The 131,078-nt window shown below is 41.4% G+C and overlaps 7 protein-coding genes and 1 non-coding gene across 17 annotated transcripts; 4 read left to right on the forward strand and 4 right to left on the reverse strand.

Moving 5' to 3' along the window:
* The first annotated feature begins 5,412 nt into the window (after nucleotides 1-5,412).
* LOC105014043 (zinc finger MIZ domain-containing protein 2) lies at nucleotides 5,413-63,022 on the forward strand. 6 transcript variants are annotated; one of them, XM_010876015.4, is made up of 19 exons: nucleotides 5,413-5,900; nucleotides 25,932-26,035; nucleotides 46,481-46,595; nucleotides 46,770-46,963; nucleotides 47,479-47,662; nucleotides 48,129-48,350; nucleotides 48,845-49,021; nucleotides 49,168-49,266; nucleotides 49,491-49,665; nucleotides 49,757-49,898; nucleotides 50,392-50,602; nucleotides 51,090-51,195; nucleotides 51,579-51,736; nucleotides 52,095-52,162; nucleotides 52,267-52,335; nucleotides 52,620-52,867; nucleotides 61,305-61,471; nucleotides 61,583-61,792; nucleotides 62,136-63,022. In XM_010876015.4, exons 2-19 carry the CDS (start codon nucleotides 25,986-25,988, stop codon nucleotides 62,241-62,243), a joined length of 2,703 nt encoding a protein of 900 aa, XP_010874317.1. In that variant the 5' UTR covers nucleotides 5,413-5,900; nucleotides 25,932-25,985; the 3' UTR covers nucleotides 62,244-63,022. The 6 variants fall into 6 exon arrangements, with proteins under 6 accessions (XP_010874317.1, XP_010874323.1, XP_010874320.1 ...); XM_010876021.4 differs by having other exon boundaries at nucleotides 52,623-52,867; XM_010876018.3 differs by having other exon boundaries at nucleotides 5,445-5,463.
* A 1,782-nt stretch (nucleotides 63,023-64,804) lies between these two features.
* Nucleotides 64,805-67,547, forward strand: ppiaa (peptidylprolyl isomerase Aa (cyclophilin A)). The gene is given in 5 exon segments (NM_001303710.1): nucleotides 64,805-64,935; nucleotides 66,068-66,098; nucleotides 66,194-66,282; nucleotides 66,394-66,566; nucleotides 67,244-67,547. Coding segments are annotated over 5 exon segments (495 nt in total). The 5' UTR covers nucleotides 64,805-64,866; the 3' UTR covers nucleotides 67,377-67,547.
* A 4,860-nt stretch (nucleotides 67,548-72,407) lies between these two features.
* On the reverse strand, nucleotides 72,408-75,336 carry LOC105014046 (dickkopf-related protein 4-like). 3 transcript variants are annotated; one of them, XR_002197609.3, is made up of 5 exons: nucleotides 75,078-75,214; nucleotides 74,895-74,949; nucleotides 74,660-74,785; nucleotides 73,775-73,859; nucleotides 72,408-72,760 (listed from the first exon to the last, which is right to left on the reverse strand). XR_002197609.3 is itself a non-coding variant. In XM_010876024.2 (5 exons), exons 1-5 carry the CDS (start codon nucleotides 75,261-75,263, stop codon nucleotides 72,462-72,464), a joined length of 570 nt encoding a protein of 189 aa, XP_010874326.1. In that variant the 5' UTR covers nucleotides 75,264-75,336; the 3' UTR covers nucleotides 72,408-72,461. The 3 variants fall into 3 exon arrangements, 2 of the variants coding, with proteins under 2 accessions (XP_010874326.1, XP_010874325.1); XM_010876024.2 differs by lacking the exon at nucleotides 75,078-75,214 and adding an exon at nucleotides 75,259-75,336; XM_010876023.2 differs by lacking the exon at nucleotides 75,078-75,214 and having other exon boundaries at nucleotides 74,895-75,067.
* Nucleotides 75,337-76,493: 1,157 nt separating this feature from the next.
* LOC105014047 (chromaffin granule amine transporter) lies at nucleotides 76,494-85,227 on the forward strand. The gene is made up of 16 exons (XM_010876026.3): nucleotides 76,494-76,583; nucleotides 77,746-77,914; nucleotides 78,214-78,550; nucleotides 80,988-81,046; nucleotides 81,170-81,253; nucleotides 81,354-81,446; nucleotides 81,854-81,943; nucleotides 82,198-82,241; nucleotides 82,602-82,662; nucleotides 82,893-82,988; nucleotides 83,218-83,296; nucleotides 83,447-83,498; nucleotides 83,584-83,647; nucleotides 83,732-83,851; nucleotides 84,131-84,264; nucleotides 84,726-85,227. Exons 2-16 carry the CDS (start codon nucleotides 77,776-77,778, stop codon nucleotides 84,831-84,833), a joined length of 1,560 nt encoding a protein of 519 aa, XP_010874328.2. The 5' UTR covers nucleotides 76,494-76,583; nucleotides 77,746-77,775; the 3' UTR covers nucleotides 84,834-85,227.
* Nucleotides 85,228-94,098: 8,871 nt separating this feature from the next.
* tti2 (TELO2 interacting protein 2) lies at nucleotides 94,099-98,800 on the forward strand. 3 transcript variants are annotated; one of them, XM_013136594.3, is made up of 7 exons: nucleotides 94,099-94,241; nucleotides 95,530-95,658; nucleotides 95,791-95,883; nucleotides 96,034-96,218; nucleotides 96,360-96,503; nucleotides 96,758-96,914; nucleotides 97,393-98,800. In XM_013136594.3, the coding sequence occupies exons 1-7, from the start codon at nucleotides 94,182-94,184 to the stop codon at nucleotides 97,474-97,476; spliced, it is 852 nt and encodes a 283-aa protein (XP_012992048.2). In that variant the 5' UTR covers nucleotides 94,099-94,181; the 3' UTR covers nucleotides 97,477-98,800. The 3 variants fall into 3 exon arrangements, with proteins under 3 accessions (XP_012992048.2, XP_012992047.2, XP_034152509.1); XM_013136593.3 differs by having other exon boundaries at nucleotides 94,126-95,187; nucleotides 95,472-95,658; XM_034296618.1 differs by lacking the exon at nucleotides 97,393-98,800 and having other exon boundaries at nucleotides 94,126-95,187; nucleotides 95,472-95,658; nucleotides 96,360-96,447; nucleotides 96,758-96,835.
* Nucleotides 98,801-100,032: 1,232 nt separating this feature from the next.
* Nucleotides 100,033-103,995, reverse strand: mak16 (MAK16 homolog (S. cerevisiae)). Its single transcript, NM_001303722.1, is given in 10 exon segments — nucleotides 100,033-100,652; nucleotides 100,749-100,814; nucleotides 101,028-101,138; nucleotides 101,302-101,376; nucleotides 101,508-101,562; nucleotides 102,036-102,187; nucleotides 102,284-102,348; nucleotides 103,187-103,296; nucleotides 103,453-103,502; nucleotides 103,834-103,995. Coding segments are annotated over 10 exon segments (921 nt in total). The 5' UTR covers nucleotides 103,849-103,995; the 3' UTR covers nucleotides 100,033-100,430.
* Nucleotides 103,996-104,540: 545 nt separating this feature from the next.
* On the reverse strand, nucleotides 104,541-104,636 carry LOC114840739. Its single transcript, XR_003782830.1, has one exon. It is a non-coding gene; the product is annotated as a small nucleolar RNA U13 (small nucleolar RNA).
* Nucleotides 104,637-115,056: 10,420 nt separating this feature from the next.
* Nucleotides 115,057-122,227, reverse strand: spinb (spindlin b). The gene is made up of 6 exons (XM_010876029.4): nucleotides 122,116-122,227; nucleotides 120,903-121,104; nucleotides 120,704-120,752; nucleotides 120,303-120,553; nucleotides 119,765-119,998; nucleotides 115,057-116,227 (listed from the first exon to the last, which is right to left on the reverse strand). The coding sequence occupies exons 2-6, from the start codon at nucleotides 120,952-120,954 to the stop codon at nucleotides 116,028-116,030; spliced, it is 786 nt and encodes a 261-aa protein (XP_010874331.1). The 5' UTR covers nucleotides 120,955-121,104; nucleotides 122,116-122,227; the 3' UTR covers nucleotides 115,057-116,027.
* Nucleotides 122,228-131,078: the final 8,851 nt, after the last annotated feature.

The following is a 131,078-nucleotide window of genomic DNA, read 5'->3' on the forward strand; positions in this document are numbered from 1 at the left end:
TAAATATATACTGAAATAATACAAACCAAAATGTGCCAGTCTGTTTCAAATCATGTTAATCAAATACCATTTTACCACCCTGTTTGAAATAAGATAGCTTGTTCGTTTAACAAGTTGTCATGGTTATGTCATTACTCCGTTCATCCGTGTCAATGACGTAGTTAATGGCCTGTGCCAATGAAGTTCCTAGGAGCAAATGTTTATGCAATCAGGGATTTTAATTGGGTTGTCGGAGGCCACTGTACTCAACACAAATAAGGCAATTCTAGTGTTTTGCAACAAACTCATTAAATACTTTATTGAAGTGAGTCTGTTACAACGTTTGGGTGAATATGCCAGTGACCTTCTTGAATGCTTTCATTTAGCTGAGTGAGTCTGCCCCGCACATTCAACTTATACCATTTCAGGTAAATCATTGCTAAGTAGACATCCAGTCTATCATTAATATATCCAGACTCTAGAAGAAATAGCAATAACACTGTACTGATTTCTGTCGTCTGTTAAAACCTTTACAATGTGACTGATATAGATGTCCTGTTGCCATCATTAAAGGTGTGCTATCCAGTTCAGGGGAAGCTGGATAGCCTGAAGGAGTCATGTCATTTGCGTTTGCTTTTCAAAGTCCTTTTGTGGCTGTGACTCACTCACTTTCTAGGCTAAAGGAATTGTGGGTAAATTCCAAGTGACCTTGTTAACCAGTTGGCGGGAGGATTGGGGGATGGCAGTACGGAAAGGAGTAATGAATGAAGAAGTACTGCATGCCGAATTTGTCAAAGAATACATTAGTGTCACTATGATATAATACAAAAAAACATATAGGGCTTATTTGGTTATAATGGAGTAATAAAGTCTGATTTCTAATTTAAAGCTGATTAGATAATTAACAGAAAGGACATTTTCCTTTATCGTAAGATAAGATTGAAGTTGCAAATAGTTTCAGGTGCAAGATAAAAGCAACTGCGAAAATGTGGTCAACTGGTCACGTTCAACTTGAAGTAAGGGTGCCAATAATTTATACTAGAAGCCTAACTATTTTGGACTGGGCAGATACCGTTGTTTCTGGATAGGTGTTAGGTCAAACACGCAGCTCCTTAGTGCCTACTCACTTATGGGCAGGTTTTTCAACCCCCCGTTTCATTTAGGACAACCCACCATGTCCCCCGAGTCTCCAGGGTGGTGACTGGCTCAACCCCTCCCCCACGACAGGGATCCTCTCCGGTGAGAGGAACAACAGCTTGTTTTAAATGAGAAAGGCTCACGCAGTGTGTCAGATGGCTCTTCCCCCGGGCAAAGTCCTCTGCTCTTTGGCACATCACATGGTTCAACCCTGTCCCTGCACACGATCATCACTGGCTGAAGGTTGTTCACCACGCAAGGGCTGTTCAAGCTCAATAATCTTGTCTGCCACACCCCACATCCACAGGCTCAAAACACTTATTGGCATAACAATGAAATATAATAAAACCCATTGCTCCAACCTTGACACAGTTGCAACAATATCGCCCCACCTATCCTATAATAGCAGACAGCCATGCCTATGTGACTCGTTGCATATCGATTATATTTCTTCTTCACATTTTTCCTTTTAAGATCTGCCTGTTTTGATGTTGTGTCTCTACATAATATCATGACTTAGAATAGCCTAATATATATATATATGTTTTTTCCCTTATTTTTCTTTCCCTTCTATGACTGCAGAAATTTCTATAAATAAATGGATGTAAGCTGGATCAAGTTGGTAAAACTTGAATGGTTGCTAACTATCAGTTCACACTGAAGTCTACTTCCTTTCTGAATGTTAATCAGTTTACAGTCCTTTTACAGATTTGTTATATGGAGCCTGAGTTAACATTTAGTGTAGCTAGCTGGTTTGGCTCGCTCACATGGGAAAGTCAGTATTATAACTGAGAAATGTCTGCAGGTCTATGGTAATTAATCAATTGCATTTATTACACTTATTTATAGAAGTGCTTTTACAGATACCCAGCCTGAAACCTCAAAGAGCATGCAACACCAACAACAAATGTACAGTGGCAAGGAAAACCCCTAGTAGGGTTGAAATCTAGACAGGAGCAAACTCTAAGGGGTGGTAAGATTGTTTGAAGAAATCATAAAACTGACAGATACAATGAAGACCCTATAATAAAGATAATAGAAATGAGCAGAAAAATCTAATGAATAATTTATAAAATACAATATTGTATGCCATAAAATCAACTATTATTTTGTACTAATACTGTTGCTGAGAGATTTTGTGAACCCCTTCACTGGAATGCAAAAGTTCTATCTAGTTTGATGATATGAACTCTTTGGCCAGGCACATTGCCACAACTGAAATTTCTTCTGGAAAAAAGATCCCAAGTGCAGATGAATCTTGCCTGGATTTATATGTCATTTGTATTTACTTTCAAGCAACCACTGAAACATTCAGAGTGCTTGGTATAAAACGTATGAAGAAATGTTTGGGTAGGATGAAATTATTTAAACTGAATCACACTGGGAATAAAAAAAGTTTACCCCTTCACTTTACATTTGTATACACTTGGTCATCAGGGAAGTCTTAAGATAAGTCTTGTTACATTTTACCTTTAAGTCATTTTGCAGAAGCTCTTGTCTCGAGCAAATTACAATCAAACCCACATCCCTGGCATTGCAAGCGTCATGCTCTACCAACTTAGCTACACTGTGACTATAATTGAGCTCTTGCCATGTTCTAATCTGTAGCTGTGTGTTGTTTTCCACACAGGCCACCTACATACTCCTGGAGGGGGACTCAGCAGGATACGGCCTTCCCTGTGGACTTTCCCCCAACCCTATTCCTCCCTGCCGGGATAAAGCCAGCATCCCAAATAGCACCTAATTTCCTATATAGTGCACTGATTTAGTTCAGGGCCCATTGGGCTTTAGTCAAAGTAGTTCACTGTTCAGGGTATAGTGTTCCATTTGGGAATGTTGCCAAACTGTTATTGACTGTCAGCAACTTCCCAGGAATGTTCCTGTTCTGGCCAGAGAAGCAAAGTCACTGCAATGGAATGCAGAATGAATCCAAGAGGTTAAAAACATGCACACACACTCACATACAGTCATGGCATTTCACAGAACAGTAGTGCATGGTAATCAGATTTGGTGTTAAAGTCCTCCTCCAGGGGATGTTGGGTTTTCTTTTAGACAGAAGAATACGGTTCATGCTTGGTCTTTCCGTGGCGTGGTTTTTAATGGTTAGCTGCCACAACTGGACTTCCACTGCTTCATGTGTTCGTGTGCCGTGACATTTCACTACAACTATTACACAACAAGTATTGTCAGACTAATAAACACACGGAAATCATAACATTCAAATCTGTCTCATTTTCAGTCCAGGCGCGGCACATCTTTCGTAAGAATCTCCTCTGGGATTACTAGATTGCCGCCTTTGTTACCCTGTGCATCTGAGGGTGAAATTGTTGCACCATAGCACAGCATGATACCCCCATCCCCAGTCACACAGCATGCATTCTATAGCAGTGCTTTTCTGACCATTTCACAGGACACCTCACACCAGTGTGTGTGTGTGTGTGTGTGTGTATCGCTCTGACAGTGGTAAATGACTGCAGCAGGAGGCTGTGCGGCAGGTTGAATAAGGTGGGAGGTGGGTGGGGGGGGGGTTCACTTGGATGGAAGGGGGATAATATGCAAAAAATGTAAGCTTCTGTTTCCAGGGCAACAACGATCTGCAGATCACAGTTCTTTAGGCTAGTCATTGGCAGACAGGCCCTAGCAATCTGTCCACTAACATGAAACATTGCTTACCTTCTTTTTTCTCATCTCTGAAAACAGTTATTACAGGTTCCTGTGTTTTGGACATTTGGGCTTTTATTGTTCCAGTCAAATAGTTCCTATTATTGCTAGTCCTCATTTTATCATTAGATTCGAACTGACTTTGAACTGGGTCGTATATTGCTGGTTTTCATCTGTGGAAAAATACAGCATTCACTGAATGGGGCTACAAAACATAATATCACGCATTGAATGTCTGAACCTTTAATTAATAATTTAAACAAAAAAACATCCTGTAGGCAGATTGTCTTGAAAATTACATATATGCTTAAGTGGGGCATACAGGATATTTATTTATTTTCTTTTGACTGGGACAAAGCCTTCCTCAACATGTATTCCTTGTCCTCTTGGTAAAAAAAAAGCTCTTTTGTGATCATCTACAAGCCATCCTTTTCAGGTCCTTGTATCCAGTAGAATCAGCTGACCGCTTTTCCCAAATGTGTGTGTGTGAGAGAGAGAGAACATGCTGAATAGCTGCCCTCAAGCACTTGGGCTCAAGAATGCTACACTTGGCACTAAACCGTGAGGGCTCATCAAGGCCACATCCATTGTTCATCGCTCTTCTGCCTATCCCCAAGGCTAAGCACATCTATAGTCTAATTCTCATGGTATGCTGTGACAGTCACAGGCTGAGGGGACCTGGCCCTTAAGGGCAGAACTACAAGAGGTTTACATTCTTGAGTTTAGTATGGATAGGTTCATGTGTTGTAATCGCTTGTAAAAGAAAGACTACCAGTTGCTAAATATTTTTTGCAAGACCCATTTCTTTAATCTTCTACTGGTTAAAATGAGCTTCAAAAAGAACTATTATATGATAATTAAAATGTTCATGGTCATAAGCAATTGATAAGAGCCTTATTTGTTTTTACTCTTGAAAATGATTATCCATGTTATCATGATCATATCTCCATGTGAATTCACTGTTTTAGTTTCTCTGAAAACAGAAACGAACTATCTCCATAGGCACTTGCATGGTGATTCATGATGAGCAAAAAAACCACATTATTACCCACTGTTTATGGTGTTAGCAGTAAATCATACAGTAATTACGCCTAGTGTTGCTCCAGACATTGCTGAAATAATGAATCCTCCAAATCCCAAGAGGGACTTCTGTAGAGAGGGGGATTTCAAAGCTAGAAAACAACACATTTACTGAAGTCATATAGGCCTAGAATGAATGTATGGGGATAGCAGCTATGACCAAAGTTATCCTATACTAAGAGTCAGTTTATGTATAGGTCTGTTTCTATTAATACTGCCTATATCAACATTAATATGACATTCTGGATACATTTACTGGGCACACTATACTGATACCACAGTGCAAAGAAATTAAATCATTATTGTCTACAGATGAATGACTATCAATTATATTTCAGCCCATATGGCCAAAATACCTGTCCTGTGTTTTGCAAATAAATTATCTGTATTAGATGCGGACCACAACTGTTAATGACTAAATCAATTAATGGGCTAATGCATTATTGTTACACAGTTATTACAGCCTGACCATGGCCTCCTAGTGGAACCTAAATCCTTGAACTCGTGAATAAATTACCGCAGCCTATTGTGCAACAGAAGCAGGCAGCTTGTTAGCTTGCTGGTTGAACTGTGTAGTAGAGAGCAGTACAGCAGAACAGAGCCAAGGCAAGTGCATCCATTCAACACAGCAAGCAAACAGACCGGACTTAGTCATCGGGTCAGTTAATGACGGTATTGAAAGGGTAGGGCAAGGTTCTACAAACGTATCAAGATTGGGAGATGGACAATGCAACACGCTCTAAAAATTAATTTTATAAAAGCTATACGTCCTTTAAACAACACATCAATGGTGCAGAGCGCTGCGGAAGGTAGCTAACGCTAGCTATCTTTTTAGCCTAAGTTTCCTGGATAGACCAGCCCCCGGAGAACATTTCGACATTTAGCTAGCAACTTATCATGCTAGCAAGAAAACATCAAGTATACATTTCTTAATGAAACCGGGTCACAAGCTTCCAGAAAACTGGTGTGTTTGCGCATTACTGCCGTGGAGCTCAGACTGCAACCATTTCAAACCGACCAACATAGGGTAGTTGAAGTTGAAGGTAAGCCAGCACCAGCAGCCACTTCACATCACTCCATTGTCACTTAGCTAACTAGCATGTAGCTAGCCAGGGAGCGAGCTAAATGCAGTTATTTGTCTAGTTAGCTAGCTGGATTTAAGTTATAGCTTCCTATTGACTGTTAAATTGTACTGCAACATCAGTCCACACAGCCAACAAAAAAATGTGACGTGTGGTTAGCTGAATGTAGCATATGAATGATATTTGCTACATCGGAGTGGTTCACAGGCATACTGGGCATCGAACTTACGCTAGCTGGCTTGATAGCCACAACCCCAAGCTACCCAACGTTAGCAAGCTAATAGGCTACTACTGTAACGTTTCAACGTCAATCGTCTCGTCATATCTTTAGTTTGGGGAAGTAGCTAGGCAGTGGGCGATTTTATCTCGTAACACATTAACATCATTCTAAGATGCTAGATGATGTTATCTAATTGGCTAAATGTTATTTTTTGTATCTAGTTATGTTGTAAGCACTCATACTAGACCTCCGTCGGCGTTGTCTTGGTGGTAATGTTAGGTTGTGCGAGAAAATTCAAAATGTCCCCCATTGATTCCCCCTAATAATTCCGCTTTAACGCATGTAACGTTAAAGGTAACAAAAACCATATTCATGAGAACTTAAAATTGTTTATTAACAATCGAGGACATATTGGTCCGCTTTGCTAACGTAAACGATGTTTTGTTGTTAACATCGTTCAGTTGACATTGTTCTCTTGTCTACGAGAGAAAAGTCACCAGAGGTTCCCAGCATCAGCATGTGTGCCTTGGACACCTTCGGTGGCTGCGTTGTTATGTGGCGATGCAGGTAGCTAATGTAAGTCTGTCTGTCAGCTTAGCATGTTAGTTTAGCGACCCTGGCGTTGTTAATTAGTTATTAAAGCTAGGTTGTAACCCCATGCTAGCCCCCCCCCCCCCCCAAAAAAAAAGATTGTGACTGTTTTGATTTTGTTTTGCATTTACTCTTGATTAGACCTGAATACAGATCCCTAATTTAAAAGTTACTGGTGTGTCTGGATTCCATTTATCTGCAATTTACTTACATTTAGCCTAAGACCTTCTATTTGCTGCTTAGTTCTGTTCCATTATCACAATTACTGTCCCTATAACCTACATTTTGTGTTCTGTACAATTTTGATTGACTTCAGAATTTGTACAAATTGGATTATGGTACACAGCCTTTATCCTACCACTTCACTAGGCCTAGGGGATTCATGGTATGCACTTCCATGTTCTTGAAGAGGATTTGAAATGATTGTGTATTGGTGCGTATGTGTATGTCTTTCAGGGTTCTTAGGGATTGTTGCACTTTGTGAGGAGCAGTGCATTAATTATTTATACAAATTGTTCCATATTGAGAGAAAAAACAGTTAATCCCAAGAGGGGAGGAGGGGGTATGGCTACACTGCACATAAATGCTAGAATTACCAGCACATCGCTGACCCACTTTTGTTCATTGAAGCCATATACTGTGTAACAGACTTGTAATGTGGGCTTGAGTGTCACTGCATATTTTGAAAATGAGATTATTATAATCTATGCAACAGTTCTCTCCACTTAAACATGAAGCACTGGCCTACTGGTCGGCAGTCTGGATGCAAGAATACACCTCCAGGTGACTATGGTATTGAAGTGATGTAATAGTCGTCGTGAGGGGTAGAGTGACACACCTCAACGAGTAAAAAACAAGATATGCTTAGGTTTTGTTATTGTGTGTATCAACTGAGACCATTAATCCTACTGGTATGAATTGCTGGTTGGGTATTGCTGGGAAACATTTTGAAGTTTGTCCTGACTTGTATTTTAAATCCACCTAATCCAGGTTTTTTTTTAGCGCAGTGATATCAGAACTACATATCTCAATGAAGCATTGGAACCAAAAGGGTCTCAAACCCAAGTATTTCGATTTAACTGATCACATGTTTAATCCTTTAAGTTGATGCTCGGCTCTTATCCTGCTTTTTGGGATGTTGGACAGATGGATAGATCAGAACCAGAATCGCCTTTATTCGCCGCGTATTAACACACACCCAGAACCTTAATTGGTGTTACGGTGCTGCTGTTTGTAGGTAGGAAATATATTCTGAGAGTATACACAATTTTGAGGGACTTTGAATATTTACACAAAGAAGTTACTTCAGGACCTTGGCAGTTTGGCTGTTCAGCAAAGTCAGATGAACTTGCGAATACCATTATCTGCATGCAGTTTTAACAAAGGTGCTAACTTTCACTTGTGCAATGACTGTACGTCTGTGTTAGACGTCCAATCATTGCTTTTATTCTACTGTAGTCAGTGTTGGCTCACAAAATGACTGACTTCCTTTATTCTGGGGAGTTAGATAAAAAGCCTTATTGCTTATGCCTTCCAGCATCTGAAGTCTAGCAAACCTGACAAGATTGTCAGTTCTATGTAGCCTAGTGCTCAGGCTGAGCTGGGAGCTTCCTGCCAGGATACATTTTGCCTGAGGCCTCGTCAGGTAGCATGGTGCATCATGAGCAGTACCAGCAGCATAAAGGGAGCAGACATGGAGAGACTTTCTCAGATAAAGGCATTCTGTTAGGCTGTCTTCCATGCTTGGGTGTTTTTTAGCAGGACGTTAAAGGTTCAGTTTAAGGGAGGCAAATACTTTTGAGAGCCACTCTGTGTAATGAAGGCAGTGGCTTCGACCTTTTTACTCCTCTCTAGCCACACATTTGGGTGATTGCTATACTACAACAGTCAGACTAGCAGTAGTTTAAAGAATGATAATTAAAAAAACAGTAGTAATAATTAATTATTTTGGGGTTTTTGTGTGTATCGATTCAGGCAATTCATCGCAATATGGATATTTGTATTATGTTGTTTTTGAAAAGATTCCAATATATGTTTTGCTCTGGTTCACCAAATCTCTTGATTTCCTTGACTGATCCAAACAATCTTTATCATGCCTCTCTCTTTTCCCACATGAGTTGACTTGCAGTGAGCAATATAAATACATAAAATACAAAATAAATAGCCAAGGGCTTAGGACTGTTGGCTGGTTTGTGTTATACAGAAGAACAGTTTTTCCCAACTCCAGTTCTTTAGTTACCCTCACAACAGCGCACATTTTTTATTGTAGCCCCAGACAAAGTCACCTGAGTCCCCTCAGTAGGGGCGTGATGTCTTGTTGGTAGGCTGAATCAGGTGTGTTTGTCCAGGGCTACAACAACGTGCTGTTAAGGGTACTTGAGGACTGGACTTGGAGAAACATTGGAGTAGAACTAACCTAATAATTTAATCCCATTCTCTTCACTCTCCGAAGATGGGGATGGAAGGTCATTGCTTGAGTGGGAAAAAAACGGTCAACGGATGGTTTGGAGCCAGAAAGCTCACCACAAATGTCAGAATAGGGGCTGGTTGTCTTCACTATATGGCCTCTGCCTCAGCAGTGCTGTTTTCTTTTATATCCTATTCCTCTCACTCTTCAGGCAACTTCTCCAATAGAGTTCTCAAAAGACCTAGCAGGTAAGTGGAAACAAAAAGCTGGTAATATATACAGATGTTTTTTTCACATCACAATTAAAGTGTGCCATCCGCAAATGTGTGGTTAAAAAATACTGGATATATGCAATCAAACGCAAAAACAAAACAACTGAGAATTGTTGTTAAGAATCTCACAAATTTGAATGTCAAAGAAAAATGATTTATTTTACATGTAACTATTAACATTATTATGCCATTATTAGAAAATGATTAACCTTCTGAGTCAGTAGTTTTCTTCTGTAAGTTTTCACTTGGATTGTACAACATTTACAGATTATTCCTCAGGCTCTGTTAATGTGCTGGGGGTCATGGAAGTATATACATTTTCAAGTCTTCTCATAGATTCAAAGAACCTTTGGTCAAATGTGTAACTTGAAAAATCCCTGTATTCTTGGGTAGAAACTTCAATGTAGCTTTGTCCATTTGATGTTGGTTGATTATTGTCTTGCTGAAAGGTGAATTACTTTCCCAGTATCTGATGTAATAGCTGTGTCCAGTGACTCCTATTATGTGTAATCTGAAAAAGTGAAGCATACCCAGACAATGATGCAGCCACCTAACCAGTGATGTATTTGGTTGGATTCGTCCCAAACCTGTGGCTTTGCATTTAAGCCAACACGTTTATTCCTTTGACATGCAGTTTTACATCAGTACTTTGTTGCAAATAGACTGAATGTTTTGGAATATTAATATTCTGTGTATCTGAATTCTTTTCACTCTTCACTAGCCTTCTTTATGAGGCTTTAACAAGGGTTCTTTGTAGTTGAGTCTGTGCTTGAAATTCAATGCTTGACTGAGGAACCTTATGTTCTAGGCCTATCTATGGGAGACAAGTGTAAATCCCTATTACTTTACAGTCAGTCTGTGTAACTTATGTGATTTGGTACACCTAACTTGATTTATGTAGGCCTGCTTGAACAAAGTTATATTGATAGGTTTATGATGACTACAATAGCTATATTTGACTTATTCGATTTTGGTTAATTTGTTCAAATGTATAGAATTTTATTTTCACTTTGACATTCATTTGTATTTTTTATAGTCCCATGACAACAATGTGTATCCCAATTACAAAGGGGGTGTATACTAGGGATGGGTATTGGCAAGTACCTTGCGATCCGATACATGTTATGATTCAGTACGTCACGATTCATCATGATATCACAACTGAATCACGATACTTATTGAAGTGCTGAAGAAAACCTCAAATAATATTAGGCTATATACCTGAAAGGAAAATCTTTAGCTAATTCCCATGATCAACCTCTAATGAAACAAGAAACCAGGCAAGACCAGTTCAGCCAGACCCCAATAGACACTATTGCCCTCTTGAGATTCGAACCCAGGTCACCCACATGAAAGGCTGTATCACTAACCACTACCCTACAGAACTTTATGTTCCATTGGTGTCAATGTAGCCTGTTGTGTCCTCTTTTGCCACTGGCCGTTTTAACAGCTAATTGGCTATTCGTGAATGATATTGATACAGTTAAACTGACTAACGTTTCTTACCAAGTTTACCTCCACCACAAATAGCATCTATGAACTGTTAGCTTTTGCCACTGGCAGTTTGAGCAGCTTATTAGCCAGTAATATGCTTACTAGTATCTTCTAACTTCCTAGGAATAATCATAAGAATTGAGCAATTGCTAGCGAGACTGGAGATGAACTTTTCCATGACAGAAACAGTCGCATTATAACCATATACAGTTTTAGTTAAGGCTCACTGTAATGTAACTACTATAGCATATGTTGTAGCCAGCAAATGTGTTTGTCTATCCTGACCCAAAACGAAGGCACAGATGCGTACTTCGAAAATCCACCACAAACAGTTGCGTAAACTGACTTATTTCAGGTTTACTATAATGTAATCACAGGAGGTTTTAGCCCGCGAAGTCTCATCTATACAGAATAATTCATAATGTGACCATTGCCTGGCCTGCGAGGAAATTTGAACTCGGGACCTAAAGTTCACATGTCCACTTCTCTAACCACAACGCCATTAATATGGTTCAGTTCGTCCAATTTTAAATATAACCCTTTAGACCCCAATAGATTTCCAGAATGCTGCTATTGATTACTGAAAACTTAAAATAAAAATTACAATTACAAGTTCACTTTCTTTTAAAGAGCACGTACTCTTCTTTAATTTGTCAACACATTAATGTAACTTGGAATAATATAATTTTTTTTCTCCCATTAACAATCAACTTTGGGTCATGACCGAAAGGACAAGATCCCGGATACAGGCGGCCGAAATGAGCTTTCTCCGCAGGGTGGCCGGGCGATCCCTTAGAGATAGGGTGAGAAGCTCGGTCACCCGGGAGGAGCTCAGAGTAGAGCCGCTGCTCCTCCACATCGAGAGGGGTCAGCTGAGGTGGCTTGGGCATCTTTTTCGGATGCCTCCGGAACGCCTTCCTGGGAAGGTGTTCCGGTCCCGTCCCACCGGGAAGAGACCCCGGGGAAGACCTAGGACACGCTGGAGGGACTATGTCTCCCGGCTGGCCTGGGAACGCCTCGGTGTCCCCCCGGAAGAGCTAGAGGAAGTGTCTGGGGAGAGGGAAGTCTGGGCATCCCTGCTTAGACTGCTGCCCCCGCGACCCGGCCCCGGATAAAGCGGGAGAAGATGGATGGATGGATTAACAATCAATAGAAAGAACGAACATCTACGTTGGCATGAAACAATATATTGCGACGAGATTGAGCCAGCGGTCAAATTAGGTCCGTACAGCTAATGTGATCGTAGTAAAGTAAGCATAAGGCAAATGTCAAGACATAGGCCTACGAGTTTTTATAAATGATAAGGAGAAGCATGTGGCGTACATCTTTTGGCAGATACAGGACATCATCGTGATCAAGTGACAACGTCGTCAGCGAAGCACAACATTACTGCTTCCTGGCTAGCTAGTGAAAGTGATAGCTTGTTGCTGCACAAGCGAAACATTTGTGAGCGGACAACTTTATTTTAGTCTGACAGACGAAAGAAACCGGACATTTTGTTGTGTAGTTAGCAATGTCATTTTCCATATTTGAATGAAATCCCAAGAATTAGTCAGCCGTTGACACAGCTACTGCAACGCTTTCCAGTACCAGACTGCAAGCAACCATTTGAGCCCCACAGCTGATGTGCTTGTCTATCAACATCACAGGGTGCTGTTGTCATCTAAAAGATATTACCAATATTTCACAGCATAAAGTATGGACAACACTTATAGCCACAGTTTATTTATTACATCATTATCGCGTTCAAAGAGCAAGGACGTTTCTAACCTCTATCACCAAAACAACACAGAAACAATCTCTTCTAACGTAAGAAGTCGTGTCCTCTTTGGCACTATCATTTTGAATAAGGAAATTAATAAACCAAACTAAGTCTAATGACAGCATACCCCTTTCTGGTTTCTTATTAATGACGACATCCATGGGAATACAGTAACAGGCTTTTATCAGGGAGATTGTGTGATATATATACACTATTATTGTTAAAGAAACATGCCCGTTCGGCGACCGCTACAGTAATTTAAAATCGACAGCATAATAAATTAACACCGATTCTAGAGATCAGAATATCGATACAATATTGTGAAAAAAACCAATAGTGATTTTACATTAAATCGTTGTATTGGCACAGCACTAGTATATACTTCTGCAATGTACTCATTTACAGGAGCTCTGTTCTGCGGTAGCTATTAAAGTCGCTATGGTAACTTCCACTAATTTCATAGCATTTCAAAACAATGTTTTTACTATACCGAATAATCGCTAACTGCATAGAAGATTAATTGTATCTTTCAGTCAGCCAGGGTTCCAATTATGATTGCTGCAATGCATGGACGTTCAGCAGAGGGCTGTGCAATATCGAAAATATTTTTCCTGAAATGGGGAGTATTATATGTGGGCACATTTTACCATGGATTCTTGTGCAAATGTTTCCGCATCTCAACTTGCAGTAGCTACATTTTGAAAGAAACTGACATGACTGATAGATTTAACCAGTTAATTAACATGTTACCATATATTATTTGTAACAGTTTATATTTAATGTTTAATTTGTGCATTATATTTATCTAGCATTTAGTCATGTATATAGTTTAGAACAACGATGATCATGACAGTGTGGAACTGTGCCCTGGGTTACGCTAAATCCTGGCCAATTGGGAGATCATCTACAGCTGCCTTCAAACTGCTCTGCCTGCCCGCCAGGGAAAAGTAAACCTTTCACAAAAACAAGGCATTACCATCAGTGGTTGCATCTTTTGGTGTGAAAGCCCCTTTATTTTTATCCTACTGTGTACAAAACTACTTTTTCATCTACTTATTCACTCTCAGAACTGTTTCCTGGGAATGTTACTCATCATATCCATCTTTGTCTTTTGCCATGATGTCCTGCTGCTCACATGCATGTGTATTCGCGCACAAACAATATGCATCATCATGGCTTTAAGCACAGGGTTAGGGTTAGACATTTTTCTAATGGCTGTAAAAACACCAGTGAAGTCTGAAATGCCCTGTTATACCTGAGGTATATGGAGAGGCCTTCGTGTTAGAGATTTGGTGGTTTGCAGGTAGGTGCTCTCAAGCAGAGAGGTTTTGGGTAACAACCCTGGTTTGCTCTTTATGATTGTAGTGGATTACGGCTTAAACAAGTTTCACAACAAGTTTGGGAGACCTGATTTCAAGACCCATTCCACAGTCACTGTTTTCTACTAAAGCTACGCTTTGCAAAATATGTTTGACTTAGCAGCTGAAGTGTTGAGAGTGAGACACCCTTAATGTCTTTGGCTGTTTGAAATAAGACTGTCTTTATACCAGCTGTAAGCTCTTGACTGACACTGTTGACTGAATCTAGAACCATCAAGCTTCAGTCCTTGTCAGAATGAATTCAGGGCTCCGAGTTTATAGCTGGTCATGTTGTGAAGGAATTAAATAAGCAATGTGTTTCCCCTTTGTCTAGAAGGAGTATGTTACACTGACGTTTGCAATCATCTTTCGCAGCCTTTGTCTTGCTATCCTAATGATATGCGTTTAAAAAAAAAAAATACACAGAACTGAATATCTGTGTGGTCAACAAACTGACTGCTGGAGCAAGACACTTTTTGGCTTTTGTTCTGTGTAGTCTGTCAGGCTATGACCTCTACAGCGCAATTCAACAAGGCGGATTAACTCGGTACCACCTTTCAATGTCTGTGAGTCCCTTTTTTTTATCTGTACGTCCTCTGTTCCGGTTTGTAATTTGTATATTTTGTATGTTTCTTTGTGTGTTTGTGCATGTATGCATGCGTGCGATAAAGAAAGCGTGCACACAAGAGTGGAGCAGGAAATTTCAAGTGGGTAGGAATTCCACAGCTAATGTCTTGTTGACCAGGAAGCATGACCGAGCCAAGGACTAGCTAAGTTGCATCCTTTCGACATTTGCTCGCATAGGTGTCTGACAAACCAGTGTTGTTATTTAACGTTGTCAAAAAAGCCCTTCCTGGGGTTGTGAAACATTTTCAGTTGCGGTTTACAAATAGCTTCTCTCCCACAGAGCACGTGTTCTACACCAGGTTTGCTGTCATCAAACTTAGCCAGGCCTATGATAGAGCGGATGGTCCCCCAGGGCTTATTAGCAGACACTGAAGGGAGCCACACTCCATTGATAGGGCCATACCTCCTCGGTCATAACTGTCGACACAAAGGCTGTTAACCACGTTTGCTCTGAAATGATACACGTTCCCATGCTTCACCAGAGAAGTGTCTTTGTATGTTTTCTGAATGAGTAGGGACTGCTCCCTTTGTTGGCGAGACACACACACTCACACACTCTGACAGGGCAGCAGGCAGCCAGTCAGTCTCTGTGTGTGAGTACGAGCACAGCCGACTCCCAGCAAGTTGCTCCTGTCGTTGCTGATCAGCCAGCCGATAAGTCAGCCGTCAACCTGTTTTTTTCCCCCCACCTCGAAGCAGGAGGGGGCTAGAACCCGTGTACGGGTGAGTTAGAGAGGTTCCCCGTCCAAGTTCGTACAGTGGAAGAGAGAGACCTGTCTCTTATGAACAAACCCTCTTTCTGTTTTGTTCAAGATAAGCTGAGCAACAAAGACAGGGTGAAGATCAATACAAGTTGAGCAGGTCTTAATTACTGTGACGAACGTCATAGCCTCTGACTATGCAGTGGAAAGAGCAAATCATTGCTCTTAGCGTGTGCATTGTGATGAGAGGCAGTTAAGTCGCCAGACTTAGTGGAAGTGGAACTGTGACAAACGGCTCAGTGGCGCAGAGATACATAACATGACCGGCAAGCTTTTGCGTGGCTGACTATGTATTTGAGTTTACTTATTTACAGTTGATTTTTTGTGTTCACTTGCAGTGCATTAAAGGTTAACACACCTGTGATTTTATTTATTTAACCATTATTTAATCTGTTAAGTCAGTTGAGCAACTAGACATTTAAATATATATATACCCCCCCCCCTTTTTATGTATTTTTTCCTGAAATAGCAGTGGTTTGAATTCAAATCAACGCTGCAGCAGTACATGTGGAGGTAGAGGCTTAGTCTGCTGGGCCACCCTTGGCTACCACTTTGTTTTCAATTACGTTCTGGCCAAAGGCCTTCAAAAATTGGTCATGCCAGTTTAAATACATCCTGGAGTGTATAATGAGAACAGGTTTTATTCTCCATTAATATAAAGGTCTCTTAGTTGGATTACAATATTTTTTATGTTTTCTCATGAGTCATTAAATCCGTTTGGGTAGGCTGCAGTGATCTGCTGATGACTAGTTTGTTGTAAAAGCAGCTGTTCCCCTGGTCCCTAAGCACGGCAGAGTAAGTAAGCCATCCTCAAAGTTGCAGATGTGTACAGTGGATGCGTCACAAATTGCATCCTATTCCCTCTGTATAGACCTATGGACCCTGCTCAAAAGAAGTGCCCTATAGAGAATAGGGCTCCATTTAGGATGGGCTCGTAGAGATGGTTTCACATTCACTTACACTCATTTGTAGAATGAGGGGGTGGCCGCCGGCAGAAACCAATTGCCCCCAGTTGATTTACACATTGAGCCTTATACTTGGGCTTTTGATTGGGTGCTTCCAACGTAAAGTTAGGAGTACCACATCAATGTCTGGAGCACCGGAATTGTTTTGGATTTATATGCAGCATAATGTATAGTTAAATATAAATGTGACACAAAACGTGTTTCCTCGCAAAAGCTGTTGTTTGTTATTATAAAAGCATACTTTTTTGGGGGAATTTAGGGTTCTTAAGATGTTTTTCTTTTGAAATTCATTACATTGAACAATGTATATTAAAAGGGAATTCAACAGCCTACATGTTTGTTATTGAACCCATCTAAAACCATGCCTCAGTGACTAGTTCTCCATGTCAGTCTCTTTTCCATTCTTTAAGTGCCTCCAATGTTTGAATATAATGTTAATGTTGCCTACTATGTAGCTAGCTAGGTAACGCAGTAACGTTACTGAACAAAAAGAAAATGGATGAATTATTAAATATGAAAAAATTTATAGTTTGGGCTAAGGACAATCGTTTTCCTTTGTAGTAAACCTAATACTGAAACCCCAATCATCACAAATCTACAAATCTTTCTCAGTGATACAGCAAAGCTCACTCATTACCACCATACTCTGTCCAGGTTTTTTTAGGTTAATTTAAGTGCTTGTTAAGCAATATTTAGGAGCATATGCATTTTTTCATGTATGTATCCATTCCTTCTTTGTCTTTAAAAGACACAAAATAAGACATTCCCATATATTTGGATGTGTCTTTGATGTCATCTGTGGTGTGTTAATTTCTGTTCAGTGAAAAATTTTTGAAAGTAAAAAAATAAAAAAAAAACATTTACAAAAAAACGGTCACACTTTAGTGCCCTGCTTAGGCAACCACATTCAAAGGTTACTGAGCAGTAACGGTGTACACTTTATCTATAAATAAGGTTGTTCTTTACGTCAATTTGTTTGTGCGTAGATTGCCTAATTTGGTTTACTGACAAGCGGCTTCGAGGAATTGGAGAGGAACAGGGGGGTTTAGCTAATTACTCAGAGAAGCTGCTGCTTTTAGGCTCTCCTCGAGTAAATGAATAACCTCAATATCCGGACTGAAAAATGCTCCATTGAGAGAACATCCAAGACAAGATTTTGTAACGTGGGGGCCTCCCATATCTGAGAACTTTTGGCTTTGTTATGCGTTTCCATATTGTTGACCTGACCTTACCTGTTCTTCAGGAGATTTCAGGTCTACTGTCTGCAGTGAGGGCCTCAGGGGGAAGGGGAACTTACAACTCATGTCATCTCCTAAATCTTGTTTCTGTGAGTGTTCTACTGCTATTGTCCCTCTGGGGGAACTTCCAGCCCAGCCATTCAAAGAGGTTGAAACCATTTTGGTTATCTTGCCTCAAGTAGGGTAGCTAGTTCCGGTAGAGGTGGTTGCATGACATTTTAGAAAACATACGTAGTTCTCAGACTGCAGACAGCCTTTCATTGTCTTTCCCAACTGAAGGCTAAGGGAATACTTTAGCTAAATCTTGACTGGATACCCTCCCAACTGCATATTCCCATTTTAGTGCAGTGTAAGACTAAATGTTCTGGGACACAGAGAGGGAAACCAAGTGTCCACGCCTGTGTGTGTAACAGGGTCTCTGTGCCAGGCTTTGAATGAGCACATCTGATTTTGGTGAGTGCGAAGTTGTGTGTTGTCTGACGCCGTAGTGATGTTGAGGAATGTGTAATCTTGGGCTGACTCTTCTCTGTTGCCTGAACTCCCATACTCACTCCCTCTCCCCCAAACCCATTCCTCAAAGGGCCAAGTTTGGGGGAGGGGCCCCTGTACCGACCAGTCATGTGACTTCAGCCTCTGTCCATTTGATGTTTGTGAATGGCTTGAGCAGTGTCAGTGACACGCAAAACTCCTCTTTTCTGAAGCTCCTGAAGTGACTAGCAGACACTTAGTAAATTAAGCTGTTGGACAGCTCTCGGGGGGTACAGGATTGTGTAAAGAGGTAAGCCTCGCTGTCTGGACTGTTTTTTTCCTAGCTACTCATACTATCTACCTTCACTTTATGCTATACCAGGTAGGTGCTTGGTTAAATCAGATCTGTCGTTGGTATTTCATAATCCATCTTTAGAGGAAGGCACAATCTGAGGTTGGCTGGAATAAGACTGTTTTTACATGTGTTGTATTGACTTGAGATTGTGGGTTGTGCTGACATCAAAATGGCAGCTTTCTAACCAGAAGATGACAAACTCTTCCTTGTATTTGTAAGGTTCTCAGCAGAAATGCTTATTTAGGGAGTTGTAGACTTCAAAGTGGTATTTATTCATGGGATATAACGGCCTTCCAGTAAAATGCTTACTCGAGAGTTCTATGTACAACCAATCTGGCAAGACAACACAAGTATATATTATAATATTATATCCCAGATCAGCACTCACTTTAGAAATACAGGTCTCTAAGCTTTTCAGAAAGCTTCTCAGCAGTGGTGTCATGCCTTTGGCCAGAGCTGAAGATTTAGGTGAACTGGTCCTTGAGCTTTGGTGGTGCTGTGGAGAGAGAAACCGCGGGGGAAGGGACTTGTACAATAGGATTAATGCAGGAGGAGGCGACCAAATTTGTTTTGGAGGTGCCACTACCAGAATGAAAACTCCTTCACTCCTCATCCACTAGCCCCAATAAAGTTGAACGGAACTAATAGCCCTTAAAAAGCCAGTGTTTGTCAAGTGTCTTGGAGCAAGAGAGCTGATTTGGATCTGTTTTTTGGTCTTTGAGATTTCTATGAATAGATCTTAGAATGAAACCTTCTTTGAGACAGTTCTCTGCCCTATACAGAAGCCTGCACGCATGAATGACGCGTTCTGTGCTTATTAAATGGGTATGACTGGTGGCCGGGAGTGTGTTTAGGATGTGTTCAAGCCTCGTCAGTCTCTCTCTTATCCTTGTTAGACCTCCTTGGTCCTGTCTGTGTGACTCCGGAGCCGGAGGCCAAGTAGACTTGACCCTGGCGTGCTGTGACAGTCGACTGAAGCCAGAGAGAGAGAAGACAGGCCTCAGAGAGGACAGTGAAAATTCACCGGAGACGAACCCGGAGAACGCTGTGTTGTTGTGCTCGTTCCAGGACAAAAACAGTTTGTGCCGCAAGCACACTTGCCCGCTCTCACCCTCTCTCTTTTCTCTCGCTGTCTTTCTCCCCTTTGTATTCTATTGCAGTGTGAAAAGCAATGTATTGTGAAGTCTGCTAATTGACAGCAAAGATGAGGTGAGGTGATATTCTGCTAATTGACAGCGAAACTCACAGGCAGGTAGAGGATACAGCACTGCAATCCTGGTAAAGCTTAAGGTACTTGAGGTTTACAGTTGTATGTACTGTGTGTGTAATGTGTACTGTGTGTGTTTGTACTGTGTGGGTGGAGTTGAAGAAGTGAATGTCTCGGGTAGTCAGTCACAGTGAATGTTTCAGTCAGTCAGTCACAGTGAATGTTTCAGTCAGTCAGAGTGAACATTTCAGTCAGTCAGTCAGAGTGAATGTTTCAATCAGTCAGTCACAGTGAATGTTTCAGTCAGTCAGAGTGGATGTTTCTGTCAGTCTTTCACAATGAATGTTTCAATCAGTCTGTCACAGTGAATGTTTCAGTCAGTCAGTCACAGTGAATGTTTCAGTCAGTCTGTCACAGTGAATGTTTTAATCAGTCTGTCACAGTGAATGTTTCCGTCAGTCAGTCAGAGTGAATGTTTCAGTCAGTCTGTCACAGTGAATATTTCAGTCAGTCTGTCACAGTGAATGTTTCCGTCAGTCAGAGTGAATGTTTCCGTCCGTCAGTCAGAGTGAATGTTTCCGTCAGTCAGTCAGAGTGAATGTTTCCGTCAGTCAGTCAGAGTGAATGTTTCCGTCAGTCAGTCAGAGTGAATGTTTCAGTCAGTAGGTCAGAGTGAATGTTTCAGTCAGTCAGTCAGAGTGAATGTTTCCGTCAGTCAGTCAGAGTGAATGTTTCCGTCCGTCAGTCAGAGTGAATGTTTCCGTCCGTCAGTCAGAGTGAATGTTTCCGTCAGTCAGTCAGAGTGAATGTTTCCGTCAGTCAGTCAGAGTGAATGTTTCCGTCAGTCAGTCAGAGTGAATGTTTCCGTCAGTCAGTCAGAGTGAATGTTTCCGTCAGTCAGTCAGAGTGAATGTTTCCGTCAGTCAGTCAGAGTGAATGTTTCCGTCAGTCAGTCAGAGTGAATGTTTCAGTCAGTAGGTCAGAGTGAATGTTTCAGTCAGTCAGAGTGCGTGTCTCGGGCAGTCGGTCATAGAGAATGTCTCTGTCAGTCGGTCAGAGAGAATGTCTCTGTCAGTCGGTCAGAGAGAATGTCTCGGTCAGTCTGTCAGAGAGAATGTCTCGGTCAGTCTGTCAGAGAGAATGTCTCGGTCAGTCGGTCAGAGAGAATGTCTCGGTCAGTCGGTCAGCATGAGTGTCTAAGGCAGTCAGTCAGCAGTAATAGTGTCAGTCACAATGTATCAGCCATTCTGAAATATTGTTCTTTAACACAGTTACAGAGGGGATCTAACCTGGACACCTGACTCAAAGTTCTCTTGATCTAAGAGTCTGGAAGGGGCATTTTGATGTTGTCATTAAGGCATGTTGATATTGAAGGTGATGTGCCCCGCTGATTGGACATGCCCATTTGAAATTGAATGAACCAGGATCTATTTTACTAAAGCACTGCCCCACACAACCAAACTGTCATGTTCACTTCAAATATCTTTGATGTAGCAAATTGATGATGAAACCTGTGGCGGTGCATGTGCAAATAGGTAGTAAATTAGAACAAATCAAAATGCTCACACCATTTCGGAGGGAATACTGTGGTTGAAATAGGCTCATGTCCAGATCAGTGAGTCACAGGTCTCCCTGCACTGGGAGGAATGTAGGTCAGGTCAGCCACGATAGACGGGATCTACTTCAACTGCTCAAAAAAATAAAGGGAACACGTAGTCATCAAGGTATAACACCAACCCCCAAAAAGGGAATGATTTTGCAGGTGGTGGCCACAGACAATTGCTCACTCTTCTTGACTGATTCTTCTCTACTTTTGTGTTTTGCTAGTAGCATGAGGCGGTACCTGCAGCCCATTCAGGTTGCACAGGCTGTCCAGCTCCTCCAGGATGGTACATCCATACGTGCCGTCGAAAGAAGGTTTGCTGTGTCACCCAGTACAGTCTCAAGAGCATGGAGGAGGTACCAGGAGACAGGCCATTACACAGGGAGAGCTGGACAAACCTTTGTCTCTCTGCCCATTTGTCTGATTCTATATGCCTAGTGCCACCAGATCTTCCTGAATTTATAAAACTGGTGTGGATCACTGGGCCAGGTACCGAAAGGCTGTTAGATCAAATCCCTTAGCCGACCAGCTGCAAAAAACAAAAGACCTAAGTGTTTGTAAATGTTCCCCGGATGGCAATTACGGTATCCCCATGCACCTCAGTTCTGAGGGGTTGGGTTGAAAGCGGAAGTCAAATTATTTTTGGACCTTCATTCAATTAGTTAAGAATGGCATCTACATTAGCTCTCGGTCGGTCGTCAGCTAATCCCTGAGAGGATTAAAGCAGCGTATGCCAAATGCTGCGTGAGCGGCATAGACACCGCTGTCTATCTGCCGCCCTACACAATGACTGCTCTCAACATGTTTGAGCAGCAGTGCTGCCCGTTTAGTTCACCTTGATTAATCCTTCCTCAGCAATTGTCTTTCCCCCAGAAAGGTGAGGCCTTTTCGTTAGGTCAACGTGCTGCTTCTGCAGCGATGTGGGCTTTATGTCGTGGCCTGTAATTGCGTGAAGGCCAGGGTCTGGGCAATGTACTAGTGTTTGGAGATCAGTTGGCCAACTTGTCTACAGCTGTCAAGTGGGCCTTGCTCCAACCCTCTCCAGCTCGTGTTCCCCTTTCTTCTGGCTCTTTCTCTCATGCCTTTCCCTCATGTTTCTGCTCTGTCCCCTCCCTCCCCCTCTATCTCCAGCCTGCCCACTCTCCCTGCATTTCTTTCTCCCGTCTTTTTATTATACTTGCAGGTTTTCTTCTGCCTTGTACTCTCTTCCCTCCTCTGATACCACCCCCCCACCCACCCACCACCTTTTGAAGCTGGAGGCAGTGTGACCTAAATCTGGGCAGCTGAGAGTGAGTGACAGAAATGGAGGGAACAAAAGGCAATGACGATTCCAGCAAATTAGCATGTCAGTTAATGGGATGTAGCACATCCTGGCGTATTTGAACCGGATTTGGTATCCCTTTGAACGAAGGCCTCTCAAGGGGGAATGAACTACATCATTCTGAAACATCTTCCTCTTCACCTCCCTGCTCATGCTCAACTCCTAACCTCTGCTGCCTCCGCACTGCCTGGCCGCGGAAGGAGACATCCGCACCTCTCATAATATCACGTCCCCCCCCCACCTCCTTTTTTTCTGAGTCCTGTTGCTATTTTTAGCTTTATGCTCTCCTCCGCTGTGAGGAATCTGTGGCAGGCAGCAACAGAGGCTGTGATCTTGTCCACCAGGACTCAAACAACCACTGTGTGGCATCACACTGCTGCCCCTAGTACATTAGCAAAGGAGAACCATTTTCACGCCATGCCCATACCTCTCCCCCAGGCCAGGAACTGGGTTACTCTGTAGCTCGCATGGAGCTTACAATGCCAGGGTTGTAGGTTCCATTCCTACAGGTGGCCAGCACAACAAAGAATGTAAGAAAATACATGCACTCAAGGTCTGTAAATCAATGAGTGTCTGCTTAATGGCATACATACTAATGCTGATGAAAATTGCACTTGATTTTGTTAGGAAAGGTCCAAAAATGGCTATCCACTTTTGTTGTTCTTTTAAAAGGAACTAGTACATGTTGGCCTTGTAAGATAACGTGGGCGTCAGCAATAAAAAAGGTGGTGCAAAAACACTCCAAATGTTTTGGTTTTTGTTAAAAAACCAAGAGCGAGATGAACACGTCTGCCGTTCAGCCTTTTCAGTTTGAACCCGAGCGCGTAGGCTTAAATCAGGAGAATAACGCGGAAGATGGTAGGTCTACTCAAGAGTTACATGATGAAAATGAAGACTATCAGAGAGTTGAGGAAGCGAGAGTGGGGCAAAACCGTTGGTGCCTTTGCGGCAACTGCTTGCCAATGCCAAGCGAGAACGAGAGCGTTTGCTGTAAAGAGCTCCACTTTTTGTCAGTAGCTGTCCAGGATAGGCTAAGATCAGACTCTTATTATCGGTATAAATAATTTCCTAATCATTACTGCCGTCGTTTGCTTAATGAGAATATACAGTAAAATGCTAAAACAAGATGCTTTGATTATATTTACAGATACTTCGTGTATCACAGCACATGAAAACTTTAACGCACTTTCCCTCAATCGAGATGTTTTATGGGCTGTCCTTGTCAGCCTCCATGACCGGCAGAGTGCTGGTCTACCAAATCGGAACCAGGTCATTAATAGGCAAGTCAAACGTGAACAGGTTTACCAGATCCATTTTTTACTAGGTAGTCCACATCTGCTGGCCACTGTACAGCTGCATCCGACTGGTTTACATCCATCTGCGTTGCTGCATCGGTCATACTTGGCGAACACTGTAGGCCTACAGTTATGAATTCATTAACAGCATCTGGTGGATTGTCGGTTACCTCCATGATCACCGTAGTGTCCGATGATTCGAAACATCGGACAATGAAACTGTAGGAGCGGGTTGTTTACATCCTAGCAGGAGAGTGTCCAGAGTCCCTTGCCTTAGATGTTTGTTAGCGCGGCTTTCACTCGCAATGTGCGGACGTTTAGGCTCCTTGTGGGGGAAAATTTAAGGCACGGCATTTGGTTTTAGTCTTCGCTTGTAACCAGCAGCCCCTGTGAGCTCTTTTAGCCGACTAAATGCCTCAAATGCATCAGGGCCGAAGTGGCGTGAACACAGCCGTGGGTCTTTAGGTAGTTGTACTCGTCCACAAGCAACTTCACACTGTTTTCTTATTATCTTCTCGTGAGGAAAGCAGTGGAGGCTTACATCACTCCCCTTGTTGCCTTTTGACTGGAAATTACAACCAAACGCTGCACAATGTGGCATTATATTCACTTTTTGTTTTTTGCTACAGTTAAACTTAGCGCCAATAGCTCACCTCTCAATCTGAACACAACCATTACACGTCATCGACCCAGAATGCATTTCGAATGCAAAAATGTCTGCCTCCGTAGTTCAAAATCTGTAATACAATGTGAGGATTTTTTAAATAATGAAAATATTTTATGTATTTCTAACAGTTTTTTTTGTAGGAGAGAGCAATTGTAGCATATTTGGCCTATGTATCTTAATAGTCAGGGTTCCTTTTAACAAATATGGATTACTTACAAATTTGTGATTTTGTTTCTATACTCTTTAGGTTTCTAAATATGTATACATTAAAATGTTAATTCTTCCTTGATAAGTAATTTCTGTGAGGCAATATCTTGCAGATTTTGTGTGAAAATGTAACATACAATTGACGAAAATGCAGTTTAGTTAAAAGTTTTGTATTCTCATTTAGCCAACGCTAGTGTTAGCTAGCTAGCTTATAGCTAGCTAGCTTATAGCTTCTCTTGGTTTGTGCATCGTATCAATTGCTCGGCTCCTTGCTACTCAAAACCCAATGTCAACACTAATTTCAGGGTGTCTAGAGTCCATTTCACTAGAAATAGACTACTCGCCTCCTAAAATTCAGCTTATTTTTAAAAGGCTCATCTCATACTAAAGAAAGAGTGAGCTTTGCAAGAGGAGAGCTTGGAAGAGTATTGCCAGGCATGCATCAGGGATGTCATCAGACTTTTAGGGCTTGAGCCTGGTATGTTTTTTAGACAGCCACAAGTATTTTACAACCAACCTTACATTGGACGGTGTAAATGAAGCACACGTAGCGAGAGTGGAAGCGCTTCATTTCCACAGCGTGAGCGTTGTTTCGGTTGCGCAGGGCATCCATACAAAAATATTTTATTAAGTAATAGAAAGCCAGTGAAACTATCCGTGCATTATCCAAACTATCCTTGCATTATCTTATAATCAATGTGAAGTAATATCACCAAATGTATATACTGGAATACAGTATAGGCTATGTTTCTCATTTTTCTCTTTGATGGCAAACTTCCTGTGCTTCTACCATTTATTCCTTAGTCAATCCAAAAGCTAAAGCAGGTCACTTATTGAATAGTGGCCCAGTGAACTGCAGTATATTAAAATAAATTTTTTCAGGCATTTTTATGCTTTTTTGGACAGGAAAGTGGTAAAAGATAGAGGAGAGGGTTGTCGCTGAAAGAGCAATGGGCTGGACTCAAACCTATACTGCAGCATACATGTCTGTCAGAAGCAGTGGTTTAGACCACGGGACCAACCAAGACCACTACCTTTTAACTAGATTTTACGTCCTGCTTTTCTCTGTTGGGTAGGCTACATCCTCAGTCCACTCATTATACGATCCTTAATGGTTTTAACTGCTGATTAGTAGTTGGCGTCATATCTAACTGCATGTTGGTTTTTGTTTCAGGCTGCCTGTTGGTTGAGGAGTTTTGGCCCACCCTGCTGACTAAACGTCCCTCCGATGAACCCCATCAACTCTATGAAACCTGGCCTGCCTCCTAATCCACACAGGTGTGTAGTCAATACTAAAACACCTAGCCAGATAAGCTATCAAGGGCAACCAAATGGTTGCATTTTGGATTTTTTAAGTTAGGCCTGGATTGGTGGCATCAGCACAGCCTTAAGAAATATTATCAAATGTTGTACTTGTGTCTGTTTCGGAAATTTAGTCTGTGGCACATTCACCCTACCACTCCTAATTAGAGACTAACTGTGACAACAGCCTACATTTTATTCTAATTATTGTAAAAAAAAGTATGTATTTGTTGATGCAACCAAGTCATGTACTGGTGCCACCAACTGAAAGACTCAGTGGCACCAGTGGAAATTGATAGTTTATTGCTCTGCTATCATTCCATTCAAAATTATGAATCAAAGCTTTGATTTTGTGGATTGAACCAATATGTGCCGCAATGGTGTAGGTTTGTATTTTATACTGGGGGGGTCCGGGTCAAAGAATCCCAGGATTTTCACTCTTTTCCAGGGGTGAAAAGACGTGACCTGTCTGTAATATTGGGGGGGTCATGACCCACCGCACCCCCAACTCAACACCCCTGATGTACCGATCCAGGATAAGCCCACCCCTCTGTTCATTATGACTTAAAATGCAAAACCGATCTTAGATCAGCAATTAAGTCTGAGGTTTGTGAGTACAGGCCCAAAAATGTGTCCTGTCCTGGTGGATTTCTATAAAGAAGCTGAGGGAGTGCCGAGACGACCCAACAGAAAACGTGATTTTCTTTGGTGGATGGCTTGGCTAACCGTGGGAGTGAAGAAATGAGTGCGTCATTTGAGAATGAGAAAGCACACCCACACGGGACTGTGATGTGTCACTGCTTCTCACTTTAGCTTTACTCTACCGTATCTAGCAACTCTCCCGCAACACAGTCTCATGCTAATATAGGCTAGCCTGCTAATCCGTACTTCATTTGTTTGGGTATAGGCTTTGCCCATATTTTTATTCCAGGTGTGTTCTCCGTCTTTTGTCTTTTGGAGGTTGGTTTCAGGAACTGAGGTTTCCTGTTCGCAGAAGGGGGAGCCAGATGTATTGTGATTTCAGAGGGAAAAAAAGATCATCCCCTGTTCACAATTGCATTGCATTTATTTGTGCAGATACACTCCTTCAAAAACTGTTTTTATACTACAGCAATTGACCGGACCATATATGCATTTTGACTTGAATTTGATTAGAACCAAATTCAGAATTACTTGACCTGAATATGCTGTTTTGTGAATTCACAGTGACAATGACCCCATTTTCCCTGGACTTTGTTAAACAAGTAGAGTTAATCAAGGACACTTTTGTGGTTTTGGTTTTGCTCTGTCTTTCTGGTTGCTTTGGCCTGTTTTGCACTAGTTATATTGCCAATACAATAGGATTAAGTGTTTTGAAAAATCATGAAAAGACAAATAAACAAAATAAAATCTAAATACTGCTAATGTATAAGGCTGTTTTTGTTTGATGGTTGGGTTTAGAAACAAGTCAATTCAAGCAATACGCACGTACTTGATCTGCTAGGATATATGTTTGCTTGAGGCAACATGCTAGGTAATTGGTTTAGTTCATCATCAATCTGTCAAGTTATTGTCATAAACTGAAGAATGACTTCAATAGAAAAACAAGTGAATTGTCACCTGTATTTGGAAGTCATTGCTTAGAAATGAATAAGTATAACCACTCTATAGTGGTTTTCAGCCTGGTCCTGTAATAAATATTGGTTATTTTATGTGTCTAATAGTATTATTTTACATTTAAATAGACACGCTAAGACCTGAATTGTTCCATAACTCATAACGTCAAAGCTTTATAGGGAAATTACTAATGTGGTAGTGTTCTGTCCTGCAAAAGACCTGTGTTCAATTCCACAATTCCTTAAAAAGTGCTTCAAAGGGACTTAATGTGGTATTGTTTCTCTTCGCGAAAAGAGATGCATCCTTTTAGGTACAGTGGAAAACGAGTGCAGTCTCAGAACAGCACAAGTGGTTTTAAATTGTCTCTTGGCACAGGGCAGATTTAAAGCCTGATGCTGTAATAATTGCCTGATTTAAATAATTTGAGCCAGATCGCAATAATTTTTAAGGACTATGATATTTTTGCACAGTATTTTGAATCAAAATCACGTTTCCAATCTTTATAAGGGATTTTGAGGCAAATTTTAGAAACGTCTCAACAAATACCATGCAAATTATGTCAGTTTCTCTAGGATGTCAGAGCGTTTAACAGCTCGGCAGACATTTCAAGGCAGAGATCATTTACGGAAACACGTTTGCTTCTAAATTTCTGTAGGCTATGTTGAAATCTAGTTTAGAATTGTTTTGCAATGCACCATAATGTAGCCTAATTTCACAGCATTTATTATTTAACAGACAAATGCGTTTAAGTCACTTCTTTGTCGCATCAGCTCTGAAGGAAAAATTCACATAATTTGACTAATATTGTATGTCAAATTTTTTTATTCCAACCATATTTCCTAATTAGATACCGCACATTAAAATTTATGAATATAAATATGTTGTCCCATTGCATATTAAATGTTGAAACAGGTTTTGCTAAGTAAGGAAAGCTATTTTAAATAACTAGACTATTTCATATTACCATGCTTTTCTGTAATCTTGCTGGCCTCATTTGCACAATCGTTTTTTTTAAACTGGCCTGGGGGTGTCTGCTTCGCCTTGGACATTTCGGAGTTGAACGATGGAGTTGTTGCTGGAGTGTGCGGCTTTTGAATCTCATGCCATGCTTAGTCACATGACCAAACACTCAGTTAATGTCTTACTGTATGAGAGAGCGGAAGCTTGCTGTTTTCTTGGCAACAGGTCATATAGGTCACACAATGTTAGGATATATTTAATATGCTATTATTCAATTTATTTATTCATTTTACTTCTTTCCACATTTTGGCTGTTGATATTTTCATCTGTCCGACAACTATAAGCCGGCATTTGCAAGCTAACGTAAACCCTGCTCAAGGGTTTACGTTAAACCCTCCTCTATTTTACTCTGGAAATATACCAACTGGACATGTGTTGTCAGTTTCCCTGACATTTCAAACAGCTTTAAATTAGAAATGTGGTCCTAAATAAACAATTTTCTGTTTAAAAAGCAGTGCATTATGTTAAAGACATTGTTCTTTATTGTAAGCTATGGACATTGCTTGATTTTAAATTAAATAAGTGCAGGAGCACTTATTCCATTAGAAAAGGGTTTGTCATGGCCCTTAAATATCTTCCCTCAAATAATTACAGTAACTGGCAGAATCTATTGTTATCTCATGTAAATCTAAATAGACAGTTAGTGGTTTATGATCCAATACTTCGACCATCTTCTACCATTGTGCTCTTGATCAAGGCACCAAGTACAATAACAGTTATTTTAGGTTCTGTTGAAAACACCCATCAGCCCCTCTATCTGGAAAGCTGCAGGCATGTTATCCAACACTGAATCACACCTATAGTTTTCGAGGTATTGTACTGTGTTTATTAGGCTACAATGTGGTTAGAATGGGGTTCAGGTAAGCGGAGCCGGCCTAGAAGAGTGAATGTCTCTTACTGAGTCCGTGACTGACTGACTGACAGACGGACTACCCATTGTTAAATAGCCTAGTGGTAAGAGATGCGAGCTCCGGAATAACAGGTCCCGCATTCGCCTCCCATAACACTCTAAACGTATTATGCCTGAGGTTCAGGACAGAAAAAACTTCACTGGCTCTAACTTTACGTAGCTACTTAGTAGGAAGCCTAAAATAAAACGGTTCTGGTGGATATTAGGATTTGTTCAGGATAGACAAACAATTCGCTGGCTTCACGATTCTCACATCTTTTCACTTGACAAAAAAGTCAGTTATCATTAGTGATGGCCATTCAAGGCTTCATTACCGTTCTTCTAGCAGCAGGATATTATGCTAGCAGTGTTAACTCAGATTTTCTTTTTCTAAATAAAAGCCATTTTTGAACCATGTAAGTTAATTTGGTTAACAATCTTGTCTGTACATTTTAAGTTTAATGTCAGTTCCTATGTTATCCTTGTGTGTTCTTTTTCACAGACTAGATTGTTAACTATATTGCCTCATACATTTCAATTATGGCTTTTATTGTGATAAAGAAAATCTGAGAGCTGCCAGCATAATATCCTGCTGCTAAAATAATGCTAATGAAGCCTCGAATGGCCATGTCTAGTTATCGTCACCTATATTGATAGATACTGTATCAATGTCATTCACAAATGGCTAATTAGCTGTTAAAACGGCCAGTGGCAAAAGAGGATTTGTTCAGGATTGACAAAAAACTTGATGGCTACAACCTTGAGTAAATACATTATGGCAAGCCTAAAATGAAACTGTTTACAATATTGCGACAATTTCTGGTGGATTTTTTAATTATGTCTCAGGATTTGATCAGGATAAACAAACACTTCGCTGGCTACACGATTCTCTCGTCTTTTCACTTGTTTCAGAAAAGGGTCTGAGGAGAGGCACGGCTGTTATTCTTGTAGATATTCAAATGTCCAACTTGGAATAGCGCGGACTGTTCTAACATATGAGTACAAACGTGCTGTTACACCCCGTTCACACATAAACGGCATTCTGTTGTTAAAAGCGTAATAAGCGCTACATTTAACGGCAAGATTCACAGACAAGTGGCGAGTAAACACAATTCAGGACATGCGTAGGCTATTCTACATTGTTATATTGAGAAAAGCTAATGTGAAGCACTCTCGACCATTCAAGCTCGTGCCAAATAAAGTTACCCGTATACTCTTGCTAATGAATAAGTGACAGCTCCCGCTTGAGTCAAACACTAAATGATGTTTCTGTGGCTCAAAAAAAGAAAAATGCGTTAATGGCAACCAAAGAATTGGCAACCATTAAGCATTGTCAATGAATCGCATGTGTTAACGCTTTAATTTTGACAGCCCTAATGAATTTATTTACATTTCTACAGCAGAGTGTTCACTTTAATTTGTGATGACGTTACACCATTCACACCTGTGTTAATTTGGATGTATATGTTTAATTTCCATTGACAATTTTTGTTAGCAGTCTTGTGAAGAAGTTACATATCTAAGCTACATTCTAGCCAATTAACCAAGGTAACGCAATTTAATAAAAACCCATTTTAACAAGTTATACCAAAAAAGACCTTTGAAATCAAATGTAATAACATTTAGTGGAAAAAGTGAATACACCCCTACATTTACCATCACATAAAATGGCTAAAGTTAAAATCAGGTGCACCAAAATAATAGAGAATAACTTAATAGTGTACATACTTCTACAAACATTAGAAACTCAATCTGATTGGTTTTCACCATATGGGAGTGTGGTAACCCATTATGACAATATTCTTTTCTGAGGACCTCAGAAGAATTATTGAAGTCCATTATTCTGGGAGGGTATACAAAGCCATTTCCAAGCAATCCGAAGTACGTGATTTCACTGTTCAATGAATAAACTACAGATGGAGAAAATCCCAGACCACTAGTGAAACAAATGTGCTCTGGGCAGATGAGTCAAAGGTGGAGTTCTTTGGCCGCAATGCCAAATTCCATATTGCTGCCTCAGGGCCTGGCCAACTTGCCATCACTGATTCAACCATAAGTTCCATATTGTATAATATAGTTCAGTGTAATTTGTTAAATTGGGTTACTTTCCTCTGTCAAAACACTCCCGGGTGGCATACTTAGCTTTTTACATGACTGTATGTATCATCAATATCCTATCTAAAACGAAATCTTGAATATATGCCGATATAATGTTCTTGGCCGTATCGGACATCCCTACTGTGATGCAGCCACCATACTTAAAAAGAAGGCATTTTATCAGTAATGTGTTTTTCTGGATTTGCCACAAGCTTACTGCAGAATTGTACTGTAGTTCAACTTATTTCGGCCAATACTTACATTTTTTAAATAATACATCTCCTCAACACAGTCTAGAACGAGCAAATTAGAATTGTTTCAGTAGAATCCGGAAGTAACAACTTCTTCTATATTTGTCTGTTTGTAAAATACAACCAGGTCCAGCATTAATAGCCGGTGTAAATACCACACCCTAACATAGGGGGCAGTAGGAACCACCCTATGCACAGCTAGCTAGGACAATACTTGCCATGGATGTTCTGTACATTTAAAGATAATTTTTTTTACTTATATTGCAGTGGCCCACATACTCTAATATTCTTTTTTCTTTTTTCAAGCTTTCATGTTTTAGACATTTGGAGTTGCCAGGCAACGTAGGTTCGATGTACAGTGCTCACAGTTTGTCCCACCCTCTTACTAGCCTAGAGTGCTAGCTATTACTACAGAACAACAAGAGTATCATCATGAGTAGTGAAAGTAGCGCCTTATCTTACATAGCTAGTTAGAGCTAACAAACAGTAGCAGACAGTAACTGATATTTCGGAAGAGTTTGCTGCTGTATTGTTCCAACAAAGTAGAGGAGTTCAAAAACATTTAGACAGTTGTGAAACTAGCTCTTCCTATTACAACCACGCACATTGGCAGCTACAAAATGTGTGCGATGTAACTTACCGGAGTACAGCATTGAATGATTGAATATAGCAGAAACCCTATGCAATCACCTTGTAAATAATTATCAGAATAATTTGTATACAGTGTAATAGTCGAAACAAACAATTCTCCTTCAGGGAGGGACTGGGTTGGAGCAGGATACACTGCCAGAGTTGTAGTCTTTAAGAGAAAGAAATTATGTTAATACTGTGTTCATTTATCAATATATCTGCTGATAGGAAAATCGCTGAAAGAAATCCAATCGCTCTTTCAAATAAGGACAACTGATTATACTCAAAGTCTTAGAGTATGATTGGTATTACTCTGAGTCTTTGGCACATCCAGGAAAACATGAATATTATTTTTAGGTCTTGCCCGTTCTTCAATACAATCATATGTTTAGTGCAAGATACCATTCCCCCGCTCTTTCAGGCCAATTGTGTTGAAGAAATCTCACTGACCTAGAAATCTCTCAAACTGATAGGAACCAAATAAAGGTCCACACAAGACTTGTTTTTATTCAATGCATTGGTGCATTGGTGAAGTGAATAACACTGATAATCTTGTTATCATGGCACCTGTCAGTGGGTGGGATATATTAGGGAGCAAGTGAACATTCTGTCCTCAATGTTGATGTGTTAGAAACAGGAAAAATGAGACTTTGAGAAGGGCCAAATTGTGAGGGTTAGAGGACTGGGTCAGCACATCTCCGAAACTGCAGCCCTTGTGGGGTGTGCCCCGGTCTGCAGTGGTCAGTACCAATCAAAAGTGGTCCAAGGAAGGAAAAGCAGTGAACCGCCAACAGGGTCATGGCACATTAGTCCACGTGGGGAGCAAAGGCTGGCCCATGTGGTCCGATCCAACAGAAGAGCTACGGCAGCTCAAATTGCGGAAAAATCAGAACAAACAGTGCATCATAGTTGGTTGCTTATGGGGCTGCATAGACCAGACCAGACAGGGACCCCTGTAACACTGTCGAAAGCACCTACAGTTGGCACATGAGCATCAGAACTGGACCATACAGCAATGGAAGAAGGTGGCCTGGTCTGATAAATCACCTTTTGCATTACGTGGATGGACGGGTGCGTTGCTTATCTGGAGAACACATGACACCAGGATGCATTGTGGGAAGAAGGCAAGCTGGCGGAGACAGTGTGATGCTTTGGGCAATGGTATGCTGGGAAACCTTGGGTCCTGCCATTCATGTGGATGTTACTTTGACACATACCACCTACCTGAGCATTGTTACAGACCATGTGCACCCTTTCATGGCCACAGTATTCACCCCGGCCTCATGAAGAGGGCCTTCCTTCACCAGCCTGAGGAGAGACACATGGAAAGAAGGGTGAATACACATGCTAGATCATGTGTAAGTCACCTCGTTTACTCTCCTCAGGACTTTATATGGCCACTCAAACCGTGGACCCAACTTCCGGCAGGGCAGGCAGAGGGGCAGGTTCCAGGTCGAGAGCCAGACCCAAACCTGCCCACCTCCTGATTTACGCACTCCACCTGCCCTTTGGCCTCAGGATGGAACCCGGAGGTGAGACTCACCATGATCCCCAACCTCTCCATAAACGCTTTCCACACGCAAGAGGTGAATTGGGGGCCCCGGTCAGAAACAATGTCTTCCAGGACGCCATAGTGCCGGAAAACAAGAGTAAAGAGGGCATTCACGGGATAATGCATCTGCCTTCACGTTCTTACTGCCTGGGATGTATGACAGGATGAAGGAGAACCTGGCAAGGAACAGGGACCACCTTGCCTGGCTAGGGTTCAGTCTCCTCGCCACCTGGATGTACTCCAGGCTATCGTCAGTGTTGCCAACTCCTCAGTAAGGAAAGTGGCTATTGGCTGTCCTAAAAGTCGCTAGAAGTAGCTAAATGATGTCATCACCTAATTTGCATAATTGGCCATGTGCATGTAATTGTAATGGACGCTGTAGGAGAGAGGAATTTAAGGTTTTTAACCTTATGGTCCTCTTAGGAGCTTACAAGTCACAGTAAAACATACAAATCTGTAACCATAACATTACATTTCTAAATCTAAATGGACCAAAAAGAGACAATAGAAAAAAATGTCAATGGCAATGTGAGAAAATGATGGTAACTAGTCTGAAACCTAATTCAGGTTCATAGTTTGTTTTTTCCCAGACCCCCCTCCACACACACACAGACTGTGCTGGCTCACAGAAAGGGTGGGTCATGGTCATTTTGGTCAAGGCTCTCTATGGCAGGTTCAGCAACTGAGGGAGCTGACTTAAATGAGTAAGCTGCTGATGTGCCAAAAAGCTGCATAACAGTATCAGGCAGCTGGTGCTCATAGCAAGCCTCACCAGACAGCTTCAGTACATATCGGATGTACAGTTAAGGGTCTGCATGGACATCCAATTTCTAAATTTGTTTTTGACCACACTCATCTGGCTGAATAATCTCTTGACTTCAACATTCGAGTGTGGCAAGAACAACACAGACACAGCAGCCATGGCAAGTTCTTGAAACGGGTTGATATCAGCCACATCCCTGAACTTCCAAGTCTCACTTCAGAAGCACAGTGTTTTTTTTTGTCTCATTCCATTTACTAAGATGGATGGCACGCTGTTGCTGGACAATCTTGATTATCTCTGCACGGGAGTAGCCAAGGAGCTTGGCTATTTTGTCTATTTCTCCAGAGCTCTTATGCCGTGTTTCCGCTGGTGCCAAACACTGGTGTTTTACCCCAAAGTCCAGATTTTTTTCTGTTTCCACTGACACGGGCGAGGGCCAGTCGGCCTGTAGGTCATGGCCGAGTAGCTCGGCTCTCACGTGGTGCCAAGCCCCGGACTTTACGACTTATTACATGGTGTGAAAATGTGGCATTCGAATGGCAATATGTAGCCTTCTCGTAATGGTTTTCATCCGATCTAACAAACAGATCCCTGAAAAAATTAAGAAAATTAAGCAACAGTATAAGGAAGCAAAGACTCAGAATGGAAAGAGTTGGAACGACTAGTTGGAACGACTGACCCTTGTGCCGGGGTAAAGCACAAGTGGAAACGCAACATTATTGTGCTTTAGAGTTTCTTCCACATTGAAAACTGACATGTACTGCAATGCTTCGATGTTGTTTGGCAGTCTCACCCTCAACTCATTAGTGAGGGAGATGGTGAAGACTACACACTGCTTTCGGACATTGTTTTCATCCTGGTGCAAGGTGGAAGGTGGAGCTCAGCTGCGTTTGACTCAAAAAGGTAACCAAGGTACTTTGAGTACATCAACATTTGCCAGTGGATTCAGCACCCTGCTACTCACAGACTTGATCAGGCTAACCAAGCTGTCAAGTAGCTTATGAGGATCTACCTGCACTATCTTAAAAGCCTTGATGGCCAACTGTACCTCACCCAGCACTGACTTCAAAAAAGTCAGATACAGTATGTTTTGAGGATCACTGTACATGGAGTATAAATCCTCAGCCATGTAGCAGTGTTCACTGGACTTGGTGACTGCGAATTGCTGCCTAAGCTCCTCCCACTGGTCCAATATACGTGAAACCACAGGTTCAATGGAGAGCCAATGTGTGGCTGTAAAGGTTTCTCCCCACAGTTGATGGTCTCATATATGGCCTTGTAGAGACTCGCTTTGGAGACACTGAAAACCAGTTATAAGTCTCTCGTACCAAGTACTTCACACTATGGGGAATGGTGTCATTGGAAGAATGACTTACAGCAAGCTGCAGAGAGTGGAACCTGATCTTTGAGGCCATACTCCTTCAGCACTTTATTGGCCCCATTGTTAATCCCCGTCATAACAGAGGCATTGTCAGTCCCTATCCCCAGGAGTTTCTCTTTTTTAAGACGACACTTCTCGAGGAAAGCCACAACAACACAGGCTATAGATTTGCCATCTCCTCCCTCCAACTCAACAAGCCCCAGAAATTTTGATTCAGTTGTCTGCTTGGTGTCATTAAAGTACCTTATCACAACCCCCAGGTACTTAGAAAAACCTACATCCATGGACTCATCGAGGAGGAGGCTGAAACACTGGTCACCCACATCTGCGACCACATTTTTCAGAAAATATGATGCTAAAACACCATTAATAATTTCTGTGCACTTTGTCCTGTGCATTTTGAAGTGGGTAGCAGCAGTGGAGTCTGAGAAACAGCTCTACATGCTTTTGCAATGTGATCACATGCAAGCATGGGACAGTTTTCAGCAATTGCTAATGCCATTGTGGCCTCAGCCTTTTTTGCAGAGTAAATGTTTTGCCGGACCGCATAAGTGGAGCCGGCCTAGAAGAGTGAATGTCTCTTACTGAGTGAGTAAGTCTGTCCGCCCCTGACTGACTGACTACCTGTTGTTAAATAGCATAGTGGTTAGAGATGCGGGCTACGGAACAACAGGTCCTGCTTTCGACTCCCGTAACAGTCTAAACACATTATGCCTGAGGTTCAGGACAGACAAAAACATCGCTGGTTATAACCTTACCTAGCTATGTAATAGGAAGTCTAAAATAAAACAGTTCTGGTGGATATTAGGATTTGTTCAGGATGGAAAAACACCGCTGCCTACACGATTGTCGTGTCTTTTCACTTGACAAAAGTCAGTTATCGTCACCTATATTGATAGATACTCAATGTCATTCACGAATGGCTAATTAGCTGTAAAATGGCCAGTGGTAAAAGAGGATTTGTTCAGAATAGACAGACTTTGCTGGCTACAACCTTATGTAGCTACGGGAAGTCTTAAATTAAACTGTTTACTGTAGTGATGGCCAAACAAGGTTTCATTAGCGTTATTTTAGCAGCAGGATATTAAGCCATAATTGAAATGTATAAGGCCATATAGTTAACAATCTAGCATGTAAAAAATCAACAGACAAGAGCAACATTGGAACGGACATTAAACATAAAATTACAGACTAAATTGACAGACTAGATTGTTAACTATATTGCCTTATGTAGTTCAATGATGGCATTCATTTTGAAAAAAATATCTGAGTTAGCGCTGCTAGCATAATTTACTGCTGCTAGAAGAACGGCCATCACTAGTTTTCTGTTATATTGTGACTATTTCAGGTGGATTTTCAAATGATTTCTTCAGGATTCTCTCATCTTTTCACTTGACGTAAAATCTGTTATCGTCACCTATATTGATACAGTAGGTATTGTATCAGTGTCATTCACGAATGGCTAATAAGCTTTTAAAACGACCAGTGGCAAAAGTAGATAGATACTATTTGTGGTGGAGGTAAACTTACTAAGAAGCGTTACTCAGTTTAACACGATGGTTAATGGTGTCTAACGAAATATTCAAACTTGACAATATTATATGTATTAATGCATGACAATATTATATAATGACAATATGCTATACTGACACCCAGTCAGTTTTGTGGTGTAGTGGTTAAAGACACAGCCTTTCAGGTGGGCGACCTGGGTTAGAATCTCGAGAGGGAAGCCACGATCAACGCTTTGTATTGCGGGCTGGCTGAACTAGGCTTGCCTGTTTTCTTGTTTAACCATAAATGGCAGCTTGTTTTGGGTGGAACTGTTATGCGGCTTTGCCTTTTGAGTATGTATTGTCTTGTGTTTTTTCACTAAGTTTGGCGTAGAAATCTGCCTTACAATACAGGAAGTATGCCTGTGTATCATCTCCAATAAACGGCTTCAGTCAGCCTTTGAATTTAGGGTTGGATTCCCACCCCTTTCTGTATTTTTGAGTGTACAGTTTAGACTAAGACATGATGAGCTAGCCAGGTAGATGTTTAGCTTATGTCACAGAGAGGCACACACACAGTGGATGAGGTGAGTAAGTGACTGAGGCTGTATAAGTCAAATGCAGTGATTTATTTTAGACAAAGAACATTTTACATTTACATTCTGTCCTGAATGTAAGCCAGGGCTGGATAGGCCAGCGGTGGCTTCCCGCATGCGCGATTCATTTGCAGTCTCTGGACGCGGAGGTGTGAACATCTCCTGCTCTGACTGCAGCTGGGAGGGACTGCTGCGTGAGGACTGGAACGCCTGTGAGTGCTTTGGGACGGGGGAGGGGCCCACAGCAGCACATGCTGCTCGTTAAGAAGAGTAAGAACGATATGGGCTTTCATATCAGACTCTTCAAAAGTCTCCAATAACACCAGAAAAAGTCTTGAGGGCCTTGGTGACAGCCAACAGCTCATGATCACCAATGTCCTAATTCTGTTCGGCGTCAGCTTCCTCGAAAAGAAAGCTCAGCGTTGGAGCTTGGGAGGTGTGACTGACCATTGTGATAGAACCGGCCCTTCCTTGTTCTCAGGCACATCTACCACTACCACGAACGGCAACGACGGATAAAGGTGAGCCAACACAGGCGCAGAGGAGAACAGCGCCTTGAGTGAGGTGAATGCCTTGTCCACCTCGGGGGTCCAATATAGCCTAGCTGGCCCCCTTTCATCAGGGAGGTAATCTGTGCCGCAACCTTGCCAAAACCAAAATAATTTGCAAAATCAAGGAACCGCTGTACTGCCTTCACCGTGGTCAGGGTCAACTAATTATGCATGGCTTCAATGCGGTCCCCCTCCATCTCCACCCCTGTTGCAGAGATGCGGTATCCCAGGAAGGAAACTGAATGCTGGAAGAAAAGGCACTTCTCAGCCTTGACGTATAAGCAACCAATTTTATTTATATAGCACAATTCATACATGGAAGCAATTAAATGTGCTTTACAAAGAAAAATGTATGAAAGTACAATAACATAAATCAAATACTCAAATTAAAACATCAAAGCAAATGAATAGATCATAATAGGAAAAAAATACAATAAGAAAGCATATAAGGATTAAAATGGGATAAAAACATAGGAAGCTATAAGGCTAAACTGTGGTTAAGTTTAAGTGCTCAGTCATAGGCACATGAGAAGAGAAGTGTTTTTAACCTGGATTTAAAAATGTATAAGTTTGGGGCATGTCTAAGACCTTGTGGTAGTTTATTCCAGTTTTGTACAGCGTAAGTGCTAAACGTAACTTCTCCATGTTTAGTTTGGACTCTGGGCTCTACTAGCTGACCTGTGTTCATGGATCTAAGGGCCCTGCTCAGTTTATATTCTGCAAACATAACAGAAATGTCTTTGGTTCCTAAACCATTCAGAGATTTATAAACTAAAAGCACCACTTTGAAATCTATTCTGTAACTGACTGGAAGCCAATGGAAAGATTTAAGAACCGGAGTAATGTGCTCTGTTCTCTTGGTCTTGGTTAACATTCTAGCAGCAGCATTCTGAATGAGCTGCAGTTGTTTTACAGTCTTTTTCAGGAGTCCAGTTAAGAGGCCATTACAGTAGTCAACACTACTAGAGATAAAAGCATGGATTAACTTCTCTTGGTCTTTTTGGGACAAGCCTTTGATTCTGGCTATATTTTTTCAATGATAGAATGCTGTTTTGGTGACCGCTTTGATATGACTGTTAAATGTGAGGTCTAAGTCTATCAGAACACCAAGATTATGCACTTGATCCCTGGTTTTAAGGGCCTGAGAATCCAGCTCTTTACTAATACTTGTTCTTATATTTTTGTTGCCAAACATAATCATCTCTGTTTTATCTTGGTTTAATTGTACACAATTTTGATTCATCCAGGTATTTATGTGCTCTATACAGTGACACAGAGTCTATTGAGCTGTTGTCATATGAGAGAGAGAGAGCCATATATATTTGAGTATCATCAGCATAGCTGTGGTTAATGTAGTTAATGTTGTTGTTCTGTAGAATTTGGCACAGAGGTAGCATAGTTTGAACAGAAGCGGTCCGAGATCTGATCCCTGTGGAACTCATGTCAAAGCCACCCTATCAGATTCATGATTATCAATGGTGACAAAATAACTCCGGTATCTAGATAAGATCTGAACCAATCAAGGACTGTCCAATTTTCCACCCTATCTATAAGTGTCCTATGATCTACAGTGTCAAATGCTGCACTGAGATCTAATAGAACCAGAACTGTTATTTTATCAGAATCAGTATTCAGGGTATATCATTTAAAACTTTAATCAGGGCCGTTTCAGTACTGTGGTGAGGTCGGAAACCTGAATGAAATTTGTCTAAAAGACCGCTTGAGGTCACAAAATTTCTGAGTTGATTGAAGACAACCTTCTTGGCTATAAAAGGTAGATTTGATACAGGTCTATAGTTGTTCAATATAGATGCATCCAGTGTTCTCTTTTTTAATAGGGGCTTAATGGCAGCTGACGTTGGGAAAATGCCTGATTGCAGAGAGCTATTAACTATTTGCTGTAGGTCCATTCTTATAGAGTTAAAACATTTTTTTAAAGTCTGATGGCAGTGTGTCGAGACAGCAAGTGGAAGCTTTAAGATGTCGAACTGTTTCTTCTAGGGATTTTTGATCAATTGTATTAAAATGCAACATAATAACCAAGTAATGTCGTGGTGACGGTACAGAGTCCTTGTTAGACTGTGTTGTTCAGATGTTCCGTCTAATACTTATAATTTTTTCACTAAAGAAACACGCAAATTCATTTCATTTCACAGTGGACATGAGTTCTGATGATATCTGCTTTATTAGGTTTGTAAGCTTGTCGACCATGACATATAGAGTGTGGGTATTATTATTTATTGCTGTTTATATTGCTGATAAATGTTGCTGTCTGGCCCTGCGTAACTCATAGTTGAAGCTACCAAGGCTTTGTTTATAGATGTCATAGTGAATTTGAAGTTTAGTTTTCCTCCACTTACGTTACGCTTTCCTACATTCTCTTTTCAGGACGCTTACCATCATGGTGGTCCTCCATGGTGCTTTCTGTTTGCTCATAGTTTTCTTTACATTTACCAGTGCAACACAATCCAAGACATTCAATATTTGGGCATTAAGATTATCCAGGAGTACATCAACTGAGTCAGCACTTATTGTTGGAGAGATAGCTATGGCTTCAATAAACTGAGCATTGGTACTCTCATTAATGTACCTTTTCTTAACAGAAACAGAGTATACTGGAACATTTGGGGTGACAAGTGAATCAAAATAAGTCATACTTCAGCAGCCTTTCAAGCACCCGATGGACCAGAGCAAAATTCTGATTGCGTGTGGCTGTGTACACCAAGATGTCATCGATGTACACTACGACACCACAACCAATCATCTCACTGAAGATCTCATTAACGAATGCTTGGAAAACTGATGGAGTTATTCATAGTGGCCAGTCTTGGTGCTAAACACTGTTTTATGCACGTCTCCCTCTTGTATACACACAAGATTGAAGACACTCCTGAGATCTAGTTTTGTGAGGAAGCACACACTATGCATAGATTCCACCAACAAGGAAATGAGAGGGAGTGGTTATGTGTAACGGACAGGGATTTTGTTAAGGGCATGCTTATCTATGCGTGGGCACTGACCTCCATTCTTGTTCTTCACAAAAAAGAAACTTGAGGATGCAGGTGAAGAGGAGGGGTGTATGTTTCCATAGCCTCAGTACCGCATGCAGTAGGGATACACATGACCCCTGGGCAGCACGGAACCCGGTAGGAGGTCAATGGCACAATCCCAGGGCTGATGGGTTGGTCATTTGGTAGCCTTGGATATAGAGAAGGTATGCGACAATTCAATTGGAATGGGAATGTCGGAGGCACTGTCTGGACTTTCCACTGTGGTGGCAGTCAGCGAAACTGGCACACACCTTCCCAGACACTCATGCGACCACCCCTCGATGGACCTACGGGGCCAAGACACAGAAGTGTTATGCACAGACAACCAGGGAAGCCCTAACTCTACGTGACTGGAGGGAATGTCTGAAACAGAACAAGATCTGTTGGGTCTGGGTGTGTAGGGTTGTCATGGTGACTGGAATGGTGGTCTGACGCGCTAACCCTGACCCTCAACCCCTCCACCGTCCAAGGCATGAACGGCAGTGGCTGTTTTAGCCTGGTTAGTGGTATGATATGAAATTCCCCGCTGCCCCCAAATCTATGAGGGCCTTAAGCAGAGTGGAGCTAGGAAACCCAGGGGAAAATACTGGAATAAGAACTTGTGTGGTAGAGAGAGGGGTTGAGGACCGTACCGGGGATGGTGCATGAGTGCTTCGAGCTGCTGCTGCCCAAACCCAAAAGGAGCAGGTGGCACAGAAGGTGCACCGCTCCCAGCGCCTCCCGGGTCCCCTCTCTGCCTCCTCTGACTCCCATACCGCCCATTTCCATGGGCACAACCCCAGCTGGGTGGGGTGGACGGAAACGAGCGCGGCACCTCCAATGTGCCCTCTTACCTGCAGGAGGCTGTCCAGCCAGATGGCCACGTCCACCAGCTGGTCGAAACCGAGCGTGGTGTCACGGCATGCCAGCTCCCGCTAGACATCCTCCCGCAGGCTGCACCACGAGTGCGCGCTTGTTCCATCCAGACCCCGCGGCCAGGGTGCGGAACTCCAATGTGAACTCACTCGCAATCCGGGTGCCCTGCCGAAGGTGGAACTGACGTACACCCGCATCCCTGCCCTCTGGAGGATGGTCAAACACAGAGGAGAACAGGTTGGTGAACACCTCATAGTCCTCAAAGACGGAGCTGCTGTCTCTTCAGATGGAGTTAGCCCACTCCAGAGGTGACCGGAGAGGGCAGACACCTTCTTGCGCCCTGTCGCCGTGGGAGCGGTGGTGGAGACGTACAGGCTTAGTTGGAGCAGAAACCCCTGGCAACTGGATGTGGCCCCGTCCTAGACTTGTGGAAGGGAGAGACGACCAATGGGCAACAGTAAACCCAGTAAAACAAGAAAACATGCCCAACAGGGCCATAGAGCAGGGTCTAACCGTGTTCCAAAACGATGTGTTAACATATAGAGAATCCCTGACATAAACCAAAGCAGAACAGTGCCAACATACAATAACCCACAACCCCTACCTAACCAACAGACAAACAATAACCCACAACCCATACCTAACCAACCAACAGACATACAATAACCCACAACCCCTACCTAACCAACTAACGGACATATACCTGAACAAATTATCCTAACACAAAACAGGTGCGCCTGGTGATTATTGAAGGGGGAACGTGACAACCTGATTGAGGAACTTTACAGATGTACAGTTCCAGTCAAAATGTTGAGGAAACTTACTAATTCACTTGGGGATAGAAGAAAGGATAGTCAGTCAAAAATATATGTAAAAACCTATTTCACACTAAGTCAATTTAAAGGCATAGTTAGTCCAAAAATCATATAGTTAGTCCAAAAACCACTTACTGAGTTGTTCCCGAAGGCATTTAGTCTTTTTTTATAATTTTTTTTACAATCCATTATTCAGCTCTGTCCCAGTCCGTAAATAGCATTATTATTATTATTAGCAAAAAAGTATTCTTCCTGGTCGTTTTCAGAGTCAGATATAATACATATGTTATTTAAGGTAAACAACAGCACTGGTCTTAGTTTGTAGTGTTTTAGAGTAGTTTTCCGCTTGTAATGCAGCTTTGGTATTTGGTTTCCAATGGGTCAGAGCTGAATAATGGATTCCATCCATCCATCTTCTTCCGCTTCATCCGGGGCCGGGTCGCGGGGGCAGCAGTCTAAGCAGGGATGCCCAGACTTCCCTCTCCCCAGACACTTCCTCTAGCTCTAGAGCCAGTTTCCGTGTCCAGAGATCGGGTTGTCTAGGCCCCTGCCTTCGACTGCCGCCCGATCCTCTTCGCACCGGCCCCTTATGGTCCCTCCTGTGGGTGGTGAGCCCACGGGAGGGCGGCCCCACGTCGCCCGTTCGGGCTGAGCCCGGCCGGGCCCCATGGGGGAAGGCCCGGCCACCAGGCGCTCGCATACTAGCCCCAACCCCGGGCCTGGCTCCAGGGTGGGGCCCCGGCTGCGCCATACCGGGCGACGTCACGGTACTCAAAATGTTATTCTTCATTAAGGGGGTTTTGAACCGCTCTTAGTCTGACCCGTCGCCTAAGACCTGTTTGCCTTGGGAGACCCTACCAGGGGCATATAGCCCCAGACAACATAGCTCCTAGGGTCACTCGGGTACTCAAACCCCTCCACCACGTTAAGGTGGCAGTTCTTGGAGGGGTGGCAGTTCTTGGAGGGGTGAATAATGGATTGTTTTTAAAAAATCACTATGTGCCTTCAGGAACAACTCCGGGTAAGTGGACTTTTACCCAAATATGATTTTTGGATGAACTTTTCCTTTTAAATTATAGAAGTCACTTTTTCATTAATTTAATTTTGCCTTAATTAATTGAAAAGTGATTTATGTTAGCTGTGCATATTTCATTTATTTGTAGAATAACATTTTCAATTTGACATTTATAGAATATTTTGTGTAGATCACAAAAAAGCACAATTATATTAATTTCAACTATACTTTGTAAAGCAAAAAAATATGAAACCGTTCTAGAGGGATGAACACTTAAGCCTATGAAATCTACTACACATCACCTTGATGTTCTATGTTGTAGGGATTTGTGAGCTTCCCTGTATAGCGCCCTACTTTGTTTTTCCAGGTAAAAGGGTGTTCTTTGGCTTTCCGCCTGTGTGTAGGAGTTGAATCTGTTTTCACATATGACTGGTTTGGTGCTCAGAGTGAGTAAGCATGACGTCTGCCCGGGTCTCAACAGCTCTGTCATCTGTGGGTGGAAACGGGTTCTGAGAAATGGGCCACTGTCCTTGTTGCCTAATAAAAACATTAAAACCAACAGTTTCATTCCTGCTATCGAGAGTTTGTAGAGTAGGCATTATGTCCAAATTCCAGTTATTATAAAATATATTTTCCTATTTACTTTTCAGAAATTGTTTTAGTTTTTAAGATCAGCAATTAAGATCACCAAAGATATATAACTACATAAGGAGACCATCTGGAAAAAATAGAAACTTCAGTATTCCTTCAGTTAGCTCTTATGTTGTACTAGGAAGAGGGTGTGTTTTTTGTTTTCTTGTAGAGCATGTGATGGTGTTTGCCAAACAAATAGCCACTGGATTGATGAGAGTTGCCTTGCTACGCTGCGCCCTAGTGACTACTTGTGGCTGGTTGGGGGTCTGCAAGCTCATTTGTGGTCAGTACCAATTTAAATGTTCTCCTTAAGGCGTGTTGGTTCCAGCCTACTTCCTGGTTGTGCTAGCAGTGTGATAAGGAGCATAATGGGTTGGCAGGATGTGCTTCAGAGGATACCCCTCCCTATCTTCCATCTCTAGCTCACTGGGAGTTGCTGCGATGAGCCAAGGCCACAATCACAAATTGGACACCATGAAATTGGAAAGAATTGGAAACCAGCCCATATAGAATTTTTCTGACAAAAGTAGCAGCTTAAATGTGACTGTTGCATGCAACTTCAGCTGCATTTGAGTTCCTTCAAAGTTGCTTGAACTAATGTCAACTCAAATCGTGTGTGAAGTCGTGTAACCCCAGCTTAACACTCCCGCTGGGTCTATACGGATGCCCGAGTATGTCTGTGCTTGGTTGAGCTAAGACTCTAGTGCTCACAAGGCACACCAGTGTGTCAGACTCAACAAAGATGTGCGCTGCGAGGCTAATTTTGGAAAGCCAACAGGAGTAACTAGAGCAGTCCTGATTTATCCAGTACGAGGCTCTCTCTCACACACATACAAATGCGCACACACACACACACACACACACACACACACACACACACACACACACATGCAACTTCTCTCTTGACGCTGCTGCTTTTTTACCCGTATCTAAGTGACGGCATCGTCTCCATGGAGACATATTGCAGTGCGGTGTGGTCATGTGACTGACAAAGGCCAATCCACAGAGTAAATCGAAGGCACATGTGCCCAGCACAGATTTTCAACATGCGCGTGCTGTGGCAAAACCAGAAACCCCAGGCACGATGTTCTTACATGCATAATTGTCTGTCGTTATATCCCTCCTAAACTCGTCTAAGTCTTATCCACCCACAGAGGAGGTCCCTTAAGCGTAATGGAGGAAACTTTTATAACCCAGTTCTCCAGTCAGTAACCTTTCTTTCTCTCCTCTTCCGCAGTGACGGCTCCTACCCTTATGACCCCACCTCCTGGCAGCAAGGCTCCAATCAGCCGGCAGGCTCCTTGTCTGTGGTGACCACTGTGTGGGGGGTGACCAATCCTTCGCCCAGCCAGGTATGGATTGGCCCTTGACCCCATGAAATAAACGAACATTACGGCCTCATCCCCAAATGGTGCCATGTTCCCTTTGTCATGCACTACTGTTGACTATGGCTCATGCTAGCATTACTGCACACATTTGACTATTACGTAACTGTAGGCCTTTTTCGTTTTACCTCCCTCTCTCAGGGCCTGGGCGGGAACCCAATGGGACCCGGTGGGAACTCGGGCGGGGGCCACATGATGCCCGGCAACAGCCCCGGGATGGGCCAGCAGTTCATGGGTCAACAGGGCTACCCGGAACCCAACAAGGGATACATGCAGCAGAATATGTACGGGAGGGGCAACGGGGGATATCCGGCTGGGCCCGGCTACGGGGCCAGGTAAGCAACGGGCCGACAGACACAGGTGTTTTGTCTTAGCCCACTCAGAGAGATTTGAAGGCAAAGCCCCACACACACAGGTTGGTGTTGACATCACTACTGGAGAATGTGAAGTCTGGATATTCTGTTCGGTTGGCTGTTATCGTTAACCTTTTACACATTAAATCCCAACTCTGACTTTCCTATAAACTTGGGTTGCTCAATGGTGTTTTACTGCTGTAGGGTTAGGATTAGGTCAACACTTTTTTTGTTACACAAATGTTCACATTCAGGTTGACATTAATCAGCATTCACCATAACACTTTCTTTTTTTTTTTTTAAGAATGCAAAGCATCCACCAACTGTAGGGTGTTGGGCCATCATAAGCCACTGCTTTAATCCATCTTGACCCAATTGTGTTGGGATATCATTATTGAGCCAGCTGTGGAGTATCGTCCAATCTTCATATACTTCACTAGTAGTATTTTTAGGTTGGTCTTTTTTTCAAACCACCATTTCCCTGCTCTACCCCCCAGTTACCCCAATAATGGAGGGGGGTCTATGGGCATGCCTCCTCATGGTGTGCGCCCTCAAACCGACTTCACCCAGGCTGCGGCGGCAGCAGCAGTGGCGGCAGCGGCTGCCACTGCAACAGCCACCGCTACGGCTACAGTTGCCGCCATACAAGAGAAACAGAATCAAGAGATGAACTATGGCCAGGTACATTCTTTTTACGTGTACAAATTAGAAATGTAGATGAAGATTTATGACGGAGAGAAAGCTCTGGAAATAGATGGTGGAACGGGGTCTCCAATAGGGACATATCTTACCAGCACTAGTTCTGTTGTACACTAGTTTCGTCTATAGTAGTACTTAATATTTCAGGATAAAAACAAACCAGGGGTTGAATAAAAAATGGCTTATAGAATTTGCCTTACTTACTATGAGAAATCCAACCAAAATGGTGGCCTCATGTGAGGTCTGATGAATTTCGGCACCCCCTGCTGGCTGTCTGTGGAGATAACGGCTTATGTCATGTTGCACAGGGGGAATTTCTTTGCAACATCTTATTTAATCAGGCACATCACTGATTTTTTAAAGATCATTAAAGTAAGACATCAAAGTAAATTCTGTTTGTTTCATCTCCCATTGTTTGGTCCATGTTAACCTCCAGGACTTTTTTCAGATGGGAGGCGCACCGGGCTACAACAGCCAGTTTATGCAACACCCGGGTCCGAGAGGTCCCCCTGGCATGTCTCCGGCCGGGATGGGACCCACTCGTCCACCATCCATGGGACAAATGTACGGGGCCCCTCAGGGACAGAGGCTTCCCCAGCACCCAGGCTACCCCGGGGCTCAGCAGGGCCACCCTCGACCGCAGCAGGGACTCAAACGGCCATACAGCGAGGTGGGTCTCTCCTCGTGCAAGGTGTACCCGCACAAATTATTATAGAACAAAAGTGTACACTCTGGATAAGAACTTCTGCAAGATTAGGAAAAATTGACAGCTATACGTTTAACCATATTTGGGGTAGAACATTTAGGCTTTATTTAACAAGAAAGTGAGGGAAAGATTCAGGGGAGTTTTTTGTTGAAAGAGGAGTGATGCTGACCCATGCTGCCATTGCATATGTTCACCAGATACAGCGGCTTAAACAACTTGACCACCATGAGTTCAACATATAGTGCCTAGCATGGAGGAATTAGCGTACATCCTTAGTTGTAGATAATTTTATCAAACTAGCATGGAGGAATTAGCGTACATCCATAGTTGCAGATCATTTTATCAAACTTGATATTGTGTTGGCTGTAACATAGTTTGTTGTTACACTGTCAAAACCAGTCAGGAAACACTAATCCCAAATAAACTATAAAAAATGTCATTTTGTGTCATTCTCTCAGGGTTTTCAGTATGGTCCAGGCATGGCTGGCCCTGGGCAGCCCATGCAGTACCATGGGGGCCCGGGGCCCCAGCGCTCTGCCACCTCCCCTTCTTACCAAGGCCACAAGATGCCCATGCAACAAGGCAACATGAGCCAGTACCCCTTAGGGCCGGTGAACCCGGGACAGTACTACAAGGTAATGAACGCTTCCCTGGGTCCACACTGTAACTTTCTGTCGGCTCCTTAAGCCTCAGTCTATCCTTCGGTGTGTTTGAGCTGGCTTCTGTCTTGATGACCAAACTGGAGTACTGAGCAGTCCTGTCGGTGCACTTCGTCTTTCAGCCGGAACCCTTCAACGGTCAAGGCAACCCTCTGAACGCGATAGCGGGTGGAGGTGCTGGCGGAACTTACAACACCTTCAACCAGGTTGCAGGCAGCGGGGTGAGCTTCTAGTTCACACCTCTATCGTTCTACCTCCATGTCTCTGCGCATCCTGGTTCCTGTTCTGTTCAGCATCACAAACGAATCTGGGGATCAAACCAGTTCTTTGCAGATTGATATGCTGGGCCTCAAATAAAGGAGTCTCAGAACACAATACATTGTTGGTATTTTTAGTCTTCCAAGCACCGCAACATTAACACCCTCCCTACATTTTTGTCTCCCAGCCGGGCAGGGCAATGCCTGGCTACCCGAGCTCTCCCCTTCCTGGAAACCCCACCCCTCCCATAACTCCAGGCTCAGCAGTGCCGCCCTACATGTCCCCAGGCCACGACGTCAAGCCCTCCTTCCTGCCTGACGTCAAGCCAAACATGAGCTCCCTTCCACCACCCCCCCCTACAGGTAAACCCAAACGTGACTCGTATACATAGCCGCATGACCCCCCCAAGAACAAGACAACGACGGCTAATCTTTCTGACATGCCTTTCCACAGGTAACCCCAGTGACGACCTGCGACTGACATTCCCTGTGCGAGATGGCGTGGTGCTGGAGCCCTTCCGCCTGGAGCACAATCTGGCCGTCAGCAACCACGTCTTCCAGCTCCGCGACTCAGTCTACAAGACCCTCATGATAAGGTGTGAACTCTGCTCCCTGCCTTTCACTTTACTCTGCTCCCTGTCTTTCATTTTTCCTCCCTACCTTTTCGTATTACAAAACTATACTTAACCAATAAGATATGAGGAGGTGTGGTATATTGCCGATATACCATGGCTAAGAGCTGTTCTTATGCACAATTGCCTTGGTGATACGGAGTCCCTGGCTATAGCACTTACCAGAATTCAGGATTCAAAACCCGGTTTATAGCAATAGAGTATGCCATGTTATGCACAATTGCAGGAAAGCCACGGTATTTGAGTATGTACACCACTGGTCCCAATTTATTTTAAATGTATTATTCGACATTGGGAATCGGTTTAATACAGTAAGGAGGTTTGCGATGAATTGTACGTATAACACACTAAGTGCTTGGCCGCAAACCACACCCATTGTGCCTTATACAACAACTTTTGGCGCTTTAATTGATAGTTTGGCTCTTCTAGAGGTGTGTTTATGTGTGACCCTGCCCAGGCCGGACCTGGAGCTCCAGTTTAAGTGCTACCACCACGAGGACCGTCAGATGAACACCAACTGGCCGGCGTCAGTGCAGGTGAGCGTCAATGCAACGCCCCTCACCATCCAGCGCGGCGACAACAAGACGTCCCACAAACCCCTATACCTGAAACAAGTGTGTCAGCCCGGGAGGAACACCATCCAGATCACAGTCACGGCCTGCTGCTGCGTGAGTGTCCTGCACCACACATCGTTGCTCTGATCATCACACCTAAACATGTTTGTTTCTCAACATGTCCTTTCTCTGTCTCTCTGTCCCTGTCATTCTGTCTCTTTAACTTTCCGTTCTCTCTCGGTCTCACTGTCATTCTGTCTCTTTAACTCTCCGTTCTCTCTCGGTCTCCCTGTCATTCTGTCTCTTTAACTCTCCGTTCTCTCTCGGTCTCCCTGTCATTCTGTCTCTTTAACTCTCCGTTCTCTCTCGGTCTCCCTGTCATTCTGTCTCTTTAACTCTCCGTTCTCTCTCGGTCTCCCTGTCATTCTGTCTCTTTAACTCTCCGTTCTCTCTCGGTCTCCCTGTCATTCTGTCTCTTTAACTCTCCGTTCTCTCTCGGTCTCCCTGTCATTCTGTCTCTTTAACTCTCCGTCCTCTCTTGGTCTCCCTGTCATTCTGTCTCTTTAACTCTCCGTCCTCTCTTGGTCTCCCTCCCCTGCAGTCTCACCTGTTTGTGCTGCAGCTGGTCCACAGGCCGTCGGTGCGCTCAGTGCTGCAGGGCTTGATGAAGAAGAGGCTTCTACCAGCGGAGCACTGCGTCACCAAGAGTGAGTAGCGAGGCAGTGGAGCCTACTATTCACCATGCTCTGTCAGGTAGCCCAGTGATGAGGGCATAGGGACAGTGAATGTGAAGCCGCTGCTTCAAATCCCCAACAGGCAATCTGTTGTTGTGCCTTTAAACAAGGCATCTAATCGCAATAACTCAACAGTCTTAATTGCTCAGGATTAAAGCACCTGCTAAATGATTTACACACACGCTATCATTTTATCAGACTATTATATCCAAAGAGACTCACAGTACTGTGTGCATCCAGTTTTTTACGAGTTGCCGTACTGGTAATTGAATATAGATCCTGGCGTTTTTGGTTGCTCTAATGTCTTCACATTTACTCCCTCCCCCCGCTCGCTCCGCCATGCCTCACCACCGCAGTCAAGAGGAACTTCAGCAGCGGCACCATCCCAGGGACGCCGGGGCTGAACGGGGAGGACGGCGTGGAGCAGACAGCCATCCGGGTTTCCTTGAAGTGCCCCATCACCTTCCGGCGCATCCAGCTGCCAGCACGGGGCCATGACTGCAGACACATACAGGTTAGCACCCCCCTTCATAAAGGACAGCACAGTGGTGGAAATAACACCATATTCCCCAAATAGTTCACCACTTTTAACCAAAGCCCCGGCATAGTTCACCACTTTTAACCAAAGCCCCGGCATAGTTCAACACTTTTAACCAAAGCCCCGGCATAGTTCAACACTTTTAACCAAAGCCCCGGCATAGTTCAACACTTTTAACCAAAGCCCCAACCAAAGGGAGTGAGCTACAAATAAGGCATCATGTCCGTCTACTAAGGAAGCCACACACCGGAGCCATCCGCCTGCACAACTGCCTATTGTTTCTTGCTGTTTTTGAGGATTTTCTCGTTCTCCTTCCATCTCTGCCCGGCTGTAGTGCTTCGACCTGGAGTCCTACCTGCAGCTGAACTGTGAGCGAGGAACCTGGCGCTGTCCTGTGTGCAAGTATGTAAGAATTGTAGAAGGCCCCACTACGCCCTGATGTCTGTAACGACTTGGCACAGTTGAAATGGCCCGACGCCTCACCGTTCTGTACTTTCCTTTTGCAGTAAGACGGCTCTGCTGGAGGGCCTTGAAGTGGACCAGTACATGCTGGGGATTCTCGTCTACATTCACAAGTAAGAACCACTGTGTCCCTGTAAGGGGTTGACTTAGACCAGATCAATTGGGCTTTCTGTTCTTTCTGTCATTACTTTCCCATTCTCTGTTATCAACTTTTTTTTGTTCTATTTTTTATTTATTCCTGTGCCTATATATTTCCCACAAAACACTACTTGCACCCCAAACAAAGGTCTATTTCCTACAATGTGCACTTTTGTAGTGTTCCCTATGGGGAATAGGGTGTGGTCTACGACCAACCAATCCCACGCCTTTAACTTGTCTGCCTCTGAACTGTCTCAAGCAGCTCAGAGTACGAAGAGATTTCTATCGACCCGGTGTGCAGCTGGAAGCCCGTTCCCATCAAACCCGACCTTCACATCAAAGAAGAGCCAGACGGGCCGGCGCTGAAGCGGTGTCGCACGCTGAGCCCCAGTCACATGATCCTGCCTAGTGTCATGGAGATGATCGCCTCCCTGGGGCCAGCCTCGTCACCATACCACTCCATGCCAGCAGGGGGAAACGGCAATACTCCAGACTACCCCAGCCAAGGTAGACTAGTTGGTAGTTTGGTTCTTATTCATAGTTTTCAGTCACGTGATTGCTTTGACAGCCTGGCGGGCAAAACATTGTTAAAACATGGCAGCTAACACTGAGAATTCTATGGAGCTACTGCACAATAGGGATGGGAAACCGAGGCTTTCTGAACCATTGAGGCTTGTTTTGAAAAAAGCTTGAAGCTTTCCAACTCAGTGCACAGCAGGGACATCTGCTGGACAAAATATAATATGACATTTGATTTAGACGTATTGTACTTAGCTCGGAGCGGTGTATTCGAAGTAATGGTAATGATAAATGAATAATGAATACCATTGAAAAGGGTAATCTCAATAAAACTGAAATTTCTGGTGGAAAAAAGGCTGAACTTGGTCAAACGAAGCTTTGGATGTCATTGATCACATTATATTATACTAAAATATCTTTCAGTTTTAGTCACATTCATATAATTTGAATAATGATTTTGTCTAGATATTGTCAAAAAGACGAAAAAGGTGAGGCATTTTATTTAACGAAATGTCCTTGTGTCCTTTAGTAACATTTTAGTCCAATCAAAGTTATAACCACAGTAACCTAAAGTAGCCTAAACATATCAAATAAGACTATTCATTAAAATGTTAAGCGCAGCGTTGTGCACATAATGGAAGCATGAAATGTCAGAAATGTAATTGGCCAGTGGAAACGCGTATGTTTTGCGCAATTTAATTCACATGGATGGAAATATCAGTTTGAAATGTAAGAACGAGGGGAGAAAGATAATATTCAAAAACGTTTCCATAGATCACGAATTAAGGTATAAGCCTAGCCACGTCTCCAGGCACCACACCACGGTATTTGCCTTTGCGTATATATTGGGATGATGCGCTTTCAGAAGTCTCTTGATGACATCTGAAAGCACATCATGAAAAAAAAAAAGACTAATGTCAGAAAGACAGTTTAGTTGAGTCTCGTTTTTGTCAACCAAAATGAAAAGTATTTCTAATCAGTCAGTTATTGTCTCGTTAGCTGCCACTGAAAAATAGGTATTTAATGAATATTGTCACTATTTCTGTTGACAAAATGAACACTCGTACACACATTGTCCATTGCTCTTTAATACACAATCATAGTCACCTTTCCAAGGGTAATTGTCTCAAATTACCTACTCTTGTCTTGTCTACCTACTCTTGTCTTGACTCAAATAATAGCTAACTAACATTAAATTATTCTCTTGTATGACTCTCAAATTATTGTTCTGTGACTACTATCAAATAACTAGCTCAATTTAATGTCCCTCTTGACTTACTTGCTCTTTCAAATACATTTCATTCGCATGCGTGTCTCAATCTCCTACTGACAACCCTCAAAATGACCGGATTTCATTAACCTTTTAGGCACGCAGTTGTAGTTTGAAATGAGCTTCTGGTACACTGCATTGAAAAAGTAAAGCTCAGGAAACTGAACGGTTCTTCGGAGCTTCGTGTTCATTCGTCCTATCCCTACTGCACAAGCCAGTCAACTTTTCTACTTTTACAGCCAATGAGTGTTTAGATCCCATATACAGCACCCGCTGTGTTATTTACATTGTTAAAAACAGCGACATCACCTGCCAGAGCTGAACTTTGGGGATGTGTACATATACCTTGTGGAGAATCCATCCCCTTACACTGCTACCAAAATGAAAAGTGTACAAAAGTACAGACAGCAGTCTGTACATTCTATTAGAACGGGTCAATAATGCAATTGTTTGGTAGGTGAAGGAGAAGAAATTCTTCATTGTCAATGCAAAGTTGATTGCTAATTTATCTAAACTACCGTTGCTTCTATGGGTGTTCAGTGTGGTGTGGTGCAGCCAGTATAACACAGAATCTTGTGACAAATGTACCGGTAATAAAACACTGCTCAAAAAAATTAAGAGAACACTTAAATCACACATCGGGTCTCGATGAACAAAATCTTTACTGTACATTGTGTAATTCGTTGAGAACAAAATGACGTAACAATGGTCAATGGAAACCAAAATCACTGACCAACTGAGGGCCGGATTCAAACTCACACCGAAAATCTAAGTAAACAATTTAAATCACAGTCTGTTTCATCACGGCAACTCATGATGTGACACGGTAGTGTGTATGGCCCCCACGTGCCTGTATGAGATGGGGGATGGTGTCCTGGGGGATCTCCACCCAGACCTGGATCACGGCATCAGTGAGCTCTTGGACAGTCTGGCGCTACTTGGCGGCATCAGATGCACCGATACATAGCATCCCAGAGGTTCTCAACTGGATTCAGGTCTGGGTAAAGTGAGGGCCAGTCAATGGAATCAATGCCTTCGTCATCCAGGAACTGCCTACATACTCTGGCCACATGAGGCCTGGCATTGTCCTGCATCAGGAGGAACCCAGGGCCCACTGCAACACCATAAGGTCTGGCTATGGGTCTGATGATTTCTTCCCAGTACATAACAGCAGTCAGGGTACCGTTGGCTAACATCTCCTCAGACCATCACTGACCCACCACTGCCAAACCGGCCATGCTGGATAATGTTACAGGCAGCATAACGTTCACCATGGCGTCTCCAGACTCAGAAAATATCTGTCACATGTGCTCAGTGTGAACCTGCTCTCATCGCATCACCGTCTCCTGGTATCTCCTCCATGCTCTTGAGACTGTACTGGGAGACACAGCAAACCTTCTTGCGACAGCACATATGGATGTGCCATCCTGGAGGAGCTCGACTGCCTGTGCGCCTGAATGGGCTGCACGTACTGCCTCATGCTACCAGTAGTGACAAGGACACTAACAAAATGCAAAACTAGAGAAGAATCAGTCAGAAAGAATAAGGAGAGAGCAACTGTCTGTGGCCACCATGTCCAAAACCATTCCCTTTTTGGGGGTTGTCCTATTGCCTCTCCAGTGCACCTGTTGACACTTTTTCATTTGCACCAAAAGATGTGACATTGATTCACAATCACTTATGCTTCCTAATTGCACAGATTGATATCCCTAAAGTTTAAATGACTTGGTGTTATACTGTGATGATTATGTGTTCCCTTAATTTTTTTGAGCAGTATATAAAAACGTTTTCCCAATATCAGGTAAGCCATTCCTACTGTTTAAATGACTGTTCTCTACTATATTCTAGTATTGACAGCCTAGGTTGCTGTGGAGAAGGTTGGATTGGTTTCGATTTTCTCCTTTAATAACTTTATTAATTTAGCTAACGCTATAGGTTTAACTAGCCTCACTAACGTAAAGCTAGGCCATTGGAGTTGATTGCATTGGTAAGGACAAAAACAGACCATGTCATTCATTACAATGATTACATGTAGATATGATTGCAAATACAATATATATGCGGTTAGCGCATCCAATGGAATTGCAACGATCTGTCATTTTACCTAGTAAAAGTTGTCAATGGTGGGCAATGGAAGGAGACTTTATTTTGCCTGCCAAGTGGGCGTACCCATATGCCACGACATCTTGTGAAAAATACATTTTCAATCCATTTCGACCACAATTAGGGTGCTAGGGTGCTTGCACAAGTGCTCTGTTTTTTCATAACCTGAAAGGGAGTGTCATGTCTGAGATTTTTGGCCATTGATTGTGGCACTGTCAAAACAAAACGGATCCCCAAAGAAATGTACTTGTGCCATGTCATGTTTTTACAGATACTGTATACACCAATCAAGGTTATGACCACCTGCCTAATATTGTGTAGGCCCCCCTTTTGCTCTGGTATCTGGCACCAAGACGTTAGCAGCAGATCCTTCAAGTCCTATAAGTTGCGAGGTGGGGCCTCCATGGATCGGACTTGTTTGTCCAGAACATCCCACAGATGCTCGACTGGATTGAGATCTGGGGAATTTGGAGGCCAAATCAACACCTTGAACTCATTGTTGTGTTCCTCAAACCATTCCTGAACCATTTTTGCTTTTTGGCAGGGCACATTAACCTGCTGAAAGAGGCCAATGCCATCAGGGAATACAATTGCCATGAAAGGGTGCACATGGTCTGCAACAATGCTCAGGTAGATGGCACGTGTGAAAGTAACATCCACATGAATGGCAGGACCCAAGGTTTCCCAGAAAAACAATCCACGTGATGTAAAAGAAAATATGATTCATCAGACCAGGCCACCTTTTTCCATTGCTCTGTGGTCCAGTTCTGATGCTCACGTGCCCATTGTAGGCGCTTTCGGCAACAGGGGTCAGCATGGGCACCTTGAGTGGTCTGCGGCTACGCAGCCCCATAAGCAACAAACTGAGATGCACTGTGTGTTCTGACACCTTTCTATCAGTACCAGCATTAACCTTTTCAGAAATTTGAGGTACAGCCTTCGCTCCCCACGGGCATCAATGAACCTTGGCTGCCCATGACCCTGTCGCCGGTTCACCACTTTTCCTTCCTTGGACGACCTTTGATAGGTACTGACCACTGCAGACCGGGAACACCCCACAAGGGCTGCAGTTTTGGAGATGCTCTCACCCAGTCAACTAGCCATCACAATTTGGCCCTTCTCAAAGTTGCTCAAATCCTTATGCTGGCTCATTTTTCCAGCTTCTAACATATGAACTTAGAGGACAGAATGCTGTCTAATATATCCCACCCACTGACAGGTGTCATGATGATGAGATTATCAGTGTTATTCATAAGGCTGATGGGTGTATATGCCCCATGTATTCAGAACCATTTGCTTTCAAACTTTGAATTTCTTGGCATCATAGTGCTTCTACTCATAGATTGTGCACAAGGAAACAAATGGCAAAATCATAAAACAAAACATGGCAACAATAAAAAAATTAACTGACCCCTGTTCAAAAATCAGCATATCCTTAGTTCTTAATACTGTGTATTGCCCCTTTTAGCATCAATGACAGCATACAGTCATTTGTAATAGTTGTCTATATGGCCCCGAATTCTTGCAGGTGGTATAGCTGCCCATTCATCTTGGCAAAATGCCTCAGGGTCATGCAAAGTCATCTGGCATGAACCGCATGTTTGAGATCTCCCCAGAGTGGCTCGATGATATTAAGGTCAGGAGACTGTGATGGCCACTCCAGAACCTTTTTCTGCTGTAACCACTGGAGGGTCAACTTGGCCTTGTGCTTAGGGTCATTGTTGTGCTTGAAAGTCCAAGAGTGTCTCATGCGCAGCTTTCGGGCATAGAAATGCTAATTGTCTGCCAGTATTTTCTGATAACATGCTGTATCAATTTTCACATATTTTCCTCTGCCTTTAGAGCTCACACACCCCCAAAACATCAGTGAGCCACTACCGTGCTTCTCAGTGGAGATGGTATTCTGTTCACTATAGGCCTTGTTGACCCCTCTCCAAACATAGCGCTTATGGTTGTGACCATAAAGTTCTATTTCGGTCTCGTCACTCCATATTACAGTGTGCCAGAAGATGTGAGGTGTGTCAAGGTGTTGTCAGGCATGTTGTAACTTGGCTTTTTTGTGGCATTGGCGCAGTAAAGGCTTCTTTCTGGCAACTCGACCATGCAGCTCATTTTTGTTCAAGTATCATCGTATTGTGCTCCTTGAAACAGCCACAATGTATTTTTCAAGAGCTACCTGTATTTCTCCTGAGGTTACCTGTGGGTTTTTCTGTGTATCCCAAACCATTTTTCTGGCAGTTTTTGATGAAATCTTTCTTGGTCTACCTGTCCTTGGCTTGGTATAAAGATATCCCAGAATTTTCCACTTCTTAATAAGTGATTGAACAGTACTGACTGGGATTTGCAAGGCTTTGGATATCTTTTTATATTATTTTCCATCATTATAAAGTTCCATTACCTTATTACGCAGGTCTTTTGACAGTTCTTTTCAGCTCCCCATGGCTCAGTATCTAGCCCGCTCAGTGCATCCACGTGAGAGCTAACAAACTCAATGACTATTTATACACAGACACTAATATTGCAATTTAAAAAGCCACAGGTGTGGGAAATTAAACTTGAATTGCCATTTTCACCTGTGTGTGTCACCTTGTGTGTCTGTAACTAGGTTAAACATTCAAGGGTATGTACATTTTTGATCAGGGCCATTTGGGTGATTTCTGTTATTATTATGATTTAAAAAGGAGCCAAACAACTCTGTGATAATAAATGGCTTCATCTGATCACTATCCTTAAATAAACGTTTTTTGCATGATATTTTCAAAATCAATGCCAAAATGTCACAATTTCTGCCAGGGTATGCAAACTTATAAGCACAACTGTAATTAAAAATCTGACAATTAAATTACTTGGTTGGTATTCTGACCCCCTGACTCCATCTTTGGTTGTGATATATGCTTAATCTGTAATTACCATTAATTTAAATGCAATACCCCATAATGAAAAACGTTATTTATCATTATCGGGATTTGTGTGTAGAAAAGTCTATAAGACAAAAACATTTGGTGAAAATGAAGGGGACGGAATGCCTTCTGAAGCCATTGTATGTATGTTCATTATCATTTCTAAAACACTCTTATTAATTTAATCTTATTAAATTAATACCTTTTTAATCTCAGACACCAAATAAAAGTTTAACAATTAACCTTTCACAACTGAAATGTGGATTGCAACCCACCAGTTGAGAAGCCCTGCCCCAATGAATACAATCAAGAGTTAATTCAGTAGGAATTGGGACTTCCATTTTTCATTAAGTGTCTTACAAATACTAAGATCTTATATTAGACCCCCTAAAATGCCAAATTACCTCTAACAAATTACTTTGCAGTCAGTAAAACATTGCCCTTCTTTTTATGTGTGACGTCCTCCGCTGGCGTAGACCCGCTTCCGCGCTCCACCTCTCATGAACGCACCCCTAACTCCACGGCACACGAACGCACCCCTAACTCCACGGCACACGAACGCACCCCTAACTCCACGGCACACGAACGCACCCCTAACTCCACGGCACACGAACGCACCCCTAACTCCACGGCACACGAACGCACCCCTAACTCCAGGGCACACGAACGCACCCCTAACTCCTTGGCACACGAACGCACCCCTAACTCCTTGGCACACGAACGCACCCCTAACTCCAGGGCACACAAACGCACCCCTAACTCCACGGCACACGAACGCACCCCTAACTCCTTGGCACACGAACGCACCCCTAACTCCTTGGCACACGAACGCACCCCTAACTCCAGGGCACACAAACGCACCCCTAACTCCACGGCACACGAACGCACCCCTAACTCCTTGGCACACGAACGCACCCCTAACTCCAGGGCACACGAACGCACCCCTAACTCCTTGGCACACGAACGCACCCCTAACTCCAGGGCACACAAACGCACCCCTAACTCCACGGCACACGAACGCACCCCTAACTCCTTGGCACACGAACGCACCCCTAACTCCTTGGCACACGAACGCACCCCTAACTCCAGGGCACACAAACGCACCCCTAACTCCACGGCACACGAACGCACCCCTAACTCCTTGGCACACGAACGCACCCCTAACTCCAGGGCACACAAACGCACCCCTAACTCCACGGCACACGAACGCACCCCTAACTCCTTGGCACACGAACGCACCCCTAACTCCTTGGCACACGAACGCACCCCTAACTCCAGGGCACACAAACGCACCCCTAACTCCACGGCACACGAACGCACCCCTAACTCCTTGGCACACGAACGCACCCCTAACTCCAGGGCACACAAACGCACCCCTAACTCCACGGCACACGAACGCACCCCAGTCAGATCCCAATCACTCTCATTCTGAGCACCTGTGCCTCCACCTGTGTCTAGTTTATGCCCCTATTTAGTGTGGTTCAGTTCTCCCTGCTCTTTGTGAGGTCATGTCGTCATTCATTACTGAGCCTTCTGTTTTCGCCGGTGCCTAGTGTTATCCCGATATAGATTCTCGTGTTTTGACCTTCGCCTGATCTGCTCTTCGACTTCGTCTCTAGCCCTGTGATTTTGTATTGTTTCGTATCTCGTGATTCTGACCCTAGCCTGTACGACCGTCCTTCGCTTTGCCCTACTGGGAGTTTGTCTCCCTTATAAACCGCCTGCTCCGCGATTGGAACCAGCCTCTCTCCCTCTCCCCATTTATTACATTATGTTGAAACTAAAGTATTGGAAAGCCAATAATTGTTTTTTTAATGTATATTTTCTGGTATTTTTTTTTTGTCTGGAAAAATAAGAGTTTGTGCAGAAAGAGCAGTAGTCCTGGATTCAAACCCATGCTGCAGCAGAACATGTGCACTGGAGGCAGTGGTTTAGACTGCTGGACAACCCTCGGCTATGAGAGTGAAGAGTGTGAAATTGATAAACTAGCAAATGATCTGTGCTACAAAAAAAGAAACTTTCTTCACAATATATTGATTGTAAACAGTAAATGAATGGTAAAAATGTAATTGATGGTTCAAAGTAAGTTGATGATGAACATTATTGTGAATATGGTATGTTTTGAGTAATAGGAATATCTGTTTCTGTCCAGGATCTGGATACCCTAACCAGCCTGGCTTTTCAGACTTCCCAAATGGCCCCGGCACCCCTAATGTTGGGGAATTCTCCTCAGGACCACCCCCCCTCTCCTACCAGGCAGACCTGCCAAGTGGACTCCTTACTCCAGACAAACCCATGGGACACCCTATGTCATCCCAGGTTCTCACCTCTAACCTTCTCAAACTCTAAAGCATGAAGCCTAATAGGGGTTGGTGTGGGACAGACTCATATTACAGTAACTAATATTCTTGTTGACAATTTTTTCTCCAGATTCCCCATTCTGGTCGTATGGAATCCTCCCACAACTCTCTCCAGCAGCAACAGCACCATCCAGGCCTCCACGGCAACACGCACCTCGGAGGACCAGGGGCGCCGATGATGCAGCCTCGCAATCCTTCCCAAAATCCCAGACTACACACAGAAAACTCCTTTGGGTTAGGGGGTCCCGCCGGCTCAGAAGTACCAGAGCCTTCCTTGGATGTGAGTATTGATATTAACACATTCATATTAAGACTCTCATTCCATGACACACATTTGAACTAAACTACTAGCCACTCATGGCTGCTTCACATTCACGCTGTAAACAATTTGCTCATCAACATGTTTATAAATAGAGGGTGATTTTGTTGTGACAGATTGTGAAGTTTTGCCATACAATACAATAATGTGTGGAACTAAAAAATCTGAAGAAGAAATTGCTTTTATGCTTATGATAATGGCAATATTTGTGCTGTGAATAATTTAAGACCAAGGCCCAGTGTGTTCATTAGCACAGTTTGTTTTTATCTAAATATTTACAGTTTTAAATTTCTCTCCTCCACAGTTACTTCCTGAATTGACAAATCCTGATGAGCTGCTGTCCTACCTTGGCCCCCCTGATTTACCGAACAACAGCAATGATGACCTTCTCTCTCTCTTTGAGAACAACTGAGTCCCGGTGTTTCTCTCCTCTCCACAGTCCTCCTCACTGTTCCCTGCAACACAAACTACAAAACGAAGATTCCCACTGACAATATGGGTATAAAAAAAGACTTGATGTAATATAAGAACTGCCCTTGAGACAAAAGTGGCACGTCAGTGGCGATGATGTCAAGAAGACTTTTGAATATGAGAAAAATCCTTGTTTTATGTCCTTTGTCTGACTATGAACTATGGTAACATATTTTATTGTTTTATATCTGTAAACTATTGTCGCATCCAGTCCCTCGTTACTACCTTTCTTGCCCAATGATCTAATTTTACTTCAATGCCTTCCTCATTAGAATCACATTCATTGTATGTCATTTGGAAGGTTTTATCAGTGTATGTACATTTTCTTAGAGTCAACACAGTTGTGAAGCAAACTTATGTCCAACTGAATTTGGTGAATTTGAAATGTCCATTACAGTATGGTTAAATAAAATGTTTATTTAATAAATGGAAGATGAAAAAACTGAGGATTCCCTGTGTCAAAGAAAACAGGGAAAATTTGGATTTTCACCGCCTTTTACTGTGATTTATGAATGCACATTATACAGTGTCAAAAGAGCAAAGTAATTTCCACATTTAGAGAAACATTCCAAGCTATAACCATTTAGCACACTGACACACAAACATTTACTCAGTCTTTTTTCTATTCTAAATTAACTGATTTCTATTCAAATGGTTGACATTATATTCTTTACAATGGTCAACAACCTGAAAGGCAAATGGAATAAATGGCAATCTTTATGGATTTGTGAGACTCAATTCATTGTAGCATCTTCAGAGCCTGAGCCGTAATGCATAATATTATAAAATGTAAAACTTTAGTTTGAGCTATGAATGCTGATGGGCTTGAAACTGTGCTATGTCAGACTGTATACAACAAGTGCAATAATTGTGTGTAAGTGCAATAATTGTGTGGAAACAACTAGGAGCAACAACAGCCCGCCACGAAGTGGTAGTCCACGCAAACTCACAGAGCGGGGCCGCTGAGTGCTAAAGTGTGTAGAAATCACCTATCTTCTGTTGCATCACTCACCACAGAGCTCCAAACTGCCTCTGGAAAACATGATCCCAAGAACTGTGCGTTGGGAGCTTCACGAAATGGGTTTCCATGGCCGAACAGCTGTACCCAAGATTCACATCAACATGCGCAATGCAAAGTGTCGGCTGGAGTGGTGTAAAGCACGCCGCCACAGGGCTCTGGAGCAGTGGAAATGTGTTCTTTGGAATGATGAATCCTGCCTCACTATCAGCCGGTCTGATGGACAAATTTGAGTGTGCGGGATGCCAGGAGAACACTAGAAACCAGAATGCATAGTGCCTACTGTAAAGACTGGTGGATGAGGTATAATGCTATGTTTCAGGCTTTGGGCTAGGCCGCTAAGTTTCAGTGAAGGGTCATCTTAATGCTACAGGATAGAATGACATTTTACATAATTGGTTGTCTTCCAACTTTGTGGCAACAGTTTGGGGAAGACCCTTTCCTGTTCCAGTATGACTGTGCCCCTGTGCACAAACCGGGGTCCATTAAGACATGGTTTGACTAGGCTGGTGTGGAGGACCTCGAGTGGCCTGCACAGAGCCCTGACCTCAACCCCATGGAACACCTTTGCGAAAAATTGGAAAAGCAGTTGCTAGCCAAACCTTTGCATCCAACATCAATGCCTGACCTCTCAAATGCTCTTTTAGCTGAATGGGCACAAATTCCCAGAAACACTCCAACATCTTGTGGAAAAACTTCCCAGAAAAGTGGAAGCTGTTAAAGCTGCAAAGGGAGGGTCAACTCCATATTAATGTCCATGGTTTTGGAAAGGGATGTCCAACAAGCTAATTTGGTGTTATAGTCGGGTGTCCACATACTTTTGGCCATATAGTGTACATTTAGCCCACTTTGAATTATTTTATATTCAGCTTGATTTGTAGGCCTGCTCTTTGCAGAATTAACAATGTTTAAACTGGCCGAATATATTTATAGGTTTCCATTTAAATCACATGATAAATATCAGAAAACCCTGTCTTGTTTCTCGCGCAATACTTCAACTGATATACAATTACTGTATGACTCCCGGCGTTACTGTGGTCCGTTAGCTTCCATAGCCACAAGGACATACGTCCTGCCTATTTCTACAATTAATCTCCTTAACATTGGATTTGAGATCCAAATTGAACCAAGATGTTAACCTTATGACTAACTCGAATTTTGAATGACAGTTATTTTTTTATTTTCATAATGTATTTGGAGATACACAATCTCGACGTTGTAGCTATGGAATCTAGAGGAAACGCCCTTACCTTTTCTCAAGCCGCTCTGGGCTCATCAGAGTTGGATTCCTATTGGGTTGTGTATTAGGTTACGTCAGCGTCAATCAAAGTTTGTGTTGGACCATCTTTGGCTAAATCATGGTTGGACACATAGTTAATTCGCTTAAATCCATGTCAATCTAAATGTACAGCACTTTCATTGGCTGTTGTTTTTTTCAGGCCATCCTCTTTCACTTTATAAAAAAACAACACCGGCCTGGAATTCTTTTTCTGTTCCTGTCTTGGCAATCGTCGTTTGACTGAGCTTGTATTGTACGGCCACTAAAATGTCTAACCCAAGAGTATTTCTTGACATCAGTGCGGGTAGTACAGCCATCGGAAGGGTGGAGATAGAGGTAAGAAACGTGTTCATATTGTAGCCTTCGGTAAGAAACGTGTTCATATTGTAGCCTTCGCTAACAAATGACTAATGCAACGGTAGCCAACTTGCCAGTCACGGGGCGATAACCGTAACGCATAGCTAGCTGGGTTAAACCAGACACACGTGTCGCCCGAAACTAGTCCTGTCGGTTTTTTCGAGTAATCAACCATCATTGGTTTCCTGCTTACCAACTACAAATATAACGTTATTAAATATAAATGCCTACTAGTGGCAAAAAACTGAACCAATCGGGTAATAAGTCCAATGTAATGTCATCGCTAACGTCAATTAAACATTGGGTTTGAAGCTGAGCCTGAGTTTATCGTAACTGCTGTCTAGACATGTACTGTGTGTAGTTAGGAACTGCGCCGCCATTTTCCACGTTTTTCAAGTTGCTTAAAAAGTGGTTTGGGGTCAAAGGATAAACCATAAATTATTTTACAGATTAGTTGACTGCCATTTAAGTTATTTTCAGTTGCCGGTTTGCTTATGAACATTCCATTAATTTGTTAGTACAGTAACTAGCATGTTTGCAGTATTTGCTATGCTTGCTAGCTAACATGTTGTCACTACAATGCGGGCACATTCAGTCTTGGCGAGAAAGTAACTATATTGGCCGCCACACAAGAATCCAAAGAGGGTATCTCATAGCAAGACCTGACCTCGTTTCGCTAATATCATTAGCTAGACACTGCATTTTAGCATATTTAACCCAATCGACTACAGGTTAGCATTATCATTACTCTATTCCTAATGGGCAAATATAAAATGTCTAGCCACGTTTGTATATCCACTATGGAATATATCCGATGTGGACATGTTTCTGTGCCACAATAGCGCTTTAAGCCAAGCTGGTGCGCTGAATACAAGTGTACACTGTCACGCGCGCAGACTTCCTCGGACACGACGCCTGCAGTATGCCAGGGCTAACCAACTGACCCCACCCCTCGCAGCTGTTCAAATCTCTTATAATGGAAGTACTGGGAAGATGTTGTACTCTCGGAATGATTGATTGATTGATAAATCACACAAACCAATAGCCTAGAACGTTAAAGCTGTGTTAAATGTAATTGCTGTAATTGAGTTCAATGATTTTGTTTCAACAGCTCTTTGCTAACGTTGTCCCAAAGACAGCTGGTAAGTGGCTCTTACCCAATACACTTAAGTTAGGTTTACTGCTTGACTTTATTCTGAGAAATTATCTTTCAATTTTTATTTTAACTTGTCTGCAGAGAATTTCCGTGCCCTCTGCACCATGGAGAAGGGCTATGGTTACAAAGGTTCTAGTTTCCATCGTGTCATCCCAGGCTTCATGTGTCAGGTAAAGGACTGTTGGATTATTTCTAATCAGAGCACTGGTAGCAATGCTCAAATTACTGTTTTGAGATTTGTTTAACTGTACCTATTTTATTGTACTTTAAAAAAAAATTAGGGTGGAGACTTTACAAACCACAATGGAACTGGGGGCAAATCCATCTATGGAGAAAAGTTTGCTGATGAGAACTTCCAGCTGAAGCACACAAAGCCAGGCATTCTATCCATGGCAAATGCTGGGCCCAACACCAATGGCTCCCAATTCTTTATCTGCACTGCTAAAACTGCTTGGTGAGACCCTTGTGATAAGAGAACCTTCTGCAAGGAGCCAGTAACACCATGTGGTTTTCCAGAAACTGGATTGTGTTCTGGTATTAAAAGGCATGCTTAATGGGAAGACTCAGTTAAGTCTTATGGAAATTCAGGCTTTAATTATAAAGACAAAGGGGAATGAGGACAACTCTCGCTTCAATAGTGGCTGGACAGACTTTCCCACACACTGCAGCAGTACATGTACTGTAGGCATCAGCCTAGATGGCTGGACAACCACAGGCTGCTAACATCTTGTTTTTGGTCTAGAACAGGTGTCCTAACCCTTCCGCGGAGGGCTGGGTGGCTGCTGGTTTTTGCCGTCACCTTGTACTTGATTAACCAATTAGAACCCATATTAGTCAGTTTCTACCCTCACCTGGTTTAGGTGTGAACTGGGAACCAATTTATAGAAAAAAAAATAAACTGCTGACACTCGACCCTTGTGGGACTGTTTGGACTCCCCTGCTCTAGAACAGTTGTCCTGGAAGACAGCCTGTACTGGCTTACTACAATGTTACAAAATTAACATTGATGCAATCATACATTATTTCTTAGTATGATGCAAAAGGCTGCATAGATCTGTCTACTTGCTTCTACCTCGTGTTCCCCCAGGATACTTAAGAACAGATGTAATCATTCATTGTCCTTTTCCACAGGCTGGATGGAAAGCATGTTGTCTTCGGTGAAGTAGTGAAGGGGATGGATATCATCGAGAAGGTCGAGAGCTACGGCTCCAGCAGCGGCAAGACGAAAGCGAAGATTACAGTCACAAACTCTGGTCAGCTGTGATGCAGCTCATGCCAGTAGCTCTGTCCATCCTGCCGCCAACCTCAACATTCCTGACCAAGGAGATGTAACAACCTTTTCCATTCTGTTCCTTGTCCAATCTTGCTGCATTTTTAACTTGTCTAACAGTTTTAGTCAAAATGTAAAATAAAGGGGAGCAATTATTGAAGATGGAAATTGTGTGGAAATTGAATTTTTATTTGTGGAATGTTCATTGGAATTGCCTTTAAGCCAAGTACATTTACCCACATGCTGAATTTCACTTGGTGTACAGGTGCTTGTAGTGGTAGATGATATGAAGGGACAACAGAATCTACTGGGGTCAACAGTACTAATACTATCAGCCACTAAATGGTCTTTTTTTAGTCTAGTTGAATTGGTGCAAGCTTAAGATCACTGTTGTACGAGGTGGTCGCCGACTGCGAAATGGAAAGGAACTAACAACTGAGTTTTAATAACCACTTGGTAAGTGAGTGGTTTTTGCTTGCTGTATGTTTGTAGTAGGCAACACATTTGCTATTGAGTTTAATGTAAGTGCTAGCAATTTAAACTTTGAAACTAAAGCTTATCCTCTTCAATTTTTATAATTTAGCCCTGCTCCTAGTACCCCATATCTGGGTACTGTGGAAGGAGCGTGCCTTGTGGGGGGGGGGTGTCCCTTATGGATGGTGAACAAGCAGCAAGTGGCACTAGCGATTTTGTTGTGGAAAACTCCATTTCTACAAGTGCCACCTGGATAATGCTGGCTTCTCAGCTTCCCCAAGCTCTGTTCCAGAAGAGGTACACTGAGGTTAGCTGAGAATCCTATCCCAGCTGCAGGTGTTCGGTCTAGAAACGTTAATGGCCACCGGTTCAAAACGGATTGCTCATTTGATTACATATCTAGTTGATTTACAGAAATTCATTGTGCCATGTTATATCTAAAGCTACTGAGTAGCATGGTTTTCCGTATTTGAAGAGGGCTTATTACCCAATGCATTTACAACAGCTGTTCATGGCTTCCTCTATAGATACAGAATAAATGAATAACACTTTACTCATTGTGTGCCCCACGGTTGGATGTGCTCTTATTTGAATGCCTAAAGGGCAAAAGAAAGGTATGGTTCCAATTCCTGGCAAGGCTATGAGGGAGCATGACTTGTGCTTTCCAGGTTTTTCTTCAAATGTCCATTGGTGTGAGGGTGTGACTTTCCTTGCTGTACTATAACCAAGCTGGAATTGGATTGTAGTAGGTTGTTGCAAAAAAATATGGAATTTTGTTTAACAAAATGTAATCTACATTGTTGATCTTGGGGAATTATTTTTGCCATCCTTTTTTGCAAGGCAGTTCTGACATAACCTGGAGGCATTTTTTGGGTCATTATCTTGCTGTTGGATGATCTCTGGAACAACTATGCATAGACAAGGTTATTGCATGGCATTATAAAATGTGTTAGCCGTTTTGGTTCAGGGTGCAAGTCTCTGACTCTGGATTCAACCAAAGAGCCCTAGACCATCATGCTTCCTCCATGTTTGACAGTTGGTGTCTCACACTGAGTAACCATCCTTTCGCCTACTTGACGGTGTACAAAACCCCTGCATGATCAACCAAGGATTTCAGATTTGGATTAATTTAAGATCTTCCAGTCTTCACTAGTCCACTGGTGGTGCTTTATGGCCCAGACAGGCCTCTCTTCCTTATTTTGCCATCTTAGCAAAGTCTATCTTACTGCCGCTCGACCTGTCAAACCTGCAGCTTTTCTCTTCACAGTTGAAACTGAGACTTGCTCACTTCGACGTGTGAAGCTGTGCTTAAAGCTGATGTTCTGTGAGCTGCCTGTCACGCAAGCTGTTTGCTCAGGAACTTGTCTTTTGATTCTGTTGTGGCTTTGGGTCTGCCAGACATTTTCCTGTCAGAGGTTCCTGCCATAATGATAACATAATACTACTTCCTGGAACACAATGCTGTTCCATATGATGCTTAAGAGGGTGTAGTAACACTCTGTTCCAACACTGCTTTTGTACAGACAGAGGGTTTTTAAGTAATCAGCAACAGTTGGGACACCTGTAGGAATTGTTACCATTAACCTTCAAGACTTAATTTACTTCCATTGCTGCCAAACAGCTGTAAGTTGTTAACCCATTACTTGTTCGCTGAAAGGCCTTTTTTATATAACTCTGAAAAGTACATTATTTTTCAGTTTTTAGTAACCTATACTTTTTTTTAACCTTTGGCAGTTTACTGCTTGCCTTTGTACCATTTCAGGTTATTCACTGGACTTGAACTGCTTAAATGTAGTTAAAAACAGGAAGAATGTGGGTGTTGTGAAACTTTTGACTGGTAGAATAGATTGTGGCATTTGTATTTTCTGTAATTTTGTTTGTTATTGTTCTGTTGACTTATTCTTCAGAATAACATTTATTTGTATTTTGGTTTGCAAGAATATACACTACATTCAGCATTCAATTATTTTGGTAATCCAGCTATGGAGGCATGCATTTAAAATTGTTTTTAATGGCCGAATACCTTGTCAATGTTGTTACAATCATTACCAATAATTTCTGATTAGGTTGTTTGCTGTCCATGGTGCATAGCTGAGATAGAGCTATACATTTCACGCCAACTTGTCACCTCAAAACCACTCAATATTCTTCGGTAGGGTGACGAGAAGATTAATTCAATAAAATTGTGCTCTACCAACTGAGCTAAACCGGACCTTACTTTAGAATTCTTGTATGAAAATCCTTCGCAAAATGGATAGAAACCTAGCTATACAAACAAATTTTAACATGACCAGCATGTAGTCTAAGATACAAAACCCTATTGAGTTGGCGCCTTTTCAGATAATGTGAATGTGTTGCTTCATCCAGCAGGTGGCATTAGTGGATTATGACAAGGGGTCCAGTTGCAGACATTAATCGGGCCCTTCTCAGTCTTGCCACCCATTGATGGTAAGACATTAGACATCTGGCCCCACCAATGTCAGAGGGAAGCTAAATATTAGTTTTTCTGTTAAACACAGAGAATCGCATCCAAACTTCTGATTTATTTTGCGTTCCCCTGCTGCAGAGGCTGCAAATATCAACTAGTGGTTGCACACCTTGTTATCGACAGACAGATTGCTATACTTTTTGAAGTGTTTTGCTGATCCATAATATCTATTCAGGTGTTATAAAATCTGTCCAAACAAAACTTTACGTCTTTATTTTTGGTTTATGCACCCCTCAACTTCTTTTGCTTGATGGTGCCTCAGTGGAAAAGGTGCGACTACTTTTTTTCTTCTCTCCTTGCCACCTCAATTACCGGTCACTTATGTAAAAAGCAGGTCTGAGAGGACAGAGACTGGAGTTCGGATGATCTAATTGGGAAAAATCCTTTATCCGTGTCTTAATTCTCTCACTGTGATGAGGGCTGGACTACTTTCATACTTAAGTGTTTGAGAGAGAGAACAGGATGAACTAATTATCTTGTGAACTGGTGGCAGTTTTAAGGTGTCCATACATTTTGTACATACAGTCACAAGATAAGGTGATGTGGTAAAATTAAAACCATGAGTAGAATACTGAACCTTGTAGGAGTAAAAGAAAAGCCTGAGTGGAGTGTACATCTGATTTTAAAAGGGAAGAGGAAGATAGGGGATGGTACTGTATTCCTGAAAATCTGGGTGTTTTAGTTCCTGTCGAAAATGCTACGATGAAATCCACATGTAAAAAATGTGTGAAAAAATATGTACTCTCCCTGGAAAGTTCTCTGTTTTTAAGCAAAATTATAAATTGCATTATTTGAATAAGTTAACCCAATTTAATAAATTACAAAAAATTACTTTGAGAACAATTATGCTGGAAAAGTTACACTACCATAAGCAGATGCAGATGATTAGGAAATAATTAGGGAGTGACATGGGAGTGCCAGCCTTCCACAATGATTAGAAACTTGGGCTGATTTGGTATTAATCATTTGGGTGCCAATATCAAATGACCTACATGATATGGCCAAAAGTGTGGACTTCCCTACTGATGATTGAGTTCAGGTGTTTCAGCCACACCCATTGCTCACAGGTGCATAACATCCAGTGCTGGTCAATTTGCTGTCTGAGTCATCCATGAATTCCATATTGTATTAGAGAATTCTTAAGGAGAATATGATGAACCAAACATATATCTTGCAACAGGATAGTGATCTGAAACACAAGTAAAGCGACAACAGAATAGCTCCAAAAAAAATGGATGGTCAAGGAATGCCTGAGTCAAATCCCAAATTATAGTCTTGTTGAAATACTGTGGGAAGACTTAAAGCAGGCTGTGCATGTAAGAAAGCCCTTGAATATGACAAAGTTGAAACAGTACTGTTAAGAATAGTGGGCAGAAATTCCTCCCAGTTGATGTAAGAGACTGATACACTTACAAGGGCTACATGGAAGTTATTTCAGGCAAACGGGATCAGCATATTTTGAAGCAATGGGTGTACTTATTTTTTATTTGTAATTAAATATTTTTTTATTTTTTATTAATACATAATTTCAAAATATAATATTTCAGTCTCAATTGTTATATTAGGTTATATTTATCTGTCAACAGTGTTGAAGTGATGTTGACAGATCCATATGTTGAAATATATGAAAATAATTCAACTTTCTAGGGGTGTATGTACTTTTTCACATGACTGTGTATTGGGTTCCTTAGCCTAGCAATCTGGAAACATATTCCATGTAATTCATAATTTGGTTATGCCATGTAATCCATAATTTGGTTTAGTGAGCCTGGCCCTGTTTCAGAGTGGTAGTGTTTCACAAATCCCATTCATGTCATGGAACCGATATAAGCATTGTCTTTGCTCCAAATCATCAGTTTGTATTTAAAATTGATTCTGAAGTTCACCACAGTCACTTAAAGATGGTTTTAACATGAAGCACAAAAGGAGAGAAATTAAAACAAAGCATCTGTCTATAATTTTTTTGTTAGGTAAATCTCTTGTAATTTAGATAAACTATATCTTCAAATTTAAATACAAAAAAAAACTGACATTAGATCAATGAAATGTCCCAACACAAGGAATGGTATACAAATGGTTTATTAAGTAAAATGGCTTGTTCAAAAGAAAGGCTTGAATTATCCACATATCCTCTCAGCCACCCTCCTCTTCCCCGAGTGTCTGGCCGTCCTCATGTTTTTTCTCGATCTGGGTTCACAGATGCCTTGGCCTTTTGGGCTTGTAGCCTGGGCACGACAGGTTAGCCCTTGTGCACAGTTGCAACGCTCAAGATTTCTCCTCAATTTGGAGTGTTCTTGCAGAAGGCAGACATCTCCCTTCTTTGGGATGCGTTGACATCTTTTTCCAGTTAAATAGCGGACACAGCACAAACCTGCCTCACAGTCTCCAGAACGCACGCACATAGCCATTTCTGCCACTGGAAAAGGAACAGCACAATTAGTTGCAAATTACTGGAAAGTCCTGCAGATTTCCTTTTAACGGGTAAGTTCACCCATGTTTACATGTGGTCTTATTTTCACTGTTTTTGTGCTTGCAGTTTATTTCTCCCAAACCAATATCATTGGTAGGTCTACTGTTTCGAACTTGAAAAGGACAGGAACATCACATGAAAGTTTTTAGTACCAGCCTTTTTTTAAATTGACTTATGAGTTCTAGCTGCTTTAGAAGTGCATGTGCTCTAGGAACTAACATGTAACATAGTAGAGATTATTTATTCTAAGTCATCTGAGAAACAGTTTTCTATTGAAGACCGTCTTAAGTAGACAAAACTCATTATACAGCCATGTAAAGGAGACAAATTCATATCACCTTCTATGGTTTACTTATTAGTGTTATTTATTGAGCTTTTGTCTATTTCATTGCTCAGTGTATTTTTGATTGTATTTATGTAAAAATACAATTATAAATTTTGTAGTGCTTACTGTGTTGTGAGTGGATGGCTAAGTAATGTGACATCACAGCAACTTTGACATAAAAACAAACACAACATGACATTGCCTACAAGTGTGAAAGGGATTTCGGTATGTTGGCACAACTTCAGTAGGTTGTTACAACTTCAGATAAACCATCATAATTATTTGACCAAGAAAAAAGCCCTGGGTGCCCAGCAACATAAGCATGTTAAAAAACCTGTAAAATGCTCCAACACAACTCAAAACATCAGATTGTCATTCTAGGTTACTGTCATCCATAATAGGGGCCATGCTAAGGTGACAACAAATTTTGATTGTAACAAAACCAAAAACATGGTTTGACTGATCAACTACAAGCACAAACATTGAAAACATGTGTACATTTCCTCTTAATTAGCCCTGTGCCAAAGTTTTACCACAAATCTTTCTATGGCAGGACAGTTAGCAGTGCTCAAATATTGTGGCAAGTGTTGGAGGCAATGTATTGAATCAGGCTATTATTTTCTAAACTTTCTTACCTTTCCTTATGTCTTTTTCATCATCAGCTGTAGCAAGTATTTCCTTATTCTGGTTCTTTTTCTGAGGTCCATTGCAGTTATTTCTCTGTTTAAATAAAATAAATGAATTACCACTAAGACATGAGGGTATAAATACAATATATGTAACAATGCTGTTTTGATATATGCTTGATTTGTGGCTTTTTTTCAACAGTTTAAGTGTAAACAAACACTGGGTAGCCTGAAGCCATTTCTGTCTCATGGATGTCAGTACTTAGAGTTGCAAATGTATTTGGACAGTGACAAGGATATACTATTTCAGGGATCTGTACTCCAGAACTTGTATTAGAAATGATACAGTGATGAAAATTAAGTTAGTGTGCACTGTTATTTAGAGGTTTTCATCAATATTGGGTAACTTCGGAAATTACATCAACTCCCATTTTCCTGTCACACAATTACTAGATCAAGCTTCTGACTCCAAAAACGTATCACAAAGGGTCACTAATATCAGACCCAAAAGACATGCTGAGCTCTTACCTTAAAATGAACAGAGGAGGGTAGCATTACGGAAGAGGGGGTGGGGGGTTGTTTAGGATTACCATAATCATGGGAGCATCAATGTGTTTTTAATTCAATTTGAATGCATTCAGCAGATTTCTCTATTTTTCACTCTCTGCCTCCATCACACACACACAGAGAGACATTTATTTACAGGTCTAAATACAGACCCCACAAGTTGATTGCCCTTAATAAATAAACTTTAATTTCCCTAAATTTAACACCAAAACATAGCTTTTTTGATAAATAGAGATAGGACCCGTTTTCCTGATAGTGAACTTTTTCTTAACCACAGTTAAATCACCCGTTATATAGTTAAGCCAGAAACACACGCGCAACACTCACCGATGACAAACCGCAATCCTGATCCTGGCAAGACGGCTTGGTGTTGTGCCGATTAGAGGAGGTATCGGTCCTCCGACGTGCGTTAACGTTATTCTGTACCGCTACCGTTCCACTGTGCGGATGTTCCTGTAAAACAGAATTAGATAATTATTTCGATTAAAAATAGAGACATGAATGACACTTCAAACACCTGCAAAACGCACTTTAATTGTCACTGCAGCGCAGGTGCCCTTACCTGTTCCAACACATCCTCCACTTCTTTGGAGGATCGGATTACATTGGAGTCGAGGCTGCGCACACAACAATGAGAACACATGACAAGTAGAGCGATTGTAGGTGTCCACATTGTTGACCGAATAAAATGGCACAGCACAGTTTAATGAAAAAATATATAATGCAGAACAGAAGACGAACCTACTTTTCTCTGAGCAAAGTTGTAGGATCCTAATACTTATAACCCTCCACCGGCCGCCCACCCGCACATTAAAGCTCACATTTTTTTCACAGCAACACCAAAATCCACACCAATCCCTCCCCCCAACACAAATAGTCCCTTTGAAACGTATTTTTAATAAATAGGAAATATTCTTTGAACAAACCGCATCAGTCGACGTGGATGAGTGCAACATCCTGGCCGACCGGAACTATTGTATAATGCGGCTCTCTTCAGAACTAGATAGTTGTATGCTATGGGGGGAATAGTCGTAAATTTTAGAATTGAAATCCGTTTGATGGTCAGAGACCACTATCTATCACTTCTGTAATTATTATAATTAGGCGGTTAACTGAGTGTCTAAATTAATGTAGTAGGCTTTAAATGTGTTACCTCCAAGTTATTTTCATGATGTTCTAATTCTCTAGGTTATTTCATGCAAAGTCAAACACCTTCATCCTGTGCACCTTTTTCTTGGTCAATCTCTTAATCTTTTTTTTTATGTCAAAAAGAGAGCAAGCATTAACTAGATCAGAGGACTGACTTGAGGGGATGATTCTGTCCATTATGTTTAATGCTTACCTAAATCTAAATATATTATATGGGTACTGTCCATGATCTTAAATGCAGACAGTATATTGAATGAACATAATCATTGGGTTATATTAAATAATCTACGACCAGTCTCTGTGACTGGACAGGGCTGTTAGGCAAAAGGGACCTGCTAAGATGGAGGAAAATATAACAGCCAGTGACTATAATTTAGGCAAAGGAAATATCATGATATATATGAGTTATCCCTCTTAAATTGGCTTCGCACATTCAGAGTGGTGTGCATTGCTGAATTCTCAAAATCCACTATTTTCTGATCTGAACAATTCTCCCCTTTTGACATTTGCATATCATCCAATGAACAAACAAGTGCCTTTGGGTTTTCCATCAGCCTGCGTCAAATCTTACAGTGATGAGTGGATGTGCTACCTTTTGTTGACAGTTTACAAGACTCTCACTGGTACACTGTAGCGCTACAGGGACCTGTTGACAGAGCCCATTAGACAAAGATGCAATGCAAACACGCCCAGCTGAAAAGACCAGGTTGCTCCACAGTTTGAAAAGGGTTAATTTGTCTGAGATGGGAGATAAAGGCTTTTTTGTAAGCAGCCCTAGGTTATACCCCTCACCCGCCTACACTCTTCAATAAAGAGCAGCAGATGTACACAATTACTCTGCTCTGTGACGCAGAGCCAGCTCAGGTCAGGGGAGTGTGTGTGTGTGTGTGTGTGTGTGTGTGTATATGTGTGTGTGTATGTGTGTGTGTGTGTACGTGCACATGCCTGTGTTTGCAAGGGGGGTTGTGTCTTATGTGAAAGGGTCAGACATAGAGGGGACTAACTTACGAAACAAGGGCAACTACAGGAAGCCTTTAAAAGAGGAACAGGAGGCTGAATCCACCACTTGTGCCTGATGCGGATCTGCAGGATGCATCTCAAGGTAAGATGTCTTGGCTCAGGTCCAGTTGGACCCTTTACCGTAGACCTGAGTGTAATGCATGAGGCTAATCAATCTTAGAAATGTGAATTTTTTCTTGTTTTGTAATCAATAGAGAGGCTCTCCAAATAATGGATGAGTTAGGACTCAAACCTGAATTGTTATCCAATGTTATCAATTGGTTTGATCCCACCAGTCACATGCAGTAACCATATGCTTACTAATATGAGGATTTGTAGTGAATGTAGGATTTTAGAAGAAATGCTAATGTATGACATGTTTCTCAGCAAACCGGATGTGAGGAAATTATTGACAATCCTGACTTAGTCCGTTATCACCGTTGTTACTGAAAAGGTGTTCATTTCACAGACAGTTGCAGCTTTGTGTACTGAGCTCATTGCACACCTGTTCCTGAGTAACATGTTGTCTAAGGAGACATGATGGAGCTGTGCAATCAGATGTTTGTTTGATATGGACCAGTCCTTATCTGCAGCGCATGAGCATCGCATCAGGCTGCACTTTGCCTCAACCAGAACAGATCACAGGCTCTGAGAGGGGCCCTGGTGGAAATCTAATCCTATTGCCAGGAGAGGAAAAAAACACTATCCTGAGAGCCAAATGTCTCTCCAGGAATACTCTGCCTGGTTATCTAGGCAGCAGCCACCAGCTCAGTCCATTAGCTCATACAATTACTGCAGCCCAGACTAGGCCATCCAAGCTTATTCAATTGAGACAGATGAATGGTGAGTATTGACTGCAGGATAGGGGAAGGGACAGGTAATGTCAAGGCTGTACACTAATGACAACAGAACCCTTCACATCAGCTACAAATACAGTTTTATATAGGGAATATAGAGAAAGAGACTACCTGAAGAAGTTGGTTGTTTGGACTTATAGATAGAAGCTAGTTTAAATTTACTAAAAACATTTTTATTATTTAATTTGTAATTAGTTTGGAGTTTCTTAAATTAGTCTTTCCGAAGTAGTTGAACTGTAGTTAGTTTGGAATGACTTATAAATTGCCTTCCTGAATTTGTTATTTGTGGTTTGTTTAGACTCATTTCAAACAAATAGCCAGGACAGTTGTAGGTACATCTTCTTGTTAAAAAAAAATTTTGTTTAGTAATGTTTTTTAATTCTAGGATTTTTTCCTCTTGCAAAACAGAGAGTTGTTCTGTAGCTACAGGCCCAGGAAATGTGGCGAGCTATGCGGCTGTTTAACCCCGTGGTGGGGCTGCGGGAATGGCTCCGACAGAGCCGAGGCTCTCCCAGACTGGTGCTGGTTGTTGTGTGTGTTGCCCTGCTACTGGATAACATGCTCCTCACTGTCGTTGGTGAGTTCAGAATATCAAAGCACAAACACACACACATATGGCTTCCATATAAAGAAATGAACTATTTCAGCTGCAGGGCCAACAGTGCAGAAAACAAATCTATGGCATTTGCCTGACCCCTAGATCACATGGAGAATAAATCAGGCCGACAGGGAGCAGCATTACTTCTCATCCAATAGACCCCACATGCATGCAAGGGCCTCAGAGGCGAAAAGGGTTCACCTACCTTTTCTTCTGCCTGTGTTTTAAAGTGCACAGTCTCCCCCAAAGCCAAATGTGTCATGTCTATTCTCTCCTAGTGCCTATCGTCCCAACCTTTTTATATGCCCTGGACCACCCGACACAGGACCCCTCCATCCAGCCCTACACACAGAGGCCCCCAGAGGAGGGCTACGGCGTGGCGTCGGTCCACTCTTTCTACGACAACATTTCTTACCATCTCAGGGGCTCTGAGAGAAATGTGTCTGAGGTCCTCCTATTCGGCAACTCCAGCAACTCCAGCCAGGCTGAAGATAACGCATGCCAGGAGGACAATGACTTCTTGGACAAGGAGAATGTTCGTGTGGGACTCCTCTTTGCCTCCAAGGCTTTGGTACAGCTCCTGGTAAACCCATTTGTTGGTCCCCTGACAAACAGGTACATGTTCCATCTCCAAGTGTTTTTTCTATGCCAAAACCCCAGCTAGGATGTTTCTCAACTTCTCATTGATTCAAAATTAAGATATTGGTTTTGAGGCCTCTTTGTGGCAGGGAGTTCCCCAAGTACTGATTTTAAAGAACCCTGGCTTGTGTTCCTAAAAAACTGAAATTAATGAAAATGTTCTATGCCAGGATTTCATTAGCCATTCCAATAGGGGAAATATAGTGACTTCGGAAAGTATTCAGACCCATTAACTTTCTCCACATTTTGTTGTGTTAGTGACTTAATTTGTAATTGATTACAAACATATTTTGCGCCATCAATCTACACACAATGCCCCATAATAACAAAGCAAAAACAAGCTTTTAAAAACGTGTGCATTTTTTTTTTTTAAACACAGTATCTCGAAATTGAGCTCAGGTGCATTGTGTGTTCTTTGATAATTTTTGAGATGTCTTTATTAAATTTTAAAACAAATTCTAATGATTGGACCAAAAACCAAGCCATGAAGTCCAAGGAACTCTCTACAGTCTTCTAAAATAGGTATGTGTCAAAGCATAGATCTGGAGAATGTTTTAAAAGATTGCTAAAACATTGAAAAATCCCAGAAACAAAATAGAAATGGAAATGGTCAAATGGAATACTTTTTTAATCTTCCTAAAGCTGGACATCCAGCAAAGCTAAGTATCTGGGCAAGAAAAGCCTTGGTCAGTGAGAGTTTCAGAGTTCCTCTGCAGAGTAGGTGCTGTAGAACCAGCCAGCACTCTATCAATCAGGCCGTGTCTAGATGGAATTCAAAAGTCCATGAGGAAAAATATTTTCTAGTCTGATGAGACAAAAATTGAACAAGTAGGGATGAATGCCAAAGGTTTTGTCTGGTGAAGACAACATATATTGTTCATCACCTGGAAAGTGCCATCACTAAGGTGAATCAAGACGGTGAGAGCATCATGCTATAGAGATGCTTCTCAAGGAAAAGGACTGTTAGACTGGCCAGAATTTTTTGAGAAAAATGAACAAAGCAAAATGCTAAGAGGTGCTTGAAGAAAACTTAATCCAGACTGCCCAAGACCTCAGAATGGGGCAAAGATGAATCTTTCAGCACAACAACAACCCGGGGCACACAGTCGAGACAAAGCTGGAGTGGCTTCAGGACAAGACTGAATGAGCTTCAGTGTCACAGCCAAAGCCTTGACTTGAACCCCATTGAACAACGTGTGGAGAGACCTGAAGATTTCAGTTCACTGACGCTCCTGATTCAATCTGATATAGTTTGAGATGATCTACATGAAAGAATGGGAGAAACTGCCTAAATCCAGTTGAGCAAATGTGACATACCCAAGAAGACTAAAGGTGTGATCACTGCCAAAGGCATTTCTACACAATACTGAATTAAGGGCTTATTTAAGTGGAATATTATTTAAGTGGAATATTTAATTTTTTCACTTAAAATCTGTCAGGTTTTTATCATTTGACTCAAATGTCATAAAACATGTTCATGCTTTGTCATTATGGGTTTCTGTGTTTAGGTTGATACTTTTTTTTATGTGTCATGAACTATAACACAAGAACATTTGGAGGATACTTTCTGAAGGCACTTTGTGAATGGTGAAATGATTATGGTTTTTGATATATATCATGAATAGGTCTGAGGTCAAGACAGGCTTAGAAGATCATATGTTTGGTTTCATGGATATTATATCAATCTAAAGCCTTTATATACTTAGCATTAGTCAGTTGCTAAGTTAATATAGCAGGTTCAAAAGAAAGCTTTCCGCTTACCAGATCAAACATAAACGTAAAGATTTATTATTTGTTGCACCCATACCTCTTCAGTGGGAAGTTCCTTCTTTTATTGGTATCTTAACCAATAGAGACTCTGGGCCCCTGTGATAAGGAAAGCTAAGCCTGACGGGATCATCGGATACAAATATCTACTCCTTAAACAATGGTGGGCACTGTGCCCAGAGGACAAGCTTAGAAACGCATTGGGCTTATTTTGGACAGATTTTGGCAAGCATTACCCCTGTCAAATCGCCTCTTCCTCTCTGGCTAAGCCAGTTGGTTGGATATCAAAGGCTTGCCTGAATTTGTAGTTAAACGAGATTTGATTACTCCAAATACTAGCATTACTAAATAGTGGCCCAGCACCATCCGGATTGAAGGGTGATGACCGGAGGGGCTTTTTTTCCTGTTCGCGCTCTAGTCACTCCTTGTTGATAGTCGGGCTCCTTGTTGTTTTGCTAACTTCCTGGTTATGCAACCACTGTGATAAGAAGCATCTCAGCTCAGCATCGCATATATCGGAGGAGGCATGTACTGATCTACAAGGCTAAAGGGACGTGTTGTAATGACACAATGATAAAACTACAAATTGGACCAACGGGGTCAAATTAGATTTTATAAACATAATTTTGTTATCTATTCCCTCCAGGATTGGATATCACATACCAATGTTTGCCGGCTTCATCATAATGTTTGTATCAACAATAAGTAAGCATGCCTGGCACCTACACACTTTCAAACTTATAGTACACAACTATCAATGTTAAGACTTGATATGTTTACCACAGAGCAGTCAGCGTAACAGTGATTGTTGTGTTTGGCGGTTGTCAGTGTTTGCCTTCTCAGGTACATACGCCTTGTTGTTCTTTGCTCGCTCTCTTCAGGGAATCGGTTCCTCATTCTCTTCCGTGGCAGGTACTGTGTGTGCTATGTCTTTTGTCACAGTTTTGAGCTAATTCCCATGTGTTGCTTTGGCATCTCATTATTTGGATAAAAATAAAATGTTCTCCCATAGGCCTGGGAATGTTGGCCAGCGTGTACACAAATGATGAAGAGAGAGGCGTAGCCATGGGCATTGCTCTGGGTGGACTGGCAATGGGCGTTCTCAGTGAGTTACTCGACTTTGTTATTTTTATAACAGAAATCTCTTTATAATTGTAAAAATATTATTATTGTATGTCTCACTAACCAGTGGTAGACATAGGGGTATGCTATTCTTATCCTGCAAAGTCCAGATCCTGCTGTTTTTCTGTTTCACCTCATCATTAACTGAACCCTGGCTTTGAGATCCAGAGTTGAGCTTCAGTATGCAGAACATGGCGCTTGTAATGGCCATTTTGTGGGCTTAATTCCCACTGTGGCCACCCTTATGAAGATATTTGCAAGCAATTTCAATCATTTAGGATAGAAGTGCAAATGGTAATGAGGAATGGTGTCATACATTGCTAGTCGGACCTGATATCTTTATCATGTCATCTATTATCAGTTGGAATTTCTGGTAAATCTCTTTCACAGTTGGAGCACCATTTGGAAGCGTGATGTATGAATTTGTGGGAAAGTCTGCACCATTCTTAATCTTGGCCTTTTTGGCAGTATTTGATGGAGGTAAGCAAATCAACACATTTCTAATACTATTATATTAAGAAATTATTTTATATAAGTGTTAAGTATACATCGACTATTTTACATTTTACAACAAAATTGCATGAAAGGGTTATGGTTAAGTTCATGGTTAGTGGTACATTTTGAGTGAGATTTATGAATACGGATACTACTACAGTGTAAGTAAAATTAATAACATTTGTTATGTAATACTTATTGTTACTAAATTCCAAATCAATGTCTCTATACAAACACAGTGCTACAGCTCTGCATACTTCAGCCATCAAAGATTTCACCAGGGGTGAGCTTTCTTTTACCATGTATTTTAAAAATTATTCAGCAAATTGTGAAGAAAAATGTCCTCCACATTCAGTGTACAAAATCTTATATGTTAGATACCACCCATCAGCTGCCAGTATAAAGCTCATGTCAATTAATCTTTCCTCGATTACTCGTAAGTTACTCATAAGTACCCATCTCCTCTGCTATAAAGTGGGTGAGGTGATAGAATGTGAGAAACAAAGGAAAGACTGAATGAGATAATTTAGAAGGCACACAACAGAAGCCATTGTGCAATATTGTTTAATAGAGTCCTCCATCCTGTTTAGAAGAACCTGGTCTTTCCATCTCCTCTGGCCTAACTTTTCACATTGACTTACAGAGCGTGGAGGGCACTCCTTTGCTTACCCTGCTGAAGGATCCATACATTCTCATAAGTGCAGGTGAGACTTGACCATTAGTGCAATCAACCAGAGAGGAAGGCTATAGTCAGAATACTAATAATCCCCTATCTGCTATTTAGTGTATTAAATCTGACCAGCAACCATCACATGCTGGTCAAATGTGATGGACTACATAGGCAATGGGGAACTTTATAGGGAACGGGGCATCTTTTTAAATGTGGTCAGAGTCATCTGACAGAAGTGAGCTAACCTTGGTGCTATGGTTTCAGGCTCTCTGTGCTTCGCCAACATGGGAGTCGCCATTCTGGAGCCCACACTACCCATCTGGATGATGCAGACCATGTGTTCTCCTAAATGGCAGCTTGGTACATTCACCCGTGTTTCCAAATGTCCCTGTTAAACATTCTTCTTATTTGATTTCAAATATATTTTCTAGCGACTACACCCAGAACAATACAGAATCAGAATTTGCCGAGAACATGTGCCCAGAATTTGGGGAACAATAGAGATTTTATATCCACCAGTCAACTGAATAGAGTGGATTAAGTGGCTACCTTTCAGTTGTCTGACTAGGTTTTACATTTCATTTCATAGGAATGGCTTTCCTACCAGCGAGCATTTCTTACCTTATAGGCACCAATCTATTTGGGTTGTTGGCTAACAAAATGGGAAGGTAGGTTTTCTGCTTCTATTCGTTCCTACCTAATGTATCAATGACTTACATATGAAAGCACCTCACTGTCTCTTTGTTGTTGGTCATTAAAGATCTTACTTAAGACAAGTCATGTGTGTCTGGAATGTTCTGGTGTTTTCGTCTCCTCAGATGGTTGTGTTCCATGATAGGAATGTTTATAGTCGGCATCAGTCTGCTTTGCGTGAGTATTATCTCCTGTCAATCTTTTTGGCTCTGCAGGACCATCTAGTAGTTACAAAAATAAGCATCATATTCTTGTCCCATAGGTTCCTTTTGCAAAGAACATCTATGGTCTGATTGGTCCAAATGCAGGCCTGGGGTTTGCTATTGGTAGGTGAGATTGTCATATACAAACGTGAATAAAGACAGTGTGAATCACTGTTTTACCTAATAACTTTCTTCTGTGTTTTTTAGGAATGGTAGACTCCTCTATGATGGCCATAATGGGATACTTGGTGGATATTCGCCATGCCTCCGTCTATGGCAGCGTTTATGCCATTGCTGATGTTGCATTGTGTATGGGTTTTGCCATTGGTAAGTAATCATTATTCATTATTTTGTCCTCTGCTTCCACACGCTTACAGCATATACAGTAAATGGAACTGTAAGATCCCTGTCTTCCCATCCTAGCCTGAGTGCCACAATGTTTGTGTCATCCTTCCAAACCCTGTCATGTTTTGCATACCGTAGAATTGGAGTAATGGTACAAACCGCTAATCAGGTTAATCCCAGCCAAGGGCAGTCTGAGAAGTGACATGGGATGGCTCGTCCAACCCATGTGGACCGTCTGTCTCCTGTGTCATTGTGATGCAGGTCCATCGACAGGGGGCGCCTTGGTCAGGGCCATTGGATTCCCTTACCTCATGGTGTTCATTGGCATCATCAACATCCTCTACGCTCCCCTGTGCTTCTTCCTGCGGAACCCTGCCGTCAGGGAGGAGAAGATGGTGAGTGGTATTTCCTATTTTGCTCTCCAGCAACTCCGGTTTTAATCCCGACCCACCACAATGTCTGGGGTGATGCGCCCCAACACATCCCGGGAAGAGAGGCTTGCGCTCCAATGTGATTGTATCACTGCCAGCTAACAGACAATCAGCTTAAGATGCAAAAAGAAGGTGTATTAGCTAAGGGTATAATTTTACACAACAGTGCCCCTTTTTGATGTGGGTTTTACTGGAGAATTATCATCATTGCGGTTGAAGATGAGGGTCATGCACTTCAAAGCTAACTAAAAATATTATGTATAATTGAACAGTAAAAGGTATAAATGAATTACACTGAATAATTTAAGTGTTAGATTCAAATGTAAAAACAATGCTGATTCCCCCAAATTGTCAGTGGTTGTATGCCATCAAATCATGTAATCTCTAACGGTATATAATTGTGTCTTTTTACACTTGTCTTATAGGCCATAATAGACCAGGAATGTCCTTTGCATAGGAAGAGCTACAACACACAGAAGGGGTGTCGTGAGTTCCCTTTGAGTGACGAAAGCGAAGAGGAAACAGAGGAGTAACTTGGCACAAAACACACACATACACTCACATTTGGTTTTCAGCACGTTCAGTGATAGACAGAAATGTTGAAGTTATCTCATATTGTCAGAAGTAAAATGATGACCATAACAGGCTTTCTGTCACCACCATTTAGCACCATTTGCTGATGTCCTCTGAACTGAAAGTTACTTGAAATAACAAACAATAGCAACTGTGTTGTTGGTATTGCATATGCATAGTCACAGTAAGATGTTGCATTTCATTTCTCATCATTCTGATGTGTGTGTGTGTGTGTGTTTGTATGTGTACATCATTTAACTTGGTTTCTGTCAGTCTGTGCATCCTTATGTACTAAGAGCTAAATATAAAACTTGTCTGGGCTCAACAAAGATTAAATGATAAGCTTGAAAATGATTATGGTTTTGCAGTTGAACACGGCTACCTCTATATTAATTTCTTGATCCTACTGCATGAATTAGTCTCCTCCAATGTTTCACAAACAAACGTATATAAGACACTGTGTTTCTAGATAACTATCTTGAACAATGCCTATTCCAAGACATTTTTCTAATTGCATAATATAACCTATCCACAATCACAACATTTAATTAAGTTATTTACTTGGCCCAATTAGAAAACAAACCTAGCTCAGTGCATTTAAAAGCACAAATCTTTGAGATAAAATGCTGTAAAGTGCAATTTCCTGAGTTTTAGCTTTGTCTCTTTGTATCAATCAATCAGCTGTTGTGTGATCTAGGGAAAGAGCTATCTTGCCTCACATTTAATTTCCTCCTTGGCTTTAGCAAACATCTCACCATTTTAAATGTCACTTTAGTCCCTACATAGAGTGTTCTCTACTTTTACCCTGGGGCCCATTTGCACTTTGGGTAATAGGCTAGGTTGCATTTGAGAAGGGTGGGTTTTTCTAATGATGAACAGATAGATGCAGCAATGGAGGGCAAAGGAGAGCAAGATCAACATCATTGTGGCTTCACATATCTGAAATCTGGCCCTTAAATGACATATTGCAACATATGCAAGTGACACAAGGCAAATGGTTAAAACCAAATATATTTAATTGCACATTATTCCTGCTAAAGTAAGTGTAATATGGGTGTACTGATAACCAGGATAGATCCAATAAAACTCTCCAGGATGATGTCATGGAAAGATTCAACAAAGTATAAAAAGAGTCTCAAAAACAGTGGTCAGTATTATCCAGGTAGCACATTTAGGATGTTCATAAACAAAATACATTATTTTTGTATGATTTCTCCAATCAATCTGTCTTGAATTAATGTTTTGTCAGTGTGCTTCCCATCAATGATGTTCCACTCCACTCCCGGTCACCAGACCAAACCTTTCGAGGTTTATTCTGTGATGACGGAGTAAGAAAAGAAGTGTGTATTTAACTGAATATGGCATACCTGTTTGACGTTTCAGATAAGCGTGTCTGATGATAATAAAATAGAACTGCATCATTTTGATTGAGTAATCACAGTGTCAAATAACCTAACCTGGACATCATTACCATCCATATGAGTCAATTCTATTACTGTTTTATTAGTGGTCAAACCAATAGCACAATCATCATTGAGATTTAAAAATGTTCATTACATTTAACTAACATATGCTGTTTTAATTCCTTTTATATTATTTATTCAAACACAAACAAATAAAGAACATGGCTTTGGGAAGTATGGAACTCTAGGCTGCTGTGGTTTAGTTCCAGCCACTTCAAGAAAGAACCCTGCACTATTTTCTCTACTTTCTGGTCCAACAAAGGAAAAAGCAAAATGTTAAAAAGAAAATCTCAAAATCAATCAAATGTATGTATAAAGCCCTTTTTACATCAGCAGTTGTCACAAAGTGCTTTTACAAAACCCCAAGGAACAAACAACACTAATGTTGAATTTCAGTGGCAAGGAAAAAACTCCCTAAGAAGGCCGAAATCTAGGAAGAAACCTAGAGAGGACCCAGGCTCAGAGGGGTGACCAGTTCTTTTCTGGCTGTGCCAGGTAAACATATTAAGAGTACAAATTGTAATAATTAATAAATGCATGTGGGCTGAGTCCAGAGTCTATTTAAACCTAGTCCAGGTCAGAAGCATGACCAGATGGACAAGGATAGGGACCACACTGGGGACCAAATATAAAAGACAAACAGGCTAATCTCTAGTCTACACTTGTACACTCAACATTTGATCTAAATATCTTGATCTGTTTGAAAGTGATGAAATTTGACATAAATGCTAAGGGATGGGTATTGCTAAGCAATGCAATCTCCCCATTTACATTATAACGCAGATTGGCCTGTTGGGGCAGTGCATTACTTGTCGGATTATATTACGTTTATTCATAGACAATTTATTGAGGGTCCAAAACAATGGTGCAAATGGAGCAAAGAAGTTACAAAGGATGCCTAGTCAATTTAAACACCAAACAGGTGAACATATTTTTTGTAACCTTATCCCTAACCTTAACCCTAATCTCAGTTCTGTGAAGCTTAATCTTAATGCTAACCTTAAATCTAACTTGCATCATATGTTGTTGTGGTAGCATTCATAATATATGATATGTTTTGCAAACTGATTACATATTATAAATTTTAGTTGCATCATATAATTAAATGTTTTCTTTCATCCCTAAGACCAGGTTGTAGTACTTGATAGAATTCATGCTACCATTGACCTTAACAAAGCACCAGGATCATTGGAAGCAAAACAGACTAATAACATCAGAGAACCAGTACCATATTTTACAGGAGGTATAAGGTTATTTTCTGCATTCATTTCATGCATCCTTTTTTTTACGTCAAACCCACCCCTGTTTTTTTTGGTCAAAATGCTCTATCTTCATTTTACTCAAATGTAAATATTGTTTAACAGACTTCAGGCGCTTACATTTGTTGATGATTATCAAGAAGCATATTCTTCTTGCAAAACCTCCAAATAAGCAATTGGAATGAAAGTCGTGTTTAAATGTAAATTTAGATACTTGGTGACACCAAGATACAACCCAATTCTGTAATTATCTAGCTTGGCCCATTGAATTCTTCTTTGCCTCCCAAGCCATCTTCATGGTTTTGCATGGGGAATAATTCACATGCGTCCACTACCCGGCTGATATACCAACTGTTCCACTTGTTCTGAAACTCCTCATTGGCGTCATAGTGGTAAGTGGTGTATTTATTAGAATATATTTTTTTTGTCTTAAGTTTCTAATTTATGAAGTTCGACTACCATGTGTCTCCTCATTACTGCCTTTTTTTGCCTTTTCCCATGGTGATAGATAACAAATGGATTTGACATGTATGTAACAAAATTTTTACACCTTAGTGAAATAGGAGGCCAAGGAAGGGGGGACTGTAAGGATTTTCCCAGACAATATTGCACCAAATAATACATGAGTAAATTATAGGTGATTTTTATCAATTCAGCTCTCTGGTGTCTACATGAGGATTAGCAGAAATAATGTATTCAGAAGCTCAGTAAAAATTAGCTATGGAATTCTAGCTAACATCATTTTAACACTACATTACTTATATTTAAGCAAGCAGATCCTGGCCGTAATCACAAACAGTCAGACTCTGTGATGTTTTAAAAAGTAACAATGTTTATTTTACCAACTGAATATGCTACATACATGCGAGGGCTGGGCAAGTTGGTTTCCACAAAATAATTTACAACAGAGTGCGTGCACAGCAATTCTGAGACTCAGTGTATTAATTCATTAGTCTCTGCATGTTCCCTTTACAATGCTCTGGTTAAATAAAATATTAAAATGGCAGAAAGTGTGTCAGTTACAATAAGCTGGTCATAATCTGAGGCCAGACTTAAAAAATCAGTGGCAAACATTAGCATCACCAGCTTGTCGCACCAAACTCCCAACTGCATACAAGCACTGATTCTAGGCTTTACCTGCTTGTCTGTTTCATTATTTAAAAAAAAAAGTTGAATCTTCATCTTACATAAATACTGGAGCTTTACCTATATTATTTATCTCCAACAAAAGTGAATTTTTTACATTACACAATGTGTGGTTTGGAGTAAAACATTTTTAAATCTTACTATAACCAAGCGAACAAACCCTAGTTTGCTACTTAAGTGGATGTACACTGATCAGCCATAACATTATGACCACCTGCCTAATATTGTGTGGGTCCCACTTTTGCCACCAAAACAGCCCTGACCCGTCGCGGCATGGACTCCACTAGACCCTTGAAGGTGTGCTGCGGTGTCTGGCACCAATATGTTGCGAGGTGGGGCCTCCATGGATCTAACTTGTTTGTCCAGCACATCCCACAGATGCTCGATTTGATTGAGATCTGGGGAATTTGGAGGCCAAGTCCACACCCTGAACTTGTTGTTGTGTTCCTCAAACCATTCCTGAACCATTTTTGCTTTGTGGCAGGGCACATTAACCTGCTGAAAGGAGCCAATGCCATCAGGGAATACAGTTGCCATGAAAGGGTGCACATGGTCTGCATCAATGCTCAGGTAAGTGGTACTTGTCAAAGTAACATCCACATGGACCCAAGGTTTCCCAGCAGAACATTGCCCAAAGCATCACACTTCCTCCGCTGTCTTACATTCTTCCCATAGTGCATCTTGGTGTCATGTGTTCTCCAGGTAATTGCTTTTTCAGCAATTTGAGCTACAATAACATGTCTGTTGGATTGGATCACACGGGCCAGCCTCCGCTCCCACGTACGTTAATGACCCTTGGCCGCCCATGACCCTGTAGCCGGTTCACTGCTTTTCCTTCCTTGGACCACATTGGATAGGTACTGACCACTGCAGACCAGGAACACCCCACAAGGGCTGGAGATGCACTGACCCAGTCATCTAGCCATCACAAATTGGCCCTTGTCAAAGTCGCTCAGATCCTTATGCTTGCCCATTTTTCCTGCTTCTAACACGTCAACTGAGGACAGAATTTTCACTTGCTGCCTAATATATCCCACCCACTGACAGGTGCCATGATAACAAGATTATCAGTGTTATTCACTTCATCTGTCAGTAGTCATAATGTTATTGCTGATCGGTGTATAGCTTACCTGTCTAGTAAGAAAATAACAAAGAGGTCACTTTCCAGGTCCATATCAGCCTGAGAATTAATTAATCACTTTAAAGCATTGTTTAATTTTTATTTCAGTTTCCTCCAGAGGTGTATTCCAATTTACTTGAGACTGTTAACTTCACAATGACCACACCAAAATAAACAAGAGAAAATCATCAGGGAGGAGTATGCTGACAATAACAAACACTGCGAAGTTCTCCATTTGAAATAACATCATTCCCCAATACCCTTTAATCAAATATAAAAAAATATCCTGCTTTTGTATGGAGGAAATCTTACAAATGGCTTCTTTAAGCTTTTGTATAGAGTTAGAAAATAAACCAACATCACCAGATGTTGGAATTTAAACTTAATGCCAAAGTGTTATTCTCAGACTGCCAAGATTATTTTGCAGAAAAAAACATTAGTTATCCATTTCTTCATGTCATTGTAAAATGCTCAGTTACAGGAGATTATTCCGTCAGAAGGCAAGTTTAGATAAGTTTACAAAAACCTACTGTAAAACAACTCCTCTACTCTTTTTAAATATCTAATTCAGCTGTAGTTCTTAAAAGTATAAAATGTGTCTATTTGAATAAGTTCTAAACATTTGTTTTTTCATTTATCTTGACTACATATAACTTACAATTCAACAAATATTTTTTAATGAAATATAATCTTATGTTGTCTAGTCTGTAACTGTCTAAAACTGAACTGTTGTGTACTCTGTCATGTTTTCTGTGTACTACAGAACTGTTCATCTGTGTACAAAAGCTAATGGTGATACTAATAAACAAAATGAAAATACTTCAGTGCAGGATTACACATAGCTTATTAAAAATGCAGCCACTGAAATTCATAGACAGAGTGTACTGATCATTGAGATAGAAGTCATTTTTTTTTAAAACATAAAAAAGCTTGTTTTGCATAACCCAATCACACCACTTACATTTTGAGATTTTGGCATATATAAGATCAGTTGCACAAAGGCTACTCTCATATCCCGCTTCAGTGTGTAAGCTGTAGATAAGGTAATCTAACAAACTTTTAATCAGTCCATCAATCAGTAGGGTTGCTATGCAATAAAAATGATCAAGCTTTTGTTGTGGTGCATCACATAAAAATGTTATTGGTGAACTTCAATTGTCAATGGCTCTTTGAAATGTCTATATTTATACGCACACTATCCTCTTGTGGACATTTCTGTGATGTAGCCAATGAGCTGTAAAGGGTATTGACTTTTTTCTTAGTGTTAGGTATTTTCCCATTATTTAGAAATGATGTTAAAGGAGGAAAGTGTAAACAAAGTAAATGTAAACGAACAGAGTACCGGCTCTGAAGATGTTGACAACTATAATTATCAGGGATAGTCAGTGTTTAAATCCATAGTTATGTGTTTGAATTTCAGGGAGTTTACATTTCTCCAGCCCTCTTCCCTAAGCTTTTATAGAAACAGGAGCCAGGAGAAGCTTTGTAATCGTTACAACGTCTGATTCCCTCTTTAAAGAAACAAACAAAGTTATTTTAAATTTGTGAACATTTTGTAGACAACACATAGATCAATAATTGAACTCCACAGAATACTTCTCTTATCCCAGCAAGTACTTTGTGGGCCGGTTTTGTAGATACAGATTAAGCTCAAGCTCAATGGAGTTTTCTTTTCTCTTTTATATTTGTCATTATCTTAGAACAATTTGCTGACTATATTTTTCCTGTGGACATTATAGCATTTTTGTGGCTCTGATCAGTGGCAAAAACTTTTAATCCATTTTTATTTCTTGTTGTAACACAATAAAATGTGGAAAAGTCCAAGGGGGTGCTTAACTTTGAGAGCCATGGCGTCACTTCTGGGACCATTCCAAACAACAGCTCCCCAAAACAGAACAAATAAACACAGGATATAGCACTCAGATGATCAGGTACACCATGATGTGTTTACATGTGCTGCAATACATCACGTTAACTGAACAACTAACCAAACCATTCTTGGCAAAACCTGTAAAAGAGATAATAATATCAACAAGTCACCAAAAACAGAGCCAAAACTTTTAAACACCTGTATAAACATTTATTTCCAACAGGAAAAGGGTGGGAAAAGGTAGGAAACACAAACACGAATGGTTCACTTGATATGATATGACAATATTTACCCCCGTCAAAATCATGCCTATGAACTGAATGAAGGAATCTAACTAAAGCAGTGGTAATGTAACAGCTACAACATGATTCCAAATCACTTCTGTCCCACTCTTTAGATTATGTGCTGTTCAACAATCAATGCAACCATTTCAGATTTTACTTATAGTGGACTTGCAGTAGTGTCATGTAGTTCACAGAACATTCAGAGAACTATTTAGAACTATCTTAGATTCCATTTGTGCTGAATGTCTTTCGACAAATATGTGTTTACATGGAATTGTGACACATATTTTTTTAGGAATATTTTTTCTATGTTAGTGTTGCCTAAAATAAAAAAAAGGAAAACTGCTTCTTCTGTTCTGTAGGAAAAGTAAACATTCAAATTTGTTTTAGATCATAGGTCACCCCTGTGAAAATGCCAGGTTTTTGTGATGTAAAAGAATGAGACAAAGATAAATCATGTCAGAACCCTTTTCCAATTTTAATATGACCTATAATGTGAATAATTCCATTGAAAAACAAACTGAAATCTTCGAGAGGGAAAAATGTGTGCACACCGTTTTATAACTGGGTATGTGGCTGTATTCAGAATTAACCAATCACATTCAAACTCATGTTAAATATAAGTCATTACACACCTGCCATCATTTAAAGTGACTCAGATTAATCACAAATAAAGTTCACCTGCTCTAGTTGGATTTTCCTGACATTTTCTAAGTTGCATCTCAGAGCAAAAGACATGGTCCACAGAGAGCTTCCAAAGCATCAGAGGGATCTCATTGTTTTAAGATAAGATACCAGGCAATTTTGGCACAAAACCTCCAGGTGTCCGTTAGAAAGATGAAGAGGAAGTTCACCTTTCAGCATGACAATGACCCAAAGCACACATCCAAATACACAAAAGCATGGCTTCAACAGAAGAAAATTAACGTTTTGGAATGGCCCAGCCAGAGCCCAGACCTTAATCTAGTTGAACAACTGTGGGGTGATCTGAAGAAGGCTGTGCACAGGAGCTTTTGTAATGAAGAGTGGGCAAATATTGCCAAGTCAAGATATGCCATGCTAATAGACTCCTACCCAAAAAGACTGTAATAAAGTGCTGTAATAAAATCAAAAGGTGCTTCAACAAAGTATTAGTTTAAGGGTGTGCACACTTATGCAACCAGATTATTGTGAGTTTTTTTGTTAGGGTTTTTTTTCCTCAAAGATTTCAGTTTGTTTTTCAATTGAATTGTTCACGTTATAGGTCACATTAAAGGTGGAAAAAGTTCTGACATGTTTTATCTTTGTCTTATTCTTTTACATCACAAGAATGTACATACCTAATGCTGTGACATACCTTATTCTTTACAAATACCTTATTTTCTTTGGAAGACATTTATATTTGGTATTGAATACCACAGCAAAACCCCAACTTTTGTTAAAGGGCTATTTATAACATTGTAGGCCAACAATATAATCTAACTTTTTCAACCCTGAATGCCAACAATTAAATAATTTTTATCTTTAATAATTTTTTTGTACTGTAAATTTGAATGTCTTTTTTTATGTTTTCATTTTATATGTTGAGTTTAAGTAATGTGGGGAAAATGTATAGTATGTACCTTGAAACAAAGCAAAACTTTTAAACATATCCTACAATTATTTTATTTGGAAATATTAAATGTCAATAAAAAAAACATGTTCTTGTCTAAACAGATTTATTGTGAGCATTCCAATTGAAAATTATCCAGTATTTACTGATGGCGTACCCAGAGCGACGTACAGTAGGAGGGCAACATTTTTGTCATCTAATGAAGCCAATAGCAAAAAAGTTCAGTACTTCAGAATTAGATTGACCAAATTTGATTAGATTCAACTTTATTGTCATTGAACAAGTACAGCACAACAAAATGCAGTATCTTAACTACCTAATGGAGCTGCTTTTGTCCTCAAATACCATATTAAGAAATGTTTAAGGGTGTGTTCATATTCTATTTGGCTATCATCCAATACCTTTATTAATTTGTTCAAGGAGTAAGGTTTGCGACTTTCCAACATAACATGAAGGTGGCATGAGTAAGCTAGGACAACCGCTCCACCTACTTCTGTCATTTCCGGAAGCATTATCGCAGCCGTCTTCTCCGTACTATATCAATTCAAAGTTACTCTGATATATTTTCAATATGAATGGTTAATGGTAAAATTCAAAAACCATATGAGGATACATTTTATGCCAAGAAAACAGAGGTAGCGGGTTCTCGCTGGTTTTGAATATGTCTACTAGCGCAATTCCATGTGGTAACAGCTTGCTAACTTTGGCTAGTTACTCCACCATTTCGATGTTTACTGCTAGACAAACGAACGTAGCCATATAGCTTGCTGTTGTTATTATTAAATAGCTTGCCCTTATTATTGCAAGCCCTTCTTGTAATTATGTTAATGTGTTGTCAGAAAAACAGCAGATAATAGTCCATTGCCAAACAGATAATCCAAAGTCTAAAATGGACTTCTCAGATATGCTTCAAGACCTACAACTGGTCAAGACCTCCGAAAAGGAAAATTCCCCAGGACTTGAAGGGCTGCTATCACGTCCAGTTTCTGAGGTCCTCTTTCATGTTCAGGAAAAACTTAAGTCTTCCGGGCTCACCACCGAACAGCATGGCACAATCCTTTGCAGTGTGGAGCAAATGTTCAGACTTGGGGACAAACACTGGCTCATCTCTGATTGTTGCCGCAATGAAAACACAGGCTTGGTGAAAGCTTATGTGGAATTTGTGAGCTCACTGACACTGTACGCTGCTTTACCTGTCTGTGATGATGACAGTGGTTCTCTGCCAGCAAGTTCCTATGGGAGCATCCCGGCTAGAGCCTGTGCGGTAACATCTGTACTTTTAGCCTTGGTATTGGCACTTGGGAATGAAGGAAAGGCTGTCCCCAGCCACTGCCAAGCCCCCTCCTGGGTCTCACTCACAGTTCCACTTGCCCCTCTCTTGTGTGTGTTTGCTGTGACCCATATGCAAGAGCAGGCTTGGACCAGCGAAGCCTCCAGAACAGCAGCGTCTAGCCTCTTGGCATCTTTGGTTAAGGCAGGGTGCTGGGAGCACATTACACAGCTTCTATGTGGAAAGGAAAATAAGTGCCAACCAGGAGTACTTGGCGCCATCTTAAAGATCCTGCAGGCAGATTTGAAAAAGTGTGTTACCAGTAAATAATGCAAATTCATATTATTCTTAATGTTTTTATCTTTTATATACTTATTGTTCAGGCATTTATGCTTTATTGGAAAAGAAAGTGGCAAGAGAGAATGTCCACATCTACTGCCAAAGCATTGGTTCAGCCCACTCTCCTTTCAGCAAAAACTCCTCTCACTTTCCATTTCAAGTCCAGAAAACAATGTCTTACAAAAAGAACATCCTTTAGAATATCACGTGCAGTAGACTGTCAATAATCTGAATTATTATTTATGATGTCTTGCAGGGACAGCTGGAAGCGAAAACAGGCCACTAAGCATGTGTTTGCCTGGATCCTCATGCAGGTTGGCCGGCCATGGCTGGCAGACTACCTGGATGTGGTTTTTCCTCCTTCGCTGCTAATTTCTGATGATTACTGCCCTGAGAACCAAGTGCTTGGAATACGCTGCATAAATCACATTATCCTCAATGTGGTGAGTTCTCTCTTTGCATTCCTGGATAATTCCAGGAACAAAACTACTGAAAAAACCTGTGGTGTTTTATGAAAAAGTCATAATAAAGTTAGTTGTATTCTGTATCCGTAAACCCGGCCTGGCCTATTTCAGCCTGCCGCCGATCTCCGTCAGTACAATCGGGCCCAGGTTCTCTACCATGCCCTTTTCAACCACCTCTACACATCTGAGCCCCGGCTTATTGAGGTAACACTGTGAATTTCAACGGCATCCTTGTGGAAATATTGTTCAAAACACCAATATCTCTTAACCAACATTATCTTCACAGGTTGAACCAGTGACCTAGGTTCCTCCTTCACATGGTATTTTATTTGTCCATATTTGCTTTTGTTGCAGGTCGTCTTGCCTTGCATTATAGACCTCCTGCCTGTGTTGGAGAAAACCCCTGATTGCACTGGGTTCCCCAGAAAACCTAACCGCTATGATGACGTGCTGCGGCTGACCCTCACTCACATGGAGATGGAACATAAACTGGTGCTTCGGAGAGTCTATGCCAGCTGTTTAGTACACTTCATTAAAAAGTGAGATCTTTCAAATTTTACTCACAAATAAATAGATATATGGGTATTTAAATAGTAACTAGTCGTACCGAAACATTCTTTTTGATCTCATGGTTAACTGCTAAATCAGTAAATTTAATCTAAAATGTTTAATCTTTTCAGGATGGGTATTGTCATCGTTCGCCATCTGAAACGATTGGAAAGGGTAATCACTGGTTACCTGGAGGTTTCAGATGGTCCTCAAGAACAGGCAAGACTGGCTATACTGGATGTTTTAGAAAAGACCCTGCTCGTCGCCTGGCCAAGGTTATCATTATTGTCAGCAATTCAACTAGTCTTAAGTTCCACCTCCAGCCATTCCATGTATTCGATCTATTTCAGAGCTAGTGCACCTGATTGAACCTGTCAACAAAAAGTCAAGCCTCTGACTAGAGGATCCATTGAGATGTTTTGGGGCTACATCAAAAGTTGTGGGTCTCTTAGTAGGGCTTTGGGAACCACAAATAGAAATTTTTGTTCGAGTGATTATTACAGCATTACTGAGTGTTTTTATCTTGCAGAATGGAGTGCCGTTTTTCTGTCCTGACAAAAAGTCTGCTGAGGCTGCTGTGTGACCTGTCCACAGAGTCTTTACCCCCACAGGTGAGAGATGAGCTTGTCACCAAAGCCACTCGCTGTCTGCAGCTTCTGGACCACTGCACCCGGGGAAAGCTAAAGGTATGCCTTTGAGTATCAGTATCCATACCGCTAATTCAGGGTCCTGGGTTCAGTTATTTGGATTGAGCTATTTCCCATTTAACACAGCTTGAACGGTAGCATGGTTTAAATCTAAAGGTAATTTCCGAATGTGAGAACATAGCATTTAAATGTCAATGCCGGCACTGCGAGTGTTATGCACTATGAATTTAAATTAACCCTGTAATAATCTGGAAATGTACTGGTAACATTTAATGAACAAATGTTGATGTTTAAATTGTGAATGAAAGAGGCCCTGTGATAGACTAGCTCCCCGTCTAGCGCAACAAGCAGCTTCACGCTACAAAAAAGGAGAAAAGATCCAGCCATTCTGGCTTTTACCTAGGCCAACATTTTGAGAGTACTGAACATAATGATTTAGTCTCTTCTTTGGACACTTTGTTTACTGTGTATTGGCTCTAATTGGAAAAGTAACTACTTTGACTTTGTATTTCTTTAGACACTGCTAAAGGAGGTTGACAGCAGCTGCACCACTACTTTGGTGCTAAAGTGCATTGAGACTGTCACAATGGAACAAGGATAACCATGACACGGACTTGGACATCAACATTGTTAATCGGAAATGAAGACGGTTCCTAGATCTCTGTTGCAAAGTGAGGCAGACAAGGTGGATTTGGTTAGCTGGGCAAGACAAACCTGTGGCCTGTGTTTGTCCATGGGATGAAATCTGTCCCACTGCTATTTCTGCAAAAGCTTTCGTTTATTTTGCCCCAATATCTCTATCCACTGAGAGAACCTGTCTCACCACTGTAGTCTTTGCTCTGTGCCACTAATTGATCTTTTGACTAATCAGATCAGCTCATTGCCAAGAATTGGGCTGCCTTTGTAAATCCAGTAACAACAAGGTGGTTCACACAACTACAGGATACATCCAAAATTATCAATTTTCCTTGCGCTCTCCATTTGCACAAGTGTCTCAAGGCCGATGGAGTTAAAATAAGAGAATGTAGAGGGTAATTAGACCCTCTAGTGGTCCCTCCAGCATATCTGAAATGATGTAGCCTTCATGAACAGAATTGAATCCCATAGAACACCACTTTCTTTGTGAGAAATTTCATACAAAATAATGGCTAGTTATGCCTAATGATATAACGTCATTTTCTCTCTAATATGGAGACATTAGATATGTTAAGATGAAAAGCATTGTAAATTAAGTCCTACTGTTAAATAGGTTTATATACCTGATAATTTTAATTTGAGTTGCTTTATTGAAGTGGAACATGAGTTGAATATTTTAAGTCACAAGTGTATACTGATATTTATGGGTTTATTGATACCCTCATCACTCTGAATGCCCTCAGTTTTGTCTGAAACCCATGATAATAAAGGACTTTGCAATCAAGTCGGTAGGGACCTCTGATCAGATGTTCGACTCAGTTCTTGGTCAGTCAGTTTTTATTTTTACCCTTACTTAACTATCTACGTTTACTGAGAACCTGGCAAAATGTAGGATTTACTTCCCTAGGTGCAGAACAGCTGATTTTCTTCACCAGGCTACCTCCTGGATCAGATGTAGCAACCTTTCAGTTGTTGGTTATATACTATAGCTGCTAGACACCCTGCTGCCCCAAATGTTTGTGTTTTTTTCCAACTGAATTCTGCTCATCCCCCCATCCTTACTGCATAAGAAACTAGGCATTGATGTCTGGCCTGGTCTACAAGTACTGGAGTGAGAACCAATCGGTGCAGTATCTGGAGAGTTAGAGGAACTTCAGCCTCAAGTCATTGAAGTCATGAAACACTAACAGCGTGAACCCAAATATAGTTTCCCTGGTAGATGTTCCGTAGTGTAGTATATCCCAGATTTACATACCATAGTAAATCTGGGACACTGCGTTTAGTATGTTACAATATGAGATTAAAGTTTGAAATATGAGCAAATCCTAAGTTATGTTCCACATTACCTTAAACATGACGAATTTGTTAAACAAAAAAGACGTAGGCATTTATAATCCTTCAGGCTACTATACACAGCACAATAATATTACTAGGCCTGGAACAAGGATGCCTTTTAGATCAGTGGTTCTCAAACGTCTCCTGGGGACCCCCAGACATTCCATGTATTAGATGTATTTCAGAGCCAGCAGCCAAATTGTCAGCTAACTAACTTGTCTACTTGATTCAAGCAAGAGTTCTGGGCTATAACAAAATTGTGAGATGACTGGAGTACATCAGGAGAGTTACTTGACTGCCAACATACCATCCCCATCCTCAACCAACATAGCAAACAAACATTATTTAAATTGACAAGTCCCCTTTTCTGTCCGTAGCAGCTATATCTGACATTACGTATTGTTTCCGACATCGTTTAAGTGGGTCTGTTTTTTTCTAATAGAACGTACTTATCTGAAATTGAAGTTGACAGAATTTTGATTAACAGGAATGGTCTACCAGGTCTTAAGACTCAACAGTACACCGTAGAAATTAGAGGAAGCATTCCTTATATACAAAAATGATACCTCAGCATAAAATTCAGACTGAACGTAATCCCGCAGCATATTAAATCTACTAAAGGGAGGTCTGATGATGTTGTAGCCTCATCTGAAAATAACCCAGTGTCAAGCTCCATCCACTTTGTCAAACACCAGATCAAAGGGACACCAACCCACCAGAACCACCCTAAAACAGTACATTGGCATTTACTTCCTCACCCCTGGTTCACACTACACTTAATCATAGACCCTAATGAAGAGATGAGTCTTCAGTAAAGACTTAAAGGTTGAGTTTTCTCTCACATTAATCAGTAACATCCTTTTGGCTAACAGAAAGTCTGCATGTTAGGATGTGCCTATGTACACCATTGATTCTTTCTGGTTAGTTTAAAGTTGTGAAACACTTATTCTACTATTACTGCAGACGGCATTTTCTTATATTACAACACAAAAATTTGAAATAATCCCTGTTCTAAATGACAAAGAAACAGCTGTGTAGCCATCGGGACACAGCTTTCACAAGGCACATATTGTATGACATTTAATAGAAATGTTACATCAAAAGGTTTAATGTCATTGTTTATCAAATAGATCCTGTAGTTGTCATGTTAAACACATTAGCATTCAAAATAAATTAACTCGTTTCTGATTACAATGCCTTCAGAGATTTATTAATTTGAACAGTAAGAGTTACACTGAAATTCAGAGACTGAAAACAAGATGCATAACTTTATGTCAACTGATGAATTGCCGCATGTCCTACACCATGTAATGTATACACAATTATTAAAAAGTGGTCTAGAAAATTGTGGATTTAAGCCTGTAGAACATTCCAAATCCCCAGACCCATCTTATAAGTTTCACTCTACACGAGTGATTGTAAGAAGTTGCTGGAAGTTCAGTCCAATAAGGCAAAATATTCAACAGCTTAAATTAACCAAAACAATGTATAGATCGATGCGTTGTAGTATTAATCCTTGACAGTGTAACCTCCCAAAATAAGGCAGGCACTGATTTGACGATCTGTGTCGAAGGAAGTCTTTGACTACGTGGCCTTGCTTTTGGGAACAGGCTCCGTCTCCTGTTCATACTCGATCTCCACATAAGCCCTTTTCTTCCGGAATGCAGAGCCTTTCAGGGGTGTCTTTCCTTTTGACTTTCCCGTGGATGTCGAGGCCTCGCTCTCTTCCTCCATCTCTACTTCAGACTCGCCCTCTTCTTCACTAGATTCATCTTCATCGCTGTCTGCATTCAGATTGTCCATGTCCTGCCGAAGTAAATGTGTTACATTTCTGAATAAGACTGCAAGCAATACTACTCATCTTTATATCAAGAGAGTTTGACATTTTTATTTGCTTTTTACCTCAAAATCACTGAGATCACTCTCCTCGATTTCATCTTCCGCGACAAATTCTGGCTTTCCAACATCCTGCAAACACAATCAGATTTTATGTGGAGCCAAAGAAAAGTGTCTTGTGCAGATGTAATGGCGAATACCTTTAAGCGAGGCACTTTGGTTACAATCTTACAATGGTGGAACTGCCTTTGACATGGTGGCTGTCATCCTGGGACCTCTTAGTGGTTTGGCTGAGAGGGACCCTTGCAGACAAAGAAGCAACTTAATAAAAATAAAAGTAGTCACCTCGTCATCTTCCTCCGCTTCCTCTTCCTCTGAGTCAGACTCACTCTCCTCATCCTGGTGCTCTAATGCCTTATCAAAGGCATGGATGGGGAAGTTGTAGATGTCCCCATACTGAAAAGAAGTAGACCATTAGTGCAAATACGTCATCTCCTATTACTGAGGAAAAACCTATGTTTAAAGCAGATTTACCTCGATCTAAAAGGTATTCTTCAGTTTCTGATTTAACAGAACAAACAGTGGGGTGATTGACCCTGCAAAAAAAAAGAATATTTACCGTTCCCTGTTTCAGCCTCTCTAGCAGTTCTTTTTCGATTGCATTATCAAGCTGTGCAGCAACAAGGGCCTTTTCCTGTAAAACAAGACAACGATACGATAGGGGATTAATTTTTACATCATGCCCTTGACAAGAACTCTGATTTGCCAGTGCCATATGGATTTCCACACACTGGATAAGAACGGTTGACGGGAAGACAAACGTACCTCTTTCCTTTTTTCTCTCGCCTCCACTTTTCTGCTAAGGGGGACCAGTTTCCTCCTGAAAGAACAGAAAAGACCAAAACACATTAACTCAACAGGATAGGCACAGTTCCATTACAAACAGATCATTTCGATGCTAGTATTAAAAGGATCAACATTTACAGAAATTCTAAAACAACAAAACAATTTCACACTTACTATGCAAAAGTTGGAATCCTTCATTTGAACATATTTATAAACTATGAAATTCTATTTGTAACCATGTTTTGGCCATACAGTGTTTGTATATTTTCACAATGCTTAAAAATAGACTAAAACAAGTGTATATATAGAGCTCTAATGAGGGTACCTAAAACAGGACTAAGCTCATGATGTTATAATCATTAAGAATCCACATGCATAAATCATGCATTTCATTCCAAACATGTATGCAGAAACAAAGGAGTCCAGCTTTAAAGAACAGTAAAGAATCTTTGCCAAAGATGGAATTAGAACTGAGTTAAAGGGCATGTGTGCAGCGTCACTGCTTACTGTCGTTTGAGTGTGAGCTTGCGGATACGGATGAGGTACTGCGTGATCTTGGTGAAGCGTTGTTTACATTTGTGTCTGATGAAGCGGGGCCAATAGATCAAGTTCAGATCAATCTGTTCCAGAGCCTTCTCATAGTTCTTACTAAGTTTCACCTAAAAAAAAAAAGTTTAAGTAAAAAAAAAAAAATACACAAAAAGAAGGCAGACAAATGTATCTAATTCAATGAAATTAGTTCTATAGTCACTGACCTTCTCCCACATTCGGGCAGGAAATGCTGCTCTCTCAATAACCTTCATATATAAGAAACATTGACCTAAGAAAAAAGATTATTAGGAAAGATACATTAAACCTTTTCTACAGTGACAGGTGCAAGTTCTTAAGAAGCACCTATTTGTTAAGCACCACCATGCTTCTCTCTAGGGATGGCATTTGCCAGGTTACAAATGGTATCTTGTTTTGGCCAGATGTAGCGCTTGGCATTTAGGCCTTATAGTTTGATTTTGGTCTCATGCCCTCAAGAGTCCTTTTAGTGGCATGCCATATGACTTTTACTCAGGAGAGGTTTCCACTGTGGAGATGGTTGTTTTTTGGCAGGTTGTCTCATCTCTGCAGGGTAATTAAGCTTTATTTAGAGTAACCATTGGGTTCTTGGTCACTTCCATGACCAAGTCCCTTCTTGTCCGGTTACTTAATTTGAACAGACAGCCAGCTCTTGGAAGAGTCTTGATGATTCCAAACATCTTCCAATTCACAATGATGGAGCCCACTGTGCTCCTGGAATATTCAATATTTAAGAACCTTTTTTTAAATATAAATAACCTTTCCTGGATCCATCTTGGAGCTCTACAGTAATCTCATTGGACTTCATGGCTTCATTTTTGCTCTGACATGTACTGAATGTATTCAAGTTCTAGAGACATCTCAAAGATTATCAAAAGTCACAGACTGCTTCAGAGCAGCTCAATTTGGAGTGTAATGGCAAAGGGTATAAATAATTATGTACATATAGCGTTTGTAGACTGGTGTCAAAAAATGGAATGTAATCAATTATATATACTGTCTAAAAACAACCAAATATTGATCAAGTGAAGGGGATTGAATATATTCTGAAGCCACTGCAGATATTGCTGACATTTCACAAGACAACTTACCCTTCTCCTCTCGAATGGTGGCATACTGGCTGTTAGCTAGTGGACAGGAAGACCTATTACAAAGTCCAGTAATATTGTATTCATTCCGGCAGAAATTCTGAACCTTTGTCCTGTGAAAAGATCCACAGAAAAAGTATTGTCAGTTTCACCTCCAAAGACTCTCTTGTTAATTACAGCAGATACTAAGTTGCTAAAGAAAGTAGAAAATGAATAGGTTCCACATCCACTAACTTGGAAACAGATTACATTTTCCACAATTAACTTACTTGACTTTAAAGGAACAAAACGCTTTGTTGCCTATGATGTCCCAGATAACCTAGAAATTGAACATTTAAAATTGACGTTAGTTAAAAACTGGCAAAAATAAATCTGCCCAAAATCTAGCTAGATTGGTTAGTTAGCCTGCTAGGTCAGGTAAGAAAATAACCAACCAGTTTAACGTTATATTGTTGTTATAGTTATGATAAAGTTGAACATCATTGTCAAAACACAACTCAAAAAGTACATTGGTGACGACAGGTATAAACAAAGCTGAAAAAAAAGCTAACTGAAAAGTAGATAGACAGCTAACTGTAGCTAGCTAACTAATGTTGCCTGTGCAACGACACAATCATATCTCAGAAATTAGCCACTATCCCCTCACTTACGTCGTCGTGCTGCATTATTAATTCCTCACACGCGTTTTTTTGTGAATTTCCCTTTTGTTTTCAAAATCGATGTTAAACCTCCGACTATTAGAACTTAACCGATAATATGTAACTGGGGTTCCTACCAATACAGCCACATGGAACCAGAGGAAGACATTGTATGCATCAAACGTGTTACGTTACGTATACAACGTCATCGGATACGCATCGATGGGAGACGTTCCTAATCGTTGTATGTTCCTGACCAGAATACCCTATTTTCATTGAGCAATCGTTTGAAACGTCGATTGAGAACAATACAGACTTGGCCAGAGGTCTTCAACACAATACACTGAACAGTTCAACTGTAAGAAAATCTTGTTTGCAACAAGAACAATTATTCTAATACACATAACATCAAACACACCAGTAAACAAATAAGTTTGGGTTTGTTAAAGTTACATATTAAATTTACACTGTTATAAAAATATGGTTTTCTTGAAATGACATGTTAACCTATTTAATTGCATGTTGAACCATTTTGCGCATCTTGTCACACTACAATTTCTGCGCCCTTAGACATCTTCTACGTGCGATAACACACCATTCCACTGAAGATTATTACAGACACATTGAATACGAATGCGCTTTATTAGAACCACCTAAAGCCTTTCAACATTCCCACGCACATTTTATTTCTTTCACCATTTCATTAATCCTCGGTTCATGATCAGACGGCTGAGGTGCATTGCGTAACAATGAGGTCACACCTGTCACAGAGAATCTGTGACACTCCCGATCATCACATGTATGAACCGAAGGATCAACGATTTGGGGGTTGTCCTATGGCTCTAGAGGAAAGCTGATAGTCTTTTAAAAACGTGATTGAAAAAAAAACTTTTCTTGCATAATCACCATACGCAACCAGTACAGAACATATAAATTGAAAATTTCAAAATTAAAATATATATGTTAGTGAATGTCCAATAAAAGTTAATCAAACCATTAGTATTTCATGTAATAATATATTTACAAGTGGTGCATTCTGGGACAGCCCTATTGGATAATAATTCTGTCCCTCAAATCTGTCTATAGCCCCTCCTTCATAGGTGTGTCTCCAGAGCTGAAGTACTTGCAACGTGCTCTCTTAAGCATGCAAATGATGACAAACGTTTATAAACAACAATAGAAGAGGTTTCATATTTGTCTGCTTTAACTGCCTAAAGATTACCTAACTGAGTTATAACAAGGATCTGACTTTAAATAAATAGGTATTCTTTCTCCTCCCCTGCAGTTTTACCTAAAACAAGTAAAGCTGTTCTAGAGCCTATATGTTTTCCAATTGTGAATTAATAAAATACATGTTTAACTTGTGAATTTTATAAGCAGAACATTTAAAACAGATCCTAGTACATAGACATCATATTATTAATGTTCTACCAATGTATAAGAAAACATAAAATAAAAACAAACAAAAAATAAGATTAGCACTGCCCACCCTAGATAAATGCAGACAGGGTTTCTAGTCCTTTATGCTGGTCTATTTTCAGAGGGGATTTATAACCTACATGCAGGGGCTCCGTAAATATTTACAGATAGGCTCCTTCTTGTAGTTTCACACAAGTCTTATCAATTGCTCATAATACACATGTACAGTGGATATCAAACATCTACACACCCTTATTTGAAATGCATCTTTTATCGATGTAAAGGCTGAATTCAAGATAGATCAGGCCGGACCGTTTTCACCTTTAATAAGATATTGTAACAAACAAAAAAACCAAAACCAAAAATTGTTAAAAACAAATGAATCATTTCTCAGAAAGAAATAAAAAACTGTAAATTCCTTGGTTTCATATTCCTGCACACCCCACAACTAATATTTAGTGGAAGAACCTTTAGTTTGGATTACAGCAGTAAATCTGTTTCAACAGGTCTCTATCAACCTAGCACTCCTATATATTGCAATTGTAACCCATATTCAAAGGCAGCAGAGTTAAAGCTTAGTCAAATTGCAGGAGGATATCCTGACACTCCTCTTTAGGTCAGTCCACATAAAGCCTATAGGGTTGAAAATTTTGCCATTCCAGAACATTGATTTTCCTTTTTGCAAGCCATTCCTTGTTGGATTTTGCTTAGTTTTGTGCTGAAAAGGGAAATTCTTTAACTTCAGCTTTCTGACAGAGGGCAGGGTTCAAAACAAAATATCTTAATATTTAAAGCTATTCATTGTTCCCTCAACCCTGACCAGAGCCCCTGTCCCCACTGAACAGATGCAGCTCCATAGCATGATGGTGCTTACACCAGGCTTGACAGTAAGAACTGAGTGCTTGAGCTGTGTTGGCTTTGGGTCAAACATACACCACCGTTCAAAAGTTTGGGTTCACTTAAGTAGAGCTGGAGCCGGCCGAGAAGAACTAATGTCTCTTGCTGAGTGAGTGAGTGCCTGACTGACTGAAGGACAACCTGTTGTTAATAGAGTAGTAGTTAGAGATGCAGACTGCCGTGTAGTTGACCGGGGTTTGATCCTCACCATGGGCAAAACAATAGGTGTTGGGAATCATTCAGGAAAATTTCAATGTACATGCTTTTGGCCTACACATCTACATTGTCATAATGTGCGATTGGAAACTATAGATCAGGGGCAATTTTTTTTGGATCAATTTGCGATCTGGGGCTATTCATAAAAGATCAGATTCAGACTAAGCCTTCGCTGGCTACCTATTTCTGTAGCCAGATTACAGAAAGTCTAAATTACAACTGTTTATGGTTATTTTGCGATGGGCGAACTGTACCGACAATGAACATATTACCAGTAATCATTCTACAAGAGTACACTTTAATTCCATTAATAAACGTTCTGTAGCGGACGTAATTTCAGCATAAATGTAATAGCTGGGGTAAGAATTGCATTTAAAAATTATACGGAGCAGAACTAAATAACAGCAGGCCCTGTGGTCATGGGGGAACATCCCTGACTTTGATGCTAATTATTAACATTTTGACCCTGGTTCAGGTGTCCAGAAAAGGGTGGCTTGCCCACTTCAGGTTGGTGGAGAGTGCCTGCCTCAAGTGGAGGAGTTTAAGTATCTAGGGGTCTTGTTCACGAGTGAGGGAAGGATGGAACAGGAGATTGACAGACAGATCAGTGCAGCTTCTGCAGTAATGCGGTCGATATATTGGTCTGTCGTGGTGAAGAAAGAGCTGAGCCGCATAGGTGGTCAATCTATGTTCCTAATCTCACCTATGGTCATGAGCTTTGGGTCATGAGCGATCCCTTAGAGATAGGGTGAGAAGCTCGGTCACCCGGGAGAAGCTCAGAGTAGAGCCGCTGCTCCTCCACATCGAGAGGGGTCAGCTGAGGTGGCTTGGGCATCTGTTTCGGATGCCTTCCTGGGAAGGTGTTCCGGTCCCGTCCCTCCGGGAGGAGACCCCGGGGAAGACCTAGGACACGCTGGAGGGACTATGTCTCCCGGCTGGCCTGGGAACGCCTCGGTGTCCCCCCGGAAGTGCTGGAGGAAGTGTTTAGGGAGAGGGAAGTCTGGGCATCTCTGCTTAGATTGCTGTCCCCGCGACCCGGCCCTGGATAAGCGGAAGATGATGATGATGACGATGATGACCCTGGTTCAATTCGCACAACAATGTATATCCGCTTTGTAATACCATGTATCTCATGTATTTAAAAGAAGAATTGTATTATGTTACCCTTTCATACTGTTATTGTTTTCTAAAGAAACAAACCAGCCATCCAGTGATTGGAGTCATTGTTTTCATTACAGGTAATAATAATACACTTACTATGTAAGGACATCTTATATAGTAAAGACAGCATTTACACATACAGGAAAAAAGACTACAACCTGGTATTGGATGTAATACAGTGGGGTGTAACAAAAATGAAACTACAGGTTAAAAGCTTTCTGGAAAATATGTCTTTAGTAATTTTTTTAAAGAAGTAACTGTTTCTGCATGTCGAATGTGTGGCGGAAGCATATTCCAGAGCCTAGGTGCTGAGCAGGTTAACACCCCTTGCACCCATAGTTGAGAGGCGGAAAGGGGGGGTGACAAGAAGACGAGAGGCAGAGTGGAGGGAGCGAGAGGGGACATAGCCAGGCAGGAGGTCGGAGAGGTAAGCAGGAGGTCAGAGAATATGGAGGGCTTTGTAAGTGATGAGGAGGGTCTTACATGAAATTCGGTAGAGCATGTGAAGCCAGTGAAAACTGATAAGAATGGGTGTAATGTGTTCAGATGATTTTGAAAGACTGAGGATTCTGGCTGCAGAGTTCTGAAACTGTTGGAGTCTATTACTGGTGAGTGTTGCAGTAATCAAGTCAAGAAATGACAAGGGCGTGTATGAGTGTTTCAGTGCTGATGTGTGACAGAGAGGGTCTGAGCCTGGAGATGTTGTGGAATTGAAAAATTATGTCCGGGTAATTGTTTTTATGTGTGATTCAGAGAACTATCCAGAGTGACACTGAGGCTTTTCACTTGAGTTGACAAAGGGACTGGGAAACTGTCAATGGTGATGTTGAGGTTGTGGTGTTTGGAGAAGGTGGATTTGGAGCCAATGAGCATGACCTCTGTCTTATTTGCTTTTGAGTTTTAAGAAGTTTGTGTTCATCCAACTGTGAATGTCATGGAGACAGTTGAATAGGCAGTTGCGGGTTTGTTGGAGAGGTAGAGCTGGGTGTCATCCGCATAGTAGTGGAAATTAATTTTGTGGTGTGGCATAATCTTGCCCAGGGGTAGGAGGTATATGATGAACAGGAGAGGGCCAAGCACTGACCCCTGGGGGACACCCTGTGTGACCGTCGCACAACTTGATCTGTGATGTTTCAATTGGACAAATTGTTGACCGTCAGTAAGGTAGGAGGAAAACCAGGAGAGTGCCATACCTGTGATACTGAGACCAGCAAGACCTTCTATGAGAAGGTGATGTGAGATGGTATCAAAGACTGCGCTGAGGTCACGTAAGATGTAGTTTAAATTGATTAACCACCACCTGCTCCAGTGTTTTGGTGACAAATGGGAGGTTTGAGGTCATCAAGATCACCATTGGGCTTTTTGGGTATGGGGTAACTGCACCAATCTGGAGAGTGGGTGGTACAATGACAGTGCAGAGGGAGGAGATAACTACAGGTGCTGGTCATAAAATTACAATATCATCAAAAAGTTGATTTATTTCAGTAATTCCATTAAAAAAAGTGAAACATGTACACTCACCTAAAGGATTTCAATCAATCAATCAAAATGTATTTATAAAGCGCTTTTTACAACAGCAGTTGTCACAAAGTGCTTTACAGAGACACCCGGCCTTAAACCCCAAGGAGCAAACAACCGTAGTGTTGAATTTCAGTGGCTAGGAAAAACTCCCTAAGAAAGTCGAATTTTAGGAAGAAACCTAGAGAGGACCCAGGCTCAGAGGGGTGACCAGTCCTCTTCTGGCTGATTTTTAGGAACACCATACTAATACTGTGTTTGACCCCCTTTCGCCTTCAGAACTGCCTTGATTCAACAAAGTGCTGAAAGCATTCTTTAGAAATGTTGGCCCATATTGATAGGATAGCATCTTGCAGTTGATGGAGATTTATGGGATGCACATCTAGGGCACGAAGTTCCCGTTCAACCACATCCCAAAGATGCTCTATTGGGTTGAGATCTGGTGACTGTGGGGGCCATTTCAGTACAGTGAACTCATTGTCATGTTCAAGAAACCAATTTGAAATGATTCGAGCTTTGTGACATGGTGCATTATCCTGCTGGAAGTAGCCATCAGAGGATGGGTACATGGTGGTCATAAAGGGATGGACATTTAAACCATGCCCAATTGGCACTAAGGGGCCTAAAGTGTGCCAAGAAAACATCCCCCACACCATTACACCACCACCGCCAGCCTGCACAGTGGTAACAAGGCATGATGGATCCATGTTCTCATTCTGTTTACGCCAAATTCTGAATGTGTCAACAGAAATCGAGTCTCATCAGACCAGGCAACATTCTTCCAGTCTTCAACTGTCCAATTTTGGTGAGCTTGTGCAAATTGTAGCCTCTTTTTCCTATTTGTAGTGGAGATGAGTGCTACCCGGTGGGGTCTTCTGCTGTTGTAGCCCATCCGCCTCAAGGTTGTGCGTGTTGTGGCTTCACAAATGCTTTGCTGCATACCTCGGTTGTAACGAGTGGTTATTTCAGTCAAAGTTGCTCTTCCATCAGCTTGAATCAGTCTGACCTCTAGCATCAACAAGGCATTTTCGCCCACAGGACTGCCGCATACTGGATGTTTTTCCCTTTTCACACCATTCTTTGTAAACCCTAGAAATGGTTGTTCGTGAAAATCCCAGTAACTGAGCAGATTGTGAAATACTCAGACCGGCCCGTCTGACACCAACTACCATGCCAAGCTCAAAATTGCTTAAATCACCTTTCTTTCCCATTCTGACATTCAGTTTGGAGTTCAGGAGATTGTCTTGACCAGGACCACACCCCTAAATGCATTGAGCCATCTGCCATTTGATTGGTTGATTAGATAATTGCATTAAGGAGAAATTGAACAGGTGCTCCTAATAATCCTTTAGGTGTGTGTATAATGTATACATTCATTCCACACAGACTGATATATTTCAAGTGTTTATTTATTTTAACTTTGATGATTATAAATGACAACTAATGAAAACCCCAAATTAAGTATCTCAGAAAATCAGAATATTGTGAAAAGGATCAATATTGAAGACACCTGGTGCCACACTCAAATCAGCTAATTAACCCAAAACACCTGCAAAGGCCTTTAAATGGTCTCTCAGTCTAGTTCTGTAGGCAAAACAATCATGGGGAAGACTGCTGAGTTGACAGCTGTCCAAAAGACGACCATTGACACCTTGCACAAGGAGGGCATGACACAAAAGGTCATAGCTAAAGAGGCTGGCTGTTCACAGAGCTCTGTGTCCAAGCACATTAATAGAAAGGTGAAGGGAAGGAAAAGATGTGGTAGAAAAAAGTGTACAAGTAATAGGTATAACCGCACCCTGGAGAGGATTGTGAAACAAAACCCATTCAAAAATGTGGGGGAGATTCACAAAGAGTGGACTGCAGCTTGAGTCAGTGCTTCAAGAACCACCACGCACAGACGTATGCAAGACATGGGTTTCATCTGTCGAATTCCTTGTGTCAAGCCACTCTTGAACAAGACACAGCGTCAGAAGTGTCTTGCCTGGTCTAAAGACAAAAAGGACTGGTCTGCTGCTGAGTTATGTTCTCTGATGAAAGTAAATTTAGCATTTCCTTTGGAAATCAAGGTCCCAGAGTCTGGAGGAAGAGAGGAGAGGCACAGAATCCACATTGCTTGAAGTCCAGTGTAAAGTTTCCACAGTCAGTGATGGTTTGGGGTGCCATGTCATCTGCTGGTGTTGGTCCGCTGTGTTTTCTGAGGTCCAAGGTCAATGCAGCCGTCTACCAGGAAGTTTTAGAGCACTTCATGCTTCCTGCTCCTGACCAACTTTATGGAGATGCAGATTTCATTTTCCAACAGGACTTGGCACCTGCACACAGTGCCAAAGCTACCAGTACCTGGTTTAAGGACCATGGTATCCCTGTTCTTAATTGGCCAGCAAACTGGCCTGACCTTTACCCATAGAAAATCTATGGGGTATTGTGAAGAGGAAGATGCGATACGCCAGACCCAACAATGCAGAAGAGCTGAAGGCCACCATCAGAGCAACCTGGGCTCTCATAACACCTGAGCAGTGCCACAGACTGATTGTCTCCATGCCACGCATCATTGCTGCAGTAATTCAGGCAAAAGAAGCCCCAACTAAGTATTGAGTGCTGTACATGCTCATACTTTTCATGTTCATACTTTTCAGTTGGCCAACATTTCTAAAAATCATTTTTTTGTATTTGTCTTAAGTAATATTCTAATTTTCGAAGATACTGAATTTGGGATTTTCATTAGTTGTCAGTTATAATCATCACAATTAAAAGAAATAAACATTTGAAATATATCAGTCTGTGTGTAATGAATGAATATATAAGTTTCACTTTTTGCATGGAATTACTGAAATAAATCAACTTTTTGATGATATTCTAATTTTATGACCAGCACCTGCATATTAGTGATTAAGGGTGAGATGGAAGGCAGGCAGGCTTTGATGAGACTGGTGGGCCTTTGGCCTAATTTGGAAGAGGATGTTTTGGATTTTCTGAAAAGCTCTGTGATGAGGTTCTCTGTAGCCAGGGTGAAGTCTGAGATCTAACTATTGTGAGCCGGGCCCTGTAAGGTGTTCATATAGGAAAGGTTATGGACTGGAGTACTGTGACTAACTATGTGCTGATGATGGATGTTGTGAATTTTATGTTCAAAAACATATTCCACAATTCGGTAGGCTGTATAGCTATTAGCTAGCCATCTTCAGTAATCTTTGTACAATAGTACACTAGTTCTGTCAATAAATATTCTGTTGTCCATATTATTTCAGCAAAAATAGAATGGCTGGGGTAAAAGTTACATTTGGAAATGATACATAGCTGAACTACATACCAGCAGGCTGTGTGGTCTTGTGGGAACATCCCCAACCTTCAATATTTTGATCCTGGTTCAATTCTTCTCTCAGACTTTCCAATTTTTTTCATATACCTACTCCATACATTTACAGGCTTTGCACAATAAGCCAGCAAATAAGTAAATTTAGTAGATTGCCAATCTATGTTGTAGCCTAACCTTTCTTACGTTGATCTTGGTGTCTGCATTTTAAATCTCCGCCACCATTTACCCATGAGAGCAATGGGCCATTCTTAAAATCTAGATGTAACGTTTGTAAAAACCACCACTGCAACATAATTTGCTTGACACTTCATTCAAACTACTGTGTGTTTCAGAAATGCTTTGATGACAGATATTAATACATAAGCATAGGCCTAACACTGTAACTCCAGCACAGTAACTTCACTTTGATACGCAGCAATTTGAGTGTTCTGGAGGGCAGCGAACCAAAGACAGAACTGTAACTGATGTTATGGGTTTCTGCCTTGGCTTCTCTAGGGCCTTTGGAAGTTACGGCAATGACGGCACACAATGACAACGAACAAAACTGAAGCTACATCCTTTTGCCTTTGCACAGCAGTATACACTTATCACATCCAACAGTTTAAAACCCTGTTTAAATTGCGTATTGGTTAGACAGTCTGGCACACAGAAAACCATGGATCAGAACCAGCCAGGGACAACATTCATTCCTTCTAATCACAGGCCAGCTGAACTAAGCTTGCCTGGTTCCTTTTCTGATTTGTCAAACCAAAATGTGACAGCAGAATGTGCAATTACAAACTATTCTGTGTTTTACAGCTCCCAAAAAAATCTATTCACAACATAGAGGGCAGTTGTTTAAGGACTTGTGTATGATTATAGGAAACATTAATATAATACATCATATTAAATACACATTGTTTTAATATCCAGGATAGTTTTTAATTATGAAATGTTCTTACAGAATTCTGTAACATTAAAGTGTTTGTGCCAGGTGACATAAACTGTAACCATCTTCCATTTTCAAAAATAATGCATAAAGTATATGAACTCAACATAGAACGTACAGGGATTTTTTTAAGACAGTATTTAACTATATTGTTGTATAAACATATACAAATGACAGGATAAAACGCAGCACTACTGTCTCTTATCTATTATCTAAATCTCTTACACATCAACTCAAATGTCAGATTTTGATATACAACCACTATGAATGAATATGTATGCACAAGCTCCAATTTTACATGCACACACACCTCTCAGTCAAATAAGGCAAGCTCTTTGTGGAAACATACAAATAAGCCATTTTTGCTGTTGTTGAAAAAAACAAAAACTCCTGTAGATTTATTTAGAAATGTTACCCATTAAATGCTGTACAACACTGGCACCATTAATTGGCACTCACTTAGCATTATCAGCTCATTTGTTTCTGTAATGCACAGTACAAAAACAACAAAATAAATGTCACAATTAACATACGCTTATAACCTTGAAAAGAACCAACTCACATGCAACTCACGTCAACTTACATTTAGCAATATGCATGCAAACACAAGTCTGCGTTTCAAAAGTGGAACTAACATACAGGACAACAGTAACGTAAAATGCCAAATATCTCGATGGCTCCAAAAACCATTGGCAGCATATGAGGATTTCCACATCTTAGAAATCATGAAGGGACCATCAAGGATCTTTTGTTTTAACCAAGGTATCACCATGTGCACGTTTCGAAGATCTGTTGCTGACCTTCAAGATGTATAATACTACATTGAGGTTAGCAGGAGTTTGTCTTTGTGCGTGAGTGACTGTAGTAGCGTTAAGGAAACCAGAAGCAGAGTCAGCTAAACTGCTCATAGAAAACAGAAAGATGGGCAACAGGGAACAAATTGAACAAAATGTTAACGACACCATATATATATCATCCTAAATCCTTTGTTCTATATAGAGATGCAAGTGATGGACATTACTATTTGACAGTATCACGTTAATTGTGAAATCAATCTAATCACAGGTCAGAAAACACCAAGAACTTCAAATTACCTGAATGAATAATAATTGTATGGACTGAGGCTGAAAACTTTGTTGATGATAGGGACCCAAGCCACATACGACCCAAAAGCCATTGGCCACTGCAGTATTGTGGAACACATTTTTCATGAGGTGACACTATAGAACGTTAGCGGTTACGTCATGGTATTTTTATACATACATACTTTATTACTATTTAGAAATGAAAGCACTTGTATCTACAGCCTCCCCTCTTGAGAAGGTTATGAATATTTGGACACATTCACATGAACGGTAGGTGTACTAGAGTAGTGAAACGTTTAGAATATTTGGTTCCATATTCCTAGCACACACCAACATCAAGCCTTTGATTCCAAACTTGTTTGATGCATTTGCAGTTAGTTCCTGCTGTATTTCAGATTACATTGTGCCAATAGAAATGAATAGTAAAGGATGTATTGTTTCCTTTTGGAGTCACTTTTATTGTAAATAGTAATTTAATGCATTTCTGAACACTTCTATAATAACGTGGATGCTACAATATTAGATATCATGAATGAAAAAGTGAGAAAGTTAAAGGCACAAGGATGGCAAGTGTGTTTCCCACAGGGAACCAGTACCAAATTAGTGTGAAAACATATGCTCTCACCAATAACTTGCGAAATTGCATCTGCTAAATTAAACATATGAATGGAAAATGCACAAAGTCCATACCCACAAAAGGTTAAGGGTTTAATAAGTATGCCTTTGTAACTTTCTAGCTCATTATTATTCATAATCTTTATAGCATGCACATTAACAATGTGTTCAGAACATTCTATACTTATAACAATCAGGATGACTCTAAAATGACAATACATGGTTTACCTTTCACATAATCTAAAACACATTCCCATTCTGTACTGTCAACTGATATACAGCAGTTAATCTCAAATCTAAAATGCTAGTGATGAGTTTTAGATTAAGTCAATCTTAAAAACATTATAATGAAATATAATGGCGCTTTACGCAACCAATCAGCCAATTTTTTGTGTGTAAAATTACTTGAATACAATTTTGATTTCACAGAGTAGTAGAGGTCTAGAGGTTCGATTCAAGAGGATATGTAATTGTGGCCGACATAAAACACTGATTAAATGCTGAAAGGAAGAAGTGCTTGAATACTTTTGGTCTCAAACTAGGCTAATGTGAGAGAACATTTTACTACAGCAGTTCACACAAACCCAGAAGGCAACAAATAAAATGGAACTACTGCAGTTCTTGTAATATCTGCCTTTTTAAACTGATTACTACGGACTTACAGCTGCTGAACTGATGCATGCTCAATTCTGAGGATGTTATAGCCCCGGGTTAACAAAGGCAACAAAAGAAACATGTTACGAGAACCTCACAAGAACACATTTACAGCATCAAAGTAAAAACACACAAAATCTAACCTTTTCTGGTTAGCAAAATGTTTTGCTTCTGACGCCCGGCCCAACTGAATGGAGTGTAAATGATCAGACATGCTGAATTCTGTCGAGGTCTCCTTTCGTTTGGAAACAAAGTGGACTGAAAGCGTTCGCACTGAAAGCCAGGACACAGGAAATGACAAGTTCCACCTTTGCAGCCTATATAGGAATTGTCCATTTTGAATGGAAATCGTCACAACATTTGCCAACGTCTGTGAAATCGACAATTTTCGCAATGCCTAGGATGTTTTTACTAGATCGTAGACGTAGATGTGAAAGTCGTCATCAAACTTGATGAAATACACAGAGGGTTTGGCCTCAACCTGATGAATAACCATGCCAGTCCTTTTACCGCCATCCTCTTTGGCATATTCCACTTGTTTGCCAACAAGGCTATCCACCACTTCTCCAGGCTCTCTCTCTGCAGGGGGCGAGTCATCTGTAAAGCATAGAATGTTACTAGCTTTAGTAAAGTAGCTGGCTTCCTCCAACTACAGTGTTCAAAGGAAGTAAACACCCAGAAAAGTTGTCATATTTCATATATTTGCAATATTTCAACACTACTGACAAACAAAAGTAACCAAATTTCACTAACATTTTAGTACACCCCTACTTTTACTTTAACATAAAATGGCTACATTTGACATCAAAATAGTGCACCAAAATGGGTGCAAATGATAACTTCCAGCGTTGCATAAACACGTCCAGGCAAGATCAAATCTCGGTGGCCCTTAAAAGATGGCCAACACAGATTTAAAGGGTACAAAAAAACTTTTCCAAGCATTTTTAAGAAAATCTTCCCACTGTTGAAGGATAATCTAATGAATGAAAAAATCCCAAACCAATGAGACTTTAGGACAGATTATCCAAATTCAGATACATCTACAAAAAATAAGGGGAGCTACTGTAAAAATAACACCCAGGTAAAACTAAGAGACTTCACCAAAACCTCTTTACTCAAGCCATGACATACCATTTTTATCATTACTTGCTACAATCAATATTGAAGTATATGGGTCAACTGTCCAAAAAGAGCAACTTGGCCTAACTGGCATTTGCTCTAAAAACAACTGCATGACTGAAGCTTTCCAGAAAACCATTCTGGGTGGAAAACAAGACTAGTAGCCAAATGTGTTCTGGAGAATTAGGACAAAGCCAAAAGGTATGTCCAGAAAGTCACACTGCTCTTGAACAGAAAAAAGAAAAGAAAACATGGTGCCTGGGGCAATATGGTTCAGGGATGCTTTGCTGAATTAGCAAGAGATTCCACATTGTACTAGGAATGACAATGCCTGGACTAGAACTTTGCCAAAAAAACTCAAAAGGCTGAATTGAAAAATAAGTCTTGGCACAGCACAAAGATGAGAAGACATTCCGCAAGAGAAGGCATCAAATATGAGAAAGCCCTCTTCTTAATCCTACATAAAAGTTTAAGGTTAGGGACTTGAATTGGGTTTTGCATGCTAGAAAACCATTAAAAATCTCACAGGTGAGGTATGTCTGTGTGGGTAACAGTGAGAAAAAACGTATTCCAGTTAACACAAGATAGATAATAGACAGTTACAATAAATATCTGCACGAAGTTAGGCAGCTCAAAAACAATGAAGGGAACACGTGATCATCACAGTGTGACACCAAGTCAATTAAACTACAGGGAAATCAGTCTGTCCAGTTAGGAAGCAAAAGCGATTGTGAATCAATGTCACCTGCTTTGGTGCAAATGACAGTGAAAACAGGTATACTGGAGAGGCAACAGCAAGACAACTGCCAAAAAGGGAATGGTTTTGCAGGTTGCCACAGATAATTGCTCTCTCCTTATCCATCCTGACTGATTCTTCTCTAGTTTTGCTCGTGTCCTTGTCACTACTGGTAGCACAAGGCAGTACCTGCAGCACAATCAGGTTGCACAGGCAATCCAGCTCCTCCAGGATGGCACATCCATATATACTGTCACAAGAAGGTTGCTGTGTCTCCCAGTAGTCTCAAGAGCATGTAGGAGATACCAGGAGACGAGTGGTTACACATGGAGAGCTGGACTGGATTGTAGAAGGGCATCAAACCAGCAACAAGACTGGTATCTGCTCCTTTGTGCAAGGAGGTACAGGAGGAGCACAGCCAGAGCCCTACAAAATGACCTCCAGCAGGCTACTGGTGTGCCTGTTTCTAACCAAGCTGTAAGAAACAGACTATGGCATGAGGGCCCAACGTCCTCTAGTACAACCTGTGCTCACAGCCCACAACCGTGCAGCTCGATTGGCATTTGCCAGGGAACACTGGAATTAGCAGGTCTGCCATTGGTGCGCCGTTCTGTACACAGATGAGAGCAGGTTCACACTGAGCACATGTGAAAGATGTGCCGAAGTCTGGAGACACCATGGTGAACATTCTGCTGCCTGCAACATCATCCAGCATGACCAGTTTGGCGGTGGGTCAGCGATGGCTGGGGAAGCATATCCTTGGAGGGTCGCACAGACCTCCACATGCTAGCCAACGGTACCCTGACTGCTGTTATGTACTGGGATGAAATCCTCAGACCCATAGTCAGACGTATGCTGGTGCAGTGAGCCCTGGGTTCCTCCAGGTGCAGGACAATGCCAGGCCTCATGTGGCCAGTGTGTAGGCAGTTCCTGGATGACAAAGGCATTGATGTCATTGACTGGCCCTTACGGTCCCAAGACCTCTGGGACATTATGGATCGGTGGATTTGACGCCACCAAGTAGTAAAACACTGTCCAGGAGCTCACTGATGCAGGTCTAGGATGAGATACAGGTCTCAGGACACCATCCACCATCTCATCAGGAGCATGCCCAGACGTTGTCAGAAGGGCATACAGGTATGTGGGGGCCATACACACCACAGAGACACATTATGAGCTGCTGTGATGAAATTCACACAAGTTGGAACAGCCTGTTATTTCAATTGTTTACTTTGATTTTCGGTGTGACTGTGAATCCAGCCCTCAACCGGTTAGTGATTTTGCTTTCCATTGACCGTTGTTGCATCATTTTGTATGGTAAAGATTTGTATCTTTAATATACAGCTCCGGAAGAAATTAAGAGACCACTGCATCTTTTTCTGTCCTTTCCAAAAAAGTTGAAAAGGAAAGTTTTGAGTGAGGAACAGAAGTGTTCAGTTAACAGTGGTCTAAATTTTAAAAACACTGTTTCTCACTCGGAGACCGAGACCAAATGAAAAGATACCAAAGGAGTGCTTGACTCCATCTTTGGTATGATGGTCTGGGGGGGGGGGCTTTGGTGGTGGTGAAGTGGGAGATTTGTAGAGGGTCAAAGAGATCTTGAAGAAGGAAGGCCATCACTTAATTTTGCAACGCCATGCCATACCCTGTGGAGAGCACTTGACTGGAGCCAATTTCCTCCTACAACAGGACAATGACAGCTCTAAACTATGCAATAACTATTCATGGGAGAAACAGTCAGTTGGTATTCTGGCTATAATGGAGTGACCAACACAGTCTCCAGATCTCAACCATATTCCCCTGTTGTGGGAGCAGCTTGACTGTATGGTAAGTAAGAAGTGCCCATTGTTACGGAAATTTTAACTAAGGAGAGTTCTGATCGATAAAGCCAATCCAATTAAGGAGGTGCTTGAGGAAGCATGAGGTGAAATCTCTTCAGATTACCTCAACAAATTGACATGTAGAACGGCAAAGGTCTACAAGGCTGTAATTGCTGCAAATGGAGGATTCTATGACAAAAGCTAAGTTTGAAGAACCATTACGTCAATGACTATATTTCCTACTCAAATTCATTTCATGTATGTTTTCATGGAAAACTCAGCAATTTTTTAGAGACCCAAACTTTAACAGTAATGTGTTTTTTACTTCCTCACAGAACGGTATATAGCTAATGAGCATATAAAAAACACTATTTTGAGAGAAAGCGCAAACGCAAGAACCATTTAACACATCTGCAGTTTTCATGGCATGAACAGTAAAGAGAAATTATGGAGTCTCACTTGAATCAGGCATTATCCGGAGGTCCCCCTCTTTGTAGTCATCCAACAGCTGGTACATGTACAAAACAGGGTCTTTCTCGTATGTGATGTAGAACCATGTGTTCATAACGGGAGCCCTTGCAAGCACCATGCCCCTCCACTCCTCCTTTGGTCCTTCATCCTGCTCAAACATGTGCTCCACTGCTTTGCCAATCATTGTTTCGGCTAGCTGGGAATCGCTGACACGAGCCGGAGCTGCAAGAAAGAGACCACGTTCATATAGATCAAAATCTCAGGTCCCTGACAAACAGCCGCAGACTGTCGGGTATCAATGTCCGTACAAAGCACTTAATAAAATGTCCTTTCACACACTGCTGCCAGATAGCTAACTCTAGCCCTACTACGTTTAATTATGTAGTCTGCATCTCTTCAGTTTCTCTGAAAACGGAAATTCGGAATAAATAGTCAAAAAAAATATACACAGTTCTAGCATGCTTATAATAAAGAGAGACATATGTTTATTATGTCTTTAATGGCAGAGAAAGGCCACAACACCTACCAACTCTGTCTGGTAGAACCTCCAGGCCTTGCACTCTCTGATCTTTGTGAAGCTCAAGTCCATAGATGCAGTCAAATCCATCATACTTGATCAGGTAGAGAGAAGGGTTGACTGGAACTTGGTCTAGAACGGTTCCTTTCCACTGAGAAACCTTGGTACCTTCCTTCCATTGGTGGGTTATCCTGCAACCCACTATATTTCGCCGGGGTTGGGCAATCGTCTTGCTTGGACCAACATTATTCTTCTGCTTCCTACAGGCAACCCAGTGCAAAAAGCGACAGCAGTATGGTGAGCAATGCTGCATGTAAGTTAATGTCAAAATCAATCTAGCCACACATCTGTCTGTTCGTAAGCTAACCTGATTTGGTTGTATCCCTTGAATACACAATGACAGAACTTACTTATGGGAATTTTTCTTCTTCATCATATTTGCAGATATCCCAGTGTTCCCTACAATGACACACACGTGCATGAAATCTCTCCAATCTTTCACTTGTATTATTAAAAAGACAAATATTTCATAATGTAGTCAAAACCTTACACAATATATGACATGTTTTAACTGCATTCATGTATACAAAGCAGACAAGTGTGGCTCACCGCCATTAGCTCGAGGGCGCTGGCCTGGCGTCTTCCCAAATGGGGTCTTCATTGATATACATATAGGTGAGCAGCCAGGCCGCCAGACTAAGATGACAATAACTCTACTAGGGAATCAGGAGAGGAACAGCATGCAGGAGGTAGCACCAGGTGGGAGGATCACTCCCCTCCAATGCAGATACACTGACAGTGGCACTTCAGACTGTTGAAAAATGAGCATAATGTTAAACATCGAACACAGAAGAGGGACATTTCGATAATGTCCAAACTAGCGAGTAGTTAATCCTCTACATGTACTTAACTGGTGGGATATGAACCCAATCAATCACGCTGACTCATGCGTGCTATTAAATCTGTTTTTCAGCAATTATAGCAGTAGCTGGCTAAAAACAATGGCAGAACAGTATGTCATAAAATAAATGTGCGAGGTGAGTGTTACACCACTTATCCTCAAAGTCATAGCTACAGTAGACCTCGCATTCCACAGTTCACTCTCAGTTTGTAAACACCACTATTAACTTTTTTATTGGGTGTGCGCCAGCTTTTACCTTTTGCTAGTAGTATAAAATGGAGTAGAATTATGAATATGCACAGAATTGTTGTTCTGCCCAAACAATAATCAAGATAATATAAATTACTTTTTTGTAGACTGATTAGCACCGCCCCCTTCAGACGATTTCCAAACGTTATTATTAGCCTAGCTACAGGTAATAATGAAACGTGTTGGTGTCATTCCATCGAAATAACGGTATACTTTATTTCAAAATAAATGGCAAGTACGTATAGTTCAGTAAAACTACGCTCTGTAGGGAACACTACTATGCTCTGGAGTGATCGAACAATCTACAGGATTGCTATTTTGTTTACACTGAAATGAGTCAAATGGAGGACGTGTTTTGCTTTCTGTTACATATGTAAACACATGTAAATCCTCAAGCAACGATTCGCATAGGTGTATTGTCTGAATTCTAATGGTATTTCAATGTCAGCCATGTTGCACCAGTAGCTATACAAACCCCGCATCAGTGGAAAAACGGCGCAAGCGAACAAAGGAGGGGAAGATATGGGTCTCTGACATGCATTTCAAATGCAAACAACAAACCAGTTTTACGCAAACATTGTACATGCACACCCATACCTCCCAATTAAGATGTGGACGTCTGAGTCCATGCATTTAATTACCAATCGAGTGAATCGTTTGAGCGTTGCTTACCCGATGAATTGTACATCTAAACTGATCCCCTCGCTTGGTCGCTTTTCCTCTAGCTGCGTTTGCATACAACCCTAACGCTATGACCGAGTCCCGCCTATCCCCCTTTCTACCAAATAGTGATCTGGAAAATGTGGATTGGCTATGCCGGACGCGGGAAGCTCGGTCTTCCTGCCAAATAGTGTTCTATGACCTCTAACTGCGCATGCGCGATAAAAGTATCTGTTCGAAGTAACTTGTGATGTGTCAAAGCTGTCACCTGCAACCGTTTGTGCTCAACATGCAATATGAACACTGGTGTAGGTATACATATTTTAAAACAAGAAAAAGGTGTAGTTGTATTTTTATACGACTTTTCTGATCGTTTTCATGTGTATTAATGTACACGTGTGCAGTAATAAACTCATGTGAATTGGAAATTCGTTTTCTATATATAGCTCTCTCTTGTGACATCCTTGAACTATGATGTTATGGCCAGGGGAAGCCATTATTATTTTACTAATTAGGGTTAAGTGATGTGCTCAGAGGCAAATCACATTATCTACCCTGGTTGAGGAATTAGAACTAACAACCTTTTGGTTACTGGCAAACACTCTTTGCTAAGTTATTACTACTAGTAAAACAGGACTAGGCCTATATTTACCCTTTCACCACACACACGTTTATCTAAATAGAGAACTCAAAATGAAACCCTCATAATTATTTTATTTTTTTACTAATTCTAACCTCAAACTAACGTTAACCTCAATAACCTAAAATGTGTCCACAGATTTAACCTAGCCCTAATGCCTAACCTGTAATGCTTAACCCTAAACGCAATTGTAACTTTTGCCCTAATCTTAATACTTAAGCCAAAAGAAAATCAAATTGGGGTGAGGATTCTGATTTAATTCTGATTTAATCACAATTTGGGGGCATTTTTGTCCTCGTTATATAGTTAAATCAGACACACCAATATGATAGGAACTAATTTACAGTTGGACAACCAACCTGAGCATAACACATCAGGCTGACAGTTGCAAGGTTTTGGGTTTCAGATCCAGTTGGTGTAATCTCATACCTGTCTGTCCTATCCCTTGAATTCCCTGCAATATTGATATTAAAGTAACATTAAACTACACCCTCAGAAACAAAATGCCGCAAAGGCGTTCTTTCTCTGTGGGAGAACACTTTGAATAACCCTTTCTGGGTTCCACTTAGAGCCGGTTTCACAGAAGGTTCTACATGGAACCAAAAAGGATTCAGATCTCTTGGTGTGATCGCTGAACTGGGTTTTTAACCTATATGACAATGAAAATTCAACCTCTGATGCAAACTCACATCCCTCCTCACCATAAAAAATATTTTTGGGGAGATAAAGAGCAGCATAGATGAAATCAAGTTAAAAAAATAAGTATGTGTAAATTGTGGTATTTGTCTTTGTTTCAACACTGACCCAAAAAGGAACAGCCATTTCTGGATCTGTGGTAACAGCAGGCCTACTTCTAGGTCACAGGAAGGCAGTACCCCACTTTTCTATCTGCTACACAAACAAGAATGCCAGTGGCTGAGGGAGACATTGCTACTGCTCCATCAGGTGCCAAGCTTTGTGCACACCAACTGCAGCTAGGGACACAGACTGCCTCAAAACGTTACTGCACTGTACATTTTATGTAAACATTGCAGTCCATGTGCTGTATCACAATATAAACAATAACATAGCATGTAGAGTTTGAGTCCATCTATGACAAGATAATTGCATTGACGCTTGACGTATTCTGTGTGTACCTTGCCTCTCCACCTCGCTCATGTTGTCTCTACCTTCAGTTGAATGATTGCCTCGGGTAGATCTCGTCAGAGGATTGTTTTTATGCTGTGTTTGTAGTCCACCATGAGCCCCTCCACTGGATTTGGGACCCCCTTCCAAAACCTCTAGGTTTGGCAGGTTTAGGAACAGTGCCCACAGTGTTTTGGTTATTCCTTTTGTCCTCTCCCTGTTTTCATGCTTCTTTTCTAAGGTGGTCAGTAGAGCTCTGGCTCCAGTGGGATCTGAGTGCTGGCTTATTTGGGCAATTGGCTGGCAGTAGTGGAGTCATGCCAGGAGGTGGCAGTGCACTCTGCTCTACTCTCACATGTTCATTTTCTGGGGTCAAAGTGTATCAGGAGTGGAGTTGCCCGACTCCATTCCATTGGGTTCAGTTTTGGGTTTTAGTTCTTAGTTGGGCATTCAAGTCTGTTCACAGATGGGACATTTTTGCCACTCCCTTTCCCCTATTCAACTTTGGAGTGACTGTTCAGATGGGTTCCTGGTGACCCACCACGCCACCCTCACCGGTCTCTCTAGGTGTCCCCATTGTGCATCAGGGTGCTGGCAGTGGACCCTAGCTGTTTTTAAAAGGGGCTTCATTTGGCAGAGTTTTATGTTGCAACTTTGTAACCATCACTATGTTCAACTGCAGCTCATTGGGGGTTTTGGTTGGTAATGCAGAGGGCACATCGCTTTCTTTAGAGCTTTTGTCTATTTTAATAGCCTTTCAACAGTTCTAATGTTCCCTGTTGGGCCAGCATGTCTGGAAAGGATCAAGGACAGGATAGCAGTGGTGTGTGTGGGTAGATGTGGAACACGCTCCCCCTCGGTTGGCAGTGGCACAGTTGTTGTGAGTTGAGAGCAATCACCACCTCCTGTCACTTTGTGCTGTTCCCTTTCATTTAGCCTCAGTGGTGTAGAAGCCAGGCCATACCTGTAGGATGTGGTCAAACGTAATTGCTCTTATTCCTTATTTGATCACTGTGGAGTCAAGCTCACAGAGGAATCTCTGCAACTTTGCCATGTAATGCAAGTCCGGATATAGGTGCTGTGCGTCGACAGTGATGGTGGCATGCTCGTTGTGGTTTGGAGCAATTGCTACCTCCTGTCAATGCATGCTGTTTTTTTCCCCAGTTAACCAAGGCATAGATCTCCTCCTGAGTTGGCCTCCATTCCTCTTTGGAATGGAACATTCTCCCCTCTGTAGTTGTGCAGGTCTGGAAGAGATTTAGCATGTTTCCCAATCAATCTCTTTGCCTTGCAAGAAAATGGGTACTCTGTCAAGTTTTTATGGGAGAAGCGAGCACTGCTCTGCGTATGGACATGTTCAACCACCAGTTACTGTGGACACTGTTACACATTTACACCTATAGAGTCTTCTCAGTTTGTCCCTCCTTGTGGCTGCTTTTTTCAGGAAGTGTGTCCGCCTGCTTAACTGACCTCCTGCTGATTCGTTGGGATTTGCTGTCCCAAGCCTCCAGTCAACTCCGGCCCAGGTACATAGGTTACCCACTTGGGCCGCAGCCTGACCTTGAGCCCAGGTGCCAGTCCGACACCCATTTTCAGTATCTCCAGGCCTGCGAGTGAGATGTATTCATCTGGCCCGAGAGACCATTACTAGGCTTGGTTTGCACGCCCATTGCCCAGTCCTTACTGGTCCCTACGTAGCAGTTGGCTGTCTTGGTTCAGAGCGGCCATATATGAGGTCCCTCTGTGCGTATTAGTGGACATTTTCACTTAGGGGGACACACTCACTTTTGTTGCCAGCTGTTTAGACATTAATGGCTGTGTGTTGAGTTATTTTGAGGGGACAGCAAATGTACAGTTATACAAACTACACACTCACTGCTTTACATTGTAGCAAAGTGTCATTTCTTCAGTGTTGCTATGCTATGTAATTGTTCATATGAAAAGATATAATCAAATATTTACAAAAATGTGAGGGGTGTACAGCTCTGGCTTAAATTAAGAGACCACTTTTTCTTAAATCAGCATCAGCATGTATGGCAGCCATTCCATTCCAGTGTCTATTAAATTCCAACACAGGCACACCTCATTTTACTTAACGAGGTACTGATTAGGTGATTACCTGAACCAAATCTAATTTAACAAGGAAAAGTATAAAAAACACTGCTGTGGTCATCACTATCCTCTTGCAATAGGACCAGCTGGATGGCAAAAACATTGCAAGTAGTACCTCAAAGGTAATTTGAATAAAAAAATAACTATGTAGCGTGACAAAAGAGAAAAGCTTTGAGTGAGGAAAAGAAGGGTTCAATTCTGGCTTTACTGGCATAGGGATACAGTAAACATCAGGTTGCATCCATCCTGAAAATTTCAAAGACGGCAGTTCATAAGAACAAGGTGAAGCAACAGACATTGGGCACAACAAAGCTACAGACTGGAAGAGGGCGAAAACTACTGTCCTTTGACTGAGATGACTGTCAACTAATTCGAATGTCACTCAACAACCGTAGGATGACATCAAGTGAAATACAAAAAGAATGGCAAACAGCAGCTGGGGTGAAGTGCACGGCGAGGACAGGCTAGGGACAGGGCTGAAGTTGTACAAAGCTAGAAAAAAGCCCTTCATCAATGAGAAGCAAAGAAGAGCCACGCTGAAGTTGGCAAAAAACCATAAGGATTGGACTGCAGAGGAATGGAGTAAGGTCATCTTCTCTGACAAGTCAAATATTCAGCTTTGCCCAACACCTGGTTGTCCAATGGTTAGACTGAGACCTTGAGAGGCCTACAAGCCAGTGTCTCGCACCCACTGTGAAATTTGGTGGAGGATCGGTGATGATCTGGGGATGCTTCAGCAAGGCAGGAATCAGGCAGATTTGTCTTTGTGAAGGACGCAGGAATCAAGCCAAGTACAAAGTTATCCTGGAAGAACACCTTCTTCCTTCTGCTCTGACAAAGTTAACCAACACGGAGAACTGGTTTTTCCAGCAGGACAATGCTCCATGCCACACAGCCAGGTCAATCAAGGTGTGGATGGAGGACCACCAGAACAAGACCCTGTCATTGCCAGCCCTTCTCATTGCCAGCCCATCTCCAGACCTGAACCCCATTGAAAACCTCTGGAATTTGATCAAGAGGAAGATGGATGGTCACAAGCCATCAAACAAAGCCGAGGTTTTTGTTCGGGGTTGGCATAAATTCACCCAACAGCAATGTGACTGACTGGTGGAGAGCATGCCATGATGCATGAAAGCTGTTATTAAAAATCTGGGTTATTCCACCAAATATTGATTTCTGAACTCTTCCTTAGCTAAAACACCTGTCCACAGAAGCAATCAAATTCCAAACTCTCCACCATGCCCAATTCCAAAAAGCTGCCCAAGGATGTCAGGGACAAGATTGTAGACCTACCGAAGGCTGGAATGGGCTACCAGACCATTGCCAAGCAGCTTGGTGAATAGATGACAACAGTTGTGCGATTATTCGCAAATAGAAGAAACACAAAAGAACTGTCAATCTCCCTTGGTCTGGGGCTCCATGCAAGATCTCGCCTCATGGAGTTGCAATGATCATGAGAACGGTGAGGAATCAGCCCAGAACTACACAGGAGGATCTTGTCAATGATCTCAAGGCAGCTGGGACTATAGTCGTGAAGGACTGAAATCCTGCAGCGCCCGCAAGGTCCCCCTGCTCAAGAAAGCACATGTACAGGCCAGTCTGAAGTCTGCCAATGAACATCTGAATGATTCAGAGAAGAACTGGGTGAAAGTGTTGTGGTCAGATGAGACCAAAACGAGCTCTTTGGCATCAACTCAACTAGCTGTGTTTGGCGAAGGAGGAATGCTGCCTATGACCCCAAGAACCCCATCCCCACCATCAAACATGGAGGTGGAAACATTATGCTTTGGGGGTGTTTTTCTGCTAAGGGGACAGGACAACTTCAACGCATCAGAGGGATAATGGACGGGGCCATAAACCGTCAAATCTTGGGTGAGAGCCTCCTTCCCTCAGCCAGGGCATTGAAAATGGGTCGTGGATGGGTATTCCAGCATGACAATGACCCAAAACACATGGCCAATTAAGGCAACAAAGGAGTGGCTCAAGAAGAGGCACATTAAGTTCCTGGAGTGGCCTAGACCTTAATCCCATAGAAAATCTGTGGAGGGAGCTGAAGGTTCGAGCTGCCAAACGTCAGCCTCAAAACCTTAATAACTTGGAGAAGATCTGCAAAGAGGAGTGGGACAAAATCCCTCCTGAGATGTGTGCAAACATGGTGGCCAACTACAATAAACGTCTGTGTCACGACTCACAAGGAGGGAGACCAAGGCGGGCGCAGAGGTGTCTTTTAATGAGAACAAAAAGGAAAGAAACAAAAACGGAATGCAAAGCACTACAAAACACACTCATGACATGCACACACAAACAATGACGCCCGTTTCTACGCAAGAATGATAAATGAGGGCCAATGGCCCTCATTTATCATTATTGCGTAGAAACGGTCGTATATGTTGGAGTACGATTTTGCTTACACTCCTCTCACCGCCTGATTTATGAAACTGTGCGTACCTTTAAAATCCAGGTGTACGCAATACCTTCCCTTGATAAATGCCGCGGATGAAAACGATCGTCATTAGAATAACACGCCCCTATATATTCAAGTCTCCGCTTCCCCCACGCCCTCATTTTACGCCAGGGACACACGGAAGACGGCAAAAAAGAGAAACTTCTCTGACGTGGAGATTGAGACGATCACCATGGGAGGTAGAAATAAATAAAATTGTTTCATTTGGCAGTTTAAAAAGCGGAATAAAAGATGATGATGTGATGTGGAGTACCATTCATTCACATTAATAACTGCATGACAATTTGTAATATTCGTCTTATTATTTCATGATATTTATCAATGACGTTTATTGTTATTTATGTCGTTATTATTATTATTTCTATTATTGTCTAAAAGAAGAAAAATGTCATTTTTATTATTTTGTCAGTCTGAATTATATTTTGGTAATTCAAAGCCTTTTATTACTGAACCCAGTCCATGCGCAACTGCCGGGCCTAACCGTGAAACGTCATGTAAAGCGCACAGACTCGCATCTGAAGGAATACATATAAGTCAAATGCTTTGGTAAAGTCACACAAATGAAACCTTGAAGTCCATGTTGCACAAAAATAAACACTGAAGTTTGTAATTATGTTGTTGTTTTTTTTTTACAGTAGGTCATAATATATCACATTTTTTAGTTTGTCAGTGCGTTAGGATTTTCTTTTCTGCGCTGTTAAGGTTTCATTTCTCTCCGCCATGTCCATGTGCAATATTTTGTTGTCATCCATCCACCAAAGATCACTCCAAATATAACTATTAATACTGTTTTATTTTCAGTTTACATCTCTGCACTGGCATAACATCAGTGCACGAGGGAACTGCAGCAGGGGCTGAGTATACGGCTACACATTTTTTACTTGAGACAGGTCAAAATAAAAGTCCCGTCTCACACATGCGCACAATTAACTCTTGCACAATTTTGGGTATACAACAGTCAGTATCATAATTAAACAACATAATATAACATAAATGATGAGAACATGTAACTCAACATGCGCATTTCCGCACTAACTCAAAACGTGCGTTCACCACCTCCTGAGCTGGCGTAGGATTTGAGAGTGCCATACGCCAACGTCCATATTGATAAATCTCAAAGTCACCGTGGTTTTGGGTGTACGCCAGGTGTACGCTGGAAATTTGGTGTACGCACTTTTGATAAATGAGGGCCAATGACACTAGTAAAACGCAAAACTAAAATGCTGTCATTGTTTTGGTGGAGTTTAGTATTTATATTTTAACATTAAATTAAAACGCAAAACTAAAATGCTGTCATTGTTTTGGTAGAGTTTAGTATTTATATTTTCACATTAGAATAAAGCCACGTGCAATTGTATTTAAATGTCTTTGTTAATAATTATTTTCTACTTGTAGGACTTACACTACCGTTATTTTTTTGTTGGGAATATGTATTTCTAAATAAATCAAAAACATATATTTTGTGAGTCTTTTTTAAAACCCGATATGGAAACTACTATTATTATTCATTATTTTGACATGACAAAAGTGGGAAAAAAATTAATAAAAGGGGACTTGACAGGTTATCTTTTAATTGATGTGTTTTTGCGGTATAGTAAGAAAGTTTAAGGTTTACGTTTCAGTTTATTTATCAAATGCATTGATTGATGATCGCTTCATTCTCCATTTTATTACGTTCAAAATATGCTCATACACAAGACATTCTGTTCGCTTCAATGTACATCCAGTTAGAGCTGAATGCTGGCGTCCAGGCTTTTTTCCTGTCTGTCCGGACCATGCCCTCCATCCTCATCGCCCGTCTGTCCTGCTCAACATCTAGCACAACATCCCTCGTCGCTCGTCCGTCCGGCTCAACATCCAACACAACATCCCTCGTCGCTCGTCCGTCCTGCTAAACATAATCTCAAGGGCTCCCCCTAGCGAGGACTTCCATGTGACCGTGGTGGACGTTCACGTCGCTACGAGGGATCTAGTTGCCTCTCCCGTCCGTCCGGCTTAACGTCACTAGTCGCTCTTCCATCCTGCTAAACATCCACTCGAGGTCTCTCCCTAGCGAGGACGTCCATGTGACTGTGGTGGACGTCCTCGCCGCTCTGAGGGATGTAGCCCCAACTGGAACTTTGGCTAGCTCCGACTTAAACCAAGGTTTAAACTCTCAATATATGCTTAACCACAATATCATTGAAGATGCTAGCACTTGTGCAGATCCAGTTCTGGATCAGCCATGGATGTGACACATTCAATATAACTAAATTGTAAATGATGTAAAAAAAAAAAAAAAGCCTGTTCATTAAACCGTTTAAAATTCCTCCGTCTGATAAGACGGGGTTTAGAGCTTAACGTGCAGTCTTAGTGCTATGATGCTGTCTGTTTCTTAAATATTTTTTTCATGCAGGAAGGCACTGAGTTGCTGGAAAACAGATTGGTTTTCAAAACATTTTGAGGAACACTGTGTACAGACCAGGGAGTCTGTAAATTGTAGCTATGAAAAACATAATTAATTAGCCAGCATAGCTTTTAGGTGTAAAACCTCAAAAGACAGAAATCCAGTAATTAGTTTAAGTGGAAATTGACATGTGGCGTCGTAAATATTAGCAACACCTCCGCTTAGCAGGATCTACGTGGATATGATCA

The sequence above is a fragment of the Esox lucius genome, chromosome 13, assembly GCF_011004845.1.
Source record: "Esox lucius isolate fEsoLuc1 chromosome 13, fEsoLuc1.pri, whole genome shotgun sequence".
NCBI classification, from domain to species: Eukaryota; Metazoa; Chordata; class Actinopteri; order Esociformes; family Esocidae; genus Esox; species Esox lucius.

Excerpts from the sequence above, each read along its gene's own strand:
- LOC105014043 (XM_010876015.4), top strand. The coding sequence starts at position 25,986 with ATGAACCCCATCAACTCTATGAAACCTGGCCTGCCTCCTAATCCACAC. Across the intron at positions 48,351-48,844 it reads TCAAACGGCCATACAGCGAG|GGTTTTCAGTATGGTCCAGG; the intron begins GTGGGTCTCTCC and ends TCATTCTCTCAG. Across the intron at positions 51,737-52,094 it reads ATGACTGCAGACACATACAG|TGCTTCGACCTGGAGTCCTA; the intron begins GTTAGCACCCCC and ends GCCCGGCTGTAG.
- LOC105014046 (XM_010876023.2), bottom strand. The coding sequence starts at position 75,005 with ATGTGGACACCTACAATCGCTCTACTTGTCATGTGTTCTCATTGTTGT. Across the intron at positions 73,860-74,659 it reads AGGATTGCGGTTTGTCATCG|AGAAATAACTGCAATGGACC; the intron begins GTGAGTGTTGCG and ends TTATTTAAACAG. Across the intron at positions 72,761-73,774 it reads TGAAAAAGACATAAGGAAAG|TGGCAGAAATGGCTATGTGC; the intron begins GTAAGAAAGTTT and ends TTCCTTTTCCAG.
- LOC105014047 (XM_010876026.3), top strand. The coding sequence starts at position 77,776 with ATGTGGCGAGCTATGCGGCTGTTTAACCCCGTGGTGGGGCTGCGGGAA. Across the intron at positions 78,551-80,987 it reads GTTGGTCCCCTGACAAACAG|GATTGGATATCACATACCAA; the intron begins GTACATGTTCCA and ends TATTCCCTCCAG. Across the intron at positions 81,254-81,353 it reads CTCATTCTCTTCCGTGGCAG|GCCTGGGAATGTTGGCCAGC; the intron begins GTACTGTGTGTG and ends GTTCTCCCATAG.
- tti2 (XM_013136593.3), top strand. The coding sequence starts at position 94,496 with ATGGACTTCTCAGATATGCTTCAAGACCTACAACTGGTCAAGACCTCC. Across the intron at positions 96,504-96,757 it reads CTGCTCGTCGCCTGGCCAAG|AATGGAGTGCCGTTTTTCTG; the intron begins GTTATCATTATT and ends TTTATCTTGCAG. Across the intron at positions 96,915-97,392 it reads GCACCCGGGGAAAGCTAAAG|ACACTGCTAAAGGAGGTTGA; the intron begins GTATGCCTTTGA and ends GTATTTCTTTAG.
- spinb (XM_010876029.4), bottom strand. The coding sequence starts at position 120,954 with ATGAAGACCCCATTTGGGAAGACGCCAGGCCAGCGCCCTCGAGCTAAT. Across the intron at positions 120,753-120,902 it reads GCGCCCTCGAGCTAATGGCG|GGAACACTGGGATATCTGCA; the intron begins GTGAGCCACACT and ends GTGTCATTGTAG. Across the intron at positions 120,554-120,703 it reads AAGAAGAAAAATTCCCATAA|GAAGCAGAAGAATAATGTTG; the intron begins GTAAGTTCTGTC and ends GGTTGCCTGTAG.